The sequence below is a fragment of the Giraffa tippelskirchi genome, chromosome 1 (genome assembly GCF_054371585.1).
Source record: "Giraffa tippelskirchi isolate mGirTip1 chromosome 1, T2T-mGirTip1v1.2.pri, whole genome shotgun sequence".
In the NCBI taxonomy this organism is placed as follows: Eukaryota; Metazoa; Chordata; class Mammalia; order Artiodactyla; family Giraffidae; genus Giraffa; species Giraffa tippelskirchi.
In genome coordinates, this window is record NC_137275.1 from 153,338,213 (window position 1) to 153,482,391 (window position 144,179).

The 144,179-nt window shown below is 35.7% G+C and overlaps 1 long non-coding RNA gene across 2 annotated transcripts; it reads right to left on the bottom strand.

Annotated features, from left to right (window-relative positions):
- Positions 1-50,098: 50,098 nt before the first annotated feature.
- On the bottom strand, positions 50,099-102,622 carry LOC145506051 (uncharacterized). Of its 2 annotated transcripts, none has more exons than XR_014053722.1 (4): positions 102,423-102,622; positions 101,484-101,700; positions 100,329-100,401; positions 50,099-50,369 (listed from the first exon to the last, which is right to left on the bottom strand). It is a non-coding gene; the product is annotated as an uncharacterized LOC145506051 (long non-coding RNA). The 2 variants fall into 2 exon arrangements; XR_014053591.1 differs by having other exon boundaries at positions 102,346-102,622.
- Positions 102,623-144,179: the final 41,557 nt, after the last annotated feature.

The following is a 144,179-nucleotide window of genomic DNA, read 5'->3' on the forward strand; positions in this document are numbered from 1 at the left end:
ACTGCATCCACTCCAGGAACTGCTATGTAGCTGGTACCAGAAGTAGAATATGTCCTTTTTTTCTGCTTCTTCTTTTCTAAATGTTTTCTACTCTATCAAGATCACATTCCTTATAGGTTTGAATTCTATTTAATTTTCCCCTAACATTTTGGATGGCCATCATATAGGTATTAAATAATTTACCTAATAATTTGCCTAATTTTTAGTATTTAGATCAGTTCTAATCTTTGCTACCCAAAATCAGTTCAGTTCAGTCACTCAGTCATGTCCGACTCTTTGCGACCCCATGAATTGCTGCACGCCAGGCCTCTTTGTCCACCACCAACTCCTGGAGTCCACCCAAACCCATGTCCATCGAGTCGGTGATGCCATCCAACCACCTCATCCTCTGTCGTCCCCTTCTCCTCCCGCCCCCAATCCTACCCAGCATTAGGGTCTTTTCCAATGAGTCAACTCTTCGCATGAGGTGGCAAAAGTATTGGAGTTTCAGCTTCAACATCAGTCCTTCCAATGAACACCCAGGATTGGTCTCCTTTAGGATGGATTGATTGGATCTCCTTGCAGTCCAAGGGACTCTCAAGAGTCTTCTCCAACACCACAGTTCAAAAGCATCAGTTCTTCAGCCCTCTTCCAACAACACAAGAGAAGACTCTACACATGGACGTCACCAGATGGTCAACACCGAAATCAGATTGATTATATTCTTTGCAGCCAAAGATGGAGAAGCTCTATACAGTCAGCAAAAACAAGACCGGTAGCAGACTGTGGCTCAGATCATGAACTGCTTATTGCCAAATTCAGACTTAAATTGAAGAAAGTACGAAAAACCACTAGTCCATTCAGGTATGACCTAGATCAAATCCCTTATGAGTATACAGTAGAAGCGACAAATAGACTTAAGGGACTAGATCTGATAGACAGAGTGCCTGATGAACTATGGACAGAGGTTCGTGACATTGTACAGGAGACAGGGATCAAGACCATCCCAATGGAAAAGAAATGCAAAAAAGCAAAATGGCTGTCTGAGGAGGCCTTACAGATAGCTGGGAAGAGAAGAGAAGTGAAAAGCAAAGGAGAAAAGGAAAGATATTCCTATCTGAATGCAGAGTTCCAAAGAATAGCAAGGAGAGATAAGAAAGCCTTCCTCAGTGATCAGTGCAAAGAAATAGAGGAAAACAACAGATTGGGAAAGACTAGAGATCTCTTCAAGAAAATTAGAGATACCAAGGGAACATTTCATGCAAAGATAGGCTCGATAAAGGACAAAATGGTATAGACCTAACAGAAGGAGAAGATATTAAGAAGAGATGGCAAGAATACACAGAAGAACTATACAAAAAAGATCTTCACGACCCAGGTAATCATGATGGTGTGATCACTCACCTAGAGCCAGACATCCTGGAATGTGAAGTCAAGTGGGCCTTAGAAAGCATCACTACAAACAAAGCTAGTGGAGGTGATGGAATTCCAGTTGAGCTACCCAAAATAGTCTTCAGTAAATATCTTTATTTGCAAATATTGTTTGAAGTTTCAGATAATTTTTTAGGTAAGGGTATCAGAAGTATGAAGAGTAGTTGCAAAGGCTTTTTTATTTTAAGACTACTTTGTTGCTTACCAAAAGTTGTTTGATTCCAAAGATTTATAACTAGAATTTATTCTCTCCAACAATGAAATCTCATTGTTGTTTCACTAGCATAAATTATTTTTCTTTCTTTTCTCTATACACTTTGCTCTCTTTCTTCTGCTCTGCCTATGTCTATTTTGTTTTATTTTATCTACTATTTTGATATTTTCTTAGTATTCAGTCTTCTTTACAATGTGTTTTTAGTGGAAGTATCTTATAGGTCTCTCGTTTCTTGTATCTTAACCAAGATTATCTTAAAGACTTATATTTATATATATATTTGCTATTACTTGTCTATAAAACTTTCAGATATCTTTAATTATCCACTCTGAATGTTAGAGTTTATTTGTTATCAATTCATAAAAAGGATTTTTTTTTTTTATTAAGAAAAGAACATTTCTCAGGGCCCATAATTATATTGATGGGTATTCTTGCCTTTTGTAGGAGACTGGGTTACTCTAATGCCATTTAATTGGAGGTGGAGGAAGGGATGCTAAGGCTGAAAAACACAAATTCCTCCTAAGAGCTTGGCTTTCATCCCAGAACTGCAAGGGAATACCCCCAATCAAACACGTCTGATGGCTAGCTGCTATTATATAATAGGAAACATTTCCTTGCCTATTGATACAATTCAAAGTAGGACAAATCAATCCTCAGCTATATGGTAAAATATTTTGCTAATTTTATTTCCTGTATCTATCACTGACAAGTGTCTTATTTATTTATTTTTTTCTTCTGAAAGCACTATGAAACCATGATTATTTTGCCAACTGTGTTCGACTTGATTTTACCTAGGTAAAATTGGGTAAAACACTGTGACTTAGAATCAGGAGCTTTTAGTTATATAATTTTGCAGTGAAAAGTTTTTTTGTTTCAGTTTAAAGGGTTTTTTTGACATTTTATAGAGACTGAAATTGAATCAGCCAAAGAATCTAAGTTGATTTCATAACTGAGGACAATAGGAATGGGTGGCAATTTAATAACTACTTTAACATTTTATAAATAGTAGATGCCTTGGCCTTTGGAAATGCATAAACCTGTTAATAGCAACTGTTAAGTAATATACTGTCTGAGGAAATGGAATCCTCAAATATTGTATGCTGTTATGAATATAAAGGGTGAAGGCACAGACTGTGGATAGTGTTCAATGATCAGATTATTGAACTGGGATATTGAAATCAACCTGAAAGAGAGTAAAATATTACCTCCTAAATATATTTTGCAACCATATAGAGCTGACAGAGTGTGAAGCTAAGAAGTTTTAAACTGGGAAGGATCCTGGAAATTATATATAGTTTTCATCCCCTATTTTTTTCCTAGAGAAGAAACTAAAGATCCATAAGACTATAAAATAATTTCTCCAGAAAAGTAAGATCCATTGAAGAAAAATAATATCCTGAGAAATGAGCCAGCTTAAGGATTAAGAATAGTAGAGTTCAAAGGTAAATGGTGAGGGTTCAGATAGATACTAAAAGGCTTAATCATTAAAGCTTAGCCAGATATATTTGGAATGAGTATTTGAATAGAACTAGGAGATGATAGCTTTTCTTGTTTGGAAGTGAGATAGGCAAGCCACGTAAAACAGATGTTTCCCAAACTACCCTTTCCAGGTAGTAATAAAGTAGTTATTAAGAGAACAATATTGGAGGGAAAAAATAACAGCATTCTCCCAGAAATTTGAGAATAATTGCCAAAATGTGAAACTCATCCTTTGTCCTAGCAGTTCTACTTCTATAATCAATAGACATACTTGTATAAGTTACCAAAAACCTGTATTGATAAAATTCACTGACCAATTTGTATAACTACAATATTGAAAACACTGTAATACCCATTGATATGAAAAGTAGTTAGTTAATTATTATATAGATGCATAATCCTTAAACAAAATGTATAGAGTTTATGCTCACTATCATAAAAAGAGTCCTAAAATATGTTGAAAAGTAAATAAAGTCAGGTGAAACTCACTATATACAATGCAATCATATTTGGTTTTTAAAATGGAAGTGTGTGTGTGTGTAAATGTCTATCTTTGTAGAAGAGACTGTGTACATGCCTGGATGGTTGGAGAAAATCTCTAGAAATACACATAACAAATGAGATGCAGCTGTTTCTTTTAGGGCTGTGATACAGGAGTGGTAAGACTTTTATTACAAACCTTTTGTGCTGTTTGATTGTTTATATACATGCATTACCTTTTTAATCACAAAAATTAAAGATAAAATAATCTCACAATCTATGACTTGAGTCATCTCAGAAAAATCATAGAAATTTTAAACTCTCAATTTTTAGAAAAATTCCTGACACATTCATAAATGATGATCCACTTGCAACTCCTACATCTCTAAGTACTACCTTCTGGTTCACTATGGGCTGTCCTGCCACCTACTGTATTCTGTTCCCCAGGGCAGTATGGATAGAAACATAATAACTCATGGATGTGCTCTGGTGTTTCTCTGCATAGAGATATCACTAGAGATCACTGTGCTGGGCCTAGGTAACTGTCGACGGAAGGTACAGATGCTGCTTCTCAAATCTCGTGTCCTACCTTGAGCATAATTAAACCTACTATAGGATAAATGCTTATCATAAGTTCTATCATCAAGGATGACTCTAGCAAGTAACTTGAAGTCCAAGAAACAGTATTGCATTCATTTAGATAGTCACCAGACCCAATCCGGGACAGGGATTGCTTTCCTTTTCTTCATAGAGAAGATAGGAATGCTTCTCCCTCTGGCACATTTGGACCTGTGAGATGGTCACCTTGCTCTGTGAGGTTACTGCTGCTTCTCTAGTATAAAAGGCATTTTCCTTCCATGAAGCAAAATTGCCATTTCTCTCTCTTTTCACTAGAAGACTGAAGTAAAATACATCTCCTGCCATAAATCTGTAGTGTCTTTCTTCCACTCAGGCATGTTATTTTTGTCAGAAGAGTGGAACTTGGAGAGAGGAAAGATGAATTGACTGTTACAGTGCTGCTAGTGGTGGAGATTTAAATGTGATACATTATGAGATTCTTGGATAGAGACAGAAGGAAAAAGCTGTAAAACTTGACAGACAGAGGAGTAAAGAGACTATTAAACATAATCGAGTAGAAAGAATGATAATGGAAGAATGAAGCCATCAGTGCCAAAATAACAGGCTTGGGTCAGTAGAATAGTGAATTTAAGGTTTCAGTGTTATTGTGGTATTTGTTGGTGGTAATGTTTAGAGTATGGGAACCAAAATAGGTGTTTCAAAGCTTGATGTGAGAAATTGATGCTTAGAGAATTTGGAAATTTGGGGCAGGATTGTTGAAATTGCCCATATTCATAGTAAGAAAAAAAGATTTGGTTTCATTTTCTTTAGCAATGTAAGTGACCTATCAGTCATAGAAAACACAACAGCAACAACAAAATGTTAGACCTAATACTGGCTGAAGACATTAACATGGAATGGCCTACATGCAAATCAGTTTAGAGTTACACAAAGAGCACCACCACCTCAAAACACCACTGGCAGTGTGCATTCAAAAGTGAACCTCCTGCAATTATTACAGGTTTGTATTCAGCAAAAGATCCAGTCAAGAATTTAAGCAAGATGGTATAGGATTGGTTCTTTGAAGAAGCGAAATACGTAGGTGATGTTTGCTTAAAGACCTCAAAGGACCTGCTAGAGAAACTGGTGGCCCTGGCACGCAAGGTAGAATATTAAGTTTGAAAGGGATATGTGGAAAAAGAGTCCTTGGAGAAATAATCAAAGCTGGTGGACCTGAAAAGCAGCATGTTCTGAACCTAAGGATTCTGAATATAAGTCAGTAAAGTCATTTTTGACTAGTTCTTCTGAGGTTAAGTTGTTACTTTTTCAACTTGGCTTATGGCAAAGCCCATGTTGAAATCTTCTGGAAGCAATAATGGGAAGCAAGGGGAATAAATCATAGCGGTAAATGTGCAATTGTTTCCATGCTATCAGAAGAGAGCTAGATTTTGGTTCATGAAAGGCAAGTTTAAAAATGTTTGGATGACAATTGGAGAATAAAAGTTAATGTCAAAATGAGTAAGTCCATAAAAGCTAAATAAAATGGGTGGTGGTGTTGTGCAACAAATAATCTTTAGATGGAGAGGTAGAAGTGGAGAGAAGAAACTCATATTTGGCCACTGTGGCACATACACTCCCCTTTTGCACAATCGATTTCATAGCAGCTGGAATGGGCAGTTCTATGTGCATTGCCAGCATTCTACCTGAAGCACACACCATGGAGTGTTTCTGATTCTCTGCTTCAGGCATTCTGTAAGTTGAGTCTCTCAGCCCAGAATGTAACTGTGTTTGTCGGTGTAGATGGACGTAATGCTTCCAAAGACCATCTTCAACTAGTCTTCAACTAATAGTGGGGGAAGATCTGTAATTTCACCAACCTCCCTGAAAGAAATTTCAGGGTAACCATTTCGAGATGATTCCTCTACAAGATTTCTCAGAGTCTCCACAAATCTCCAGATAGATTGATTTCTAGTTGCCTAGATCAGCAGTCCCCTTAACCAGGCTTTCAACTTCCCCAGTCCCTTACTTTTGCCTCCTGGAATTAACTCATAAGTTTTCTGCACCAAAATCCTCATGTCAGGCTGTTCTTTAAGAGATCCAAATTAAGACAGTATGTTACTTCCTTTCTCAGTAAATGGCTTAGCAGTGGGAATTTGTGGGTAACAAATAATGTTTGGAATAGAAAACTGTAGTGACTATTGATTAGCAATGGGTTATAGTGAAGAGTGGCTTCGTATTTGCATTTACAATTAGACAATTCCTTGGATCCAGTTTTCTCTTCTTTCATGTGTGATGTGCTTACATTTTATTGTTCTGAGATTATTTCCTGTGGAGTCTCTCCTATGTATCCTCATCAATTCTTGGAAGCATTCAAGACACTAGAATTAAAGGGCAGATAAGTGTGGATAACATAACAAGGAAGAAAAAGCAGTTTTGAGGATAAATAGGCAGGAGTTAGGAGGGACCGGGAGGAAGTTGGGAGGAAACCAGGAACTAGTTCTTTATGTCATTCTTTCTTCTTTACCCCTTAATCTTAACATTTTTATAATTTATTATTATTTTTTTTTCTTTAAGGAAAACAGAAACAAAAACTAGCCTTATGGGCTCCCCAGGTGTAGTGAAAGAGCCTCAAGAGCTATCAGATAGTTTGTATGAAGAACACAGAGAAAGGTGCACATAAAGTTGGCTCTATTTAGAGCTAAAGATTTATACTTCCCTTAACCCAGAGAGATAATCCCCTGAAATGGGCATAAACTGATGAATAGGGACATGGTCCTCAGAGGACCTAACCTACCTCATGATCTCTGGCTAATGCTCACTAGTTATGAGTAACTTTGTTATCTGGTTTCATGCTTCAAGGTGCACCCAATCTCCACTATCATCAGTTCTGCCACCTTCTTCTTACAACTCCTTTCTGTTGGTGGGGAAGAAGGGATGGGGTGAAGCTGATGATTAATTTAATTTGAAACACAAATTAAAATCTCTCTCCATTTTTCCAACTCTCCCATTCCCCCGTTTTCCCTTCATTTAAACTCTAAACCTGTGTGAGAATCAACTAAAGTTAAAGCCTAATTAGGAATTAGAGGATGTTAGCTCTGCATGTAAAGGTCCACCAGAGGTTAGTTGACACAACATTGCATGTATTCAACTGCTATTTTAAAAATTCTTGTATTAGTTAAGTATACATGGTTAAGAGTTAGAAACTCTTAGCCAAGAGACATTTTTTATATACTTTATAGTACTGTTATTCTGTAATTCTGAGTACTGTATAGAACATATAATGATAAGAACAAATAGCTATAATTTGATATAACTAATATAATGTTTTTATTTTTGAATTGAATAAAGACCATAGAATTTGAATTTGTGATCATCATGTTCTACATGAAGAAGCTTGTAGAAAATGTTCAGAAGCAGATTATCATGTGCAATTTTTTCTCTTATTTTCTTCTCTGATTTATTGGTAATGGGTTCACAGCTGGTTGCTAACCCAGGATTTGATGCACATTCACAGTGTCTTGATCATTTGCATTTCTCCACTGAGATATTGTGCTTCTTCCCCCTCAGTCCCTTTCAGACTCTAATTATGCTGAAACCTTTTGTCTGTGACTTTGGCAGTTCTCCTGGATTGCACACATCTCCCAGCATCCTACAGACAGATGTGGCTCAAAGTTAATCTAGTGGCAAAGGATTCCTGGTTTCCTTCACAAACTGGAAATCACTAGTGAGGATGTCAGTGACACCACTTTTTTCTTTGTCTTTGTAATTTGCACAAGTTATTCAAATCCTCTGTGTGATGCCTGAAGCCAGGGACACCACATGGTCAGTGGTTTATGATAAGACTCTAAGCTATATTTTTAGGTCTTTCAGATGGTTTTCTTTTCAAGGCTTTCACAGCACAGCTGAGCACTCATTGGTGGTGGCTGAGCCCCACGGGTTCCCATTTAAGTACTTAAGCTCCTATAGTGATTGATGCCATAGATGAAAATACATCAGTAGGCCTGATAGATGAAGTAGAAAATATACATTTCTCCATTTAATAGCTGTGTGCCAGAGAGTATCTACTTCTGTGTGTGATTGATAGCTAAGGTCTCCTTATTCTTAGGTAGGAAAAAGGTCTGTACAGAGAGTAAGAGTCCTTAAATTGAAAAGAAGACCTCATTTTACATCTGTGCTGCTGTTTCACTTTATATTTGTGATTCAGTCAACTAATGTGTGAGTTTCTACAGCCATTCAGGCTTGTGCCCAACATGAAATATTGTTAAATAGTTTAATTTAGATTCCGTTTTCTTCTCTTTACAAGCTTTGCCAATGTTAAAATTCATTGAGAATTCTGAGAAGGCTCATAAAATATTTTGCCATCCACAACTACTGCTATAGCTTTGCCTTTCCTCTCCCTCAATAACACTTCAGATTAATCTGAATTACCATAGTTGTCAATACATCTTTATCTCATGACTGATTACAGTCTTGGAGAAATCAATCTCTAAAATTAGCATACAAGTACATCTCTATTAAAATTCTATCACAAACAAATAGCATATTGTCTCCTTTATGTAGTACCAAGGAATAAAAAATAAATTGCCAGGATACATTTCTTGGAAAAAAAGAAAATGATATGTTATTGTTTTTTCCTCTATTGCTTTACCTTTTTCTCCTCTTCTATATGTTTTGTTTGCCAAGTATTAATATGTCTACAAATCTTGGTTAAATCTATAGTTACTTGAAAAATATCTTGATTTGCAAATTAGTACTTATTAGAAAATGCGTGGTCACTCCTCTATTTCCACAGGTTCTGCATTCACAGTGGGTTGAATCAATAGATGCAAAATCCATGGATACAGAGTGCCAGCTGTGTGCCACTTTACAAAAAGGACTTAAGCATCTGTGGTGGAGTTCTGAAAACAATCCTCTCTAGATACCCAGGGACAAGTATATTAGAAAGAGACAAGCAGTATAAATATATTATTAGTATGTGAGTGTTTTTTTTTAACTCACTAGTCAAAAGTTGCTCTGAAAAAAAGTTGGTATTCTATAGTACAGTACCTTCAGAGAAGGTACTGAAGAGTCAGTATTATTTTCTCTTCAAGAAGCCCCAGAGCATGGTAGTATCTTCATGTCTCTAGTGTAGCCTAGGGTCTGATGCTAAAAGTTTGCAGTTCAGAAAGAGAGGCTTAAGCACCATACCCAGAGGTGATTAAAATAAAAAGTTATTGGTAAAAACCATGAATCAAAATTATATATAATGAATCAATCATATGATTATGTAATTAGAAATGAGAAGGCATTTCTAAAGATAGAAACTGTATAATTCTGTATCAGCTCATGCCCCCAGCTCTTTTACTGTTATGGATGTATGTTATAAACTAATTTGAAATAAGGTAGTTGATTTGCTAGACTGTCTTTAAGGAAGGCTCATGTGACCCGTAGGACTATTATTGTGAACCTTGGTGAGACTCAGTGAAATCTACAGCAAATGATGTGCCTCCAACGACAGCTTGACTTATCTCTCTGATAATTCAGAAATGCTTACCTCAGCACTGGTGAACTCACATGGCCAAGATTTGCTTCTAGAGCATGGTTAACAACAGCTTGAATATGACTAGATCAGGGGATCTTCTCAACCCAGGGATTGAACCTGGGTCTCCTGCATTGCAGGCAGATTATTTACCGTCTGAGTCACCAGGGAAGCCCAGATATAAATGAATCAGAGAGACATTAAATTCTAAATTTTTATCTACAGGATTGTGTCATCTAACGTTGTTTGACCAATATCTATTCTCTCCCTATTTTTAATTAACAAATTCCAATTTGTTCTAGGTGTCAATATTCTCAATGAAAAAAAGCCTGTTTCTCAAAATTATTTGCAATAAGGGTGTCCATGTTATTCAACTTTGGCCCATGAGCAGCAAACTAGAATTTGCTGAGATTTCTGAGAAAGTTTTCTTTCTTCCTTGCCATTTCCTTCTCTTTTTTTGCATGAAACATGGAAAAAACTGATGAGACACTGATCCTAAATGAAGAATACCTATTTCCAGAATTTTTGTCCCATGAAAAAATACATATATGTGTTGTTTATATGTTCATTTGTGTTTTAATTTATCCATAAATCAAACTATCCCACACTAATACAAACACATTGGTTTCAAGAGATATTTGTAGTTATTATCAGGATAAAGGACATTGGTGATTTTCTGTTGCTAAATAAGTTAATGACAATATGGTGAGCTAAAAAAAGGTTAAAAATTATTTTGACCTTATGACTTCATAGATATTCTAATATGCTAAGATGCATTTCTGTTCTTTAGGAATGTAGTATAACAATCCAAACTAATTTGGTCAGGGAATCCATTTTCAAAGAGGCTTTTCTGTGACTAGTGTCCATGGAATAATGGTAGTAGCATAGAGAAATATACATATAAACATAAATTAAATATGATAAAGAGAAATAACTTTTTGTCAGCTAATGTAAAAGAACTTTGCTCACATGATATTTTAGAAATTAGACTACTGAACTGAGTTATTTTTCAATATTTTTCTACATTCAGCCATCTACTGTCACTAATTTGTGCAAATCTCTCTTGGTCAATATGTATTTTATAACTCACTTTTGAATAATTGTCCAATTACTGCTATATCCCTGAATGGAAGAACAATTGTACCTGGATCAAAATAAACAAACTGGAAATTAAAATTAGTTTTTACAAGCTCTGTGTTATAGCCTGCTGAACTAATTGGCTGAGAGCTGGATTTTACAAAGGTCTATGTGTACAGTGTGGGTTTCTCAGGTGGCACAGGGGTAAAAAATCTACCTGCCAATACAGGAGATACAGGAAACAAGAGTTCAGTCCCTAGGTTGGGAAGGTCCCCTTGAGAAGGAAATGGCAACCCCCACCTGGTATTCTTGCCTGGAAAATGCCATGGGCATAGGAGCCTGGTGGGCTACAGTCCATGGGGTCCCAAAGAGTTGTACACAACAGAGCATGCACTCATTTCTTTGCTTTTCATCTTTATAGTGGACTTCAGGCAGTCAGGGGCAGAAATCTCTCTTCCCACCCTTTATTTCTCAATCAGGACCTTTCAAAGCAGAGTCCTTGAGACATCTCCTGATATTTAGCTCCTAGTCAGACAGCACATACAGGCTGTGTATAAGGAGGGAACTATGAAAACTTCCCTGGTGTGGGAGTTCCCTCTGCTTAATTGTCTTAGAAGTCTCTTCATATTTAAGGTGACATAGTACACTATACCTCTACTGCAGTTCAGTTTCTTAGCATTTCTCCTTTTTGCTTGTCCAAAACTTAAACTTTACACAGGTAAAGAAAAAGATGTAGCTATTCCCTGAACTAGAAAAAACTTATATATTATTTGATTTGTTTTTTCCTAGAAAAAGATATAAGATGAAATTTGAGTTTGAACACTATTTTGTATCTGAAGAATATTTTTCTGTTTTTCAACTTTTATAAAGTTCAGTTCAGTTCAGTCGCTCAGTCGTGTCTGACTCTTTGTGACCCCATGAATCGCAGCATGCCAGGCCTCCCTGTCCATCACCAACTCCCGGAGTCTACCCAAACCCATGTCCATCGAGTTGGTGATGCCATCCAACCATCTCATCCTCTGTCATCCCCTTCTCCTCTTGTCCCCAATCCTTCCCAGCATTAGGGTCTTTTCCAATGAGTCAATTCTTCACATGAGGTGGCCAAAGTATTGGAGTTTCAGCTTCAACATCAGTCCTTCCAGTGAACACCCAAGACTGATCTCCTTTAGGATGGACTGGTTGGATTTCCTTGCAGTCCAAGGGACTCTCAAGAGTCTTCTCCAACACCACAGTTCAAAAGCATCAATTCTCCAGCACTCAGCTTTCTTCACCGTCCAACTCTCACACCCATACATGACCACTGGAAAAACCATAGCCTTGACTAGATGGACCTTTGTTTGCAAAGTAATGTCTCTGCTTTTAAATATGCTATCTAGGTTGGTCATTACTCTCTTTCCAAGGAGTAAGCGTCTTTTAATTTCATGGCTGCAATCACCATCTGCATTGCTTTTGGAGCCCCCAAAAATAAAGTCTGACAACATTTCCACTGTTTCCCCATCTATTTCCCATGAAATGATGGGACCAGATGCCATGATCTTAGTTTCTGAATGTTGAGCTCGAAGCCAACTTTTTCACTCTTCTCTTTCACTTTTATCAAGAGGCTCTTTAGTTCCTCTTCACTTTCTGCCATAAGGGTGGTGTGGTCTGCATGTCTGAGATTATTGATATTTCTCCTGGAAATCTTGATTCCAGCTTGTGTTTCTTCCAGCCCAGCGTTTCTCATGATGTACTCTGCATATAAGTTAAATAAACAGGGTGACAATATGCAGCCTTGACATACTCCTTTTCCTATTTGGAACCAGTCTTTTGTTCCATGATCTGTTCTAACTGTTGCTTCCTAACCTGCATACAGGTTTCTCAAGAGTTAGGTCAGATGGTCTGGTATTCCCATCTCTCTTTAAGAATTTGAGTAATATACAACAAAATAAAACTTATTTTGTGGTTGAAATGTAGGAACTTCAGAAATTTTGCTTATTATAAGCCAGAAAGCCAACTCATGATATTGGCTGTGGCTTTGTATATTCAAGTTTCATTTTGGTTAGTAGGAAAGAAACATGCTTTTCAAAAAGAAGTTGCTGTTAGACTGCACATCTGGCATTGATGAATCTTTTAAAATGATTGTTTGACCTTGTGTGTTTGTGTACTAAAAAGTGGAAACTGATTGTTGTCCTGGAACATTTAAATACTGGTTGCTGTTAAGCGAATAATGGGCAATAATTCTCTCTGCTTCAGATGTAGTACAAGTCAGTAAACACAAATTGCTTTATCCTATTATTAAGAGATATTTGTCACATTATCATTTGAAATATGTCTTTAAGCAGGCTTTTGAAGAAACAACCTTCTATTATAGTAGTATTCTGATAAGCTCTTATATTATTTTTGCTTCTCTTCAGATGTGGTTTTTGGCTTCTCATTTATATATACTTGAAAGAATCACATATTTTAGATCATTTTATGAAGCTCTCATAAAGTTAAAGTGATACATTCAAAATGTAAGAAAATTTGGAAAACTCAGCAGTGCACACAAGACTGAAAAAGGTCAGTTTTCATTCCAACCCCAAAGAAAGGCAATGCCAAAGAATGTTCGAACTACCGCACAATTGCACTCATTTCACATGCTAGTAAAGTAATGCTCAAAATTCTCCAAGCCAGGCTTCGACAGTTTGTGAATGGTGAACATCCAGATATTCAAGCTGTATTTAGAAAAGGCAGAGGAACCAGAGATAAAATTACCAGCATCTTTTGGATCATTTAAAAAGCAAGAGTACCAGAAAAACATCTACTGCTTTGTTGACTGTGCCAAAGCCTTTGACTGTATGGATCACAAGAAACTGGAAAATTCTTCGAGAGATGGGAATACCAGACCACCTTACCTGCCTCCTGAGAAATCTGTATGCAGGTCCAGAAGCATCAGTTAGAATGGGACATGGAACAACAAACTGGTTCCAAATAGGAAAAGGAATACATAAAGGCTGTATATTGTCACCCTGCTTATTTAACTTGTATGTAGAGTACAGCATGAAAATGCTGGGCTGGACAAAACACAAGCTGGAACCAAGATTGCCAGGAGAAATATAAATAACTTCAGATACGTAGATGACACCACCGTTATGGCAGAAAGCAAAGTATAACTAAAGAGCCTCTTGATGAAAGTGAAAGAGGAGAGAAAATGTTGGCTTAAAACTCAACATTCAGAAAACTAAGATCATGGCATCTGGTCCTATCATTTCATGTCAAATTGATGGGGAAACAATGGAAACAGTGAAAGACTTAATTTTGGGGGGCTCCAAAATCACTGCAGATTGTGACTGTAGCCCTTAAATTAAAGATGCTTGCTCCTTGGAAGAAAAGCAATGATCAACCCAGACAGCATATTAAAAAGCAGAGACAATACTTTGCCAACAAAGGTCTGTCTAGTCAAAGTTATGGTTTTCCAGTAGTCATGTATGGATGTGAGTTGGATTACAAAGAAAGCTGAGCACTGAGAAATTGATGCTTTTGAATTGTGGTGTTGGAGAAGACTCTTGAGAGTCCCTTGGACTGAAAGGAGATCAAACCTATCAGTCCTAAAGGAAATCAGTCCTGAATATTCATTGGAAGGACTGATGCTGAAGCTGAAACTCCAATACTTTGGCCACCTGAAGCAAAGAATTGACCCCTGGAAAAGACCCTGATGCTGGGAAAGATTGAAAGCAGGAGGAGGAGAAGGGGACAACAGAGGATGAGATAGTTTGATGGCATCACCAACTCAATGGACTTAAGTTTTAGGAAGCTCCAGGAGTTGGTGATGGACAGGGAAGCCTGACATGCTGCAGTCCACGGGATCACAGAGAGTCGAACATGACTGAGTGACTGAACTGAACTGATGAAGCTCTCTTTCTGTCATGATTTTATCTTTAGTATTTTATTTCCAGGGCCAACCATAGGTGATGATATTTTCAAAGTATTTATGATACGCTTAAAACATGTTTATTTCAGTTTTACCTTATATATATGGAAGTATATAAATATGTTGAAAAAGCATATTTATACAGTAGGCAAGGACAAATATTTTTTATAAACAACAGTTATATTTGATTGCATTTTAAAAGCAGATTCAAGTATTTATTTGCATTTGCAATACACATTTATGTCTAAAAAATCAAATTGGGATTCATTTCCTTATTCTGTTTTTTGTTTTCTTTTATTCTTAAAAAAAAATTATTGGGGTATAGTTGATTTACAGTGTTGTATTAGTTTTGCATGTATAGGAAAGTGAATCTCTTATGTGTGTGTGCTTAGCTCTGTTTGACTCTTTGTGACCCCATACACTGTAGCCCACCAGGCTCCTCTGTCCAGAATCACTTATACATATACTTATATCCACTCTTTTTAAGATTATTTTCCCATAAAGCCATTGCAGAGTGTTGAATAGAGTTCCCTATGCTATACAGTTAAATCCTTACTAGTTATCTATTTTACATATAGTTGTGTGTATGAGTCAATCCCAGTCTCCCAATTTATCCCTCCCTTACTTACCTCATGGTAACCATAAGTTTATCTTCTACATCTCTAACTCTATTTCTATTTTATAGATAAGTTCATTGGTACCAACATTTATAGATTACACATTTAAGTGATATCATGTGATATTTGTCTTTGTCTGATTTACTTCACTCAGTATGACAACCACTAGATCCATCCACGTTGCTGCAGATGACATTATTTTGTTCTTTTTTTTGGCTTAGTAGTATTCCATCGTGTACATATACCACATAATGCCACATCTTCTTTATCCATGCCTCTATTGATGGGCATTTAGGTTGCTTCTGTGTTCTGGTTATTGTAAATGGTGCTGCAGTGCACGTTGGGGTGCATGTATTTTTGAATTATGGTTTTCTCTGGATATATGCCCAACAGTAGGATTGCTGGATCCTATGGTAGCTCTAGGAACCTCCATATTTGATGAGGTTTTCTAAGGAAACTCCATCCTATTCTCTATAGTGACTGTACCAATTTACAGTCCCAGCAACAGTTAGGAGAGTTCCCTTTTTGTTACAGCCCCTCTTGAATTTATTGTTTGTAGATTTTTTGATGATGGCCATTCAGACTGGTATGAGGTGATACCTCATTGTAGTTTTGATACCTCATCTTAGCTTTGATTTGCACTTCTCTGATAATTAGTGATATTGAACATCTTTTCATGTGCCTTTTAGCCATCTATATATCTTTGGAGAAATGACTATTTAGATTTTCTGCCCATTTTTAATTTTTTTTTTTTTTTAATATATTGAGCTGCATGATCTGTTTGTATAGGTTGGAGATTAATCCTTTGTCAGTTGCTTTGTTTACAGATTTTTTCTCACATTCAGTAGATTGCCTTTCGGTTTTGTTTAAGGTTTCCTTTATTGTGCAAAAGCTTTTAAGTTTAATTAAGTCCCATTTTTAAGCATTTTTATTTGCATTGCTCTAAGCGGTGGATCAAAAAAAATCTTGCTGCAATTTATGTCAAAGTGTGTGCTTTATTTTCCTGTAAGAGTTTTATAGTATTCAGCCTTACATTTGAGTCTTTGATCCATTTTGAGTTTATTTTTGAATATAGTATTAGAGTGTGTTCTAGTTTCATTCTTTTTCCTATAGTTGTTCAGTTTTCCCAGCACAACCTGTTGAAGAGTTTCTTTTCTCCATTGTGTATTATTGCCTCCTTTATCATAGGTTATGTGACCATAGGTGTGTGGATTTACCTATGGGCATTCTATTCTATTCCATTAATCTAAATTTTTGTGTTTGTGCCAATACAATATTGTTTTGATGACTGCCGCTTTGTAGTATAGTCTCAAGTCAGGGAGCCTGATTCCTCCTGTTCCATTTCTCTTTATCAAGATCATTTTGACTATTTGGGATTTTTTGAGTTTCCTTACAAAGTGTAAAAAAAAGTTTGTTCTAATTCTGTGAAAAACGCCGCTGGCAATTTGATAGGGGTTTCATTGAGTCTGTAGATTGATGTAGGTAGTATAGTCACTTTCACAATATTGATTCTTCCAATCCAAGAACATGGTGTATATCTCCATCTGTTTGTGTCATCTTTTATTTCTTTCATCAGTTTTCTTAGGATAGGTCTTTTGTCTTCTTAAGGTAGGTTTGTCTCTATGCACTAAGAATAAAAGATCAGAAAGAGAAATCAAGGAGACAGTCCCATTTAGCATCACATTTGATTGCTTTTTAAATTACTGAAAAAATAAAGTTACTAAGACTAAGATTAAATGTCCTTCAAGGAAATAGTTAGGAAAATGTAATTAAAATAGTGATCATAGTGTGATTGAAAAATGATTTTGAAATATGCATTCACAAGATGGGACTTTGTGTTGACACCCATCAATCAGACTCCATTTTGCGTCTTTCCTACCACAACTTGATTCTTCCATATCTTAGAACCTGGACATACCTCTAGGCTATGTATGATTCAAAGACTGCTGTTTATTTCTGTTGAGATGTTACATCATGGTTGTATACAACCATCATTTATTCCAACAGTTCAAGGTTATTTAGCAGCAATGTATTAATGGTTCTTGGCCCCAGCACTGGCCTTCCCTATTTCCTGGCAAGTTATTTTACTGAATCTTGAAATTTACCATAGTTCTGATATCCTGCTTCTAAGAATTTAGCCCATCTTGTGCCTAGACATAATTCCTTAAAATAGCATTCTACCTGAACTTATTTTCCAGTAATGCTGATAGATGAGAAACTTATTTGTGATCCTGGAAATACTTTTTTTAACTCCTCAAACTTCTAAAGTTAGGAAAACAAAGATTCTGGTCTTTTATAACATACACAGTTTGTTATCAAATTTTTCTACTCTGGAAGGTCCTCAGTCAGAAAGTTTTCAACTACAAGGGTCTTTCCAAGTCCAGTTCTATAAATAATTTACCAAATAGTACATCAAACTAATTTAACCACCTTGCCCAAATGCAAAGATAGCCAAACTGACTTAGCCTTATGCTTTCTACTTTATTATGTAAAAATGGAAATATATGGCAAATAATCATGTTATAAATTTCACTACAAAATACATGTTTTTATAAAGGCAAGCAACTAATATCTATTATAGCTTTGACAGAAAGATCAATAAAGAATGGCATTGAAGTCATCTTAATTAATTGATCCTACTAATAAGAAAGTATTTCCAGTTTTTTTGAATAATAAAATATTTCAATATGAACATGTTTTAAAAATTCAGCAAAATACCTTTAGGACTATACAGACTATTAGAGGGCTTAGTTGAGAGTAACAGAGTTTTCACAGAGAGTACCCCGACACTAAAATATTTTAGATTCATGTTATTCCTCTTCTTTAAATCCTTATGTAGTGATTAAAGCCAAGCAATGAGTGGATAGTAAGTAGAAAACCATATTTTAAATCCTTTCAGTGAACTAATAAAAAATTCATGCTGTTTTATAATACAGTATGAGCTGATGCAGAATTACCCTGGATTGGCAGGAGGAGGCTATTCTTAGTATAAAACAGCTGTGTTTATTAAGTAAAATTTGTCATTATAACTGCAAGTAGATTTCGATCTAATTTATTATATCAGAAGTATTTTTTTATTAATCTTTCAAGATGAGAAGGAATTACAAAATGGTGCAGTGTAAGACTTATTTCTCATTTAAGAAGTAATTGGCCATGTGCATTAATTTCTCAATTGGTGTGTTTAGAAAAAAAGCTTGAAACATATTTTTTTTCAGTTAAATAACATAATAATTATGTCAATTAATTATGTGATTTAGTGGAACTTCAGTTTGAACTACACAGAGAAAGTGTAAAGTACATAGTCAAATTCATCAGCGGACTTACATTTTTATTGTTTTATCTTGTTTGTTAATTACTTTGTTTTGGAAGGATCTTCAGTTAGATGCACTGGGCTATATTATAAATATCTCCTTATGCTTTATTATATAGAAGCTAAATAATTATAGAATTGCCTGATAAAATACTTAGACTTTTTTTTTTGCCTTTTTAAATCTGTGTTGATATATTTGCTAATACAAAATATTAACCATCAAGATAAAAAATAAAGAATTACTGAGACATCAATTTAAAATGTACCAATAGTAATGGTATTTTAAAACATTGCTTTATATATATGTGTGTGTGTGTGTATGGCAAAATATATAAAGCAATAAGAATCAGGGAAAAATCAATAGACTCATGATTTTCATACTTTAAAAATCAAAAGCTATTTGTTTAAAATTTGTTTCCTTTAAGAATTTGACACATGCAGTCCTGTGATTCTTCCTGTGGGCAAGAATCACTTAGTAGAAATGGAGTCAACAGAAGAGTCTGAAATGCAGTACTTGAGTGCAGTCTCAAAAATGGCAGAGTGATGGCTGTTTGTTTCCAAGGCAAATCATTCAACATCACCATAATCCAGGTTTATGCTCCCAACCACTAATGCCAAAGAAGCTGAAATAGACTGGTGCCATAAAGACCTTCAACACCTTCTAGAACTAACACTAGGAAAAAGGTATCCTTTTAGTCGTAGGGGATTGGAATGTAAAAGTAGGAAGACAAGAGATACCGGGAATAACAGGCAAGTTTGGCCTTGGAGTACAAAATGAAGCAGAATAAAAGCTAACAGAGTGTTGTCAAGCAAACAAACTGGACACAACAAACACCCTTTTATGACAAATGTAGAGACAAATTTACGCATAGACATCATCAGATGGTCAACCCTGAAATCAGATTGATTATGTTCTTTTCAGCCAAATATGGAGAAGTTCTATACAGTCGGCAAAAACAAGACCTGCAGCTGACTGTGGCTTAGACCATTAGCTCTTTGTTGTAAAATTCAGGCTTAACTTGAAGAAAGTAGGGAAAACCATTAAACCATTCAGGTATGATTTAAATCAAATCCCTTATGATTATACAGTGGAGGTGATGAATAGGTTTAAAGGATTAGATCTGGTAGACAGAGTGCCTGAGGAACTATGGGCAGAGGTTTGTAATATTGTTCAGGAAGTGGTGACCAAAATCATCCCCAAGAAAAATAAATGCAAGAAGGCAAAGTGGATGTCTGAGGAGGCTTTAAAATAGCTGAGGAAAGAAGAGAAGAGAAAGGCAAAGGAGAAAGGGAAAGATAAACCCAACTGAATGCAGTGTTCCAGAGAATAGCAAAGAAAGATAATGAACAATGTAAGAAATAGAGGAAAACAATAAAACAATAGAATGGAAAAGACTAAAGATCTCTTCAAGAAAATTAGAGATATCAAGGGAATAGCTCATGCAGAAATGGGCATGATAAAGGGTAGAAATGGTAATGGCCTAACAGAAACAGAAGAGATTAAGAAGAATACACAGAAGAATTGTACATAAAAGATCTTAATGATCTGGATAATCACACTGGTGTGGTCACTCACTTGGAGTGTGAAGTCAAGTGGGCCTTAGGAAGAATTTATTCGAATTAAACTAGTGGATGTGACAAAATTACAGCTGAGCTATTTTAGGATTTTACTAAAAGATGATGCTGTTAAAAATGCTGCACTCAATATGTCAGCAAATTTGGAAAACTCAACAGTGGCCACAGGACTGGAAAGGGTCAGTTTTCCTTCCAGTCCCAAAGAAAGGCAATGCCAAAGAATGTTCCAAAGAATGTACAATTACGCTCATTCCGCGTGCTAGCATGGTTATGCTCAAAATCCTTCAAGCTAAGCTTTAATAGTGTGTGAATCGAGAGCTTCCATTGGTACAGTGTGGGTTTCGAAAGGGCAGAAAAGCCAGAGATCAAACTGACAACGTTCTTTGGATCATGGAGAAAGCAAAGGAATTCCAGGAAAAAGAAGAATCTCTACTTCTGCTTCATTGACTATGCTAAAGCCTTTGACTGTGTGGGATTGCAACAAACTGTGGAAAATTGTTAAAGAGATGGGAGAACCAAACCACCTTACTTGTCTCCTATGAAACCTGTATTCAGGTCAAGAAACAACAGTCAGAACTGGACATGGAACAACAGACTGGTTCCAAATTGAGAAGGAGTAGGACAAGGCTGTATATTGTCACCCTGTTTGCTTAACTTATATCCAGAGTACATCATGTGGAATGCCAGGCTGGATGAATCACAAGCTGAAATCAAGATTGCTGGGAGAAATATCCATAACCTCAGATATGCAGATGACACCACCCTTATGGCAGAAAGCGAAGAAGAAGTAAAGAGCCTATTGATGAGAGTGAAAAATGGTGAAAAAACTGGCTGAAACTCAACAATAAAAAAAAAAAAAAGCTAAAATCATGGCATCCAGTCCCATCATTTCATGGCAAATATTAATAGAAGGGGAAAAAGTGGAAGCAATAATAGATTTTATTTTCTTGGACTCCAAAATCACTGTAGACAGTGACTGCAGCTGTGAAATTAAAAGACGCTTGCTCCTTGGAGAAAAAGCTATGACAAACCTAGACAGCATGTTAAGAAGCAGAGACATCACTTTGCTTAGAAAGATCCATATAGTCATAGCTATTGTTTTTCCAGTAGTCATGTATGAATTTGAGAGTTGGACCATAAAGAAGGCTGAGTGCTGAAGAACTGATGCTTTCAAATTGTGGTACTGCAGAAGACTCTTTGAGATTCCCTTGGACAGCACAATAATCAAACCAGTCAATCCTATAGGAAATCAACCCTGAATATTCATTGGAAGGACTGGATGCTAAGCTGAAGCTTCAATACTTTGGTCACCTGACAGGAATAGCCAACTCCTTAGGAAAGACCCTGATACAGGGAAAGATTGAAGACAAAAGGTGAAAGGGGCTGCAGAGGATCAGATGATTTGATTTGATTGCATCACCCGCTTGATGGAGTGAGTCTGAGCAAACTCCAGGAGACAGTAGAGAACAGAGGAGCCTGGCGTGCTGTAGTCCAAGGGATTGCAAAGAGTCAGACAGGACTTAGCAATTGAACAACAACAATATTTTGAAGATCATGTGAGATAATATACATGAAAATACCTGTGATCATACAGTACTGAATATTGCTAACATTTAAAAAATATATATCAGTTGGATAAGCTTTTTTATGGAAATGGCAGGAACTGACATTTTTCTTTTTGGTAGACCTGTTCTTTCTTAACATCAACCAGTAGACAGCTTAGAATGATACAATGATTCTCTTCTCATATCAGCATTTAAATGATAAGTACATTTCTCAATTCTTATATGGTGATATCTTTGGGACTATGAATAACTAGGTCCTACTTCATGCATAAACCATTCTAGTAAAATTAGATCATAGGGTGTTGTTATCTTTGGGAATCAGTTCAGTTCAGTCGCTCAGTCATGTCCGACTCTTTGCGACCCCATGAATTGCAGCACGCCAGGCCTCTTTGGGAATAAGATAGTATAATTAAGTCCTATTTCATGACATGTCCTATTTCATGGACTTCCCTGGTGGCTCAGATGGTGAAGCGTCTGCCTACAATGTGGGAGACCCAGGTTCGATCCCTGGGTCGGGAAGAGCCTCTGTAGAAGGAAATGGCAACCCACTCCAGTACTCTTGCCTGGAAAATCCCATGGACAGAGGAGCGTGGTAGGCTACAGTCCATGGGGTCGCAGAGAGTCAGACATGACTGAGCGACATCACGTCACTTCATGACATAATCATAAAAGTAAAGAAAGAATATGGAAAACTAGCCTCTCTTCCATCTTTGATCAGTGTGTACTACACATTAATTTTTAATGGTTTCTTTTTTCACTTGGTTTAATTTTATTTCTTAGGAACATGAGGGAGTGATTGCGGGAGCTAGAGCCAGGCAAGCTTCCCCATACTCCTCTGCCAGTGTGCTGACCTACAACACCCCTGGTATGTCTTTCCTTGGCCTCTGCTAAGTGGATCATGCCAGTCATTTTAAATTGTGCTAAACTGCATGGTGGTTTTGTGATGTGAAAAACATCCATTAAGTTCTAGTTTGAGTCTACATACCACTTCATATTGCTTGTAAACAAAGCCAAATCTCAACCTCAGCCTTGAGAATTGTGTACTTAAAAAAATTACAGAAATTTTCCTTCTAGCAGAGAAATATAACAGCTTCACAAGTATCTCTGGAACATCTTACAAGTTCTAGCTTTTAAGGGTCACTTGTATATTTTATTTTAGTTTTTACTGTAATGCTACTAGATTAAGTCTCTATTTCTTGCTTCATGGCAATTTCCCATTAAATGGAGGTTGTGGGCAGGGACCTGCTTATACTTGAGGTCAGTCCTTTGCCTCCATGCCCTGTAACACCCCACAAAGGCTCCAAGAAAAGGACTGTCCTCAGACAAAAACTCCATCTACTCTGGAGATGAATATAAATTCCCCAATTTCTTTCTCTTTTAGTTTTCCTTGAATAACACTGATATTTTTCCTTCTGCATCAAAAGAATAAATAAGTTTGAATCAGTTGAGTTTTCATTTAGTTAAAAGCATTGGATGTATTTAGGACAAAGCCACTCAATTTATCCATAAATACCTCTAAAGGTAAAAAAAAAAAAAAAAAAATGTTATTAAAGAGTTTAGGACCAGTCACAGAAGGTTTCGACCAATATAATAGTTCATAGGGCTATTTATGAGACTTAAAATATTAAGCCCTTAAAATATAAGCCCTTTGTAAATGGTTAATCAGGAGAAAAATATAAAATGAATAGTTGATAGTAGATGAAAAGAATCAAGTAAAAATGGATATGTGTGGAATGTTGATAAAAATTCTGAAACTTGAAGTTAAAGTATCTATAGAGAAGGAATAACAAAATATAATTTCACATTCCTACTCTCCTTCCCACAAGATTCAGAAGGATGATAGGTGTTCTTTTCAGGCACATTCAAACCTTGGGAGTGATGACCCAGAAACAGTGATTTTCACACTGAACACAATTTAAAAGAACAGTATATATTTTTCCTAGTTTGCTACACTCTGCTGAGTTAATTTGTCTGAACATGAATAAGAGTTTCAGAGAGGGAGAAAAGTAAATCATTGTTTAGTTGGCATACAGTGACAATTACTATTGGTGTGGATACCGCACAGAGGTGAGATAAACTCTTCATCCAAATATGGTTGAATATCAACACTAGTGATGCCACACATATATCAAGAAGTGATGAAAACATTGAGACTTTCTTGGAAAGCAGAGCAGGTTCTAAAGCAGGTGGGGAAATGGCTTGAGTGAGAATAAGGAGGGGTGACTGCCATTGAATTTTGTGATGGTTAACAGATAGGCCTAAGAAAACTGAGACTGTATGCATACAGGCCTGGGTATTTGCACAGTTCTAACTTCAAGCTGGCACCTAAGGAGAAAGTACCCAGGTTTCCTTACCAGCTTGCTCATTTGTGAGACAAAAGGGAAACAAGTAATAGGATTTGCAAGCTATCATATCAAATATGAAAAATAGAGATAATTCTATTACAAGGATGAACAGTAATGATAAATGCAAGTGACATTTTCCTTTGAAAAGATTGTCCCTAATCCCACCTGTAGAAGAGGTACGAGTTCAGGATGATTAGAAAGCAAAGTTTCCTTTTCTCAGGAATAATCACATTAATGTTGAAGAAAATGGCATTTCTGATCTGTGGAACAGCCAAAACCAAAGCCTGACTGTCTGGAGAATGTCCTACAGACACAGCCAGGTAGCCCCAGGAAATGACTGTATAACTGAGTGTAGTATCTCGGGTGGGTGTCCTGGGTCAAGGAATATAAATGATGAGAATGAAGATGGTAGTTGCTGCCACTGCTGCTAAGTCGCTTCAGTCGTGTCCGACTCTGTGCGACCCCGTAGATGGAAGCCCACCAGGCTCCCCTGTCCCTGGGATTCTCCAGGCAAGACTACTGGAGTGGGTTGCCATTTCCTTCTCCAATGCATGAAAATGAAAAGTGAAAGTGAAGTCGCTTAGTCGTGTCCGACTCCTAGCGACTCCATGGACTGCAGCCTACCAGGCTCCTCCGTCCATGGGATTTTCCAGGCAAGTGTACTGGAGTGGGGTGCCATTGCCTTCTCTGGAAGATAGTAGTAATTGATTTATTTTCTTTGAGTACTTATGTGCCAAGTACAGTGCTAAGCATTCTAGGAGTAATAGGTCATATTGTCCCCCCAGAAGGACCCCATGTGGTGACCCCCTCCCTTTGTGTGTGGGTGTGGGTGCCAGGCTCTGTCCATGGGATTTCCCAGGTAAGAATATTGTAGTGGATTGCCATATCCTTTTCCAGGGGATCTTCCCGACCCAGGGATCAAACTTGCATCTCTTATGTCTCCTGCATTGGTAGGCGGATTCTTCATCGCTAGTGCCAATAGATGAGCAATTTAAGATCCAGAGGGTATTAGCAAGCCAGGGAAAGGAAGAGTCAAGATTTGGACTCATTTTATAACTTTATCAGATTTCGAGCTCAGTTGTTACTTTAAAAACAGTTATATTTTTGTTTTGTGTTTTTTTAGTTAATTTATTTTTTAATTGAAGAATAATTGTTTTACAGAATTTTGTTGTTTTCTGTCAAGTGTTTTGTGCATTTCTTTTTCTAGTCCACAAACAGAAAGCAGAATAAATTAGCAAATCAAATACAGAGAACAGAGTGTAGGTCACCAGAGAGGAAGGGGCTAGGGGATGGGGGAAGGTAAAATGGTAAAAGGGATCAGCTGTATGGTGATGGATGGAAAGTAACCTTTTGCTGGTGAGCACAAAAATTTCAGAAATTGAAATACAATATTGTTAAGTTAAAAAATAGATAAATAAACATTAAAAAATATATAAGTACACATTAAGTATGTATAATATTATAAACCAGTGTTACCTCAATAAAACATAAATCTAAAAATGTTTCATAATTTAAAAACAGTTATACAATTGTTGCTTATTATTATGTAGCTTACATTGAAAACATACATCTTTAATGAAATTTTACTATTTTCTTCTATATTTGTATTAGAATTATAGTGACTAAAAATAAGGGAAATTATTTTACTTGTCAAGAAATATGCAACTGTTGGGGATCTTTTAGGAATGTCCTCAATGGGATTTGCATGACTTCCTCTGTCTATTCTAAATCACAGTCTGATTGTGTCAGTATCTTCCTCTAGAGCCTTTAATAGTTTGTTTCCACCTGTAGAGTCAAGTATAAATTTATATCTCTCTAAATTTACATAAGTCTTGTTTTTAAAATTAAAAAAAATCAGTCATTATATTCAATATGACTTTATTGAAAAATTTGTATAAGCCTAAGAAAATGAAGTAGAGGGAACCCATTCAGTATAGTCTGTTGGAATGTACATAACAATTCAAAATATTATTCACATTATAAGATTCATATCCTCAAGGCAGAATTAAAATATATTAAACATTTAAAGATAAAATCATATCTCAAAACTTTTATGTGATTAAGCTTAGAATCTAAATAATGAACAAGATTAATAACAGAGGTATATTTATTAATAATCCCATATATGGAGCACTTGGCAAAACATAGGAAGGAACTAAAGGGGAAATTTACTGTCTAGAAGAATCTGTAATGTAATCAAGAAACCAGTAACATAGGGAAACTTGCATGGGAATAATCACAAAGGATTTGTATAAGCCATGTTATTTTCAAATGTGGTAAGACTGTGTTCAGAGAGGGGTGGTGGATTGACCAAGGAACACTTCCTGAATATAACTGTTTATGATCAAATCTGGAAGAAAGTAATTGATCACAGATACTTAGATGATACTTAGAAGCTCCAATTCTTTGGCCATCTGATGTGAAGAACTGACTCATTGGAAAAGACTCTGATGTGGCGGTATTTTGAAGGCAGGAGGAGAGGTGGATGACAGAGGATGAGATGGTTGAACGGCATCACTGACTCGATGGACATGAGTTTGAGCAAGCTCAGGGAGTTGGTGACAGACAGGTAAGCCTGGCATGCTGCAGTCCATGGAGTCACAGAGAGTTGGACGTGGCTGAGAGACTGAACTGAACAGAACTTAGAAGAAAGGGAGAGTGGGAAAAAAGGAAGAGCATCACTTGAAATGAGCAAAGAAGATTTCTCCCCCAGGTTCCTCTCTTTAAGGAAACCACCTCTCTCCTATTCCTGGTAGTCAAATGGGACTTCCCCACCTCCCTATCCACTATGGTAGGCTTATGATCAAGGTTAGGCCAATCATGTCACTCCGTTTATCTGGCCACAATGATTGGTTAATGTTGGGCATTATGATTCAAGCTGGACTTATTCGAAGTTGAGCAACTTGTTTAAGATCATACGAGTAGTTCAGTTCAGTTCAGTCGCTCAGTCATGTCCGACTCTTTGCGACCACATGAATCAAAGCACGCCAGGCCTCTCTGTCCATCACCAACTCCCGGAGTCTACCCAAACCCATGTCCATCGAGTTGGTGATGCCATCCAACCTTCTCATCCTCTGTCGTCCCCTTCTCCTCCTGCCCCCAATCCCACCCAGCATTAGGGTCTTTTCCACAAGTAAGTTGGACTCAAAATCAGATCTGTCTGACTTCAAAGACATTTTTATGTACTATACGAGAGTATCTCAAGTTTTAAACTCAAAGCCTTGTTAAAACATCTTGTAGATTGATTCAGAAATCATATTTTCTGATTCAGTAGATCTTCCCAGGTGACGCTAGTGGTAGAGATATAAGAGATGCAGAGTCCATCCCTGGGTCGGGAAGATCCCTTGGAGGAGGGCATGGCAACCCACGTTAGTATTCTTGCCTGGAGAATCCCATGGAGAGGGGAGCCTGGCAGGGTACAGTCCATAGGTTCACAAAGAATCAAACATGGCTGAAGCAATTTAGCATGCACACAGGTCTGGCTTGGAGCCTGAGAATTCGTAATTTTTAAAATATTTCCAGACCAGGTATCCTGGTCTGGCTACCTCTTGTGATGACCATGTTGCTTCGCACAAGACTACCTGCAGAGAGGAATACTGAAGAACATGAAATGCTTGTTTTGGTTTAAATGTGTAGGATCTAGTTAAAAGGAAATTTCTAGGTCATAAAATGATTTTAGGATATTATAATGGAAATATAAATGTAGATAATATAGACTTACTGAAGGAGAGCATAGAAATACATTAACTGTTTGGAGGGAAAAGATGAGGAGAAAAGCATAAAAGGTTAATGGGTAGGAGAAAGAACAGACTAGTTAGCAGCCCAAGAAATAAAAATTGGTGGAAAAAGAGTTGCAGAGACTAAAAATCATAGGTGTTTCATTTTTGACAATTGCTAGCTTAGATTCATGCCCAAATTTTTATATTGCTATCATTTTCCAGCCAATTATGATTTACATACTTGATGTCATGTTATAAAAATAAATACAACAGCACAAATTTACAGCAGCAAAAACAAGTTCAGGACAAAATTAGGAAACAGAATGTGGTGTTGAGATCCTTAACAAAATTTGGAATCAGAACTGACATGAGCAAATCGGGTGTGAAGGCTGAATTGTAAGAGATATCATGTCAGCACTAGAATAAACTGTTTAATCACTAGATCTTAGAAGTGTATCTTTCACATACAAATGTGTTGTTTAAACCACATGACCTAAATTTGTAATTATAATCTGATATATTTTTCCATGTATCGTTATTTGGTGACAATAGTTTTCTTATCCTTTTTAGAGTTCTTTCTCTCTGAAAAGACACTGATACTGTCCATTTTACAGAAGGCTATTCCAGGGCTGGAATAAAAATGCCCAACTCATTTATGACATAGTTTAATGTAGTTCAAAAGGAAAGGAAGCTTTGAAGCCTTCATTTGAAATACTTCACTGATTTACCATCAGTTGCTGCTTTAGGTGAAACTCTAATAGCAGGAAATAAAGTGTTGTCACTTATCAATAGATTTAAAAGAAGATTGGTTGAATCATGAAATAGGGCATGTTTGGATGGTGACAGTCAAACCTCAGATAAAAGAAGAGCAGTTCTGAAGTGTTAAGTCTGCATCTAATGAGACAGCTGACTTTTCACTTACATGTTCTCTACAGTGTACCCTGGGCCCATATTTATGCAAGCATTCCATTCTGCTTTATGCAGAAAAAGACTGTGTTTACCCAGTGTGGAGTGCACATTCTTTACATTGGAACTGAGCAGCTCCAACAAAATGTGACCAGAAAGAACACTGATCACATTTTCTATTTCCACTTGTATTGCCTGTGTTGGATTCTCTTTAAGTGAGTAGATCTGAATGCTAGCAGGATAGGGAAGTTTATATAAAATTATTGTTATTAAGCATGCACATGAAAATAAAAAGTTTATTCATTAGTTATAGAACATAAGAAATTCTGAAAGGACAAAAAGGGAAAGGAAAAGGCAGGAAGTAGAAGAAACCAATTAAGTTAGAAGAATTTCTTTGCATGCTCTGATTTTTTAAAGGTTCAGTATCTGTATAAGAGATGACGTGACACTTATATTTATGCATTTTTTTTCTCATTGCTTCAGTGGTTCTACTGTATAAGAGTAACAGGAGGGATTTGCTGAACAGACATATTCCCTGGGCCCAACCCTGGAGAATTCTGATTGTATAAATTACAGTTTGGCCCAGGAATATAGACTTTAGTATCACAGCTTATCTACTAAGTGATTCAGTTGCAGGAGAATTCCTATCCATTGTTTGATAAACTTTTTTGTTCTCAATACTATTACCCCTGTTCCCTGCCAAAAAAACCTCACAAAAACAAAATAACAATAACAAAAAAACGCCTTGTATTTGAATTTTTGAAGCCAAAATCCAACTGTTTGAGTACTAAGAAAAACACACCTGTGTGAAACTTATGTCAGCTTTCTCACTGTGTGACAATACAGGCCATAAAAGGGTAAAAGGGTATCTTGGGACAGATTATACCAAATGCTTAGATTCCCCTGCAACATGGAGAGTTGCTGGCATTATTGTGGGTATCAATTTTCAACTTGCACTGCATAGTTCCTTAAGGCTGAGAACTGCTGCTGTTTTCACTTACATTGAAGTTTTATATGTAATGAAGAAAGTCAAGTATATTTTTTTATTTAATGGTTACCACCCATAATAGCCCTGTAAAATATCCCTATGTCTTTAGTTATTGGCTTTTTTGGAAAACAAGACTATAAAAATCCTTCCTGTGGTCATTTGATCATTTCATTTTGTGAAAAATAATAAGGGGCATTTTTCTGTACCCATTAGGAAAGCATATCCTTCAGATACTTTGTCTTTTTTGACAATGTTGGCATACAGCTAGCTCACCAGATCGCAAATAAATGGCATTAAAATAGCTCAAAACGGTAAGTAGATGTAAATTTTCTAATAAATTAGCCCCAAGTCATAAAATATTTAGTTTGTTTAAGGGAGAGAATCTAAGTAGTTAAAATGGATTTCTTATGAAAAAATTTGAGAATCATCAAGATAAAGCAAACAGATACAAAGTATTATAGCATTTGAATTTTTCCTCTTTTTTTTTTTTCCACTTGAAGGCCTGACTGAAATCCGGCATTCAGCATTAAAGCAGCAATCTGCTGCAGAGTGGATGAATTTGTGATAAATGGTCCCTTGAGGTTTATAAAACATATTCTCCATAAAACAAGCCACAATATGTTTCTTCACATTAGTCAACTCCTGACATTCAGGCTGCTGAAGCTCCAGTCCAGTGTTGGTACCTGCCATCCCTAAGCTGTAAACAACTCTTTGTTTATTGCAGCAAAGCTCATACATCCATTTCAAGGTTTTACAGCGATAAAAGGCTGACTGCCTACATAAACTGAAGTGGGCTGCAATGTTGTTATTTTGTTTGTTGCTCTTTTACTGTAGTGGTCAAATAGTTCCTTTGAGACCAGACATGGTTTTCTGCCATCTGCACATGCAGTGTCAGAAAACTTGTGTCAACTGAATAACTCTGGAAAATATTTATAATGAGAGAACTAATTAAATGAAATGTTGCCTCTCAAAAATTGAATATCAAATGCAGATGATTAATAACAAATTAAAAATAATCTACCTTTTTTCTTCTTCTTAATAGAGGGTAGCACTTGCCTTGGAGACTTTGAAGGGCAAAAATTGTGTGTATCTACTGAGCAGGGATCTGTTAAACAGAAGTTTTGTACTGTTGTGTTAAGGTTTTGTGTTTCCACTGGTGAAATTCATATTTAAATGCCTCCAAGCAATTTTAACTACATATTTACAAATATGGACTATAAAAACCTATCAGAATTCTCATATTTAAAGCTTAATTTTGTCTTCAGATGTGTTCTATGAATCAGCAGGTAAAACCATGACTGTAAGCAAAAACTAAAATTGAGCACACAGAATTATATTCAAGTAAAAGAAAATCCATAATGAGTAGAAGTAATCAGTTTTCTTCCAGAGAAAAATCATTGCATGTTAATTTGAAATGAAGAGGGATTTTTCTAATAAGAGTCAAATTTGCTTTATTTTTAAGTCTCGAACTCTGGAGGATGATTCCATGGTGTGATTCTGACATCTTTTTGGAACTCTGATATTGAAGTTTAAAAAATGTACCTCAATATGGAAATAGTATTGCCATCTTTGCATCTCATCACAATACAGAGCTGACATAAGCCTTGAACAATTTGATGATGACAGAAAGGGTTTACTTTAATAAAATGTGCTGTAGAAGATTTCCTGAGATTGTAAACTTTTCAATGAAATTGGTTTTGAGTAAAAAATAAATTTTACTTATTATTTTGAAGTAAGGACAAATTTATTTCATATTTAATATCAAAATAAAATGCCTACTTTGAAAAAATATAAGTACAAACAACTAGTAATTGAGCAGTTTTAATTTAAAAAGATTTCCTATGAGAAAAAAACATGAAATTATATTGTATGCATTCTGAAATGATTACCAAAGTGTTTTTAAGATGAGAGGAAACTAGCGTTCATATATTATATATGAATTGTGACTTTAAAACACGTCACTTCATGGCAAATAGATGGGAAAACAGTGAAAACAGTGGCTGACTTTATTTTTCTGGGCTCCAAAATCACTGCAGATGGTGATTGCAGCCATGAAATTAAAAGACACTTACTCCTTGGAAGGAATGTTATGAGTAACCTAGACAGCATATTAAAAAGCAAAGACATTACTTTGCCAACAAAGGTCCGTCGAGGCAAGGCTATGGTTTTTCCAATGGTCATGTATGGATGTGAGAGTTGGACTATAAAGAAGGCTGAGCATGAAAGAATTGATGCTTTTGAACTGTGGTGTTGGAGAAGACTCTTGAGAGTCCCTTGGACTGCAAGGAGATCCAACCAGCCCATCCTAAAGATCGGTCCTGGGTATTCTTTGGAAGGAATGATGTTGAAGCTGAAACTCCAATACTTTGACCACCTGATGCGAAGAGCTGACTCATTGGAAAAGACCCTGATGCTGGGGAAAGATTGAGGGCAGGAGGAGAAGGGGGCGACAGAGGATGAGATTGTTGGATGGCATCACTGACTCGATGGACATGGGTTTGGGTAAACTCTGGGAGTTGGTGATGGACAGGGAGGCCTGGCGTGCTGCGGTTAATGGTGTCGCAAAGAGTTGGACATGACTGAGCAACTGAACTGAACTGAATAATGGTGATATTTTTATTTAGTATTACATTCACGCAAGCCTATTAATTCTAGGAAAAAGTTCTTAATTCCCTGATATTTCTAAAGTTGCATGCATGATAAGGCAGCTGAAGGGGTTAATGTGCATCATTTTCTAATGTGTGCAATATTTACGGCTATGTAATATGAACTTCATGCATACCTTAATCTTTACTGTATTACTGATTAGAGGAAAAAGAATACTATACCCGTCAAAATAGACTGATTTCAATGAGATGGAACTAAGTCAGCAATTTGAGACCCAGTGAGATAGTCATGTATATACCTTCTCCATAATTATGAATTCTTCCCTAAAAGGCTTTTCTCATTACAGAGGATAGAATATGAATATAATTTTAATGTCAGCACCTAGAGTTGCTAAGTAAATGAATGATGCATGGATGGGTGGGTGGATTTCTGAAAATATACATGAAGAAACATAAATCTGCAGAAGCAGGTAAATAAATGAACACTAGTGCCTGTGAGGTTTATAGTTATGAAGTACTGCATTTTGTTCTGAGAGTCCTCACAAAGTAAAACATATATATATATGTATGTATACACACACACACACACACACACACACACACATATATATAGACACACACACATATATATACACACACACACATATTTTTATATATATGTACATATATATATATATAATTACATGGTATTACATGGTTCTCATCGTCTGGAGAAATAAAATGTGCTATTTAGGAAAGGTGTTTTTCTGATACAAAATTACTAAAGAAATATGTAGTAGTCTTTATAAAAAGGGATTTTACATCACCCCAGTGGATTTCAATAGAGGTCTTATGTAAGGTGCACAAACGTTCATGTGGTCCTCGTGGGAGCATTTTTAAGATTTAGTGTGTGTGTTCAGTCATGTCTGATTCCTTGCCACCCTTTGGACTGTAACCTGCCAGGCTTCTCTGTATTGGCACTTTTCAGATTGCTAGTTCCTCTTTCAGGGAATCTTCCAGACCCAGGGATTGAACTTGCATCTCTTGTGTTTCCAGCATCACAGAGGTTTCTTTACCACTGAACCATCAGTGAAGCAATTTTTTTTTTAAGATCAACTATTCTGCAAATTAATGGCATGTAATGCAATTTGTTCCATTATTAGTGATGTGACCTCTGATCACTTGGTTAAGGTGGCATCTGTCAGATTTCTGCACTGTAAAATTCTATTTTCCACTTACCAATTAATGAGTACAGTTAGTTCTGCTGTAACACTTTTTTTGAAAATGTAAATTTGTTCTAATGTGATTGATACATCAGGAAGTGAATGGAACATAACAATTACATGCTTCTTTATGGGTGATTTTGCCCTGGAGAAACATCAGGTGAACACAGAAAACTGCATCCAGCTGGACCAAGCCATGAAGGAATATGCAAAAATCACACATGCACACACCTCAGCCATCTGCCCATTACCTCAGTTAGTTATGTGTGCTGTGAGGCAAGCTCATCCATATTTGATGTTATAATTTCCTACCCAATCTCAGATAACCTTTCTTTAATCACTTTGCAGTAACTCATACACTGCAACTCACTAAACACATAAACTGCAAGCCAATTTTGAAACTTTTTCAAGGTTAAGTGCCATGTTTATTGTTGTATTATATATTTCTTAACCACTTAATATACTATCATTTTTATGAGGTTTCTATCTTTTCTTAATGTGTCATTACTGGTAAATTTGGGCTTCCCTGGTGGCTCAGTGGTGAAGAATCTACCTGCCAAGCAGAAAAACTGAGTTTGATCACTGGGTTGGATTGATCCCTCGCAGAGGAAATGGCAGCCCACTCCAGTACTCTTGCCTGGGAAATTCCATGGACAGAGGAACCTGATGGGCTACAGTCCATAGGGCTGCAAAACTTAGCAACTAAACAATAACAACAAATGAGGAGTGTGTCCTTTCATGCAAGCCTTATGGTCTTTATTGTGCAATTTTGCAGAGCATGATAATTTAGGGGAACACATATCCTATTATAGTAAAATTACTTGTAATCTGTTGTAGGTGCTTAAAGGGTTTGTAAATACCTTATTTTTCATCAATATTTTACCCCACGGTTTTAGCTTACATTGATGATTGTTGCCTGTAGAATTAAGGCAGTTTTCTAGCTCTCCTTCATTTAAGTAGATGATATTCTGCTGTAAGGATTGACTTTCATTTCCTCACTTTTAAAAATATATATGTTAACTTGTGAATAATTTTCAAAATTCAGTCCATTTTATTCCATTAAAGTCATTGTTTATTTTAGTAATCAAAAATTTTCAGTTTGATTACCTACGCCTTTTTGCCATTTTCCCATCATTTTCTGCACTCTTTCTTATGTTCTTTCTCAGGTAGCTGTTCCAGACATGTTCTGGATGCTTTTCCCTAGTCAGTTCTGCTATCAGAATCTTATCTTTTTTTGGAGGGAGAGGTGGGACATTGCTTTTAGTTAACAATGACACTTGGAAACCGAGACCTGTTATGTGTGCTTGTTGCTGAGTGGCTATAGAGCTTTCTGAAGGACACTTGTTCTGAAACTCTTACTTTTTGAAACACAAAAGTGAGTTTGTAACAAAAATGCATTTTGTGTGGATGGGACTTAAGATTTCTGCCTTTGGTTAGCCTTTGCCTTCTTTTTGCATAAATAATAATCATTTTGCTTTTTTCCTTCCTTTTAAATGGTCACTTGTGTATACTTTCCTATATCCAGCACCTGGACATCTTTAACTAAAGAACTTAGAATAAAACCAGTTTTGTAACCCATGGATATGTAGAATGATTTAGGGTCTAAGTTAGGGCATATTCAATTGAATTCACAAGAAATTTATAATTTTACCATAGATTTATTTTAGGTGTATTATCTAAATATTTTCTAAATATTCTTGAACATTAGTGAAAACTGCCAAAATCAACTTGTCATTGTTAGAATAGTTCAGTTATGCAGAGAAAAGGGTATCTGAATGTAGCAATAAAAAAAATAAGAAGGGTAAAAGTTCTCTTCTGTTGTCATTGTCACGAAAAAGAATGAATTTTAAAGCATGGACAATTAAATTTAAAAAGCTGAACTAGAGACTTCCCTAAGCCTGAACACTCAACTTTTTCAGAATTACCCATCAATCTTAACTTAAAACACTTTTTTTCTCATAATTTACTTTTCCCTCTTACCTCCCCATACACATACATATAAAACCAGGCCTATTCATTCAAACATATAGTCTATAAATCTGCCTTAATTACATTTAGTCTTTTAAAAAAATTTGAACCAAAAATGTGAAAGTACAATTATAAGAGCTTCATTTGATGTTCTTGAAATATTATAGAAGTAATTATTATAAAATATTTGAAGATAGAGACTGTGAGTTCAAAAAGTCACAATTATGTATGCAAAGTATATGCCAATGATATTTAACTCCTAAATTACAAGATAAATTGTGTCATCTTATTTTTATGTACATGCCAATTAGGTGGCCATGATAACGGATTCAAGCATCTATTTGTACAGTATTGATTGTCATTTATGTACTGGGCACTAGGTTAGGTCCTGAGGAGGATACACATTATTTAAATTTTATATTTTTAATTTGTATTTTGCATAGGTTTTAGGAGGGTAATTGTTTGTTTATATCAATATGCTGACATTCTTATGACAACAGATATTGCAATATATTGTAGTAAGTCCTGCAATAGATATAGCTATTTAATAGTAATAGTTAACAGTATAACATTATGTCAGATATTGTTTGAAATACTTATTTGTCTGATCTCAGTTCATCCTCTTGCTTGATACAAAAATTAAGGCACAGAGAATTTGAGAAACTCATACATGGATATGCAGGAGGTAAATGGTAGAATTGGGAATCAGAAAGTCTGGCTATAGAGTCCATGTTCTTAACAGCTTCTCTCTGTAGCCTCATAATGAGAAAAAAAAGAAACACTTCTGCTGAGGGGATTTAGAGCAGGGTTCGCTGCACAGATTCGCACTGCGCCATGGAGCTTCCAGTCTAGTGTGTGTATGTTACGGAGTGTAATCTGAAGGAGCTGAAGGTGTTGTGGGGAAAGACAATGAATCAATGAAACTTTGGGGTCATGATGAATTTTATTTTTTCTGTTTTAAACTTACCCTTAATTATTATGGTAATTATAATGCATAACAAAAGCAAGATACCTGTAATCCAATGTTAATTCACAAGGTAACTATATAACTCTCTGTCTCATAATGCTCTAAGTATTGAATAGCCAATTATTATTTTGAATCATGGTGAATGAATCATATGCCTAAGTAATTATTGTTAAATAAAATCCTATTCTTGATAAAATATATCTGCATTTTACATGAACTTAAAATGCAAATTATTCTAGTTGGTCTTAATAAACTTGTTAGTGTGAATCATCTTATGTTGATTCTATTTGTGAGTAGTTACACTTCATTGAATTTTAGGAAAAATTCTTGAATTAACCTCTTACTGTTCCATTTTACAATGACTTACATATCCAGTGTGGATATGTCTTTCAATATGTCTACATTTAGAAATCTTGATGCTTGTTTAATTGTATGACAATGTACAAGCTATTTATGGCTTTTCTTTGGAATTGTGTCTTCTTCCAGTTCACTTAATGCATGTGGAATTAGCTTGTACTCCTACAGTTAATTTTTATTTATTAATGGATTAATCATCTGCATATAATAATTCATGTATTTTAAAATTAGAATTCCTAGGTGTGTCCCTATCTACTGTCACATATTCTTTTGTCTCTGGGCTGTTTGGGTTTCTGCTCTTTTTGATATCAGTAGTGTACCATGTCATGAATCCCCACCTCTCTTTGTTGGGAGGAATGAGCAAACTTTGGAGCATAAATATGCTCCTGACTTAATACCTGGCTTAAAATACCTGACTTAAAAATAGGAGGAAAAGTGACACAGCCTGAAATCAATTAAGTTGTTTATTCTTAGTTTCCACCTATCCATTTGATATCTTGGTGATAAATAATACCTTTCTTAATTGTATTATCTTTTGTCTAGTTTGTTATTCTGATGTGTATGAAGGCTGTTAAAAATAGTTGCTTTTTGATTGTGCATTTATAGGCTAAGATGGACAGAAATAATAGTGTAACTGGGGGTCTGAATAAAAGATAAAAGATTAAGCATGATTTTCGTGTTTCCTAAGATCCTCGCTATTTTGCTGACCTGCAATCAGGATGAACACATAGACTATGAGATTTTTCCTGAGAAACATGTAACCTGATTGTTTTAACCATTCCCTCCTCCTGAGGTTTGGTTGGTGATTCTATCATCAAGAGTCTATAACCAGGACAAGCACCTCCTCCTCTACTGGGATGTTATAAATGTAAGGAACCTCAATCCCCATTGCCAGAAAATAAGAAAGGAAGAAATGATGGTCTTGACCTTTGGGAACTCTTTTACATAGTAATGACATAACTGAGTTAGAGATTTAAGGCCTGGTGCTAGGAGGGAAGTTAGTGGAAACTAATCTAAAATAATTAGAAGTTAAGACATTGGTTTAAGGGACTTCTGGTTTAAAAAACAAAGGAGAGAGTTTTGGATAACACCCTTCAAAAGCTCTCCCCAAAAATTACCTAAAATAAATTTTAAAATGATGTATATCTTATACTTAATTAATTTGAGATATGTCTGTTTCTTCATAAGGTGAATAGTGCAGTGAATACAATTTCTAGCATTTATAAAATATTTTAAATATCATATCTCAATTTGAGAGTATCCTATGATATACTTAACTTGTGTCAATATGATACTCACAGTTAACCATCTTCAAAATATGTGCCCAAACTCTAATTGTCAGAAATTGTACACCATTTTTTTCATATATAATTCCTTTTATTTCCTAAGTTTATCTGAATAAAATACATCATGTTCTTTTTTAATTTTATTCTTCAAATTTATTTTATTGAAATGTAGTATACAATGCTGTGTTAATTTCTGCTATACAATAAAGCGATTCAGTTATATATGTAGTTATATGTATATGTATTTATATATTTTTTCATATTCTTTTCCATTATGAATATTACAGAATATTGGATAAGTTCCCTGTAACCTCAGATATGCAGATGACACCACCCTTATGGCAGAAAGTGAAGAAGAACTAAAGGGCCTCTTGATGAAAGTGAAAGAGGAGAGTGAAAAAGTTGGCTTAAAGCTCAACATTCAGAAAACTAAGATCATGGCATCCGGTCACATCACTTCATGGCAGATAGATGGGGAAACAGTGGCTGACTTTAATTTTCTGGGCTCCAAAATCACTGCAGCTGGTGATTGCAGCCATGAAATTAAAAGACGCTTACTCCTTGGAAGGAAACTTATGACCAACCTAGACAACATATTAAAAAGCAGAGACATCACTCTGTCAGCAAAAGTCCATCTAGTTGAGGCTATGGTTTTTCAAGTGATCATGTATAGATGTGAGAGTTGGACTATAAAGAAGGCTGAGCACGGAAGAATTGATGCTTTTGAACTGTGGTGTTGGAGAAGACTCTTGAGAGTCCCTTGGACTGCAAGGAGATCCAACCAGTCCATCCTAAGGGAGATCAGTCCTGGGTGTTCATTGGAAGGACTGATGTTAAAGCTGAAACTCCAATACTTTGGCCACCTGATGCGAAGAGCTGACTCATTTCAAAAGATCCTGAGGCTAGGAAAGATTGAGGGCAGGAGGAAAAAGGGACGACAGAGGATGAGATGGTTGGATGGCATCACCGATTCAATGGACATGGGTTTGGGTGGACTCTGGGAGTTGGTGATGGACAGGGAGGCCCGGCGTGCTGTGGTTCATGGGGTTGCAAAGAGTCGGACATGACTGAGCGGCTGAACTGAACTGATTACGCACTAAGACTTTGTTTTTATACATCCCATATATAACTGTTTGCATCTGCTAATCCCAAAGTCCAAATCCATCCCTGGCATTTTTTTTGTTGTTATTTTTTTGCATTGTGGCATTAGGTTAAACCAATAGCTGTCATAGAAACAAATCCAGATATTTTCAGTGTTACTATTGCAGGCCTTTTGAAATTCGTGAAGAGAAATGCTAGTAGATATTTAGAAATTCAGTAGCTCAATATTTTATATAGCTTTTTAAATCTGGTAGCTGGAATGCTAGGTAGTTAAATAATAGTTACTCGTATACCACCTTTGTTCTGTGGGAATCAAAGAACTGTCAGAACTAATACCTCTTTTTCATGATAGCACCCTTTGAGAGAAAGTAGAGACTGTTACCCTGAAAACAGAAGCTTTTGTCCACGGAGAAGAGATTTAGGGTGCAGTCCTAGCATTTTAATATCTTTAATTATATGCCCACCAAGAATTCATTATACCAACTTTGCTTATTTTGCTATAATATTCTAGCTTGTCTTTCTAGTTTATTTCTTAGTTTAATTCATCCATAGTTATGAAATTTAAAAATAGAAACAGGGAAACTTTTTAAGGCAAACTGCTGCTGCTAAGTCGCTTCAGTCGTGTCCAACTCTGTGCGACCCCATAGATGGCAGCCCACCAGGCTCCGCCGTCCCTGGGATTCTCCAGGCAAGAATACTGGAGTGGGTTGCCATTTCCTTCTCCAGTGCATGAAAGGGTTTTAAGGCAAAAAGGAAAGGAAAAGAGTCAGTGTTATACTGTGAATTTAATTGGTAATTGCTTGTTAGTACTTGTTTCTGAATTGGATTCTCACTTCTCAAAGTGAGATTACAGGTTGAGAGGACATAGAAATATACCCCTTAATGAGAAAATAGTTGACTTATTCGATAAATGTCAAACTGAATTGCTAAGAAGAACTTGAGCCCTTAAAGATAACACATATTCTCTTCAAAACAGTGATTTCTCCAAATGATATTTAACAAAATCAGATATTAACTTGCTGGAGGATGTAGTTTTTTAAAATGATGTTTCCCTCAAGCTTTTGTGATTTTATATATTTGTTGTTTCAGTTGCTCAGTCATGTCTGACTCTTTCTGACCCCTTGGACTGCAGCACACCAGGCTTCCCTGTTCTTCACTATCTCCCTGAATTTGCTCAAGCTCATGTCCATTGAGTCGATGATGCGATCCAAGCATCTCATCCTCTATCACCCCCTTCTTCTCCTTCCCTCAATCTTTCCAGCATCAAGGTCTTTTCCAATGAGTTGGCTATTCACATCAGGTGGCCAAAGTATTGGAGCTTCAGCATCAGTCCTTTTAGTGAATATTCAGGACTGATTTCTTTTAGGATTGACTGGTTTGATCGCCTTGCTGTCCAAGGAGCTCTCAAGAGTCTTATCCAGCACCATAGTTCAAAAGTATCAATTTTGTATATTATGGTATTAGTAAATTTTTATTTTTCCATTTTAATAAGTTACAGATTGATGTGTATGTGTGTGTATGCTTCAGATAAAGTTCTCTAAATTTAAATAATAAAAAAATAGTAGTAGCTGATTTTATTACATACTGATCTACCTGTCAGACCTTATGCATTTAGGTTTTAAACATCCTAATAAGGTAAATATTATTACTGATATTATTTTATAGGTGAGGACAGAGAAGCTTATTGAGAAAAGTATTTTTGTAGAGGTAGTAAGAGGAATAGCTAGGTCTCAAATACAAGCCTTTAGGCTCCAATATTGAGGCAGTTACTCTACAACCTCCCTGGACTTAGGAATCATGTTAAGTGCAAACATATCTTAAAATTCAGTTGATGCTTTTAACAATCTTGATAAGAATATTAGAACTATATCTAGTAGTAAATGTAACTAGTATTTCTAAATAATATTTTCTTCTTGTTTCACAGAAGTGGGATTAGTTATTAAGCACAGAAACAGTAATACTCATAGTATAAAAGTTGATAATTAACATTAATTGAAAAAATTATTCAGCATTGCATAAAAATGTTTATTGCATTTTTTTGCATAAGTATCATTTGTTTGGATGTAAGTTCAGTAAAATTAATGATTCTTGCCCATTTTGTTTATTAATGTATACAGGATTCCTAGAACAAGGCATGCCATACAGTAGGCATTCAATAAAGACCTCTGAATAAATAGAATTTTTTTCTTTTAAAACAGGAAGACATTCTTCAGTAGCTTTTTCTTACATGTGCCAAATATGTGTGTAACAATTTTATTATATAAATAATATATTAAAATTATACAATTTGTAACTGGTAGAAGTCTACTTGAAATATAGTGAAGTCAGAATTCGCACTTCATAATTTTTATTCACAGAAAAAGTTCAAAGTCTAATTCATTTTAGAGTGGATATTGTTAACTAATATTTGTGTCTTATAAACAAGATGTTTCTCCAAGATGCTACAAGCTTTATTCCAAATTCCCCACATTTTACACTGTCTCCAAGCAAAGGTAAATTTGTTAGCTATTGGTGTGATGTCTAGAGGCTTCAGGACATGCTTTGAACTGAATTTTGTCTCCCTCCAAATTCATATATTGATAAACCCATTGGAACTCTATTTGCAGATAGAATCTTTAAAAGGTGATTAAGTTTAAATGAGGCTGTAAGGGTGAGGTCCCAAGTCAATAGTATTGGTGGCCTTATAAGAGAAGGAAAAGAGAGTTTTCTTTCTCTGCTTGCACTGGGGAAAGCCCTTGTGAGGACACAGTGAGAAGGTGGCTGTCTGCAAGTCAGGAAGAGAGCCCTCACCAAAACTCAGTCATGCTGGCACTGTGATCTTGGACTTCTGGCCTCCAGAACTGTGAATTTCCATTGTTTAAGCCACTTCATCTATAGTATTTTGTCACAGCTGACCAAGCACGATGAGAGGACATTTTACCTTTTATTAAGTGGCAGAATGTATTGGCATCCATAGTGTAGTTAGCCTCACCTGAAATCAGCATTAGCACCAGGATATTTGGCTGTTTGATGTTAACAATGGACACACTATATTTTTATAGTAATTATAAAGGGAATCAGTGGCCACATACAATTTTACTTATAAGGACATATTTTGGAGCCACTTGTTATTTTTATTTTTATATAGATAAGTATACTTGAAAAGTACTGGTGAGTTTATGGATTTTTTTTCTTATAATTCTCTCCATTTATTTATATTAAAAGGTTGAAATCTGGCTTGTTTGCAGGAGGATGGGTGTCTTCATTATCACTGCAAAGCATGACTGAGAAAAGAAAGACTGAAGTGGGAACAGTGGTAGAGTTGCTGGGCTAGGAGGAGAAGTGTTATTTGGGACAGATGATTTGTCATTGTTACCTAATATATCAAGGAAGCTGGAAATATGCATGCCTTCTGGAGAATCTAGACTGGAAGCACGTGTTGATTAAATGACTGTCTATGTGCAGTAGTGTGCAGTGGTAATTGTAGCAATTATTATATGATTCCTTAGAGGACTTTGCCAATCCAAGCATACTGTTTTTTGAACTAAAATGCCACAAGATGTGCTTTTAAAATATTACTGTATATTTTTAAATGTTGCAGTTAGTAATACCTACCACTCTGATTTTATTTTTAAACCACAGAGAGATTTTGATGAAGCATGTTCATTAGTCTGCATTAATTATACATGCAACAACCATGAAACAGGTGTTTGGCTGAAAGAGGGGTATTTAATCAAAAAAATGATCTTAAACTAGTATTTCATATTCTGTTCTTATTTATGGACTTCTTTACAGAGTGTTAATATAAATTATGGTTAACCACCTAGATTCTCTTCTGGGAAAAATTCTCTTTAGACAAAATCTAGTATATTTACACTATGAAAGCTATTTTTATTTATATTTTTAGAAAATGTTTTCAAATTTTCTAAAATTTAAACAAGATTCTTAAATGGAAAAATCTGAAAATTATCTGAAATGCACTCAAGCATATACCATCATATAGACAATAAATGTAAATTGAAGCATAATATGATTTTTCAGATTGAATCTTCACTTCTCCATTGTTCATGATGCCTTCACAGTTATAAGATTCTCTCCCCAAATCAATATTTTCTGTAAGGATTTTAAGTCACCTTTCTTGCTATTACTCTTAAGTGGCACAGATTTCAAATGTTCTGGCATAAGTAAGTAATCAGGTATTTTTATTTCTCCAGAAATATCAAGTTTTGCAAATTGCACCAGGTGGTTAAGAAGTCTTTTTTTTTTTCTAAGTGAATAGCTTTTTTTCAGCCTTTCATGTAGAAGATCCTCAGATAAGTTTTGTCTAAATTTTAAATCATCATATCTAAGCTCAACTGCAGAGGATTCTTGTTAGCCACACAGCTGATGGCTTTGCATTGGGAGCCCCACATTTTACTTCCCAGAGATTTTGAGGATGTTGGCCCTGGCAGTAGTTTACAAAGAATAATTGCTTCAGGAATCAGTTAGTGTATGAGTTCCCAAAATGGCAGTCTTCCTCTCATGTCCACAGCTCAGGGAGAAGAAACAGGATGAAGGGGTGTTATAATAAATCTGGAAGAGCAGATCTTTAGCTGCCTGAAGGCATGCACCAGCTGTACTTTTACTTCATACCTAATCTCTCAATATTTTTTAAGTATATCTTTGCATACACACATACATACACATACACACATACTTTTTCTATCAGTACATACGATATATTTATGGATCAAAAAGGCACTATATGTTGAGACTTATCCACTAAGCTCCAAGAGGCTATTTTCAATGGAACTGGCATTATTTTATCCTATAAAAATTTTACCAAGCACTTTATTTGACATATATTAGTTGAGTGCTAGATGCTTGAAACTTTTAAAAATTATATTATTTTCAAACATGTTTTGAATCATCAGATTTTTGTGATCTTAGTATAGTGTGTATATACTTAATGTCTAAGGCATGCCACCTCTCCCCCCAAAAAATTTGCGGGTCACTCAATTTTATGGGGTTGCTTTTCTTGTGAACGAAATGAGAGGAGTTCTTCTAATAACTTTTCTTGCTGAATAGAATGGCCTAGATTTGTTGTATACTGGCAAAACTGCTAGAGGATATTTTTACATTGCCATTTTGTCCTCAAGAGTTATCTAACTGATTTCACCATATGAAATCCCTTTCAAGTTTCTTGTCTGACAATGTGGATAGGCTGTTGGATTTGCAGTATCAGAAAGCTGGATGACAAAGGTAGGAGTTAGCTGAAAATAGGAGATAAAATTTCATATTTCTTCTGACCATTAAAAATATCTACCAGGAAAGGGGAAGCAGGAAGGTCTTTTTTATACAACTCGTTGCTTTGTAGGAACTAAAAGGATTTATGTTAATTATTATTAAATATCTTTTTAAAAAACCTTGAATTACCATGACAGTCCCCTGTTTGAAATTAGACAAAACAATGTGAAAGATCTAAACAAATTTTAACCTTGGCCAAGTTGTACATAATTGCCTTGTAATCTCTTATTCTAATTGGGTAAAATGAAACTTTTTTATTTCAAACTCAATTTCCAATGTACTGATTGTCATACATGATGTTTAATTTGTCCCTACTTGTATCTAATTAAGGGATGTGATAAGTGAATTCACTAATCTGCAAGTGAGATGTACAAGAACATATGTCAGGCTCCGTAGCTTCCCTAGTACAACATTATTCATGATTTGTATATGATAGACAATTGAAAGAAATTAACTTTGTAAAGCATACAGTTCTTGCCCTTGAATTTCTCATTTTTAATATCAAGTTAAATTATTTGTCAGGCAAGCAGTACAGTGTTATTCAGTTATAGTTATATTGTGTTCAGTTTGCTGGAATAGAACGGTGTATCCTAGTTTGTGGTCATTGAGGCCCATCACCTGTCTGAAATTTCTATCACTTCCTGAATAAGTGGTTATGGAATTTATGTAAGTGTGTTTTACTAGTAAAAAACTCAATAAATTCCAAACTGTCTCTAAAACTCTGTGCCTTAGAACAAGTTGATCTATTTTAGCATCTAGAAGAATAAAGTTCTCTCTTATTGAACTATCAATATGTAGCATATCTGAACACACATTCTAAATCCTGTGTCAACACTTAAAAATGGAGAGATAAATAAGGGAAGAGATTACTCATGTTAATATTTCTAATTTGAACAACAAATATCCTTACCTTTTTCCTCAACACTGCGCCTTCATCAACAACTGTAAGGCATACTACATAAGGAAAGGCATATAAATGGGTAAGTAAATAGCTGTAGCTGTAACTATTGATATTGATTCTTTTTGTGTGTGTTTACACCTATGCACACATGATTATACTTCACAAAATATTTTGTTCTATTTTACTAGTTTGAAAATAAGTAAGAATAAAAATAAGAATGAAAAAAGATGTAATGGGCCCAAAATAAATCATATTCAAGAATAAAGAGATTTTAGAAACATTGTTCATGAGACCATAGCACCTACATTGTACTTTTTCCTGTTATTCTATCTAGCAATAGTTAATATCAACAAATAGGTTACCTTTTTATGATAATAACAGACCAAATACTGCATAATTGTGTTTGTGAATCCCAGGAGCTTTATCATTAGAAACACAATAACTTTAATATTTAGCATTTGTCAATAGACATGGGGCATAAAAAAGTCATGTTTTTCTTTTCTCAAAGTTCACGGGAATTGGTATCTCAGAAGACATTAACAGCAGGCATCGTTGAGATTCTACTTTATGTTGTAGACTTGGTGCTTTGCTAGAAATGGTGTAAGACAATGATTTTGATCTTGGAAAACCTATTAGAGATAGGGCTAGGATAAATCTTTAGGTACAAAAACTCTAATGTCACTTGTGTTAGTGATTTTCAAGTGATTCTACTACATTAGTATCTGTGTAATAATAATGCCCTAATCTTTCATCTTCAGAAAAAGTTAATCTGATAAATCATACAGGTTCGCAATAATCACTGCTAGCTGTTGTTGTTGAACAAGCAATGAAGGAACTCATTTCTTTTAATCTAACTTTCTTTTTTTCAAGAACAGTCTCTTTAGTAACTAGTTTTTGGAGGTTTTCTATTTAGTCATATTAACAAGATATAAGCACAAAACTTCAGAAAGCCTAATTATTATTAAGCAAGATATATGAAAAAGCCCAACAGTTAGATACTATTTTCTGAAATATGTGAATTATTCTAAAGTGACAGAGTTTGTCTGTCTGAAATTTGAGTACCTGAGGCCAGCCTTTAAATTATTGCAGATTTTTCAAAATTGTGCTGGATGAATTAGATAAATATGATTAAAAAATGAATCTCCACTCTAGATCATTCCTTATACCAGAATTACCTCATAAATTATTATAGACTTAATTTCTAGAAGAAAACAGGAGAAACTCTGTGTGACCTTTGATTTGGTAAAAGCTTTCATATTTAATACCCAAAGTACAGTTCATAAAAGAAAACTGCCGTAAATTGAACCTTATTAAAATTAAAATTTGCTTTGTGAAACACACTGTTAAAGAGAATGAAAGGCAAACCACCATATGGGTGAAAATATTTGCAAATCATATTTCTTACACAGAACTTTTCTCTAGAATATATAAAGAATTCTCCAAACTCAACAATAGGGAACAAACAGCCCTACAAAAATGTGCAAAAACTGAACGGACACTTCCCTCAAGAAAATATATGGAGAAAAAATAAACATATGAAAAGATGTTCAATAACATTATCATGGAAATGCAAATCAAATCCACTATGAAATACTACTACATGTCTATTAGAATGTCTATAGTTAAAAAATAAGAAATGAATGGTAGCATCAAATGTTGGTGAACATGCAGTTACTGAAACTTTCATATGTTGCTGGAAGGAATGTAAAGTGGTACCGCTACTTTAAAAGACAGTTTTGCAGTTTCTTATAAAATTAAAGATACTCATCCAATATGACCCAGAAATCCCATTCTTAGGTGTCTTCCTAAGAGAATTATTAACTTATTCAATTAAAATACCCTATCCATAAATGCATATGTCCCCTTACTCCATAGTTGTCAAAACTGTAAATAATCCACATGTATCTTTCACCACGGAGCAGGTAAATAAATCTGTGCTACATACATACAATGAAATCCTCATCAGTAATAATAAGGATAGACTGTTGATTTAAACAATAACATGTATGAACCATACATATATTTTTCTAAGTAAAAGAAGTAAGATGGTAAAGGCTACATATTGCATAATTCTGTTCATGTGACACACTTAAAAAGGAAAAATCTTTAGAGAGAAAAACCAATTAGTGGTTGCCAGCAGCTGGGGGTAAGGTTTGCTTATAAAAGTGTATAAAGTGAACATTTTGGAGACATGTGACTGTTCTATGAAACAGTAGTGATGAACTGTATTCATTTGTCAAACCTATATGATTGTGCACCACAAAGAGTGACATTTGTGTATGGAAATTAAAAAAAAAATCAAAATGTGGGGTAAAATATAGAATACAGGCTGTGACAAATGAATCTGTGTTGAAAATGAATCACATAACTACACTGAATGGGATGGGAAGAAAAGAGCTGACCTAAGTAACCTTGTAAAAATGATGTTTGAATAAATATTCTAATGCTAAATATAAACAAACAGTATATATACTGGAGTGGGTTGTTGTACCCTCCTCTAGGGTATATTCCTGACCCATGAATTGAACCTGTGTCTCTTACGCCTCCTGCATTGGCAGATGTGCTCTTTACCGTTAGTGCCACCTGAGAAGCCCTATTTATGTATTCATACATATATATATATGCATATGCATATATATATATGTATTATACACACACGCACACTCACATCCATATAGAGTCATATCAAAAGGACATGGGCGCCAACATGAACATTCAATGACTAAAGTTGGAGCAATGAGAGCAGTAAAATGGATAATTATATCACTGAATTATAGTCAAAAGAATAAAATATATCCAACATGATATACATAAATAATTAATAAACAATGAGAGAGAAGTGACAGCTCTTTGTTATAGAATTCCAGCTAGTAACTGTAGAATAATGAAGGAGATATAAAATCACTATCATGACATCATATTAGACATTGTTGCAGGAAGAATTCTCTCATGAGTCCTAAGATGAGTGAGGGAAAATTTATGTGGAAACAAATGATTTACATAGTCTTACATCCTCTTCCCCTACATGTTTCATATTTAAAAGGAAAAAAAAATAGTAAGTTTACAGTGGTGAATTCTAACAGATACCACCTTAAATCAAATTTGATTTTATCAGAAACAGTGTTAACATCATATACCCCTAAAGTAATGCACCGAGAAGGTCACATTGCCTCTGTGAAATTCCTCTCAAGAATGAGTAATTTCAGTCTAATCATGAGGAAGTATCATATGTACTCAATGCACACCTTAAAATTGTATTAACCAGTGCTGTTTAGGAATCATGGTCATAAAAGACAAGGAAAGATTGAGGAAATGTAACAGGTTGGAGGGAACTCTGGAGACATGACACTGAATACAATGTAGTGACCTGGATCAGACCCTAGAGTGACAACAAAAACAAAAAAACCATAGTACATAGGTAAAACTGATAAAATCCAAGTTATTTCTCTACTTTGGCTAATAGTAAAATAACTGGGTTCCCCTGGTGGCTCAGTGGTAAAGAATCCGCCTGCAATGCAAGAGATGTGGCTTGAGCTGTGGGTTCGATCCCTGGGTCAAGAAGAGCTGTGGTTACAGTAATATAAGGTGTATATGGCAAAATAGGATGAAGGATATATGAAACTTCTCTAAACTATTTTTGCAGCTCTTGTAAAGCTAAGGGTTAGTCACTCAGTCATCTCTGACTCTCTAGGGCCCTATGAACTGTAGCTCTTCAGGCTCCTTTGTCTTTGGAATTTTCCAGGCAAGAATCCTGGAGTGGGTTGCCATTTCCACCTCCCGGGGATCTTCCTGAGCTAGGGATGGAATCTGGGTCTGCTGCATTGCAGGCAGATTGTTTACCATCTTGGCCACCAGGGAAGCTAAAATCAACTCAAAATTAAGCAAAAAATCTTAAATCTTTAATAGTACCCACTCCTTCCTGCCCTTCCACTCTCCTGGAATCATAGAGAATCATCACATTCTTCCATAAAATGTTTATTAACAAACATTGCTACTAGCAAGTAATTATGTTTGTACTGTATATGTGTCTTTTAATGAAACCTTGATTTGACATTGGAGTTCCCCTGGTGGCTCAGTGGTAAAGAATCGGCAGGCAATGCAGGAGACTACCTGATAATACACGTATATGCAGGTTCAATCGCTGTGTCATTATTTATTTACTTGGGGGTTTATGTGAGTAATATTATCTTTATAAATGATTTTTTATTTTTTATTTTTTTCAGTCACTAAGCCGTGTTTGTCTCTTTTGCGACCCCATGGACTGTAGCCCACAATGCTCCTCTGTCCATGGGATTTCCCAGGCAAGAATACTGGAGTGGGTTGCCATTTCCTTCTCTAGGGATCTTCCTGACCCAGAGATTGAAACTGTGTCTCCTGCATTGCAGGCAGATTCTTTACCACTGAGCCATCAGGGAAGCCCTATAAATGACTTACCTCCCAGCTATAGTCACTGAGTTATTAACTCCCTCATTTTTTTAACAGACCTTGCTGTTGATATGTTCTGGTAATATATCAATACCTTTAATTATAGGATTGTCTAAATGTTTTATAAAACATTTTTCATTGCAAATCTTCTCATAACTTTATATTGTATGATCACTTTTCCTTCCTCGGGATAGCAATGACCCATGATACCTAGAACAATTGAAATAGTATTAAATATTTGTTTGATAACATAAAATTATAACTGGGTAGAATCTGAAACTATATGTTTTTCAACTTTCTGCTTTTCTGTTAGAGAAAGATTCAGCTTAAGAGTATGCTTCCTTTGAGTCATGACATGCCTGGAGAGACATACAAAAAAAAAATGTAAGTTTTATAGCAACCCAGTGCTTCCTAACAGACTTTATCCTTGCTTTTTGAAGGTATGTGTTTCAGTTGTTTCTTGATTACCCACTGGTGGCAGGTGGGAGCTTCACAGCTGTTTGATTTGGTGGCTGATGTGTCTTTTCTTTGAGAACACAATTGGCAGCTTGGCAGTCAGCATTCTTCAATGATCAGTGGGGCTCAAACAGGATCTCTTGTTTTATGCAGCTCTTTTGTGAAGACTTCAATCCATGTGCCAGCTGAAAAATATCATATATAATGAGCCCTAAACTTTAAATCCAGTGAAGTCTAATTGCTTCTCTTTGGAATACTGTCACTGCTGACTATAACAACACTTCTGCAGTACCTTACATAAACTGAATGAATTTGAATTAGACTACCTTAATCACATTGAGAAACCAGAGTGAAGGACATTTGTATTCTTCCAGCAGACATACCACTTGCTACACAAACTTGAATGTCTGTTTCTTTTAGGTTTTTCCTTTTTTTTTTTTTTATTCTCCTTTGGCAAGCCCATGATTTCTGACAGTATCCTAGCATCTCCAGCTATGACAGCTCCTGCATTAAGACTGACATGTTATCTGAACAAAGCAGAATTACTTGATGTGTATTTAGATCCAACATTGTAGCATATATGCTACAATTTGATTTGACTTTATAGCTGCTCAGTAGCCCCCATCTCTCACCCCTTTTAAGACTAAGAGCACTAAGAGGAGGAGCCAATAGCAAGTTGAGTAGTTTCTTTTGGAGGAGAAAAAGAATGTGACTGAAGCAAGAGAGTGAAATAGGAAAAACCTCCATGTATTAAAAATAAGAACATGGATTTTAGTATCCAGTTTCCCTGTATTTATTATCTGTGAGGAAGTCATTTTAAAGTTCTCAGTCTCAGTTCCCTTCTTTGTAAAATGCAAATAAAAGCAACTTTCCTCTTGACCTCACAGGCTTGTGCATTAATGAATTTGGAAAACTTGTGTAAAATGAAAAGTCCAAAACACACTTTAAGCTGATGTAGCTGTTGTCTCACTCTTGAGTTGATTCAGCTCTGGCTTCTACTCTGAAGTTCTCATCTTTGGCAGTTTTCACTAAAAGTTTCTGAATGTCCAAAGTTTATGAGGTGATAATACCCCATGGCAATCAAATAAAATCGCCTTTCTTTATTTTTTGTTCAGTTGCTAAATTCTGTCTGACTCTGCAACTCCATGGACTGCAGAATGCCAGTCTTTCCCAGCATCAGGGTCTTTTCCAAGAGATGACCCTGATGCTGGGAAAGATAGAAGGCAAAAGGAGAAGAGGGTGGGCCCTTATACAGAAATTAAATTTATGTGCTAGCCTACTGAGCGGAAACAGAAACAAAAAATGTTTTCCATCATTTAGCGCTGGATATTTTCTAGATTTTAAAACATTGTAAGTAAAAAGGCTTTAGGGTCAATTTTAATATTAACTTAACACTAGCTTGCAGTAACATTCATTTTTAAACTGCTTACGTACGGAAAGGAGACAGTTCAACATTTATATCTTCCTCACTTTAGCAAGTTTCCTTCTCTGGCTCTGGACTTAAAAATCACCATTTCTATGAGATTTTCCTTGTGTGTCTTTTTTAAAATTATAGTTCTTTTCCTCACCCAAGACATTTATCCCTTCCTTCATTGTTGTCCTTCCAAGCACCCATAATTAACTCATTTAAAAGTGTTAGTTGCTCATTTGTGACCCCATGGACCCCATGGACTGTAGTATCCATAGAATTCTCCAGGCAAGAATACTGGAGTGGGTTGCCATTCCCTTCTCCAGGGGATCTTCTCAACCCAGGGACTGAACCCAGGTCTCCTGCTTTGCACGCAGATTCTTTAACATCTAAGCCACAAAGAAGCTCATTATCTCACTTACTATATGTTATATTTGTTTATCTTTTTCAATGTCTATCTTTTAGGCAACTAAAATGTAAAGGCCAGGAGGTAATGTAGTTTTGTCTACCAATTTTCCTGCTATACTTTCAGTACCTACAACAGTGATTGGCATAGCCTCTCAAAATTATTTTTTATTTTGTTGTTATATAAATGATAAAACACTAAGAAACTTGGATTAAATATCATTTTCTATCTCTCCTTTCCCCCATCTAAACATTTCAAATTGTATTAGGTGCTATTAGGAAATATAGTGATAAAAATAACTAAATTTGAATTGACCCTTTTCATTTCATTTGGTATTTTTGGTAAAGAGTATTCATGTATTTATTATATTTGAAAGTGTGATCACTTTGAGTGTTGTATTAATGTACAAACAAAACTTATAAATCCATTTTTGCTACAAATGGGTTAGTTAGTAATACTGATGGTCATGGTAAAAGGACCTGGATTTATCTAATTCATTAAGCTCTCCAAATTTTCCTAGGAAAAACGATCTCTTTGTATTATATTATTATAATGTATTATATGTATTATATTATACTACTCCTGAGTCCCAATGGACTCTGTACTCTTCAGTCTCTGGTGAGACCATTCTTTTAATTCTGTTCATTATTATACATTAATATAGAATAGAAAGTTGCTCAGTTGCGTCTGACTCTTTGCAACCCAATGGGCTATACAGTCCAAGGAATTCTCCAGGCCAGAATCCTAGAGTGGGTAGCCGTTCCCTTCTCCAGGGAAATCTTCCCAACCCAGGGATAGAACCCAGGTCTCCTGCATTGCAGGTGGATTCTTTACCAGCTGAGCCATAAGGGAAGCCCTATTATACATTAGTCAGATCAAAATGGGAGTAATGGGCACAGTCACGGTACTCATAGCTCAAAATGAAAATTAACATTTTTTAGAAAAGCAAAGATTGTCAGTGACCAAAATGATTTGTTTCAAAGTGAAACAGACACCACAAACAAAACCTAATGAACTCTTCATTGCATTAGTGAGAAAACATTTACTGATTCCTTGATCATTTGCTATGTATACCTATATTTGCTGTGCATGCTTTAGAAAGATGACTCAGAAATTCCCTTCAAAATTAAAATTTTGTAATATTACTTTATCATGTTCTTCTCTAAAATACATTCAAGTGAATCTTTTTGTGAATCAAATACATTGTTTGAAGGATAACTATAATCAACAGTGTAAGTCTATTAAGTCTGAAATGATTTCATGAATGAAATTCTTAAGTATATATGAGTATTTCAGTGCTAATTAAAAAGTACCTACATATAATATTCTTGCTTGTGTTGTATGTCGGGGGGGGTGTTCTTGCATATTATTGAATATTTCTTTATGGCCTGTTTACCATAATGGGATAGTTGGATTAAAGAGATCTCTTTGTTCTAGATGTTCTACTAATTTCTTTGCAAAAAATATTTGAGATGGCAGGCAATGTCAAACAGTAGGGTGAAAATTATGCCTGCTGGTGTTAACCTTTACTGCCTTCCTGGGTGCTAATGCTCAGATACTACAAAACCTTAAATTTGCAAAGAGCTAAATTACTTATAATAATGCAGTGCTTGGTTTTTGTATAGGTTTCACCTTCACAATTTCTATGTACTGTTTAAATCTGAATCTATAAAATTTGCATTCTTTCTCTTTATTATTTTGTATAATATTTTAATTACCAATGTAGTTACAGTTTTTAATACAATCTAAATTTCATTTAATTTTCAGACTATTGGATTTTTTTTCCTGTTTCAGATTTTAAATAGGTTTTGACTAATTTAACACTATTTATTTAAGCCACCTCTCCTTGCTAATTTGAACTCCAATGTAAATGGTGATTTTTTTTCTGCGCTGTGATTAATTTCACAGCAGCATACTGATTATTCATTAGAATTAAGTTCCAAATTCATTATTATCAGTTCTATAGCAGTGGTCCTCAACTTTGCACATTAGACTCTACTAGGGAGCTTCAGAAACACAATGATGTCAAAACCCTATATTGGACCAGTTAGATCAAGATCTCTCATGAGATAGGCTCTAGGCAATGGTTCTTTTTGTTTTTAACTCCCTCAGTAGATTCTGATGTGCTTCCAGGATTGATAAGTATTAGTCTTTGTTGTCATGATGAACTTGTCAACAAAATAATTAGAGGGAATTTCTTTTGTTATTTTAATCAGAAAGAATACTTCAAGTCCCAGTTTGTTTGTATATTCTCCCATATGTTGTTTCCTAATCATTATTAGGAAAGCATTGATATCTCATCTCATTATTCTCAAAGATAACTTCCCTTTTCTTTTAACTTCTACAAGTTTGTTTTCTCCTTATATATGCTTTCATGAATTATTTTTCATGATTATTAATGATGAAATTTTCATCATTTTTAATGAATGATGTGAACTTTAAGCTTAGTTAACTCTGCTTGGTATGAACGATTAGCTAGATCAGACCTTCAGATTGTCCATGAATCCTCTGAAACTAAATTTATATACATTTTTTGGAGGGGGGGAACTGCACATTGTATTAAGTTCTGAGTGAAGTCTGACCTACAAAGGAGTGAACGATCTCGGGGAGAAGTGCTTTTAGATGCATTTCATTCTAGAAAGTTAGTTTTCTGACTCACAGAAGGCTTGTGAAAATAAAATAAGACAAATGTGTATGAAAAAAAGTATGGATGATAAATACTACAACATATATCTCAAAACCATGGTTTCCTATGAGAGAAATCAGTTATTAAAATATATATGTATTTAGTGACTTAAAAAAATCTACTCTTGGGGGAAAAAAGAGTGATTGTCTTGAAAAGAGTAGCTTTACTTAGGGAACACAGGAAGAAGATGTATCATGAGCAAAATTCTAAAGTTAAGATGAGACTATTATTTGTCCCCAGAAAACTCTACTGTTAAAAACTAAAAACGGTGGCAGAATTTTTAAAGATTTTTAAAGTCTATTTTAGAAGATATATCTATAACTTGTTAGACAGCTATTTTAAAGTCTACCCTTTGCTATGTGAGACAAAATATTACAGAAATGTTTCAATAATGGAAAATATAGGCAAAGGCAAGCTGCTGCTGCTGCTAAGTCGCTTCAGTCATGTCCGACTCTGTGTGACCCCATAGACGGCAGCCCACCAGGCTCCCCTGTCCCTGGGATTCTCCAGGCAAGAATACTGGAGTGGGTTGCCATTTCCTTCTCCAATGCATGCATGCATGTTAAGTCGCGTCAGTTGTGTCCAACTCTCTGTGACCCTATGGACAGTAGCCCACCAGGCTCCTATGTCCACGGGATCCTCTAGGCAAGAATACTGGAGTGGGTTGCCGTTTCCTTCTCCAGACAAAGGCAAGAGAAGTAAGTAAAATGTGGTGATCATATCAGGATGAGGACAAAATTTCAACTATATTTGAAAATCAGACCTAAAATTGAATTTACAACTGAGTGTATATTGCTCTTTTAATCACATTGGCTTGTAAATGAACTTTTTATTTCTATTTAGTAATTACAGAACAATCATATAGGATTTGATCAATTATAGACATTCAAATTTGAAACATTTTTATTAGCCATTCTTGATAACAGTCCCATAAAATTAATAATTTACAGAGTTTTTTTAGGAAGAAAAAAATGAAGTGTGTCTCTTTAATGTGGCCACTATGGTTGACAGTAACTCAGATTGTTAAAAGATTTTGTGCAGATTCGAAGAAAATTAGACATAAGCTGCCTATATAATATTCAGTCATCCCTAGTGAGCAAAAATAAGCAGTTTATCAGGAATTTTTCATTGTAAAATCTCAAGCTTCATTTGTATAATGAATGGTAAAATTATAATGGCTGGGTAGACTGTTCAATTTCATTACAATGCCTTGAGTTTGTCTGAATTTTCTTTGATAATGACTTATAGTATTAACTAATATATAAATGAACATCCTTTTGTTCGAGTAATGGAGGTTGGAAAAGATTATTTTTTACTTTTATTTTGAGTTTTTTAGTATATTTGTTGTGAAAATTTTAATTGTTGTTTCTAAGAGAATACTGATTTTTCTTTCTACATCTTTTCTTATGTCTCAAGCTATAAAATATATATGATAGTCAAATAATTTTAAATCTTGGTTTCTTCAAAAATATACATACTTTAAAAGTAATATTTTTTATGTTGTGGATTTGAGGAAATATTTACAATAGAAAGATTATTGACCTGTTTTTACTCAGATTCAGCAAAGACTTATCTTAATGTGTGGAACAAATTGTCATGAAGCAAATGATGGGATTATTATTAGGACTTATAAGGCTAATGGCTGATTTTTGGTGTTCAGGCACAATTACTGTATTTTATATTGCTTATTATAAATTATATTTCTAATTTTAATTAAACTTTTCTCTCATATGCCTTGTACTTTATTTTGTTCCCTTGACAAGACATTATGAGAAAGCGGTAACTGTACATTTTAATATATTGAGCCTCTTTTACTACAAGCTAAACATTAGAATCCAGGGTGGCATGTTAGGTACCCAAGAAAATCATGTCTTGCTACTCATTACAGACAGTATTCCTAAAGGGAATTGAAACAAATCTATGGAGCAGCTGAATGTTAATTGTAATATTGCTCTACTGCTCACTTTGTTCAAATGGATTATAAATTATGCATGAGGCAAGCAACATACTAGCTATATTTCTGTTAACTGAGATCATGACCCTTCTTTTAGCTAATCTTTTAATATGAAACTAATAATAAAAAGTCCAGTTATTAACAGTCTAGGTAAGCAATTCAGTGTGCAGTATATAATGATTCCCACATTCTGTTTTAAAAAATATTTTCAACTATTAATACCAGTTGTTTAATGGCTAGTTATAAGAACATGGATTTTTTTATAAAGCCATAAATATTAAGTTTAGGATACATGGGAAATACATACAGAATAATAGGGAAAATTAAATTTTGGGCACATGTCCTTCTGTCTCTTCCCCAAGTAGTATTACATACTTGATGTTTATATATACAAATTAATACTTATAATAATTTTATATTGTTAACAATGACTTTGCTTAAAAAGGTTGAAAGTAATTCAGTATATGCACAATTATGTTCATGATGGAAATAAGAGGAATAATCTTTCCACCATAAAATTTTCAGAAAATATGAATATTCTGCAAAATAATCACACAGTTTAAAAATGCCCAAATAAAAATATACATGAACTAAATTTACATATGTCAAAAAATAGATGCTTAAATTCATTTACTCATTAAATTAAGACTTCTTGGGCACATACTGTGTGTCAGTGTATCAGAGGCTGAGAATACAACATTACAAGAGAACGGTGTGGCTGTTGATTGTGAAGTTTAGTATACATGTATATATCATGTGCAATTTACTATACAGAAAAGAATATAGGTAGTTAAGATGTTACACTTTATATGCTAATTATTCCTAATGCTGAAATAAATGGAAAAAATTTGCTTCTTTTTTTTAAATTTATTAATTTTAGTTGGAGGCTAATTACTTTACAACATTGTAGTGGTTTTTGCCATACACTGATATGAATCAGTCATGGGTTTACATGTGTTCCCCATCCTGTACCCCCCTCCCACCTCCCTCCGCATCCCATCCCTCTGGGTCATCCCAGTGCACTAGCCCTGAGCACCCTGTCTCATGCATCAAACCTGGACTGGCAATCTGTTTCACATATGATAATACACATGTTTCAATGCTATTCTCTCAGATCATCCATCAAGCAAGGGTCATCTCTTTTTGCCTGATTCAATCTCAAAAATGCAATAGATTGTGAATAGTGTAGTACATATTTGGGACATTTTATTTCTAAATACAGTTTTATCTTCATTGGAAGTTTCTGACATAAGCTAAAAGCTCTCCTAGAAAATAAATAATAGGGCCCTAGATGTCATCTTCATTAAAAAGTTTTTTTGGTAACTGTCAGTAAAATTAAACTAAGATTCTGAGAAAATGAGTGGCAATTATGAATTTGTTCTCAATATTAAAGTAGTAGTATATATTAAAGTATTAGTATATATTAAAATATACTCTAGATTAAGAATATAATTTACATATTTTAATAAATCAATCAAACATTGTTAGAAAAGAGATATTATTGATGTACCCAAACATATAAACTTCTAAAATAAAAACCTGATGAGTGTAAACTTAGCTAGCTGAATCTCTATTCTTTCTATATTGTATCTGAAACATAAGCTCACTATTTTCCTTAATCAAGGATTTTAACTGGCTAAATTCTACTCCTTCTAGATAGAGCTTCTGAATGACATTATATACCATTAGTTGTAATTGTTAATATTTTAATTTTTCTGATTTGAAATGCCCCATACCAGAAGTCATTTCTTAGGATTCATTATTTAATTGTATATTTATAGCTTACAGATTTTCTTGTAATCTTTATCTTTCTACTTAGGAATTACATGCATTTCTAAGTATAATAGAATCTTTTTATCTGTGTTGAAATTTCTACCTTTTATATACCTGCCTGAACTTAAACAAGGTAATAAATGCAAAGCACTTACAATAGCGCCTGGTTCATAAAAGCTGTTCGAGTTATCACACTTTAGTAACAGAGGATAATTCCTAGCAGACCCAATGCCTGTAGGAGAATAGTAAAAGGTGGATGGAGATTCATTTTAGGTGAGGAATTCTCTGATCACAATAAACCTGACATCTGGAAGCCCAGATTCCTTCCTTAACAACAGAACAATTGTGAAATAAGTATTGAAATGAAGCGTGTTTTCCATTTAAATTCTAATCCTTGTTCGTATCTCTCAATTCTGAATGACTCTGATATGGCTTTGCAGAAGAGAGATATTCCATCAGTAAAGTACCCCAGTGTACTCTTTTAATTCTGAGATATTCTTGCTGGTTCCTGGTAACTCTCCATTTCTGTTAATCTTCTTTATGATTGTGCAACATGAAGAAACTGGGATGTAGATATCAAAGATATCTATATCAATATAAAATATTTTTAAATTATTTTATTCTTCTAAAATTTATTCTAATCTTTATAAAATATTTTAATTGTTAATTCATCATAGTCATATTAAAAATTTGCTAATGAAGTGTCATTATAGTCTACAAAAAATGAAGGGCAGATAAGAATTAGGCAAAAACAATGTTAACATACATATTTCTCACATAAGTAAAATTTAGTTGACAATTTGTCAGCTATTTGCATTGAAGTAAAACTTGAAAACATTAGCAATATTCTTAAGACAGAGTCTTCGTAATTATGTGCATCTTATTTCCAGTGATATAGGACAACCATATAAGCATGCTGCTGCTGCTGAGTCGCTTCAGTTGTGTCCAACTCTGTGCGACCCCATAGACGGCAGCCCACCAGGCTTCCCCCCACTCCCTGGGATTCTCAAGGCAAGAACACTGGAGTGGGTTGCCATTTGCTTCTCCAATGCATGAAAGTGAAAAGTGAAAGTGAAGTCCCTGAGTTGTGTCTGACTCTTAGCGACCCCATGGACCGCAGCCTACCAGGCTCCTCTGTCGGTGGGATTTTCTAGGCAAGAGTACTGGAGTGGAGTGCCATTGCCTTCTCTGAATAAGCATGCTAACAATGTCAATTATGTCTTCTAGAATTTTCATAATGATACATTATAAGCTATAATTTGCCTAAGCTAGAATCTTTCAGAAAAAATATTATATTAAAATTATTATTCTAATATACAATATCTAAAACAGATGTTAATTATACTGTGATTAAATAATCTTAGAAAACACCAGATTTATCTGAAAAATATTTTAAATGACATCTTATATTTGTGTTATAATTTGAAAATATTTTCAAGTTTTACAATTACCTGTCTTTAATGACAGTGTGTTAGCCTGGAAAAATTCCTTAATTGGAAGGAAAGACCTGGAGTCTACTCTGAAGTACTTTCGAAAACAAACCATAAAACTGATGATCTTGAAAGTTTCACCTTCCTAATCCAGTCATCTAACCTTTTTGAACCTCAGTTTCATTAGTAGTTAAATGGGAGTACTGACATCTAAACATGTTTCAAAAGATCAGTGTAAGGCCAAATTCTATTAAATCTTAAAAATATATTAAAAATATAATTATCTGCACGTACAAGTAATTTTATCATGATAGTAATTAGAGTAGAGTATCTTGGTAATGGTCTTATATACCATTTATGAAAATAAAAACCCATATTTTTTCTTTAAAATAAATGCAAGTAATCAGTGAATTAGATTATATGTTCATGATAAGTGTTTTGATTAGAAAAAGAGGAGAAAAAATTAAACTTCACTTTGATTTACTCTTTAACCATCTTTAGGGGATACTGCTTATAAAAATGTAAGAAGAATGTATAATCTGGGCTTAAATTGAACTGATTATGTAAATATATTGAAAGTGAGTCGGAGGTATAAATCACAGATGTCGACTTGATGGAAAGTTTGTTACAAGCAAAATCTACTGCTCCTAAATCCCAACGTGTTAATTACAAGAAGGCAGCTGGTATACAAATTTATGCTAAGCTAAGAAACAGAGAGATTAATGTTGAATACAGTATGTCAAATAGATATGGTACTATCTACTTTTACTCAGTGGGTGATTTGAGCTCTAATTATTACATTAGTGTATGTGACTGAAACAGATTGTGATTATTAAGTACAATTAATAGTATTATAGGTGAGAAGTGTATTTGTGTGTATATTGTCTACTTTAAAAGTATACTTAAAAAGTTGAGAGTCTAGTAGAACAAATATGTGAATTATTATACTCTGAGATATGTGTGAATCATTATATATATACATATAATATATAAATCATTATACACTGAGAGAAAAAGAAAAAATGTATTTTTAACTTTAGAGTATAATCCCTAAATACTAAAGCTTTAAAAATATAAGATACAGATCATGTTATATTTATTAGACACAGTCCTCAATTGATCAAATATTCTAAAAATAAACTACAAATTCTGCAGTTGTTTTCATCAGAAATACAACTTTCCCTCTAAAAGTCAGCCTCAATGTCTTTTTATGGGACCAAAAATCTTTGTTCCTCTTATTATAGATGATCTGTGGATATATGTTGTCATCCATATGAATCTTAATAATGCTGGTCATTGTCTTTAGTTGGTCATGTACAGTTGGCACTAGAAAAGATATAGCACTTAGGCTCAAAGATTCCATGTTGACCTTTACATCCTAATTCTTCACAATTGCCATACAAATTAAAAGTGATTTCATAATATACAGTAAGTTTTTTGTCTTCAGAGATCTAATTCTTATGTCTTAATTGATAAAAATGTGCAGGATAATTGCAAACGTGCATTTCTCAATGGAAAGAAAGTATGTATGACTAATAATTTTATGAAATAAAAGCTAATGGGTTGGGATTATATACTGTGACCTCACTTGCAAACATAAATCTCATCAATATGTAGCCTTTAAGAATTAAAGGCTCCTTTATGTCCTAATTTATCAATTATTTTTTGAACACAATGTATGCTATATGTATGCATATAGATGTGGGGTATATAACAGTGAGAAAAACCATCTCCTTACATTCCAGAAATTTATAATCTAGTGGAGTTATCAAGTCAGTCAAAATGTTTAGAGTTAATAAATATTATATACAAAGCTAATGGTTAAGTTTATTGACTATGCCAAAGCTGTTGATCACAACAAACTGTGTGGATCACAACAAACTGTGGAAAATTCTTCAAGAGATGGGAATACCAGACCACCTGACCTGCCTCCTGAGAAATCTGTATGCAGGTCAGGAAGCAACAGTTAGAACTGGACATGGAACAACAGACTGGTTCCAAATAGGAAAAGGAGTACATCAAGGATGTATATTGTCACCCTGCTTATTTAACTTATATGCAGAGTAAATCATGAGAAACGCTGGGCTGGAAGGAGCACAAGCTGGAATCAAGATTGCCAGGAGAAATATCAATAACCTCAGATATTCAGATGACACCACCCTTCTGGCAGAAAGTGAAGAAGAACTAAAGAGCCTCTTGATGAAAGTGAGAGAGGAGAGTGAAAAAGTTGGCTTGAAGCTCAACATTCAGAAAACTAAGATCACGGCATCTGGCCTCATCACTTCATGGCAGATAGATGAGGAAACAGTGGAAACCGTGACAGACTTTCTTTACTTGGGCTCCAAAATTACTGTAGATTGTGACTGCAGCCATGAAATTAAAAGATGCTTGTTCCTTGGGAGAAAAGCTATGAAAAACCTAGACAGCATATTAAAAAGCAGAGATATTACTTTGCTGACAAAGGTCTTTATAGTCAAAGCTATGGTCTTTCCAGTAGTCGTGTATAGATGTGAGAGTTGGACCATAAAGAAAGCTGAGCGCCGAAGAATTGATGCTTTTGATCTGTGGTGTTGGAGAAGACTCTTGAGAGTCCCTTGGACTGCAAGGAGATCAAACCAGTCAATCCTAAAGCAAATCAGTCTTGAATATTCATTGGAAGGACTGATGCTGAAGCTGAAGTGTCAGTACTTTGGCCACCTGATGGGAAGAACTGACTCCTTGGAAAAGATCCTGATGCTGGGAAAGATTGAAGGCAAGAGGAGAAGGGGATGACAGAGGATGAGATGGTTGGATGGCATCACCGACTCAATGGACATGAGTTTGAACAAACTCTGGGATTTGGTGATGGACAGGGAGGCCTGGCATGCTGCGGTCCATGGGGTCTCAAAGAGTCAGACACGATTGAGCGACTGAACTGAACTGAACTGATCCATGAAGTTAATCATAATGAATTAGCTGAAAGCTTCCATTCACACTCAAGCGGTTAACAGTTGAGGATCTAGCAGAGTTGTTAGCATTTGTTGAAGAGAAAAATGACAGAAAAAATGGGATGGACTGTATTAAAAATGGAATCACTTGAATATCAACATTTTTATAACCCCTTGGGAACATAAGAACCTTTAGGATATTTTTACAAAGCCATGTATTATAAAAATCAATCAGTTCTGGGAGAATAGCATTGAAACGTGTATTATCGTATGTGAAACAGAACACCATTCCATGTTCGATGCATGAGACAAGGGCTCAGGGCTGGGGCAATGGGATGACCCAGAGGGATGGGATGGGGAGGGAGGTGGGTGGGGGGTCCAGGAAGGGGAACACATGTAAACCCATGGCTGATTCATGTCAATGTATGGCAAAAACTATTACAATATTGTAAAGTAATTAGCCCCCAACTAAAATAAATAAATTTATTAAAAAAAATAAAAAAAATAAAAAAAAAAAAAAAACACAAGCAGGATGAACAGTGAAAAAAAAAAATCAAGTATGATAATATAAAACATGCCATCATGTACTTTTATTAGAAAAATTGTGACAAAAATCAACACTAACATTTGAGAGGTTGTATGCTTACCTTTACTGTAATAGATTATGGTTACCTCTTGGTGGATATACAGTTTTATTTTAAGGCTCCTTTAACATTTTTTGATACTGTCTTATTTTATTTCCTATTCAAATAGTTACATTTATTTCTTCATTTCTTTCTTATCTCTGTGAGTAGAATTTAAGTTTCATGAAGGCAATACATTTTCTTAGGTTTAATCATTATTATATGCTTATTATCTAAAAGTGTGCCTCATTATGGCAGATACTTAATGAATGCTTAATTTTTATTGTTGAACGTATCACATAATATAAATGAAATCTATATGAATATATGAAAGATGTTAAAGTAGTCAATTGTGAAAAATGCTATTGAGAAATGAAATAAAACAAGAAATAAAAAATCCCCCCGATTTTGTTTACCCAGGCATGAGGAGCATCGTTAGTAATGGCAGCAGGACCAGCTTTCAAGGATTAATGGAGGAAGGGGAGGTAATCCTAGAGTGGGTTAAGGATAATGATGAATGGAAAGGGATAAATGGCTGCACATATGCAGATTTCTTTCTATCTAATTTTAGCTGTGAGTGGGGCAAGAGAAAGTGTTATATTGCAATATTTTGGTGTTGGCATTTCACCTGCTTTTGTTTTCTTCTTCATTGCAATTGTCTTTTTTTGTTGTTGTTGGTTGTAAATTGTGAACTGTTATTATTATTATTTTTTTTAATTTGTTTTACCATACATTGACATGAATCCACCATGAGTGTACATGTTTTCCCCTTCCAGACCCCCCTTCCACCTCCCTCCCCATCCCACCCCTCCAGGTCATCCCGGTGCACCTATTATACAGAGTGAAATAAGCCAGAAAGAAAAACTGCAATACAGTATACTAACACATATATATGGTATTTAGTCAATCGGTAAAGATAACCCTGTATGTGAGACATCAAAAGAGACACAGATAAATAGAACAGTATTATGGACTCTATGGGAGAGGGCAAGGGCGGGATGATATGGGAGAATGGCATGGAAGCATGTAAATTATCATATGTGAAACAATTCGCCAGTCCAGGTTTAATGCATGATACAGGGTGCAATTGTCTTTTAACTTTGATCATACCATTTCTACCTTTAAAAAGTTATAGACTTTTATGTAATGAAAAGCTTCTCTTCCATATCTTACTTCATCAAAGTATAGTCTGTAATTTAATGTTTTAAATCTAATAAATTCTACACTTGCATTAATTTTTCTATTTATTCTCTTAGGATTGATAGCTCTTTATTTCAATCAATCTATTTACTCATTTTACCCTTATTTCCTCACAGCACCTATTTTTAAAACATTTTTCTGTAGTGTTGAAATTGTATTTACTTAATTTTCTTTTCTTAACGGAGGGGCTGTTTTTCCAGTCATCTCTTTATGGTCTTTTGCACGCTGTGTTCCTTTCTTTCTTCTTTACTGTTTTCGAAGTTTATGAAAATTATTGCTCTTCTTTTCCTGTTTATTAATCTTTGAATGTATTACATAGTTTGATGTCAAGATAGTATTTATCACATCACACTGACTCACCCTGTTAGGCATATGCAATTTCTTATTTCATTCTCCTCTTAATACCTAACAGAGTGAATGGTATAAGGTTGAAGTCATGCCCAATTAGAATGCAGATTATGTTTTGATTTCTCTTTTGGGTTCCCTTTATTTTCTTCAGTGACTTTCAAAGAATGGTTATTATAGGTATTTCTTTTTTCTTCATATTTTCCAGAAAGATATGTGTTTCTATTTAAAAGATTGAAATCTGAAAGTTAGCCAGTGTTGTCCATATGATAGACAAGTAGCCATAGAATTGTTGTTCTACCCTCTGTGTAAATGCCTGGAAAAGGGTTTGGAATATCATAACTAGATACTAATTTGGATCCTGAAAAATCTGTGCAGTAGATTCTTAGCATTCTCAAAAGTCTAAGATAATGAGTATTCTATTTATTCCATTTATTTTAGCCTACTCAACATTCTGTAAGTAAAATCACAACCAGAAAACTTTGCTTCTAATTTAATAACATTGTGTCTTTTGTAAAGTTCTTTATTGGTTTTGAACTGTTTAAGAATTCTTTATCATTTTGAAGGATTTTTTAAAAACTTTTTGTGTTGTACTTTTTTTTAATAAAAATTATGTTTTCTAAGACATAGAATGTGATTTACACATTAGCTTCAGAATTTCATTTTAGGATTTCTTTGGAAATTTTATGCCAGTATTTTGCTAAATTTTCTTACTTATTCCATGGCAATTTTCATAAGGGAAATATAGCATTTTGATCTATAGACAACAGAGTAATTTCTGAAATTTTCTTCAACCTGGATAAGTGCATACTTATTTGAAAGATTTTATGGAAACTTGGTGAATGAATTTTGATACGTTATATAATTATCTCTAGATAAGATGAAATGTGCTAATGGAAGGCACACAAATACAACTAAACTGGTTTTCAAGTTCACATATCTTTAGAGGTATTAAATCGACTCTGGCATGTGAGTTTGAGAGAAATGTTTCTACTTTCAAGTTGAATTTTGGTTTTTCTGAAATATTCTATCTTGATTGTCTGTGCTAATCTTTTGGTATTCTGCTTTCTTTGAATTTTTCTTAAGAACCAAAACTACACACAAAGCTGACTGAATTTAATGTGGCCACATGTGTCACATGACAAATAATGTCAAATTTTCATGTAGGCCAATATGAAGCACTTGAATGAATTTTCAATATTGTAGGGCACTATAACAATTTAAATTTTAGATGACCATATATAATGAAATAATCATAATACAGTAAGTTAAGTACTAAATTATTTGTAATATAATATCTTTCTTTACTCAAATTTAATTGTTTGAAAATGCTATAACATTATTTTTCTCTGAGTATCTTTTTGAAATTGTTTTAAATACATTTTTATTATAATTGTTTTCTTAATAGAAAAAAGTTTTAAAAATTTTTATCTTTTGTCTTTTTTTAAGATATTTTCTTTCATTTTTTTATATTATGAGAATATGATAACACATTTACAGGAGACTTGCAAAATACAGAACAAAGTTACATATAGTTCTGTTATATATTACAGTTATTTTTAAGTTGATAAATTAAGATTTTTACTTGGAGTTTCAATATTGAACTCTCAAAAATTAATAGAATGAATAGAAAAGTAGAAGGATATAGTAGACCTGAAAAGCACTATGAACCAATTCAACATAATTAAGATTTATACGATTTCACACAGCAGCAGGATACAAATTCTGTTCAAATTCCCATAGACTATAAACCAGGAGACACTGGAACTTATCTAGGGATATAAAACAAGGTGAAAAAATTTCATGGTCTAAAGGTTTTGAAATCATATGGAAGCTGTTCTCTTATCACTGTAGAAACAATTTAGTTTTGATATGTGAGGTATGCATTCAATTTGAGTTTTTTAGAGTGCCATCAGGGGCTTCCCAGCAGTACTAGTGCAGCTGGCACTAGTGGTAAAGAACCAGCCTGCCAATGCAGAAGATAGAGGAGACTTGGGTTCGATCCTTGGGTCGGGAAGATCCGCTGGAAGAGGGCACGGCGACCCACTCTAGTATTCTTGCCTGGAGAATCCCATGGACGGAGGAGCCTAATGGGATACAGTCCATGGGGTGGCAGAGAGTCGGACATGACTGAAGCAACTTAACACGCAGCACACACAGAGTGTCATCAATGTGTTTTTTGTTTTTTTTTTTTTTTTTCTGTTTTTAAGAGAACTCTAACCATGTAAGCACTGAAGAAAAAGGGAAAGGAAAAATCTGGTTCTGAACATTTCAAGTTTTTCCCAGCATTGTGTTAGTTCAAAAGAAGGTTTTTAACTGTTCATAGCCTAGTTAGCCTATCCTCCTATTCAGCTTTCCCAAAATGAAAATAGTTTATAGGTTATAAATCTACTAAAGTAGATTATAGTTGCTGGTAAATGAGTGAGTGAGTGAAGTCGCTCAGTCATGTCTGACTCTTTGCGACCCCGTGGACTATAGCCTAACAGGCTCCTCTGTCCATGGAATTTTCCAGGCAAGAATACCGGAGTGGGTTGCCATTTCCTGGTACTACCTGAAATCTTCACATATCCCTGCCAGCCCCCGGTACTCCATCCTGCTTTAAAAATGGGTTTACTAGACATCCTATGTTAAAATAATTCAAGATTTGTGGACCACAGTTTGGGGACATTAATTTTAAATTACTGAAAGCTGAAGCCCCACCCCTGTTACATGAATCTTAAAAATTTAATTGCACAAACATTTAATTTTAAGATGTTCTGGATTTTATAAAACAAGTTGCAATGTCAGTGACTTAAGAAATATTGGACAACAGGTTCATTGTGAATGAAGTGCTAAAGCCAAACAGCAGTTTCACACTTTTCTTCTCTCTAAACTTATTCTAACACTTTCTAAATAAAGACTTGAGAAAACCAGTTAATTACCCTATTCTAATTAAAGTAATGAATCCTGTAATTTAAAAATTATGTTGAACATCTTGCATTAACTAGCATGCAGCAAGAATTTTCATATTTTATATTTCTTAAAGTTTTGTTACTGGATATATTTTCGCTTGTGTGTTTGTTTATTTTGACATGGGGCACAGACTAAAAGACTCAGAATGCAAATCATTCTATGTGTCTGTCTGGACTTACAGCTTCCTCAGTATTTAAATGCTGCTGCTGTGTGTGCTATTTTTGATCACATTTTTCCAGTCAAATAATTACTTTCTAGTTTTCATTTTGAAGCTAAAATTGACCATACAATATTTTTAGAATCTCTTTGGTTTTAAAAAAATCATTTTTGGTTATGTCTCTGACTAATGATGACTTATTTTTCCACATATCATAAATGCTTCTATGATAACTTCTATAACAAAGTAATATTAGTTAAAATTATAGAAGAACTTTGTTTTTGAGTGCCTATTATGTTTTAGGCCGTGTGCTAAATAAGACTTTTGTATGGGCTGTATCATTGAATTTTCACAATTATCAGATTTGAAAACTGAGGTTTGGAGAAAATGGAAAGCTGGTACAAAATCATATAAATATTAAAAATTAAGCCAGGTTACAAACCAAGACAGTGCCAAACTACAGCCAGCATGATTAACAATTGAGCTGTACTGCTATACTATCCGGTGACACTTTAAAATTTCAAAAACTCCAAAAATTTGTAAGTACAGAAACTAATGTGACTGACACTCATGCCAATCATATTCAATAGATGTTGATACTTTGCCATTTTAATTCATCTCTCTCGTGTTTCCTTGCCGGCCCTTCTCATTTTGAGTATGAATACTAAAGATTTAGTCTCCTACAGTAGTTCTCAACGGGAGGCAATTTTGCTGCCAGGGGACTTTTGATCATTTATAATGACAGTTTTGATTTTCGGGATTGGGAGTTGGAATGTTACTGTCATCTTATGTGTAGAGGAAATTGTTGTTGTTGTTGTTCAGGTGCTAAGTGATGTGTAACTCTTTGAGACCCTGTGGACTATAGCACCCCGGGCTCTTCTGTCCTCCACTATCTCCTGGAGTTGTTCATATTCATATCAACTGAGTGGATGATGCTGTCTAGATCATCCCATCTTCTGCCGTCCCATTTTCCTTTTGCCTTTGATCTTTCCCAGCATTGGATATTCTCTAAGGAGTCAGCTCTTCACGTCAGGTGGCCAAAGTATTGTAGCTTCAGCTTCAGCATATGTCTTTCCAATGAATATTCAGGGTTGATTTCCTTTAGGATTGATTGGTTTGATCTCCTTGCAGTCCAAGGGACTTAAAAGTCTTCTCCAGCACCACAGAATGTGCTGCTAAATATCCTACAATGCACAGGATAGTCTTCACTGCATAGACCCTGGTCTACCTCACTTTCCCCATTCTCTTTCTCTCCAGAAGGTCAGGAAGTTAGTGTAATCATCTTTCTGCAAGTTTTCATACTTTTATTACTGGTGTTTACAGATGATGCAACCAAGATATTCCCTTGAGTATCTAGGCTGTGGTAAATGTGGTTCCTGTGTTTCTACCTTGATGAGAAAGACAGAAATCTAAAAATTACAATTATTAATGGAAAAAATGTACCATTGCAACAATAAGCATAATCCTATCCATTTATATTTTACATAAATCATGGTGATGTTTTTGAGAACAGAAAGGTTTTTAACTCAAACCATTTGCTGTTATAATTTTATTTGCTATAGAGTTATAATATATTTTAATACCTCACATGTGAATCCCCCCTTTCTTATTCTTACATCACTATCTTTCTTTTTACTGTTCCCTGAGCTTTACCAAGAGCTTTTCATGTTTCATAAAAAGTTTAACTGGGGTTTTAACTGAATGTGCCCTGCATCTATAGCTCAATACTTTGTTGTCTTTAATGGTCTTTCTTCCAAGGAATATTATTTTCCTGGAAAAAGAAAATCTTCTTTGGTCCTTAATCATATTTTGTAAATTTCTCCAATTATTTTGTTAAATTTTCCCCATGTCCCTTACAGTTTTATTCCTTTTGTAATGCCACCTTTTTAAAGGTATTTTTTTCTGGTATTTTGTTGCTTTTCTGATATTTTGTTATGAAAATGAACTTCCTAAACCTACTTTAGAACAGTTTAAATTTTCTGTGCGGAAAACTACATTATCTGTGAGTTGTTTCTTCATTTTTTATCTTTATATCTCTTTCCCTGCTTTGTAATTAAGAACATTGTTGAATAAAAGCATGAATAGTGTACCCCCTTATTATTTCCCTGTCTTTAAGATGGTCTTTTTCAGTTTTATCGAAAGTGTGATATCACTGAAGTTTTCAGTAATCTTTACTAGGTTCAAGAACTTGTCTTCTATGTCCAGTCCATAAATGTATACTGACTTTTGCCAAATGGGTTTCCTCTATTTACTGGCAAGAATATATACTTTTTCTTTAATCTATTACTTCGAGGAATTAAATGTATACGTAGGATAATGTTGAACTATTTTTGAATTGCTGGGGTAAGTCCTGTTTGGTCATGAAGCATTATTTATATAAGCATGTATATACGCATACAGTCACTTCTGAACTTGTTTGCCACTAACAATACAGTCATTCCCTTAAGTAGTTTGTGTTTTTTGATTTGCTTTAATAAACCTTTCTTTATGGATAATTTTAATATCTGTCTTTGGTATTCTGCATTTTCACCAAAATGTTTCAAGGTGTTGTCCTCCTTAGACTCTAAATGTTCAATTTGAGAATTCATATCATTCATCACCTCTGCAAATTCTCAGCCATTATCTCTTTAAAATACTGCTTTAGCCTTATTTTTTTCTAGTCTCTTTTACTATAGCTGATATTAGATAAATTTTGGGCTCTTTACTTGATGACATTTAGCCCTTATATTCATATTCTAAGTGACTTAGCTCTGTCAATCCACAAATTCTCTTTTCAAATATAATAGTACATTTTATTTTGGTTATTATATACTTTGTATATAAAAGTTCTTACCATATGAATTTATTTTATTTTTCCCTTTTAATCAATAGACTGGTGTCTTACAGTCCCTTTTAGATTATCGTTTCATTAACTTAGGCTTGAAGATTCCTATTTTTGTGTCTGGTGACACTCAGGCAGATTGTTTTCCTTATTTTTAATAAGATTCTACTTTCAGGGAAATTTGTTTTATTTCTATCTGTAAACCCTATGTAGTCTGTTGTATAATAATTCTTCTAGTGTAGATTTGCTTCTGCCAGGTATCCTAGGAAAATTTCTAGTTCAAAATCAAGTTTTAAATTAAGTTTTTGGCATATTGATTTTCATATAAAAAAATTAGCATCCAAGACAAGTAGTGACCAATTTCTACGAGTCTTTTTTTTTTCCCTCCTTATTCAGAGCCAAGGTAGAGATGTTTGTTTGCTTATGGTCCCACTGAACCAGTGAGCAGGTTTTCCTAGATCGGTTTAATGAGGATACCATCGTTAAGTAGAGATTTATTTCAACTCCCAACCTTGTATAGTCCTAACACCTTATTTCCTATCCTGATGTGGATACTAAATTTCAAGGATCCTGTTAGTCACTGATTGTTTCCACTTTGTCCTCCTCACCCACCCCAGAACATCAGCTCATGGTTTAATTGCTCTTGCTTTCAATTTCTTTGTTCCTGGGTACTTGGGATTTCTATCTTGCCCTAAGCTATGTGTGTTTAAAAGTTGTTTGTGAAATTTCATATGTTTATAGTGAGAGAACTTCTGGACTTGTTTTGTTCATTCACTTTCTGCAACAGGAACACAATGAAAAGCAAAATCAGAATTACTCCTTTGATCATGTATAATCAGCAGTATATAATAACACATATTTTAAATGTACTTACTGAAAGAAAAATAGAATAATGCCAAACATTGTCTTATAAATTACAATATCTAAGGTTCCATTAATCTAACACAATTACAGATTACTTTATGATGTGTTTTGTATAATTCTTCCACATATGTATCTAGTTCATCAGAACTGCATTGGACTGAACATGGCAATTTGTAGTGTGCTGTTTTTATGTCATATAAAATTTTCTCTCCTTCTCTAAATATATTTTAAAATCTTCATAAAAACCCAGTTGAATCAATTTATAGTAATTTTATATCATCATTCCCTAATGTTGAAATTTTAGCTTGCATCCAAATTTGAGCATTACAAAAATGCTGCAAAGAGCATATTGTAGCTTATGATCTTTTCTCTATGTATAAAATTTATTTCTCTAAAATATGGTCCTAAATGTGAGATTTCTGTTTCAATGGAATGATCAATTTTGTGGATTCTTTTTAACATATTACTTATATTATTTGCCTTTTAAAATATTGTACAGGTAGATATACCATCCAAGAATTCAATTTTAGTATATTATCTTCAGCCTTGGCTTACTTTATGTTTGCAAAAATAAATGAGATTTGTTTTTAGTTTATATTTCTCTGCTTTGAATAAACATTTCCTCCGTAGTTTTTTCTGTTGTTGTTTTTTCTTTCCTTCCCTCCTTCTACTCCACGTGTTCCTCATTCTTGGTTGCAATGTGTTTTTCCAGCTTTGTTTATTGTGTGCCCATAAATATATTATTCAATTTTTAAAGGATTGATATCCGTGTCATACATTCACATATTATGGGCTTCCCATGTGGTGCTAGTGGTAAAGAATCTGCTTGCCAAAATAGGAGACAAAAGAGATGTGAGTTTGATCCCTGAGTTGGGAAGATCTCTTGGAGAAGGAAATGGCAACCCACTCTCAGTATTTTTGCTTGAGGAATCCCATGGACAGAGGAGCCTGGCAGGCTATAGTCCATGGAGTCACAAAGAGTCGCACATGACTGAACACACACACATACATTCATATATTTATGTAATTGATGATCATTTCTAATTACAGTTATCCCTCTTTTATCTCCACACATGTATACATACACACATTTCTACTTTTTTCTATTTTTCTTCTCATTTTCTGTATAGGAAATATATTTGTAGGCACATATTTTTTTCTATGTGTCAAGTGAAAGGATGCGGGTTTTATTAAAATTTGTGATTTATTTGGAGTACTGGTAATATGAAAAGGATGCTGAGTGTGTGTAGAAACTGTTGAGGTAAAGATTAGAGTCTTGAGGGTAGATAAAGTTGACTCATGAAAGGAGATTGACCCAAAGCCTCTGTTCTTGGCTGATCCCAGTAGGAAGGCAGGAGAAGGTAAGTATGTTAGGGAACAGTGCTTGAAAGGCAGGGGACTGATAGTATATCTGGGCAGCAATTATGTTTGCATACTCTGTAAAGAAGAGAAATATGCTTAGAGTCCTTTGGCAGAATTTTCTACTCCTACCACATCTTGCTCATCATCTCTCTTTTATATCGACAATCAATGACAATGTCTCTAAAAATGCTTTCTTCATTTTTAGAGCTTTCAAATAATAATGACTTTCATCATCAACATATTAATAATAAAAGCATGAGAAAACAACTTATTAAGTGATGCTCCAAGAATTATGCAGGTGTTTTACATGCAAATTGTTTCTAATTGTTGAAACAGTACAGTAAATTTGTCGATGTTATTGCCTTTTTGCAGTTGTTCATTCTCACATCCCACAACTACTAAGAGTAGCATCAAGTTTTCAGTCTGCCTCTGTGCTACTGAAATTCTAGCATTTCCCTAACTATATACTGATAGCACTCCATTGTTGATGTTCAGTCTCTAAATCTTGTCCAACTCTTTGCTACCCCATGGACTGCAGCACGCCAGGCCTCCCTATCCCTCACCATCTCCCAGAGTTTGCTCAGATTCATGTCCATTGAACCAGTGATGCCACCCAACAATCTCATCCTCTGCCACCCTTTTCTCCTTTTGCCTTCAATCTTCCTGAGTATCAGGGTCTTTTCCAATGAGTCAATTCTTTGCATCAGGTGGCCAAAGTATTAGAGCTTCAGCTTTAGTATCAGTCCTTCAAATGAATATTAAGGATTAATTTCTTTCTGGATTGACTGCTTTGATCTCCTTGCTGTCCAAGGGATTCTCAAGAGTGTTCTCCAGCACTGTAATTCGAAAACATCAATTCTTCGGCGTTCAGCCTTCTTTATGGTCCAACTCTCACATCCGTTCTTCAGCATTCAGCCTTCTTTATGGTCCAACTCTCACATCCATACATGACTATGGGAAAAAACACAGCTTTGACTACCTGTATCTTTGTTGGCAAAGTAGTGTTTCTGCTTTTTAATATTCTATCTAGATTTGTCATAGCCTTCTTCCAAAGGAGCAAGCGTCTTCTAATTTCATGGCTACAGTCACCATCCACAGTAATTTTGGATCCTATGCCAAAGCCTTTGACTGTGTGGATCACAATAAACTGTGGAAAATTCTGAAAGAGATGGGCATACCAGACCATCTGACCTGTCTCTTGAGAAACCTGTATGCAGGTCAGGAAGCAACAGTTAGAACTGGACATGGAACAACAGACTGGTTCCAAATAGGAAAAGGAGTCCGTCAAGGCTGTATATTGTCACCCTGCTTATTTAACTTATATGCAGAGTACATCATGAGAAACGCTGGGCTGAAAGAAACACAAGCTGGAATCAAGATTGCCGGGAGAAATACCAATAACCTCAGATATGCGGATGACACCACCCTTATGGCAGAAAGTGAAGAAGAACTAAAGAGCCTCTTGATGAAAGTGAAAGAGGAGAGTCAAAAAGTTGGCTTAAAGCTCAGCATTCAGAAAACTAAGATCATGGCATCTGGTCCCATCATTTCATGGGAAATAGATGGGGAAAGAATGGAAACAGTGTTAGACTTTATTTTTTTGGCCTCCAAAATCACTGCTGATGGTGATTGCAGCCATGAAATTAAAAGATGCTTACTCCTTGAAAGGAAGGTTATGACCAACCTAGATAGCATATTTAAAAGCAGAGGCATTACTTTGCCAACAAAGGTCCATCTAGTCAAGGCTATGGTTTTTCCAGTGGTCATGTATGGATGTGAGAGTTGGATGGTGAAGAAAGCTGAGCACTGAAGAATTGATGCTTTTGAACTGTGGTGTTGGAAAAGACTCTTGAGAGTCTCTTGAACTGCAAGGAGATCCAACCAGTCCATCCTAAAGGAGATCAGTCCTGGGTGTTCACTGGTAGGACTGATGTTGAAGCTGAAACTCCAATACTTTGGCCACCTCATATGAAGAGTTGACTCATTGGAAAAGACCCTAATGCTGGGTAGGATTGGATGCAGGAGGAGAAGGGGACGACAGAGGATGAGATGGTTGGATGGCATCACCGACTCGATGGACATGGGTTTGGGTAAACTCTGGGAGTTGGTGATGGACAGGGAGGCCTGGCGTGCTGCGATTCACGGGGTCACAAAGAGTCGGACATGACTGAGTGACTGAACTGAACTGAAGAAGAGAAAATCTGTCACTGCTTTCACCTTTTCCCCTTCTCTCTGCCCTTAAGTGATGAGACTGAATGCCATGATCTTTGTTTTTTTAATGTTGAGTTTTAAGCCAGATTTTGCACTCTCCTCTTTCACCCTCATCAAAACGATCTTTAGTTCCTCTTCGCTTCCTTCCATTAGAGTGGTATGATCTGCATATCTAAGGTTGTTGATATTTCTCCCAGCCATACTATTGGTTTGCACAATAGCTTAAACCCTTTACTTGCATCTCCTCATGGTGCTTACGCCTGGCAGGCATCAGAGCAATTGACCATGCGTTCTGATTGAGGACAGATGGGTAATGTCTGGTCACTGGCCAGAGTGGATAGAAAACAAGGTTAACCTCTGTGTGGCAGAATGGCACTGCCATCCTTAGGGTATCTGGAAATGTAGCACATTCAGTATCTTTATTGCATACTCATAACTGATAGGTGGTAGAAGTTTGATGTTCAACAGGAAAGTTATTTTAAAGCAATATGTGAGTTGCGGTTCTAATTTCTCCTTTTCCCTGAATTGCTATGTAATTGTCACAAATCTGTCTATTAATAATTACCCCCTGTTTTGAAACTCTCACTTTATCCTTTTTTAAAAACTTTATTTGTGATTTTCAGGTGCCTGAAATTTGAAACTGTATATTCTGCATTCTATTTTGCATATCTGATTTTCTGCTTTAGTGAAAGACCCACGATATCAGAAGCATTGTTTTCTGAGAGGATTTATTTTTTTGTTTTCAAATGATTGAGCAGAACAGTAGTGTCTGCCTACATTCACATCTTGAGTCTATCGTTTTCTCTGTGTAAATTCAGGCAAAATATTGTTTCCTGAGCACTATTTTTCTCACATAATTTGAAAAAAGGGCCATCATAAACCATCGTCATTAGATATTTGGAGGATCAAAACAAAAATTCCATCATTCAACAAATCATAGACAGGAAGCACCATAGTATTTGCAATAGTAGCAACAACAACAGCCTAACAATTACTGTTATATTTTAAGCATCACTCATTAATTTCTTCAGTGTTTTTTCAATCAGTAATCATACTTTCAATAACTGTATTTTGATTGTGTTTGGAATCATGCTAAACCTATGTACATATTATATTCATATAATATTTACTGTTTGTAATTGTGTAGAAATTAGTTTATTGTATTTAGACTGTTTATATAGTTGTTAGTAATAATTGGAATTGTGTTAAGCCTGTATATTTAATATATATATATATATTACATATATAAATACACACAGCATTAATTGAGAGATCCACATCCGTTTTATATATTTTCATTTTCATTTATTCACATCTTTTTCTAAAACTCAAAATTTTATTAACAGCTCTTTTGAGGGGGGCGGAATTCAGAAGAATTTTGTTGCTGATAGTAGGAAGGATGGCTAAGATTTTACCACCCTGCAAACTTACTTTTTTGATAGTGCTTTCATTTGTACTTTTCTAATGGTCTTTACTAAAGTGGATAAATGTTGAATTGTATATTGTTTACCAGGATTCATGATTGACTTTTTTTATCACGACTAGTAGGGATTTAGCTGATTCCTTCCAACGCATGAAGTGTTATCTAGAAATAATAGCATTAATTTCTATGACAATATCCCTATCCATTATCCATTCTTGCTTTTGAATTATCAAGAGCATCTCTAATGTTAAATAATATTGATAGCAGTAGATGTCCTTTTTTGTTACTAAATTGAAAGGGATTATCACCATCGCCATTATTAAATTGTTGGTTTGGGGGTATGTAGCTATGTCTAAAGAAACTCTTCTATTTTTTGAAATTACCTTATTGAGAGAGATGTTAAATTTTCTCTTTTCATTGAATTTTGAGTGAACAGCAATTTAAATGTTTTAGCCTAATAATATATTAACATTGCTACATTGACATATCTTTCCATTTCTGCACTAAATGAGATCAGTAAATTGTTGATTTTTTGTTACATTTCTATTCTGTCAACTAATAAGGGTAATCTTTGATTTCATTAGATTTTTGAATTGAAAATTATAACTAATTAACAGGGAATATTATGTATCCCTATTATAATTTTTCTTTCCTCCTCCTTTATCATTTCATGTAAGGGATGAATGTCTTTCTTTATGCTTCTTTTCCCTCATAGCAGACATAATGGTCAGAAACATTTTTCTAGTTCTAATGCTAAAACTTTAAATATATTTATAACTACACATCTACTTCAAGCTAACAGATGCTTGTTTGTTCTTAACTTTTAACATAAACAGTTATTTCCTGAGCTTTGTGTATAGTAGCCAACTTCCTTGTGCAGGAATTCTTCTCTTTATTTCTTAGGTTATTTTCTCAGCCTCTGCAGAATAAAATGGGTATCTTTGTGGTAAATTTTATGAAAGTTCACAGGTCTAAAACTTTCTTTCTATTATCTCCACATAATAAATGAAAACTTACTTGGGTAAAGCAGAGTTCTTAGATTACACCTTTTTGGTAAGACTGAAGTTTTTTCTCTGTTACCTTCTGATGCTCACTGTCACAGCAGAGAGCCTGGAGACAATATTTGCTTTCTTTGAAAGATTTTTCTTTTGATCTCTTACATCAAAATAATTCCCCCCCTTTTCTTGAAGTTTAAAACTTTTTCTTTGGCATATTTATTGAGGTCATTGTGAATTCAATCTCAATGCTTTTGTGAAGTTCTGAAAAGTTTTCTTTAATTTTATATTTCCTTTTCAAATTCTTTTGTAAAAAGGTGTAAAAAAATGAATTGCAATCAGCAACTTATTCTTGATTATTGTCAATTGTATTTCAGTGTTCTATGATTTCAGTATCTGTCATCTCCTCTTGCATTCTTTTTGTCTCTATTTAAGTTTTATGTGTCTATGAAATATCTTAAATGCATTTTTTCGGCTTACCTTCTGTTTTACTAATATATTTTTATCCAACATAAATTCTAATATATAATTCTCTGCCTTTTCAGGTAAGTGCATTTTTTAATCACAACAATAAAAACCTCTAAAACCAGCATTCAGAAACTATAGTTGGTTCATATTCAGAAATAGTAAGCACATATGGTGTCATAATATATATGTATTACATTTATGTGAAATGTTTTAGAGTTATGTATACATTTTGAGTTATCATTATATTGTAGGCATTTCTTATAACATCATAAAATAGATACATTTAAGCAAAGCAAGAAGAAAATACCTTTTGTGATAGCCATATCCAAAGATAATGACTACTATTCAACTTAGTGTCACTAATGAGGATTTACATAGAGTTTATACAGAGATCCTATATTCTATTGATTTAATTGATGTAACATATCTTAATCATTTCTGTGGTCTTTATAAATTTTGAATTTATTTAAATGGCGCCGTCAGTATGAATCCCCTTTATGTACTAGTGTCTTTACTTATTCCTGTATTCATGTATAAATATATGTCTGTGTGTATCTCTCTGTGTGTTGGGGGACATGGGTATGTAATGGATAATGCTGCAAAGGACATTACTAAACAGAAATCCATGTGGACACTCCTGGATATTCAGTTAAGAAAGACGTTTAGTAATGATAAGATACATATTGGCCTTCTGGCTTTTTTCATAGCTGCAGTGAACTCCTTTATTCATATGTGAAGAGATATTTAATACTGTCCACTTATTTTGCATACTAGCAGAGTGTACTATCTCAATTTACTGTCAAATGATCAGTTTGGTTTGGGCAATCAGTCATGTCCGACTTTGCGACCCCATAGACTGCGGCATGCCAGGCTTCCCTGTCCTTTACCATCTCCAAGAGCTTGCTCAAATCCATGTCCATTGCGTAGGTGATGCCATCCAAAAAATCTCATCCTCTGCTGTCCCCTTCTCCTCCTACCTTCAATTTTCCCCAGCATCAGTGTTTTTCCTAATGAGCCAGCTCTTCTCATCAGGTGGCCAAAGTATTGGAACTTCAGGTCAGCATCAGTCCTTCCAATGAATATTTATGGTTGATTTCCTGTAGGATTGACTGGTTTGATCTCCATGGAGTCCAAGGGACTCTCAAAAGTCTTCTCCAAAACCACGGTTCAAAAGCATCAATTCTTTGGTGCTCAGCCTTCTTTATGGTCCAAACCTCACACCCGTACATGACTACTGGAAAAACCATAGCTTTAACTATACAGGCTTTTGTTGGCAAAGTAATGTCTCTGCTTTTTAATATGCCGTTAGGTTTGTCATAGCTTTCTTCCAAGGAGCAAGCGTATTTTAATTCCATGGCTGCAGTCACTGTCTGCAGTGATTTTGGGGCCAAGAAAATAAAGTCTGTCACTTTTTCCATTGTTTCCCCATCTATTTACCATGAAGTGATAGGACCAAATGCCATGATCTTCATTTTATTGAGTTTTAAGGAAATATTTTCAGTCTCCTCTTTCACCTTCATCAGGAGGCTCTTTAGTTGCTTTTCACTTTCTGCCATAAGAGTGGTGTCATCTGCATATCTGAGGTTATTGATGTTTCTCCTGGCAATCTTGGCTCCAGCTTGTGCTTCATCCAGCCCAGCATTTTACATAATGTACTCTGCATATAAGTTTAATAGGCAGGATAACAATATACAGCCTTGATATACTCCTTTCCCAATTTTGAATCAGCCTGTTGTTCCATGTCCAGTACACCTCCATCCATTTAGGCACTGTATCTATTAGATTTGATCCCTTGAATCTATTTGTCATTTCCACTGTATAATTGTAAGGGATTTGACTTAGGTCAGACCTGAATGGCCTCATGGTTTTCCCTACTTTCTTCAATTTAAGTCTGAATTTTGTAATAAGGAATTCATGATCTGAGCCACAGTCAGTTCCCTGTCTTGTTTTTTCTGACTGTATAGAGATCCTCCATCTTTGGCTGCAAATAATATAATCAGTCTGATTTCAGTATTGACCATCTGGTGATGCCATGTGTAGAGTCATCTTTTGTGTTGTTGGAAGATGCCAACAACCAGTGACCATGACCAGTGTGTTCTCTTGGCAAAACTCTGTTAGCCTTTTCACTGCTTCATTTTGTACTCCAAGGCCAAACTTGCCTGTTACTCCAGGTATCTCTTGACTTCCTACTTGTGTATTCAGTCCCTTATGATGAAAATGACATCTTTTGAGGGTATTAATTCTTGAAGGTCTTGTAGCTCTTCATAGAACCATTCAACTTCAGCTTCTTCGGCATTAGTGGTTGGGGCATAGACTAGGATTACTGTGATACTGAATGGTTTGCCTTGGAAGTGAACAGAGATCATTCTCTCATTTTTGAGATTGTACCCAAGTACTGCATTTCAGATGCTTCTGTTGACTATGAGGGCTACTCCATTTCTTCTAAGGGATTCTTGCCCACAGTAGTAGATATAATGGTCATCTGAGTTAAATTTGCCCATTCCCATCCGTTTTAGTTCACAGATTCTTAAAATGTCAATGCTGATTCACTCTTGCTATCTCCTATTTGGCCACTTCCAATTTACCTTGATTCATGGACCTAACATTCCAGGTTCCTGTCCAGTTTGTTCTTTACAGCATCACATTTTGTTTTCACCACCAGACACATCCAGAACTGGGTGTTGTTTCCACTTTGGCTCAGCCCCTTCATTCCTTTTGGAGCTGTATCTCTGTTATTCTCCAGTAGTATATTGGGCACCTACTGAGCTGGGGAGTCTATCTTTCAGTGTCAAATCTTTTTGCCTTTTCATACTGGTTCATGGGTTTGAATGATAAACATGTGATGACAGGGGAAGTCTATTGCTATACAACTAACGGACCAATCCAACCTGCCTTGCAAACTGAAGATAAAAACCCACAACCCTGTGCCTATGAATGTTCCAAACATTTGCCCTCGAGATATTTGGACATTGGTTGGATTGTGGTTATTCAGCCACTAAGTTGTATCTGACTCTTTGCGACCCCATGAGTTGCAGCATGCCAGGCTTCCTTGTCCTTCACCATCACCATCTCCATCTCCAGAGTTTGCTCAAACTCATGGCCAGATTAGTGCCAGTAAATTTTGCTTTGAAGGAATCAGCTGGAGGGTGCTTTCACCCTTTTGTTTCTCAGGTTATAACACAGTTGTTCATTCTAGTAGCTACCTCATGGTATAAATTTTAAATGATTACTTTTCCTGAACTAGTATCCTCCACATGTATTTGCTGCTACTATCATGGCACCTTTTTCTTGGAATGATAGTTTGTATCAGTGCTTACAAGAATTTGGATTTTTGCTCCAAAGATATTTATTAATTTCAGTATATGCTGAAAGTTTTGCACACACATTCCAATGTTTGTGTGAATTGATTTGCATCCCATAGGTTTCTGTTGTGAGTCAAGGAAGAAGAAAAATGAATGATAAAAAGGAAAAGTGAAACTTTTCTGTGGCATGCTAGTTTTCACAGACTCATAATAGACGCTCTTTGGAAGGTTCATCTGTTAAATAATTTTAGAAATACTGTGTTACACAAATATAATGGCGAGGTATATAGAATTTAATGTACTAAGGGGCATTTTTAACATCTATAATTTATTTTACAATATTACACTACTTCTCCCTGAACAGCAAAGCATATGGCCTGCAACTAGTATTTCTTGAGGCACACTTTGTGAAATGCAGCATTTTTTTTTTTTTTTTTACTCACATTAACTTTCTTTTTTTCCAAGATACCTCACCCCTACCTCAGTGAGCTACTAATCAAAACTTACTCCCGCTATTCTGGAAGGGGGAAATCAAGACGTCTCATACTTTTATGCTAGAGATAAATGTTTCTGATGCCACTTTTTTCCTGGACAGTTTGCCATATATCCTGATTATATCTTATAGTATGGGCTTGATGTTGTAGGATGCTGTGAATGAGACAGGCTTTTGACTGAGGCAGACTGATTCCCATGACTCTTCTGCCACATACTTGACATGATATTTGGTAAATTATTTTACCTCTCAGGATCTTGATTAATCATATTATCATGAAGATACTGTTAACCCTTCTTAAAAATCACTGAGATAGATAAGACTGATTTTCAGACTATGTAAAGTATACCTAGAAGTATTTTTAAAAATGGAGACTATCAAAATGAGCAATACTCACATAAAATCATTTTCAGTATCTGTTCTACAACAAATAAATGAAAATTTAAACTGTAATTATATACCACAACATCACACTCAATAGTGTGATTATTTATTGACAATTTGAAATTTTACAAGAATATAGAGAAATTTTAACACTGGTCTTTTTATGGTGAAAATGAAAATTTCCATAACCGTTTGGGAAAACCCTTTGGCAGTTTCTACTGAAGTAAATATATGCTTGCCCTATGACCCAACAATTGTACTTCTAGAGTATTAAGCATTCATAACAGTTTTAGCTACAGATAAGTCAATAAGAAGGAATAATATGTGACATGCTTGTAAAATAGAATTCTACACTTCTGATACATATGAAAACACTGAAGGATCTGACAGAAAGAACCAAGGTACAATTGACCACTGATGTAGAATTCCACTGATATAAAGTTCATGAAAAAACAAAGCAAATCTGTGGGAATAAAAGTACAAATAATGGTTACCTCCGTGGAATAGTATAGATAGCGACTAAAAAAAAGGCAAAAAGAAACTTTCTGAATGGTTCAGTTCAGTTCATTTCAGTCTCTCAGTCGTGTCTGACTCTTTGCGACCCTATGAACCATGGCACGCCAGGCCTCCCTGTCCATCACCAACTCCCAGAGTCCACCCAAACCCATGTCCATTGAGTCAGTGATGTCATCCAACCATCTCATCCTCTGTTGTCCCCTTTTTCTACTACCCTCAATCTTTCCCAGCATAAGAGTCTTTTCAAATGAGTTAGCACTTAGCATCAGGTGGCCAAAGTATTGGAGTTTCAGCTTCAACATCAGTTCTACCAGTGAACACCCAGGACTGATCTCTTTAAGATGGACTGGGTGGAACTCCTTGCAGTCCAAGGGACTCTCAAGAGTCTTCTCCAACACCACAGTTCAAAAGCATCAGTTCTTTGGAGCTCAGTTTTCATTATAGTCTAACTCTCACATAAATATATACATGACCACTGGAAAAACGATAACCTTGAATAGACGGACCTTTGTTGACAAAGTAATGTCTCTGCTTTTTAATATGCTGTCTAGGTTGGTCATAAATTTCCCTCCAATGAGTAAGTGTCTTTTAATTTCATGGCTGCAATCACAATCTGCAGTGATTTTGGAGCCCCTAAAAATAAAGTCTGACCCTGTTTCCACTGTTTCCCCATCTATTTGCCATGAAGTGATGGGACCAGATGCCATGATCTTAGTTTTCTGAATGTTGAGCTTTAAGCCAACTTTTTCAATTTCCTCTTTCACTTTTATCAAGAGGCTCTTCAGTTCTTCTTCACTTTCTGCCATAAGGGTGGTGTCATCTGCATATCTGAGGTTACTGATATTTTTCACAGCAATCTGATTTCAGCTTGTGCTTCCTCCAGCCCAGTGTTTCTCATGATATATTCTGTCTGTAAGTTAAATAAGCAGGGTGACAATATACATCCTTGACGTATTCCTTTTCCTATTTGGAACCACTCTGTTGTTCCATGTCCAGTTCTAACTGTTGCTTCCTGACCTGCATACAGGTTTCTCAAGGCAGGTCAGGCAGTCTGGTATTCCCATCTCTTTCAGAATTTTCCACAGTTTATTGTGATCTACACAATGAAAGGCTTTGGCATAGTCAATAAAGCAGAAATAGATGTTTTTCTGGAACTCTCTTGCTTTTTTGATGATCCATCGGATGTTGGCAATTTGATCTCTGGTTCCTCTGCCTTTTTTAAAACCAGCTTGAACATCTGGAAGTTCACAGTTCACGTATTCCTGAAGCCTGGCTTGGAGAATTTTAAGCATTACTTTACTAGTGTGTCAGATGAGTGTAATTGTGTGGTAGTTTGAGCATTTTTTGGCATTGCCTTTCTTTAGGATTGGAATGAAAACGGACATTTTCCAGTCCTGTGGCCACTGCTTAGTTTTCCAAATTTGCTGGCATATTGAGTGCAACACTTTCACAGCATCATCTTTCAGGATTTGAAATAGCTCAACTGGAATTCCATCGCTTCCACTAGCTTTGTTCATAGTGATGCTTCCTAAGGACCAATTGACTGCACATTCCACGATGTCTGGCTCTAGGTGAATGATCACACCATCGTGATCATCTGGGTCATGAAGATCTTTTTTGTACAGTTCTTCTGTGTATTCTTGCCACCTCTTCTTAATATCTTCTGTTTCTGTTAGGTCCATACCATGTCTCTCCTTTATTGTGCCCATCTTTGCATGAAATGTTCCCTTGGTATCTCTAATTTTCTTGAAGAGATCTCTGATCTTTCCTATTCTATTGTTTTCCTCTATTTCTTTGCACTGATCATTGAGGAAGGCTTTCTTATCTCTCCTTGCTATTCTTTGGAACTCTGCATTCAAATGGGTATATCTTTCCTTTTCTCCTTTGCCTTTCGCTTCTCTTCTTTTCTCAGCTATTTGCAAGGCTTCCTCAAACACCCATTTTGCTTTTTTACATTTCTTTTTCTTGGGGATGGTCTTTTTTTTAATTTTTTTTTTATTAAGTTAGTTTATGTTCATCGCAGCACTGTTTATAATTGCCAGGACATGGAAGCAGCCTAGATGCCCATCAGCAGACAAATAGATAAGGAATCTGTGGTACATATACACAATGGAATATTACTCAGCCATTAAAAAGAATACATTCGAATCAGTTCTAATGAGGTGGATGAAACTGAATCCTATTATACAGAGTGAAGTAAGCCAGAAAGAAAACCACCAATACAATATACTAACACATATATATGGTATTGCTGCTGCTAAGTCGCTTCAGTCGTGTCCGACTCTGTGCGACCCCATAGACGGCAGCCCACCAGGCTCCTCCGTCCATGGGATTTTCCAGGCAAGAGTACTGGAGTGGGGTGCCATTGCCTTGTCCGATATATGGTATTAGTTAATCGATAAAGATAACCCTGTATGCGAGACATCAAAAGATACACAGACAAATAGAACAGTATTATGGACTCTATGGGAGAGGGCGAGGGTGGGATGATATGGGAGAATGACACTGAAGCATGTAAATTATCATATGTGAAACGAATCGCCAGTCAAGATTCGGGGTGCTCGGGGCTGGTTCACCAGGATGACCCAGAGGGATGGGATGGGGAGGGGGGTTCTGGAAGGGGAAAACATGTACACCCATGGTGTATTCATGTCAATGTATGGCAAAATAAACACAATATTGGGGATGGTCTTGATTCCTGTCTCTTGTACAATGTCACGAAACTCTGTCCATTGTTCATCAGGCACTCTGTCTATCAGATCTAGTCCCTTATATCTATTTCTCACTTCCACTGTATAGTCATAAGGGATTTGATTTAGGTCATACCTGAATGGTCTACTGGTTTTACCTATTTTCTTCAATTTAAGTCTGAATTTGGCAATAAGGAGTTCATGATCTGAGCCACAGTCAGCTCCCGGTCTTGTTTTTGCTGCCTGTACAGAGCTTCTCCATGTTTGGCTGCAATGAATATAATCAATCTGATTTCGGTGTTGACCATCTGGTGATGTCCATGTGTAGAGTCTTCTCTTGTGTTGTTGGAAGAGAGGGTGTTTGCTATGACCAGTGTGTTCTCTTGGCAGAACTCTATTAGCCTTTGCCCTGCTTCATTCTGTATTCCAAGGCCAAATTTACCTGTTACTCCAGGTGTTTCTTGACTTCCTACTTTTGCATTCCAGTCCCCTATAATGAAAAGGACCTCTTTTTTGGGTGTTAGTTCTAGAAGATCTTGTAGGTCTTCATAGAACTGTTCAAGTTCAGCTTCTTCAGCATTACTGGTCGGGACATAGACTTGGATTACCGTGATATTGAATGGTTTGCCTTGGAAACCAGCAGAGATTATTCTGTCATTTTTGAGATTGCATCCAAGTTCTGCATTGTGGACTCTTGTTGACTATGATGGCTACTCCATTTCTTCTAAGGGATTCCTGCCCACAGTAATAGATATAATGATCATCTGAGTTAAATTCACCCATTCCTGTCCATCTTGTTCGCTGATTCCTAGAATGTCGATGTTCACTCTTGACATCTCCTGTTTGACCACTTCCAATCTGCTGTGATTCATGGACCTAACATTCCAGATTGCTATGCAATATTGCTCTTTACAACATTGAACCTTGCTTCTATCACCAGTCCCATCCACAACTGGGTGTTGTTTTTGCTTTGGCTTCATCCCTTCATTCTTTTAGAGTTATTTCTCCACTCATCTCCAATATCATATTGGGCACCTACCGACCTGGGGAGTTCATCTTTCAGTGTCCTATCTTTTTGCCCTTTCATACTATTCAGGGGTTCTCAAGGCAAGAATACTGAAGTGGTTTGCCATTCCCTTCTCCAGTGGACCACATTCTGTCAGACTTCTCTACCATGAAATACTCAATATATTGGTCCAGATGGTGATTTCATAGGTATAATCTATGCAAAAATATATTCAACTGTGAATATAAAATGTGCACTTTATGCATTTAATTTGAGTATGCACTAATTCAATTAAAAACAAAACAAGTGATAAGGATAACAATTAGGTATAATATGTGTAATATATAGTATGGACAGTTAGTAGATCTTCAATATATTGAAGCTATTTTAACTTGTATATGTTGGTATTAGACCAATATATTGCATATAAAATCATTTTGAAAAGAAAATGTGCATCATATTCCTAGTTACTGATTTAAATGTGAGTTTTTGGACTACTACCAGTACATAAGTTGGGAGCAGCATATATATATGCAATTAACATCCTAACAAGGAGAATTCTAGAAACAGAAATGAGTTATATGCTGTATTATATGTAGGCTGTTTGAAGAAAATAAAGGAATTATAATATAGAAGCACTATAAATTTGTTCTCATGGTATTGCTTCAAGTAACGGGTAGTAAGAAAAGATGACAAACTAAAGGAGATGGGACAAATCTGGTGTATCTGAGTCCACATGAAACCTCATCTACTGTTGTGTTGAATTTTTCTTCTTTTTTCCTGAAAAAATTGCTGGCTGCTAATTAACTGCCCCATAATGGTTGTTACTGAAAACAAGCAAACAAATAAGGAAAATAAAAATTTAAAAAGTAGGTCTAAGTTATAGTCTGAATCTCTGAATTTAATGTCTGGAATTAGATTTCTCCCATTGATTTTTTAAAAAAATTAATACAAATGAGTGGAAATCCATCCACACCTACTAGTGCTAACCAAAGCTATTGTGCTCATCAAACTTGCATTCAGATTGCATGGATGAAACACACATTACACAGGTGGCTTGATTCACTTGACAAATGAAGCTTTCAAAATGATTATCAGTTTTTTAAACAATGGTAGCTATGGAATGGTGTTGCAAAACAGCATTTTAAAACTATATCCATTTAATTTGTTGTTTTCCTGTTATATTTTTATAGGTTCTCATTTTTCCTGCTTTTGAAATTGCTTAGCCTTATCTAGTTTTATGAATGGAGACATAATCTCAAATAGTTTATTTAATGAATCCAGTCTATCTGTGCACTTCATCTTTATGTAATAGACAAAGACCACAAGATTACCTTCCACATGGTTCCAGTAAGCCTGAGGCATAAACAGTTTTTAGTTGGTCCATAACAAACAGAGCAGCATAACATTATTCAAAGAAAACAGGATCAGAAGATTAGAGACAACATTTTATAACTTTACATTAAATCATATTCTGTGATTTACTAACATTTCAAGCAAGAAAAGAAACATGACTGATCATGCATTTCTCATGATTTGTTTCAGGTAATCTTATTTAGTAGGACTAATAGTTCTTTTCCTATAAATGAGTGCTGAAGAAGAATTTATACCATGCGAATGTTGAACAAGCTAGTGAGCAGTGGTTTATTGGCCCAAACCAAAAGATGAATGCTTCCCATGAAGTATCTATCCAAGTGGTGGACTGAACATGGCAGAGGGAAAAGGAAAGAGAGAGAGAGAGACAGTGGTTGGGATTGTGAGTGAGTGGGAGGCAGAAAAAAAGTAGAAGTAAAAAACTACAGTGAGGTACAATCCTAGGTGATTGCAGGGTTAAATTGTTGATGTTGAGTAAAGTGTGGCTGGTGCCTCTGTGTGAAGATGTCCAAAAGATCTTTGGATGTTCAAGTATCAATTTTAAGGAGATCAGGACAAAACGTGTAGAGACAGAAATTTCTGCTTAAGTTGAGAGTTGAGTGCATGAGATTTCCAAGGGGAGGAATAGAACTAAACACTGAACTTGGTGCCTGATAGGTTTTTTAAGAGTTAAAAGAAGAAAGAACTAGTATAACTGAAGTAGAGGAATAGAAGGAAAACAAGAATTGCTTTACCCAGGCTTAATAAGAAGATATGTTTTTAGAAAGCAATGGCCAGCATTGTGAAGAGGTTCTAAGTAAAACAGAAAATAGTCAGTCTTCAACAAGATCACTGGTTAGCTTTGAATGAAAAGATTTCCTACAAAGGAGGGAGATAGAAAACCAGTGACAACAAAACGGTTAGTTGGAGTATGGGAAGTTCAGTTCAGTCTCTGTCATGTCCGACTCTTTGTGACTCCATGGACTGCAGTACACCAGGCTTCCCTGTCCATCGCCAACTCCTGGAGCTTACTCAAACTCTTGTCCATCAAGTTGGTGATGCCATCCAACCATTCAACCTCTGTCATCCCCTTCTCCTCCCACCTTTAATCTTTCCCAGCATCAGGGTCTTTTCAAATGAGTCAGCTCTTCGCATCAGGTGGCCAAAGTTTTGGAGTTTCAGCTTCAGCATCAGTCCTTCCAATGAATATTCAGGACTGATTTCCTTTTGAATGGACTGGTTGGATCTCCTTGCTGTCTAAGGAACTCTCAAGAGTCTTCTCTAACACCACAGTTCAAAACCATCCATTCTTCGGCGCTCAGCTTTCTTTGTAGTCCAACTCTCACATCCATACATGACTACTGATAAAACCATACCCTTGACTAGATGGACCCTTGTTGGCAAAGTAATGTCTCTGCTTTTTTAATATTCTGTCTAGGTTGGTCATAACTTTTCTTCCAAGGAGCAAGCGTCTTTTAATTTCATGGCTGCAGTCACCATCTGCAGTGATTTTGGAGCCCCCAAAATAAAGTCTGTCACTGTTTCCATTGTTCCCCATCTGTTTGCCATGAAGTGATGGGACCAGATGCCATGATCTTAGTTTTTGGAATGTTGAGCTTTAAGCCAACTTTTTCACTCTCCTTTCACTTTCATCAAGAGGCTCTTTAGTTCTTCTTCGCTTTCTGCCATAAGAGTGGTGTCATCTGCATATCTGAGGTTATTGATATTTCTCCCAGCAATCTTGATTCCAGCTTGTACTTCATCCGGCCCAGCATTTCTCATGATGTACTCTGCATATAAGTTAAATAAGCAGGGTGACAATATGTAGCCTTGACATACTCTGTTTCCTATTTGGAACCAGTCTGTTGTTCCATGTCCAATTCTAACTGTTGCTTCCTGACCTGCATACAGATTTCTCTGGAGGCAGGTCAGGTAGTCTGGTATTCCCATCACTTTAACAATTTTTCACAGTTTATTGTGATCCACACAATCAAAGGTTTTGGCATAGTCAATAAAGCAGAAATAGATGTTTTCCTGGAACTCTCTAGCTTTTTCAATGAAACAACAGATGTTGGCAATTTGACTATAGGAAGAGACTGGGACTTTTAATGAATAATGTATTTAAAAAAAAAAAAGAAAGCTGGAAAAACTACTTTAGAAGCATTCCTGTGCACCTTTCAACCTTTAATTTCTCACCTTTTACTGTTGTTGTTGTTCAGTCACTATGCCCTGTCCGACTCTTTGCAACCTCATGTACTGCAGCATCCCAGGCTTCCCTGTACCTCAGTATCTCCCAGAGTTTGCTCAAATTCAAGTCCATTGATTTGGTGATGCCATCCAACCACCTCATCTTCTGCTATTCCCTTCTCCTTTTGCCTCCAATCTTTCTCAACATCAGAGTCTTTTATCATTTTATTTTATTTAATCCTCACAACAACTCTCTATGCTTTCATATGTATGACAAGAAAATAAGATCAATATAAAACATTTTATAATTAAAAACAGATGCATGCCTTGTTTAGGTGTGTGTCTGTGTGCATGCTAAGTCACTTCAGTCGTGTCTGACTCTTTGCAACCCTACAGACCATAGACTAACCACCAGGCTCCTCAGCCCATGGGATTCTCCAGACAAGAATACTAGAGTGGATTGCCATGCCCTCCTTCAAGGCATCTTCCTGATCCAGGGATTGAACCCTCATCTCTCTTATCTCCTGCATTGGCAGGTGGGTTCTTTAGTACTAGCACCACCTAGGAAGCCCATTGTTTAGGTACATGAAGGCAAATAAATGTAAAAAGAAGAACCAAAAAGATGGGTGTTGATGCAGCATCCCATGTGAGGCTAGAAATCATAGCGTAAAGAATAAAGCTTCAGTATGGACACATATTCTAAGTCAGGAATGCTGGGAGAGATGACATTGAATATGTGGAATACATTTACAGTGGAAGAAAGAGAAGATATCTTCTAATGGTTTATAGCTTTTCAATCAAGTAGGAAGCATGTTACTTGAATAGCAGTGGTAGGAATGGTGGAAATGGTTATTGAGAATAGTTTGTCTTGATATAGCTACATTTGGTGATGATAAAGGACAGGAAATCAACATTAGATGGAAAAAAATCCTGAAGAGTTTCTATGACTTGTGGAGCTTGGAGAACATTTATTTTCATGATCAGACTGTAAAGTCCTGTTTTCTTCCCCAAAACCATCAGCAGGTTAGGGATATAAGAGAGGAACAGAGGAGGGCAGTTACAACTGTTGTTGGGAATAGGTGGCAGATACTCAGGAAAGTGAGGAAATAAAATGTGGCCTTTATGACTAAATACTTGAAATGATAAAACAAGAATCCTGGTAACTAGATTCTGGATATTGAGTGATGGACATTTGTTTGCTAAATATAGTTTGCTAATCTTTCATTTAAAACAAACTCAAATGACAAGGTATTTCCTCCATCATAGGGCGCTGAAGATTGGTGGTCAGCATCTTTTATGCTTATTTTCAGAAAATATAGAATTGAGTCACTAAAAGACTTTGGAAATTAGTCTGTAGTTTTGAGATAGCCTATCTTAAAAAACTAAGAGCAAAAGTTCTAAAACCAAAAAAAATAACTGATGTCAGGTTCCAAACTGCTATGTTTGTGAGCAATGGGTTTAACACTCAACAAGCAGTATTTTAGACATGGGACTTCTTAGGAAATGCCTGCCTCATGGAGTTGCTTAAGTAACTATGTATGTGAGTCTCCTGCAGGGTCCAAACTGCTATGTTTGTGAGCAATGGGTTTAACACTCAACAAGCAGTATTTTCGACATGGGACTTCTTAGGAAATGCCTGCCTCATGGAGTTGCTTAAGTAACTATGTATATGAGTCTCCTGCAGTTTCTTGAATCTCTTTGATTTTAGCTTCCAGAAGACTTATTTATGTGGGCATCTAAAGCAAACAAATAGAAGGAAAGCAGGTTGAGTTAAGAAAGGTGTGAACAGCAAGAGAGAAGGGAGGGTTTGGAAATTTGGAAATTGCAAGAGCATACAGACGTAATTGGAGAATGCTTACTAAATTAAGTTATGCTTACTTTATTTCTTCACTGCCCACTTAGTCTTTTTTATTTTCTCCATTTGGATTTTTCCCCAGTTCTAAAAGAAAGTGCTCTTTTGAAGCTCATTAATGACTTTTCCTTTTTTTTTTTTTCTTAAACTCTTTTGGTTAATTGAATCCTTAGTATTCTCCTTTGTTTCTATTTTGCTTTCCTTTTTGAAACCCTACTCCTTCACCAACTCTGAGAACATTCTGTCCTAGAAGCGTTCTTATATCTGTGAATATTCCTGCCCTCACTTCTCTGGGGACCCATTCTCTTCCTGCTTTGTAAGTGTAGTCATTGCAAAAAGGCCTTTTTACTAAACATATACACTTTACTCTTTTATTGCTTAACTGTCTCTTGATTGCAGTAAATATTTTGGAAGCAAAAATGAAAATTCATACAGTAATTTTCTCATAGTAGATATTATCTCCTAACTAATTCTAATATATAAAAATTCAAGTTATTAGTAATGAGTAACATAGAATTTTTATAGACATATACTTTATAAGTTAAGCTGAAAGATACCTGGATATTGTAAGGTTTAAAGTTTGGACATTTATTGAATAGTTAATAATTAAAGAAAAATTCACATGTAAATCTACATGTTCTATGGAATACAGATTTTTGTATGCATTCTCCTGTTTGAATATAAGAATACATTAATGAGGTTTCTTTGAAGGACTTTGAAAATGCTCTTGAACTGGTAGTTTCTTACACTAATATCATTGATGAAATAAAAATTGTAAATTAGAAAGGATATAAAAAGAGATATTAGAGATTTTGAACTCAGAAGCTTATCAGAAAGACCTATTTTGCTCTTGGGTATGCTTTATTTCTGTTTATTTTCTTCTCAGAGAAAAAAATAATAAAGTGTTAGCTGTGAAATAATACCTTAAACTGATACTGTGAAATCCTTGTAGTATCCAGAACATAACTAGGGTCGAGTTTAGTTTTGTTTAATTTTAATAAGATGAATGTTCCAGTTGCCATTCAAGAACAATCTAGTAAAACAATCCTTAAACCTTAATATAAAGGCTAAGAAAGCATTGATATTAAGAATAGGAAATGAAAGTGGACCTACTTTCTATTGGAAAATACACATAAATCCTTTGAAAGCCATTCTATTAGTGAAAACCTTTTGCACATTTAAATGTAAAAATAATAGGGACATTTTAAGAACTTTCTATGTGTCACCCACTGATCCAGGTACAGAATAGTCCAGCTGAATTTAATTGTTTAAAGGGCAGTATCAGGTAGGTAGATACTATTTTAATCCCCGGTTTTCAGATGATGACCTGTAGTGGAGACATGGGCAAGATCACAAAGTGGGATGTGGAAGAGTCAAAATTCTAAGTCAGGAGGTCTGCTTAAGGCTCTCACTGCTATGCTAAACTCCATTTCACTATTGAAAAAAAGCCATAAATGTCATAGGACTTATTTTATCATGTAAAATAGAATGATGGCTTCTGTTAATTGCAGGCCACAGACATTTCATAAACTAATCCTCTAGTGAACAGAAGAAGTAAGCAAATGGAACTAATCAAGCAGAACAATGATTTAGTTTTCCCTTGGCTCCAGAACACCTTTAAACATTGTTTTGATCATGAGTATCTGAGACTCCTATTTGTTAAATTAATGAATATTTTGCTGTTTGAGATGTTTTAAACCATGTACTGAGTCAAATTTGTCAGAAATAACAATATAAATATACTTTTACAACCTCTTAAAATGATGAATTAAAAACATTTAAACATTCCTAACTTCAGTAAACTGGAAAATAATTTATCAGGTGTTGTTGAATGGCACTTATCATATCCTTTAGTGAATTAAAGGTGTGTCAGGAACACACATTTTGACCTCTCTGAATACAAATAGATTTTTGTAAATTGAATGTGTTCAGAGCAATTCAGAGATGTTGGAATCTTAAATAAGTAACCATTATTTTCTTATCAAAGACCATTAAGTGCTCCAACAACAACAGCCAACAGTTGAGTAAGACAATGGTGAAAGGTTGTTGCTGAACCACAAAAGACACTGGGATTCTTGGCCTCCAGAGGAGAGTTCAATTCAGGGCCAGAGAAGAGGCTTGATTGCTCAGAGCTTTTGTGTAATATAGTTTTATTAAAGATAAAAGATATAGAGAAGGCTTCTGACATAGACATCAGAAGGGGGCAGAAAGAGTGCCCCCTTACTAGTGTTAGCAATGGAGTTATGTACTTTTTAATTAGTTATTACAATGAATCAGAAGAATGTCTGGAGGTTCAGTTCAGTCGCTCAGTCGTGTCTGACTCTTTGTGACCCCATGAACCGCAGCATGCCAGGCCTCCCTGTCCATCACCAACTCCTGGAGTCCACCCAAACTCATGTCCATCGAGTCGATGATGCCATCCAACCATCTCATCCTCTGTTGTCCCCTTCTCCTCCTGTCCTCAATCTTTCAGGAGGTTATAAAGATCTTACTAGACCCACTCCCATAATTTACATTTTAAGATAACAGGATTAGCCAGAAGGGTTTTTTTAGGAACTGTCCTCAAGAAGTGCAGCAGCTGCAACAGATCCACACAGAAGCGTAGCTGAGAGAAGCTACCCCGTGCCCAAGGCAGGGGGCAGGGCCGAGAGGAGCTACCAAGGGCCGGAGGTCGGGGGCACGGCCGAGAGGAGCTACGCCACCTACAAGGAGCGTGGCTGCGTGGGCACAGGAGGGCCAAAAGGACTTACTCCAAATTCAAGGTCAGGAGGGGCCGTCTTGAGTAGATACCCCTTGTCTGAGGTAAGGAGCATCGCTGCGCTTGGCTGGAGCAGCCATGGGGAGATACCACACATCCAAGGTAAGAGAAACCCAAGTAAGACGGTAGGTGTTGTGAGAGGGCACCAGAGGGCAGACACACTGAAACTAAAATCACAGAAAACTAGCCAATCTCATCACACGGACCACAGCCTTGTCTAACTAAATAAAACTAAGACATGCCATGTGGGGCCACCCAAGACAGACGGGTCTGACAGAATGTGGTCCACTGGAGAAGGGCATAGCAAACCACTTCAGTATTCTGGCCTTGAGAACCCCATGAACAGTGTGAAAAGGCAAAAAGATAGGACACTGAAAGATGAACTCCCCAGGTTGTTAGGTGCCCAGTATGCTACTGGAGATCAGTGGAGAAATAACTCCAGAAAGAATGATGGGATGGACCAAAGCAAAACCAACACCCAGTTGTGGATGTGACTGGTGATAGAAGCAAAGTCTGATGCTATAAAGAGCAATATTGCATAGGAATCTGGAATGTTAGGTCAATGAATCAAGGCAAATTGGAAGTGGTCAAACAGGAGATGGCAAGGGTGAACGTCAACATTCTAGGAATCAGAGAACTGAGATGGACTGGAATGGGTGAATTTAACTCAGATGATCACTATATCTACTACTGTGGGCAGGAATCCCTTAGAAGAAATGGAGTGGCCATCATGGTCAACAAAAGAGTCTGAAATTCAGTACTTGGATGCAATCTCAAAAACGACAGAATCATTTCTGTTCGTTTCCAAGGCAAACCATTCAATATCATGGTAATCCAAGACTATGCCCCGACCAGGAATGCTGAAGAAGCTGAACTTGAACAGTTCTATGAAGAACTACAAGACCTTTTAGAACTAACACCCAAAAAAGAAGTCCTTTTCAATATAGGGGATTGGAATGCAAAAGTAGCAAGTCAGGAAACACCTGGCGTAACAGGCAAACTTGGCCTTGGAGTACAGAATGAAGCAGGACAAAGTCTAATAGAGTTTTGCCAAGAGAACGCACTGGTCATAGCAAACACCCTCTTCCAACAGCACAAGGAAAGACTTTACACATGGACATCACCAGATGGTCAACACCGAAATCAGGTGATTATATTCTTTGCAGCCAAAGATGGAGAAGCTCTATACAGGCAGTAAAAACAAGACTGGGAGCTGACTGTGGCTCAGATCATGAACTCCTTATTGCCAAATTCAGACTTAAATTGAAGAAAATAGGTAAAACCAGTAGACCATTCAGGTATGACCTAAATCAAATCCCTTATGATTATACAGTGGAAATGACAAATAGATTTAAGGGACTAGGTCTGATAGACAGAGTGCCTGATGAACTATGGACAGAGGTTTGTGACATTGTGCAGGAGACAAGGATCAAGACCATCCTCATGGAAAAGAAATGCAAAAAAGCAAAATGGCTATCTGAGGAGGCCTTACAAATAGCTGTGAAAATAAAAGAAGCGAAAAGCAAAGGAGAAAAGGAAAGATATTCCCATCTGAATGCAGAGTTCCAAAGAATAGCAAGGAGAGATAAGAAAGCCTTCCTCAATGATCAATGCAAAGAAATAGAGGAAAACAATTGAATGGGAAAGACTAGAGATCTCTTCAAGAAAATTAGAGATACCAAGGGAACATTTCATGCAAAGATGGGCACAATAAAGGATTGGAATGGTATGGACCTAATAGAAACAGAAGATATTAAGAAGAGGTGGCAAGAATACACAGAAGAACTGTACAAAAAAATCTTCATGACCCAGATAATCACAATGGTGTGATCACTCACCTAGAGCCAGACATCCTGGAATGTGAAGTCAAGTGGGCCTTAGAAAGCATCACTGTGAACAAAGCTAGTGGAGGTGATGGAATTCCAGTTGAGCTATTTCAAATCCTGAAAGATGATGCTGTGAAAGTGTTGCACTCGATATGCCAGCAAATTTGGAAAACTAAGCTGTGGCCACAGGACTGGAAAAGGTCAGTTTTCATTCCAATCCCAAAGAAAAGAAATGCCAAAGAATGCTTGAACTACCATAAAATTGCACTGATATCACATGCTAGTAAAGTAATGCTCAAAATTCTCCAAGCCAGACTTCAGTAATACATGAACTGTGAACTTCCAGATGTTCAAGCTGGTTTTAGAAAAGACAGAGGAACCAGAGATCAAATTGCTAACATCTGCTGGATCATCGAAAAAGCAAGAGAGTTCCAGAAAAACATCTATTTCTGCTTTATTGACTACGCCAAAGCCTTTGACTATGTGGATCACAATAAAGTGTGGAAAATTCTGAAAGAGATGGGGATACCAACCACCTGACCTGTCTCTTGAGAAACCTGTATGCAGGTGAGGAAGCAACAGTTAGAGCTGGACATGGAACAATAGCCTGGTTCCAAATAGGAAAAGGAGTACGTCAAGGCTGTATATTGTCACCCTGCTAATTTAACTTATATGCAGAGTACATTATGAGAAACGCTGTGCTGGAAGAAGCACAAGCTGGAATCAAGATTGCCGGGAGAAATATCAATAACCTCAGATATGCAGATGACACCACCCTTATGGCAGAAAGTGAAGAAGAACTAAAGAGCCTCTTGATGAAAGTGAAAGAGGAGAGTGAAAAAGTTGGCTTAGAGCTCAACATTCAGAAAACTAAGATCATGGCATGTGGTCCCATCATTTTATGGGAAATAAATGGGGAAACAGTGGAAAAAGTGTCAGACTTTATTTTTTGGGGCTCCAAAATCACTGCTGATGGTGATTGCAGCCATGAAATTAAAAGACACTTGCTCCTTGGAAAGAAGGTTATGACCAACCTAGATAGCATATTTAAAAGCAGAGGCATTACTTTGCCAACAAAGGTCCGTCTAGTCAAGGCTATGATTTTTCCAGTAGTCAAGTATGGATGTGAGAGTTGGACTGTGAAGAAAGCTGAGCGCCGAAGAATTGATGCTTTTGAACTGTGGTGTTGGAGAAGACTCTTGAGAGTCCCTTGGACTGCAAGAAGATCCAGCAAGTCCATCCTAAAGGAGATCAGTCCTGAGTGTTCATTGGAAGGACTGATGTTGAAGCTGAAACTCCAATACTTTGGCCACCTCATTAGAAGAGTTGACTCATTGGAAAAGACCCTAATGCTGGGAAGGATCGGGGGCAGGAGGAGAAGGGGATGACAGAGGATGAGATGGCTGGATGGCATCACCGACTTGATGGATATGAATTTGGGTAAACTCTGGGAGTTGGTGTTGGCCAGGGAGTCCTGGCATGCTGCGATTTTTGGGGTCGCAAAGAGTCGGACACGACTGAGCGACTGAATTGAACTGTCCTCAAGCAGGATACGTTATTGTTATATAATCGTTAGTGCAGAGTTTAAACTGAGTTGTTTGTTTTGTAATCATCAGTTGAGGCTTAAAGATAAAAATGTTTTTTGTGAGTAAGACTAAGGAATGTAGAAGGAAATAAAACGTTTCTCCTTTCTTCCTCCTCGAGAACCCCAGACCCCTCTCTCCTTGGCACCCCTGGACTTCTTATCAGCCTGCCTAGGAATTGACTCTCTCAATGGTAAGGCAGAAGACACATTTATTGAAATCTTAAGTGTTCTATATCAAATATTTCATACCAGCAAACACCAATAGAATGGTTTTAAATAATTACTACAAACTGATCAGTGCATGGGTGGAGGAAAGTACATTATCCAAACAACATGACAGCAAAATATATGATCAAACTTTAATGATACAGTTCTTTCCAAGGGCAATAGCTTAATTTGAACTGAAATTGGACTCCTCTCTTACTTTTTGCATACTTAAAGAATATATACTACAGATTAGAGAGTATAAATTCTGGAGGGCTTTGGATAAAGCAATAAATAATTGTGGTGCACATTCTTAAAATCTCTCTGAATTATTGACAAATAGCATGACTTCAAGATTACAGATTGCTCCTAGTTCCCAGCAGTGAACTAATATGACAATTAGATAAGGAAGTTAAGCATACATCTTTCCATGTGGCAAATACATGAGGCATTTTTAAATCATGTTGATTTTCTTTTTAAGCTTAATAAGATATGAGTGAGCAGTATTTCCATTAAGTAGAAAGATTACTAAGTTAATGAAACATTTAGCAAAATTCTAAATTTAGAAAAGTACGAAATATTAGTAGAAGATGATAATGTGATTAGAGGATCCTCTTTACCTTACTGGAGAGAATGAGCTCTCTTAAGTATGCAAGATGCCCTTCGGTATGATTTTGATGCCATGAGCAGAGCATAGGATTGGAAGAGGAGCAAAGGTAGGCTCTTGTCTCCATCTGCCAGTTATTAGGCTGTCTCCTTGACCAAGTAAATTAAAATTTCTGAGCTCTAGTATTATAATATGTAAAGTAAGAATGAAAATAATTTTCATTTTAGTAGATAGTTGTGAAAAAGAAATCAAACCGTACATGTAAAGTTTGTAAAAACAGTGTGAAATATATGTAAGTTGTCCATTAATAGTTGCAAGTTTATCTACTTGCTATTGTTTATATTTTTTGTGTGTCTCAATGAGCCATTCTTCAGCAAATATTGTATTTTGTGCTCACCTGACTTTTATGATCTCAAGAGGGAACATGATCTCAAGGGTCCTTAGAACCACTGTGAAATTTCCTGTAACTTTTATCCTGGCAGGGAAAAGTAAAAGCTGTGGCTGTCTATATAGACAGAAATACACCTCTGTGTTGTCCACTGTCTGGCTAGTGTTCCAAGATTCAGGCTACCCCAACTCTCTAATTATGGGTTATCTGTTTTGCAAGACTCAAGACTTTCAGGAGTTTCTCCATAGCATTTTGTCACAGTAGAGCAATGAAGTCAAATTAATGCTATTGTAAGGGTCAGAAAGACTTGAATATGTAATCCAAGTTCAGTTCTGGTACTGCATGTAACCCTCAACTGAGTTAAAATATTTTGGCCTCTGTCTTCTCATTTATGAGAAAAATAGGACATATATGCCCACACATTTATATATACACACACTTTACCTAATACAATGGTCTGCTCTGAAGTTATCCCGAGATATGTGAGTCAGTTTCTGAAACTGAAAGGATGCTCTCACCATCCTCAGAACCCAACTTGTGCTGGATCTAGTTTCTCTATTAATGTAAAGTCAGAATAGCCCAGCTATTTTCCATTGTCTTTTACATGAACCAGTATGCCTCTTATACTAACTTACATGAAGTAACAGAGCAGGAAAGAATAGTTAGAAAACATCAAGTCTAATCTTCTCACTTGAAGAATGAGGAAGCCAGTTCTGGGAAGTAGGTCAGAAGCTCTTACTCTGGTCAGATACCTCACTGGTATGAAGCATCTCTGCTACCTAGGACCTAATGCATGGACTTTTCTGTAACCCTCTCTTTGTTAAGAGCTAAAGACAAGTAAATATTTGTATGTAGTTTGATTAGTTATACTGTTGCTTCTCAGTGCTCAAAAATGTGAAATGTGTAAGGCTGAGAAATGAAGGTGAGAATGATGAAAGGAGATTTGTAAGGAAGAAGGAGTGGATTTCTAAAAATACTGGCAAAATACCTGATAGTGGAAGTATCATCCATATTTTTCCCAAGCCCCTTAGAAGCCACAATGTTCAGAGGGAGGTGTATCTCTGTGGAAAAAACAAGAGGATTAAGAGTAGCATATGAGTACATAAAAGTACCTTCAACCAAAGTTGATGAAAGCACAGGATCTGAACGACAATGCAGTGGGCCTAACATACAGAGAGTCTGCAGATTAATTCCCACAGCATTTCTTTCTCTGTGTATCATGCGCTCATGTGAAGGCAGCTAGATTAGCTACCCAGAATACTTCAGTATGTTGCCCCATAAGCTCAAATGGACCTCCTTTTATCTGCCAATGAAGGTAAAATACCTTTTTGGGCATCAGGAAATCTAGAAAAAAGGACCCTTCTTTTTAAAAGCTATTTCTGTTACAGAAATTGTCCTGCTAGGACACATAGAATGAAAATTTATAAGAATTTTCTTTCTGAACTACTAATTCTCAACACCTATGTAGGCAGATTATTGTTGTATTGGAGTGCTTAGATTTACAAGAGGATAATGGGAGAAATCATCTTACTTAATACCCTTTGCAGTACATGGTGTGTTTGCTTATACATATATAGATTTCCTTCCATATTCTGTATACATGGAAGTTTATAGTTATGGCTAGTGTGTTATTGCATAAGCATTAAGCCCCATGATTTCTAAAGATGTCACTGTGGTTGTTTGCAAAATAATCACTCTCTTCATGGATTCACAGAGTTTCCTTTTAAACATGTATGATATTAAAACAGTTTGTCTCTTTGATATGCATAAGTCTCCTGAGGTTTAAAGGTGATTAGGGCAGCAGATTTTCTTGCAAATAAATCAAACATCAAGTGTAGTGGCTTCTTGCCTTGTATACAAAATGTCTAACAACTTCACTTAGACACACTTAAGTCATATTTTATTTAATAATGCCTTGCTCCTCAGTTTGAAAAGAGCACTTTTATGATTTGTTTTAATCTAGAGTATAGTATTTTTACTACAACTATTTGATATTCTTGAAGTCTTTAGAAAGTATATCGGTTCGTAAAAGTGGACGATTTCAAAATACTTCATCTTTTAGCTCTGTAATGGTTGTCACTGCAAAGGAATTGTTTTAATAAAAAGTTCAGCCAAACCAGCACTGCTGCTTAATAGTTCTTACATTTGTCTCTTCCTTACTTTCTTGAACATCCACAGAGCTGCAATTTCAGACCTTTTCCATTTTCTTTAAAACTCCATCTCCTTCTGCACCTCTGTCCCCTCCACATATTTAAAAGATGACACACTCTGCCACATTGTTAGGTCAAAGTTGTCCACTGTGACTCTTAACTTCTTACATTTCCATCCCAGGCTGTCCTTGTATCTTCACATCCTTTCTCCTGTGTTGAAAGATAGTAAATCAACTTTCATTTTTCTAAAGGCTTATCTTGACTTAAATTTGGATATCTCACCCTCTGGACATTGTGTTCTTAATAATCTTTATGGAATTCTTGGTATTACCCTCTCTGTCTCTTTCCACTTTTGAATAAATATGTCTCTTTTCACTTTGGTTTACCTGCTCTTAAAACATCAAACAAGCAAGCTCATTAAGACCCTACCACCTGTTCAAAATCTTCTCTCTTTGCTCTTTTTTTAGCACCACAATTCTGGAAATTAGACCTCACTTGTTTTCACTTCCTCACACTGCCCATCTTATCTTGACTTTACAGCTGTGCTTCTGGTACCTATAGTTCCTTCAGGCACAATGTTTTTGACTGTTGTATTAGTATTTCCCAAATTATGTACCATCTTATCAACCCCTGCTCTTAAGCCAGGCTTTACCACTGACTCACTATCTTATGAAAGTGAAAAGTAAGAGTGTTAGTCTCTCAACAGTGTCTAACTCTTGGTGAAGCCTACCAGGCTCCTCTGTCCTGAGATTCTCCAGGTAGTATACTGGAGTGGGTAGTCGTTCTATTCTCCAGGGGATCTTTCTGACCTGAGGATCGAACCTGAGTCTCCCACATTGTGGGCAGATGCTTTACCTTCTCAGCCACTTGGGAAGCCACTGTCTTACAGTAATTTTTTTTTTCCAGTCATGCAAAACAAATTCTAAACATACTTCAACTTTTCTCTCCTTTTCCATTTCTTGTGGTTAGTGAGTCCAGTGTGGATGAATTTTCTATATATTTTTTACATGTATTTGTTCTTTCCAGTTCTGCAGCCACAACCACAGTTTAAGGCCTTCCTTTACTTCATTGTTCCTCATGCAGATGCTTTCTCCTGAGTTTCCTAGTTTCTAGCTTCTCTGTGCTCCTGCCTAAACAAAGGTGATTCCAAGAATGTTCCTCTTCTGCTGAAGTTCTTCAAAATGAATGATTGGAACTCAAAGACATTCCAACACCTTCTCAAAGGACAAGGCCTTCTGTGTTGTGGCTATAATTTATCTTTGTGGCCTTAGCTAATATTGCTCTCCTATAATTAATCCCCACTCCATCCCATAAGAATGTTTTAGTTTCTGATGCTTTTTTGCTCTCTTTCCCTTTTGTTTCTTTTCTTCATATGAAATACCTTCTCACCAAGGCACTTAACTTACTGATCATTTAGGAAATCCTGAATACCTTTTCCCTTTTAAGTTAAAACTTTCTTAAGAAAATCGAACCTAAAGTTTGATTTTCTTAGTCAAACTCCACTTTCCACTCCTCCAGCCCAGTAGCAGCTGGTTTGTACTTCTCTTAAAAAATTTTTTATTTTCTGTCTTTTGTTTTGTTTATCTATGTTAATATACAATTTATCTTACTATGTTATAATTTCTGTGAGTGAAGTATCTTTATCGTAGTTAATATTTAATAAAGGAAAAAATATTTAAGGAAAATTGGTTGATTAGGAAAAAAAAAATTTACGTAGGAAAATTTTGTGAGCATAGTGTTTCCAAAATCACAGGACAATTTCACTTTTCTATATTAGAACTGAAAGTTTCTTTTAGGTCTTTTGTTTTGTCTTTGATATTATTTTTCATGGAATTAGAGAGGGTATTTCACTACTTGACCAAAAAAATACCTTTAGCATTAATCATTTTTTAGATATTCTATATAGTTGCCATAGTTGATGTGTATCTTGTCTCTAGTGAAATAATTCATTTTATTGAGCTACTGTGTTTCCTTGATTGCTAGATTTTAAACAATAATATCATGTGTCCTAAAAATCTCAGTGTAAAGAAAATTAATAAAAATCTATTGTCTGTTAATATGAGTTTGGAAGAGTTGAATAATTCTCACTATGTATTTTTGACATTTATATCTATAAAGGTTTTCCTACCTCCTTATATATTATAGGATTATTCTTTTTTCAAATAGGTCATATTTCCCGAATCATTATTATTTAAAACCCTTGTCTATTTTTAAATATCTTGTCTATTTTGTCTGTTTTGAAAATATCTAAATTGCATATACATTGTTGTTGTTGTTGTTCAGCAGCTAAGTCATATCTGACAGTTTGTGTTCACATGGACTGCAGCACGCCAGGCTTCCCTGTCCTTCACTCTCTCCCAGAGTTTGCTCAAATTCATGTCCATTGGGTTGGTAATGCATATACATTACATCTCACAAAAAATAACATATCAGAACAAAACAAAACAGAGCTCATCATCTAAGGAGTTAGAGTAGATACCTACATAAACTGTTGATTTTTACTGATTCTTATTTGGTGTTTAAGTATTCTTGCAGTTAAGACCCAAATATAAATATGTTGGGTGGTCACTGAATAATTACTGAACCTTGACTCCAATATGTATAATCTGAACTTGGGAGAAATGAGAATTTTCAGTGACTGGTTTAAATATAGCCACAATAAGGACTCAGAGTTGCCCACTAATATACATGTACTTATTCTCTCAGTTGTGTCCGACTATTTGTGACTCCATGGACTGTAACCTTCCAGGCTCCTCTATCCATGAGGATTCTCCAGGCAAGAATACTGGAATGGGTTGCTATGCCCTCCTCCAGGGTATCTTCCCAACCCAGGGACTGAGCCCAGGTCTCCTGCATTGCAGGTGGATTCTTTACCATCTGAGCCACCAGGGGAGCCCAATATATATATAGAAAAACAACACATACGTGATACCAACAAATGAGTTGATGAAAAGCAAACACTAAGAATTTCTCACAAGAGATTGTGGAAATATACATGTGGGCTTGTGGCAGATAGCTCTAGGTAGTTCCAATTTCTAACTTTTTCCCTTTTTTCTTTCTTTTTTTTGCATATTCTGAAGCCAGGGACTTTATGAAATATCATTGAATTTAGCAACTAATGGTCACTGGTATGGAGGACAAATCCTAAGGGAAAGGCAAGTACACCTCACTGAAAAGCTCTTTAGCAGTAAATCTTATTTGATTTGGAAATATCTATCTGCATTCCAAGTAAAGAAAAAAAAAACATGAAGCATCAAGTAATGTAACTTAAACGTGTAAATAGATATATATTGAAGTAAGGAAATGTGTTTGAAAGGGATTTTCAATTACCTTCCTTAGAATATTTCTTTTCAAAGTATTACTGTGAACCCTTTGTGACCTCATATAAAAGAAAATTTTACAGGGAGATACAAATATGTCAAATTGGGTTTGATACAAAGGACAGTTGTTGAACACTACATTGAATCTGGCTTGTGGGCTAAGAGAAGTTAGTTTAGAAGATTTACTACCATAGATTGAATCTAGCATCTCGCCATAAATCCAATTTATCATCACACATTACTTTATCAGATAGTTCCACAAGGTAGAAAAATTATGCTACAGGTCTCATTAATTTTTTGGCATATGCGACTGAATTCTAAGAATATATAGCCTCACCATTAACATTTTATTGTGCACTGACTTTATTTTCATCTGTCCACATGAACAAGGGACTATATCTTTAATAAAAAACACAAACATCATCCAGGATAGCTTTTTTTTTTTCTTAAATTACTCACATTGGAAGAAAGACTTCTATTTCTCTTTCCATTTTCTGACTTATTTTGAAATAAAGAATTATCCACAGAAGAAAATTATCCCTTATGTTTATTCTTTTTAAAATTTGTATGCTGATAAATTTAATTAGCACTAAGATGCAGTTTTCTTACCCATAAACATGTCTTACTTTGACTTTACTCTTTAGCAAACATAAAAAGCATAAACATTATATAAACCTTGAGAGCTAAATTGACTCCTATAGTCATAAATTGCAATCTTCTGCTTTAAGATGAAACAATTCTGTTTTGGGGGGGGTTTGACAATAAGATGTCAAAATTTACTAAGCACATCCGTTCAGTTCAGTTCAGTCACTCAGTGGTGTCCAACTCTTTGCAACCCCATGAACTGCAGCACTCCAGGCCTCCCTGTCCATCACTAACTCCCGGAGTCCACCCAAACCCATGTCCATCGAGTCGGTGATGCCATCCAGCCATCTCATCCTCTGTCGTCCCCTTCTTCTCCTGCCCTCAATCTTTCCCAGCATCAGGGTCTTTTCCAATGAGTCAGCTCTTCACATCAGGTGGCCAAAGTATTGGAGTTTCACCTTCAACATCAGTCCTTCCAATGAACACCCAGGACTGATCTCCTTTAGGATGGACTGGCTGGACCTTCTTGCAGTCCAAGGGACTCTCAAGAGTCTTCTCCAACACCACAAGTCAAAAGCATCCATTCTTCGATGCTCAGCTTTCTTGATAGTCCAACTCTCACATCCATACATGACTACTGGAAAAACCATAGCCTTGACTAGACGGACCTTTGTTGGCAAAGTAATGTCTATGCTTTTTAATATGCTATCTAGGCTGGTCATAACTTTCCTTCCAAGGAGTAAGCGTCTTTTAATTTCATGGCTGCAGTCACCATCTGCAGTGATTTTGGAACCCAGAAAAATAAAGTCAGCCACTATTTCCTCTGTTTCCCCATCTATCTGCCATGAAGTGATGGGACCGGATGCCATGATCTTAGTTTTCTGAATCTTGAGCTTTAAGCCAACTTTTTCACACTCCTCTTTCACTTTCATCAAGAGGCTCTTTAGTTTTTCTTCACTTTCTGCCATAAGGGTGGTGTCATCTGCATATCTGCGGTTATTGATATTTCTCCTGGCAATCTTGATTCCAGCTTGTGCTTCCTCCAGCCCAACTGTTGTCAAATATTGTTTTAAATACTTTGCATATATTATATTATTTGTTCCTCACAATAACTCTATGGTGAAAGTATTATTATTATTCATATTATTTTGATGTTTTTAAACATATTCATTATCTCATAGACTTACCATTTTCTTCTTTTTTTCTAATCTGATGCTTCTTATAAGAACCTTAAGATGGATCTGTGTGTATGCATTCATCTCTAACACATATAGCAGTCTCATAAAGGCATAACAACAGAAGCTAATTTCTCAGCTGTACAAAATTTTAAAATAATTTTGATGTCATTCTATGTACTATATTCTAATATTTACCATATTTTCTCTCAGCAAGTAAAATAAATGCCATCAAACTACCGATATTTTTTTAGACAAGCATTAAGATTTATTTAAAAGAATTTTTAAATTTCTGACTAGTAGGCTCAAACAGGGGCTTCCCAGGTGGTGCAGTGGTAAAGAATCTGCCTGCCAATGCAGAAGATGCAAGAGACATGGGTTCGATCTCTGGGTTGAAAAGATCCCCTGGAGTAGGAAATGGCAACCTACTCCAGTATTCTTGCAGGAACACTATCAATTTTAACTGCTTTTTGATGTAAACAATCCTTAACAATTGTGTTAAAAGCAGAAAGGCTTATTTGTATTAATTTCGTATTTTCCCTTTTTATTTACTTTTAATCTACAAACTTTAAAGTTTATATATAGTTTTTTACAGCAGACCCTTGTTATCTATTTTAATATAGCCGTGTATACATGTCAATCCCAAATTCCCAATCTATCCCTCCCACCTACCTGTCCCCCCAGCAAGCATAAGTTCCTTCTTTGTCTGTGAGTCTGTTTCTGTTTTGTAAATAAGTTTTATTTGTGGCATATTTTTTTCAGATTCTGGATATAAGTAATATCATATGATATTGTCTTTCTCTGACTTACTTAATGTGATGCTTTCCAGGTCCATCCACGTTGCTGCAAATGACATTATTTCATTCTTTTTAATGCCTGAGTAATATTCTGTTGTATTTATGTACTACATGTTCTTTATCCATTCTTCTGTCGATGGACATTTAGGTTTCTTCCATCTCCTGGCTATTGTAAATGGTGCTGCAGTGGACTACTGGGATTGCAGGATTATGTGGTAGCTCTATTTTTAGTTTTTTATAGCACCTCCATTACTGCTCTACATAGTGACTGTAGCAACTTACATACTTACCAACAGTGTAGGACAATTAGGAAGTATTTTATTATCTTTGGTGTCATGGTAAATGAGGTTGTTTCTATGATTTCTCTTTCTGATGTTTTGTTGTTGCTGTACAGAAATACAACAGATTTCTGAGTATTAATTTTGTATCCTACAACTTTGTTGAATTAATTGATGAGCTCTGGTAGTCTTCTGGTGGCATCTTTAGGATTTTCTGTGTATCATATCATGTAATCTGCAAACAGTGACAGTTTTACTTCTTTTCCAATTTCAATTCCTTTTATTATTTTCTCTTTTCAAATTGTCATGGCTAATACTTACAAGACTATGTTGAATAAAAGTAGCATGAGTAGACATCCTTCTTTTGTTCCTGGATCACAGAAGAAATCAAAAATAAAATAAAAATACCTAGCGATAAAGATAAATGAAAATGAAAGCACAACAATTCAAAGCCTACAGCATCCAGCAAAAGCAGTCCTAAGAGGGAAGTTCACAACAGTAAAATCTTACCTTAGGGAAAAAGGAAAATCACAAATAAACAACCTAACCTACACTTAAAGCAATTAGAGAAAGAAGCACAAGCAAAACCAATACCTACATTCAAGGTATTATAGCTGAGGATGCTGATTAAAATCAATTGGATTTGGCTAAGATCAAGAACTCGGTTTTTTAGAATTCTATCAGAAAATGAACTGTGGTTGGTGATTTTCTTGGTTCCTCAAAAAATTTTATCTAGCCTATACTAACATTTAAAAAATTACTCTTTTTCAATTTCTCAGCTGTTTACCTCCAGTTACTTTTTTCAGTCATCAACATACAATTTGTCTTGGATCAACAGACAGATTTAGACTTGCCAACTAATAGCCAATGATTGTAATTGGCTAGTGGATGTGGCAATGCACATGAAAACATTAAACAAAGAGTAGCTTTTTGTATAAGTGTTGCTGATGTATTTATTTTCCTTGTATTTATTTGTTTCAAACCACTCATATATTTATATATTCTGACTTATTAAGTACCTTTTGTATATGGCAGATGTGGACTGGAGTTGAAAAGCGTTTTGGAATATTGTCAGTGACCTTCATTGACTGGTGATTAAGTGGAAGTATGAACCCATGAACAGATTATAGAAAAGTGATAAGCATGATAATGAGTTGTCTGATAGGACACAAAAGAAGGCATGCTGTCTTGGAAATGGTTGAAAAGTTTCCAGAGAAATTATGGCAAATAAACTGGGACTTGAGGTATAAGCGTAGTAAGTATATTGAGTGGCAAAAGGAAGAAAAGCATTCTGTATGGGAAAAAAAAAAATTCATTTGCAAAGAAGAGCAACCTGAAGAATCTGAAGTAAACAAGTTGGCTAGACTGTCTGATGCATAGGACAGGAAGAAGGGAGGACATGATGGTCTCATAGTACTTGTACTGTGGTGGTCAGGGGTAAAATTAAGAAGGACCTTTCACCCTATGTTCCAGATATGGACCTTTATGCATGGAAAACAATGGAATTATTTTAAAGTCAGTAATATGGAGAGCTTTCACTTAAATGCTATCTTGCCCTGCCTTTCTGTATATCTCTTCTTCCCCTCTTTCCCCCTTTTTTCTTATACATTACTTTTTATTCAGTGCTCCAGTCCACTTTGTCTTTACACATGAATTACCAGCAGGTTTCCAGCTATTGCTTAAAATATTTCTTTCTTGGGAGTCTTCATATCTACACTGACATGATTTACAGGGCAGTACTGTATATTTTATAACATGATATTTTAAAGAAGTTCTCTTTAAAAATTCATAGCAGTAACTTTAAAATCTAATTCAATTGACAGCAAAAATAAAGCTTGTGTAGTCTTGGGAAATAGCATTTAAACTTACTAAATATTTAAGGGAACACCTGATGCTACAAACTAAAAAAATTGTTTGTTATTGTCTTGTGTAATATACTTACTATTAGTTATTATCATAAATTAAATTTAAGAATATTCAGTAATAACATTAGAGTAAACAAAAATTATTATGTCACCAAGTTGCAGTTATTTTTATTATTATTAATAACAATCAGTAGATTTTCTACCATTTGTGTAAAAACTGAGTTGGAAATTTAACTTAGAAGACCCAAAATTTATATTTGGAACTCTTATGTAATTTTTCTGACTTTATGCTGAAGCTATTTAAATAAGCCCATCCATACATTTAAATACTTGGAATTTTTGACTCAATTTATAGATAAAGATAGATTAAAAATAGTGCAGTGTAAATGCATGTACCAAGCAACACTATTTTTTAAAAAAATTTATTAGGGTATAGTGGCTTTATAATGTTGTGATAATTTCTGTTTGTTTGTTTGTTCATTTATTGGTGTATAGTTCCTTTACAATGTGTTAGTTTTAGCTGTACAGCAAAAGGAATCATCTATATGTATTCTTATATCCCCTCTTTTGGGGATTTCCTTCCCTTTTGGATCACCACCTAAAAGGCATGCTGCAGTCTATGGGGTCACAAAGAGTCGGACATGACTGAGCAACTGAACTGAACTAGGTCACCACAGAGCACTGAGTAAAGCTCCCTGCGGTATACAGTAGGTTCTCATTAGTTATTTACATAGTATCAGTCGTGTACACATGTCAATCCCAATCTCCCAGTTGATTGCAACCCCTCTTCCGCTTGATAACCATATGCTTGTTCGCTATGTCTGTGTCTCTTTTTATGCTTTGTAAATAAGATCATCTATATGTATATTTTTTTCAGATTCCACATATATGTGTTAATATATGATATTTGTTTTTCTGTTTCTAACATATCTCATTGTTTGCCACTCTCTAGTTCCACTCATGTCTCTACTAATGACCCAATTTTGTTCCTTTTTATGGCTGAGTAATGCATTGTATTAATATATATGTACCACATCTTCTTTATCCATTCCTCTGTTGATGAGCTTTTAGGTTTTTTCAATGTCCTGGCTCTTAGAAATATCAAGCAAGCAACACTATTCATAAAAAAAAAAAGTGTTAGTTATCCACCACTACTTTCTTCACCTGGTCTCTTTGTCAATTCAATACCATCACAGAGAAAATGCAAGAGAAGATAGAGAGGAAAGGAAGACATAGGAGAGAAGAAAAAATAATTGTGGAAAAAATTTTCCTGAGAGTCAAGGCTTTCTTATTTTCCTTTTGGTTTGCTTTTCTGTTATTTTGTTCTTCTTTTTCAAATTCAGTTTATGATTTGCATAAAATTATCTCGTATTTGGTTTTGCCTCTGGTAATAGTTTCTGCCTAACTAGACAGTGAAAATACTGAATTCAGGGAGTTTCTCATTCTATTCTTTACCCTTAAATATGTGCATTGTGAATAAATATTTCAGTCTCACTGCAATGCAAGCAGTTCTCTGTTTATGACTTTTTCATGATTTTTCCTTGAATAAATTATAATCTAATAAAAGTAATCTAGATTTAGGGGTTTTCCTTGTTTGTTGATAACTTACCATAACCAAAACACCATTTACCCTAGACTTAGAGGGTAGTTTGATGCTTGAGGCATACTGTTTCTCCCTAGCTAGGTCATAAAAATTCCTTCCCGAGGGACATACTGGAACATATGATTGCGACAAAACATGCAGAGTTTGGGCCAAAGCCTCTGTATCAGTTGTCTATTGCAGTGAAATAAAAGAAATGGCTTAAAACATGCTGCGAGTTGAAAGTTAAAAGTTGGATTTCAAGGAGTACCCAGCAGCAAGAAAGGATGAGCTCCATTGGGTAAACACTTTTCAAACCTGTGCTTGTGTCACATTTTTTTAATGTTCCATTAGGAACCCAGTCATTTAGTCAAGCTCAGAGTCTATGATGAAAGAGGCTACAAAAGTCATGGATACAAAGAAATGAGTCTCATTGGTGTCATTCTCACATGTTAACTGTGGCCTCTCTCACACCATCTCTTTTAGCTCAGTTAGGAGGATTGTGGCCATGAAGTAGTTGACAGCTATCCATGAGACACCCAGAGGATAAGTAAAACCTTTCTATACACAATAACAATCTATGTTCTCTATTGTAAGAAGAATCTGAATAAATAAACTTTATGGTATAAAGATTACAAAATTATTTATTTTGTCTCCCCTAATATGCCAAATGTTCTGCTAAACTGTGAGTTTTGAGATCTTAGGAAATATTCATGTATACTGCTAGAAGAGAAATTAGTAGTAAATAAATAAAAATAAAAATGGATAAGCAAAGAAAATCAAGTAAGAACTGTTGTCTTATTTGAATATAAAATCAACCAGTTGCTAGAAAACCCAGAAAAGACATTGACTGACGGTCCAAAGACTCCTTGGGATTTGTGTCCAACTCTGAGTCCCCATAATTTCCTCAATGCCTAGCATAGTGTCTGCCTAAATATAGGCACTTGGTAATTGATAATGAATTATAAATGAACCATTAAAATGAAAAATAATGATTTAAAGAATGAAATCTTTGCTGAATCTTAGACCTAGCAATAAATAAACATGCCAATTTTAATAAATAACATTTTTCTCAACATTGGTTTTTGTCTTTAATACATTTGTTTTTGTTTTTTTAAATAAATTTATTTATTTTAGTTGGGGGCTAATTACTTTACAATATTGTAGTAGTTTTTGGCATACATTGACATGAATCAGCCATGGGTTTACATGTGTTCCCCATCCTGAATCCCCCTCCCACCTCCCTCCCCATCCCATCCCTCTGGGTCATCCCATTGCCACAGCCCTGAGCATTTGTCTCATGCATCGAACCTGGAATGGTGTTCTGTTTCACATATGATAATATACATGTTTCAATGCTATTGTCCCAGAACGTCCCACCCTCACCTTCTCCCTCAGAGTCCATAAGACTGTTCTATGCATCTGTGTCTCTTATTCTGTCTCACATATAGGGTTATCGTTACCATCTTTCAAATTCCATATGTATGCATTAGTATACTGTATTGGTGTTTTTCTTTCTGGCTTAATTCACTCTGTATCAGTTCACTTCAGTTCAGTCGCTCAGTCATGTCCGACTCTTTGCAACCCGATGAACTGCAGCACGCCAGGCCTCCCTGTCCATCACCAACACCCGGAGTCTACCCAAACCCACGTCCATCGAGTCGGTGATGCCATACAACCATCTCATCCTCTGTCGTCCCCTTCTCCTCCTGCCCCCAATCCTACCCAGCATTAGGGTCTTTTCCAATGAGTCAACCCTTCGCATGAGGTGGCCAAAGTATTGGAGCTTCAGCTTCAACATCAGACCTTCCAATGAACACCCAGGATTGATCTCCTTTAGGATGGATTGATTGGATCTCCTTGCAGTCCAAGAGACTCTCAAGAGTCTTCTCCAACACCACAGTTCAAAAGCATCAATTCTTCAGCGCTCAGCTTTCTTCACTGTCCAACTCTCATATCCATACATGACCACTGGAAAAACCATAGCCTTGACTAGACGGACTTTTGTTGGCAAAGTAATGTCTCTGCTTTTAAATATGCTATTTAGGTTGGCCATAACCTTCCTTCCAAGGAGTGAGCGTCTTTTAATTTCATGGCTGCAGTCACCATTAGCAGTGATTCTGGAGCCCAAAAAAATAAAGTCTGACACTGTTTCCACTGTTGCCCCATCTATTTCCCATGAAGTGATGGGACCAGATGCCATGATCTTAGTTTTCTGAACGTTGAGCTTTAAGCCAACTTTTTCACTCTCCTCTTTCACCTTCATCAATATGCTCTTTAGTTCTTCTTCACTTTCTGCCATAAGGGTGGTGTCATCCGCATATCTGAGGTTATTGGTATTTCTCCCGGCAATCTTGATTCCAGCTTGTGTTTCTTCCAGCCTAGCGTTTCTCATGATGTACTCTGCATATAAGTTAAATAAGCAGGGTGACAATATACAGCCTTGACGGACTCCTTTTCCTATTTGGAACCAGTCTGTTGTTCCATGTCCAGTTCTAACTGTTGCTTCCTGACCTGCATACAGGTTTCTCAAAAAACAGGTCAGATGATCTGGTATTCCCATCTCTTTCAGAATTTTCCATGGTTTATTGTGATCCACACAGTCAAAGGCTTTGGCATAGTCAATAAAGCAGAAATAGATGTTTTTCTGGAACTCTCTTGCTTTTTTGATGATCCAGCGGATATTGGCTATTTGATCTCTGGTTCCTCTGCCTTTTCTAAAACCAGCATGAACATCTGGAATTTCACGGTTCACGTATTGCTGAAGCCTGGCTTGGAGAATTTTGAGCATTACTTTACTAGCATGTGAGATGAGTGCAATCACTCTGTATAATGTGTCTTTAATACATTCGTGATATAACATGTATTTATTAACCTGTTAAATAAAAATGGAATAATCTGTTTAATAGATGGAATTTTTTTTTAGAATAGAAATCATGCCATTTAAAAAAAAAATAATACAACTACTACTCAGCACAATGTCTTGAATTGTTGTGGTTGTTTAGTTCTCTGTTGTGTCAGACTGTGACCTCATGGACTTCAACACGCCAGGCTTCCCTGTCCTTCACTATCTCCCAGAGTTTGCTCAAACTCATCTCCATCAAGTCATTGATGCCATCCAGCAATCTCATCCTCTGTTGCCCTTTTCTCTTCCTGTCCTCATTCTTTCCCAGCATCAGAGTCTTTTCCAGTGGTTGGCTCTTTGCATCAGGTGGCCAAAGTATTGGAGCTTCAGCTTCAGCATCAGTCCTTCCAATGAATATTCAGGGTTGATTTCCTTTAGGATTGACTGTTTTGATCTCTTTGCTGTCCAAGGAAGTCTCAAGAGTCTTCTCCAGCACCACAGTTTAAAGCATCAATTCTTCGGCACTCAGCCTTCTTTATGGTCAAACTGTCACATCTGTGCGTGACTACTGGAAAAACCATAGCTTTGACTATATGTACCTTTGTCAGCAAAGTGATTGCTCTACTTTTTAATATGCTGTCTAGGTTTATCATAACTTTTCTACTAAGGAAGATGCATCTTTTAATTTTGTGGCTGCAATCACTGTCTGCAGCATTGTGCTGCCGCTGCTGCTGCTAAGTCGCTTCAGTCGTGTCCGAGTCTGTGCAACCCCATAGACGGCAGCCCACCAGGCTCCCCTGTCCCTGGGATTCTCCAGGCAAGAACACTGGAGTGGGTTGCTATTTCCTCCTCCAATGCATGAAAGTGAAAAGTCAAAGTGAAGTCGCTCAGTCGTGTTCGACTCTTAGCGACCCCACGGACAGCAACCTACCAGGCTCCTCTGTCCATGGAGTTTTCCAGGCAAGAGTACTGGAGTGGGTTGCCATTGCCTTCTCCACAGCATTGTAGACATTCTCAATAAAAGGTAGAAAAAATTTAGACATATACACAGGCATGCAAATATTTACAACATTCATTGAAATAACTCTCAAAACTTAAAGGAAAATTTCAAACCCTGAATAATCAAACATTATTCACACATCAGCTAGTATCCTTGATGTAACTTCTGCTATCCAGCTGTGTTAATTTTTGGATTAGAAGTTTCATGCTGATTTTGTGCTACATGATGTGAAAATCAGACTGAAAATACTACATTAGTGCTGATCAAATTTAATTGGCAACACCTTAAATAGTACCTGGAAATCCAAAAGGAGAAATATCAATTTGGAATACTTTGAATGTATTTATTTGTTCAGTCTAATTTATGTGAAAAATTTGTATCTGATGCATTGCTGATTTTTTTGTTTCACATTGTTTTTTGTTCTGTTTTGTTTTCAGAGTGACATTTTCTTTTTCTTTCTTTTTTTAGACAGTCTTTATTTTTTTTTTTAAATAGCTTTAAGTTTTCAGCAAAATTGAAGAACAATAGAGACTTCTTATATCCTTCCTGCTGCAATGTATGCAGAGCCTCCCTCTTTAGCAAAATTCCTCACCATAGTGGTACACTTGTGGCAACTGAGGAACCTACATCGACACATCCTTATCACACAGAGCCCATAGTTGACCTGAAGATTCACGTTTATCTTTTGTGCAGTCTGTGGATTTGGACAAATGTAAAAAGACAAGTGTTCACCATTATAGTATCCTACAGAGTAGTTTTATTGCCCTAAAAGTCCTCTTTGCTCTACTTATTCATTTTTCCCTTCATTCAAGCCCCTGGTACCCACAGATTTTTTTTTTTAACCATTTATATAGTTTTACCTTGTCTGGCCTGTAATATAGTTGGACTCATACAGTATGTAGCCTTTTCAGATTGTCTTCTGTTCTGTTAGTAACATGCATTTACGGTTCCTCCATGTTCTTTCATGACTTGATACTTCATTTCTTTCTAGCACTAAATATTATTCCATTGTCTGAATGTTTTATTTATCCATTTATCTACTGAGGGGTATCTTGGCCATTTCCCACATTTTGGCAGTATGAGTAAAGGTGCTATAAATATCCAAGTATAGGTTTTTCTCTGACTGTAAGTTTTCAAATCATTTGAGTTCATATTCTGTTTTGTTGTTTTTTTTTAAAAGAACTTACATTAAAAAAAAAAAAAGAAAAAAAAAAACACAACTCCCTCTAAAAATGGTCTGGCCATCTAAGATTCAAATATGGATTTCAAAATGTATTTCAAATATCAGAATGTCTTATAAGGATCAGTGATGATGAAGGAAAGCAAGTATATAAGGATGGTAGGCCTTGTATATATGCATGCATATATACATTCCTGTATATATTCATATGCATGAATATGTATATGGAGAAATATATAAAGACAGAGAGAAACCGAGAATTAACTCAGGATATCATAAAATTAGGTCAATAGCTCTGGGAAGTAGTGGTTATTGTACAACTTATCTTAGCAGTTAGGAAAATGCTTCCAAAATAACTACACAGTTAAGTTAAGCCCACATGCTAGAACTTAACTGACAAGTTGGCACATATAAGTGGACACCTTGCAACCACATTTAGTACATGTTTAGTTCCCTGAATATATTGGTTCTTAAACTTTATATTCAAGATTTTCTTGGACCAAGCCTCAGGCATATTCTCCATTCCTACTTGGCATTCTTGAATGTTTGACAAGCTCATGGACAGAAAACCTCTGTGTAAGTATTTTTGACAGAGATGTAGCCAAATTAATTAGGAAACACTAGAGATAAGATGTGGAGAAGGAAATGGCAACCCACTCCAGTATTATTGCCTGGAGAATCCCAGGGACAGAGGAGCCTGGTGGGCTGCTGTCTATGGGGTTGCACAGAGTCGGACACGACTGAAGCAACTTAGCAGCAGCAGCAGAGATAAGATGAGAAATAGCATTTTTAAATTATTTAATTATTTTCTTGAATAGAATTATTTTAGGCAGTGGAGGAGATTACAGAAGAGTCCACTTATTCTTGATACATACAGGAAAAAATGTGTTGAAATTAATTCCCAGTGATTTTGTCTTTTTCCAAAATTCTGCATATTAATTCCTGTAGTAATTCTTATCTCATACTTTGTGGTGCAAAGTGTGATAGGAACTTTGAATGAAAAGTCCTTGGCAGTGAAGAGAGGGAGGAGAGCACTTATTTTTCTGTTAATTTTTGATATGTGAGGACATAGAGAACAAGTTATGTATGTGACTGATATTTGTGTATATATGCATGCATATATACATCCCTGTATATATTCATATACATGAATATGTATATGGAGAAAGATATAAAGACAGAGAGAGAAAAAGAGAATTAACTCAGCATTTTGACCATAGCTCTATCTTTTCACAAAAGAATCATATTTGTTCTTCTGACATGTTATCATCTTTAGATGAGTCCTAAAAGAGCAGTTTATACCAAGTGTTTTTCTTCTCAGGAACCTGGGGAAATGATTACAGTGACACTATGTGACTTTTCAAGCCTCTATCATTTGGTACTAGAAAGATATCAGTTGAGCCGTGTCTGACTCTGTGACCCAGTGAACCATAGCCCACCAGGCTCCTCTGTCTGTGGGATTTCCCAGGCAAGAATCCTGGAGTGGGTTGCCATTTCCTTCTCCGGGGGATCTTCCTGACCCAGGGATTGAGCTCATGCCCCTTGTGTCTCTTGCATTGGCAGGCAGATTCTTTACAACTAGAACCACCTGGAAAGCCTAGATCTTAGCAGATAGAGAGTCTAGAAATATTTTATTCTCTCTGTGTAGTGCATTTGTGTGTATATATAAGAAACAAAATATAGGTAATATTAAAGGAACAAATGAACCATCATATACTGTCTCTTTATGGGTCTTAAGCCACAAAAAAGTTGTCACTTCTGAACTCTTGATTTGTTTTAGTAGAGTGTATTTTTAAATTTATCTTTTCATCTCTTTGCTTTGACTATTGTGTGAGAGCCAAAATATAAAACCTTCATTAAATATCTATACAAGATCATAAAACATGTGATATGAATGTTAGTGATTTGTGTTCATGTAGATCTCCATTTGTTTTCCTAGTGTACTTTAAGCATTTCTTTAAACATCTTCAGATATTTTTGTAATGAAGAGAGAATGTAAATATACTAGAATGCTATAAAGGAGTGGTTTATAATAGAGTTCTAATGCAATGCTGATCAACTTGATATTGCAAAACAAAAGAAAAAAACAGCAAATTTGAATTGAAATGTTGGCTCTGTCCATTATTAGTCATAAGACCATAGGCAAATCACTTTCATCTGTCTGTCCTTCACTTTCTGTCTGTAAAATCAGAGATAAGAAGCAATTTGATAATGAGTATGAAAGTGCTTTGAGAAACTTAGCATGTATGAGTGGTATAAAGGGCTCTTAAGATGCTGTTTTGCTGTGTTTTAAAGACAGCACTTTATGGAAGATATGGATTTCCTGCTGTATCCTGTTCATTTGCATGATTAGCAGCAGCTACAATTGAGTGAACAATCATTTACCTTGTTTAGTTTTCATACATTGTACTTTCGAAGATTAGCTTCATATAGTGCCAGCTTGCATTATCTTTCTTGGGTCCTTGAAGGAGGAATACCTCTTCTGCAGGAAATAAACAGCAAAACTGCCCTCGTAAAAATCCCCATTCTACACTCCCAATGTAATTGGAAAATAAAAACTTTCTAGTTTCTATTTGCTCTTTGATTGTTTTCTGCTCAAACCCCTACTACCTGTCCAGGACTTGAAGAGAAGTGTAGGGTTTATACATCACTCCAAGACTCAAAAATGGTTTCCAAATGTTAAGGCGCAATAAAGACATGCAAGAACCAGTGCCATGCTTAGTGAGAGTTATCATGTAGCCAGATTTACAAGATTCAAAAAAAAAAAAGGAAATAAATTAAAAAAAAATAGAAGCTATAATAGCATGTAGTGAAGTTCTTTTTCTGCAGAGCAAAAAATAAATTCTTAATAAATTTCATGAAGAGGAAAACAAAAAAACACATTCTGCACCAGTAGCAGCCACGGGGTAAAGTGTTATTTGAAATAATAATCATTTACCTCTAGAAGTTTCAAACAATAATTTTAAGCATAGGCTTTGTATGATTCTATTAGCATTTACTAAGAATCTAAATAAAGATATGTTATAAAAGACAGTGCTAATCAGCATATTCCAATTAAAAAAGGGTATTCTTTTATAGAGAAAGAATGCCCTATATCTTTTTCTTAAATCATTCAGTATTTAAACCGAAATGGTCTAAATATTTTAAATAAATATTTGAGAAGTATTAAACTGTAAAATAGACAAAACCAATGACTTTACTCTCAAATTTTGATCATTTAATTTAATGCCTTAAAATTGATTATTAATTTTAGTTATTAATTGAAGAATATACTGAATTCCTATAGTCGAGATGTTGTCATCTAAATATTTGCATCATACTTTCTTGCTTAAAGATTGCCTTGAGGTACATCCACCACCCAATAGAGGTTAGGGTTATTATTTTGAAAAAATACAAGTTTTTTTTTTATCTTTATATAGGAGACTGAGAGATTCATAAGGAATTTATTTAAATATATATATATATATATATACTGAAAACTAGATACTAAGAGATCCTTACAAAAATGTTTAATTAACTTACTATGTAAGTAATTGAAAATCACAATAGCTGGAGCACATGGTGATTTTTATTAATGAAATTTATGTAATTTGAAATGAACATGCCATGAGTCTTCTATTTAATGGGATTTCAAAATAATTTACCTTACTATTATATCCCAACTCTACATTAGATGTTTAATTAACTACAGAAACAGTCAATTAAATTTGGAATAAAATAAGTAACTGTGCTAGTGCATCACTGCAAACATACTTTTGTGGATTACATGATGTAGTTAAGGACTTTAAGATGTCTTTTTGCAATATTGACATTTAAAATGCATTCCTGAGATTTAAAGATTCATATTAATTGTGTTCATCATTTTCTAAACTACCATGGATGTCTTTGGAGTTAAGAACACAATGTTCTTTTTTTTTTTAATTTAATTGATTTATTATATTGACTTGGCAGATCAGAAAGTATGTATTAGATTAAAATACAGCATTATTATCAATTGTGAGCTTAAAATAATCCATATTTTATTTTGTCTAATCTTCCATTAGTTTTTCTTAAACTTTCTAAAAAGGATTTTAAATATCTACTTTAAAGGCCCCCTTTGATGTAAATTCATTTCTACTATGGCCTGTCTTCCTAAACATGGACCCTGGGGCCTAACTTTTAGTTTTTCACCTTAAGTGATTATAAAAGTATTCCATTTTTCCTCATAATGTTTTGTTTTCTCCCATCATTTTTATCTATTTCCAAATATCCATGCAATTAGAGTCTATTTTTAGGTGCTTTCCTTCTGAACTCTTATCCCTCTCATTAATTTTATATGCTCCATAAGGCTTTTAAATCTGATGATCACACCTTCCCAACTAAGTGACAAGCATTTTTTTTTTTTAATGTTGTAACATCCAACCGGCAGATATATGATATTTTTAGATAGATGACATGAGAGCATATGCTTTCCTAGGTGAAAGAATCACAATAATAATGTAATTTTCATAGTTGAAATGGGAAGAACAGACCTACCTGGAATTGAGGGTGGAGTTTAGGACTGACTTTAAAGTAAATGAGACCCTTGAACTGTAACTGCAGCAAATAGGTGTTTGGTTTACATACCTAGATCACAGAACCAGAAAGCTTTTGTAAGAAGATTCATCAGGCATTTCTGCATGGTAACTGCCAGCATGCATCTTAAAGAGATATTCGTGAATTAATGAAGACAAAGCAAATGGCATGAGAGCCTGTGTTCTTGAACTTATATATATACACATAGGACTAGGTAAAGGAGTAGGGAAGATAAACAGGCTTATTTGTATATGGGCTTTCACGTGAGTAAATTGCATCATGACTGCTTTAGGATAGGCAAAATCTTCCTTGAAGAAAGAGAAAAAAACAGACATAATTTTCTCTGCACACTTGGAAATGTAAGACTATGTAAAGCAATGCCACTATTGAAAATAAAACAAAAGGAGGGGCTCAGATAGATTTATGCGTGGACCGCACAAGAAAGGCTAATGAGTGTGTTCGCATGGAATGCTAATCTGATGGGAAATGAAATGGGGAGGGGCCATTCTCAGTAAACCTCAGACACCATGAGCAAAACTAAAGAGGTATGAAATCAACCTAACATCTCAGGAAATATGAGTAATTTGTTTAATTTCAGCATCCATGCAGACAGGAGACACTTGGCTGAAGGAGTGTGTAGGACGGTGGTCCTGCAGCTAGAAGGCAAATTAAAGAGCAGAAGGACATTTTCTACTGTTTCCATTTAAAATTTTCTAACTTCATTCTTAGATAACAGTGGGTGGGGAGGGGCACTGATGTATTATCAGTGTAACAAAATGACCAGCGTGGAAGTTTAAAGAGTCATTTGAGTAGAATTATGGAGAAGGGGTGGGAAAATTCAAAGACTGTGATCAGTGATGGTTTTGTGAGTAAAGTTCTGAACTGAAGTTCTGAATTGAAGTAAAGTTCTGAACTGAAAAGTAATGGAGATGGAGAGGACAAATAGATGTTAAAGCTAGAGATTTAGCATTTGGTGAAGGATTTGTTTTGGGGGAATGAGGAAAATAAGTTGAGAAACTGAAGTTGGAAAGAAACCTTTCAAACAGTGATTGTGAACTGATGAAATTTAGGATACCAAGGAAAAGGAAAGAGAATCAATAAAATGAGGCTTTTACAGTTCTCTTGGGAGATTAGTCTTGATGGAATTGAGAAGCTCTTGCTTTGTGCATTATTTTAAATATTATTCACTTGTAGACTTATTATATATACTTATAGTTAGTTTGATCTGTGATAAGCACAAACGGCATTGTTGGGTTAGGTTCTTATTTATATATTTATGAAATATGCATATTTTGGTAACCAGTATTACTCCAACTTTTCAAAAGTTTAAAATTCCACATAATGAAACTTTCAAAACTTTCGTTCAACTTTAAATATTGTTGTTGTTGTTGTTATTGTTGTTGTTCATCACTAAGTCATATCTGATTATTTACAACCCTATGGACTGCAGCATGCCAGGCTTCCCTGTCCTTCACTATTTCCCAGAGTTTGCTCAAACTCATGTCCATTGGATTGGTGATACTATCCAACCATCTCTTTCTCGGTGGTCCCCTTTTCCTCCTGCCATCAGTGTTTCCCAGAATCAGGATCTTTTCCAGTGAGTCAGCTGTTCACATCAGGTGGCCAGAGTATTGGAGCTTCAGCTTTAGCATCAGTACTTCCAGTGAATATTCAGGACTGATTTCCTTTAGGATTGACTGATTTGATCTCCTTGCAGTCCAAGGGACTCAAGAGTCTTCTCCAACACCACAGTTCAAAAGCATCAATTCTTTGGCACTCAGCCTTCTTTATGGCACAACTCTCACATCCATACATAACTACTGGATACAACATAGCTTTGACTCTATGAATCTTTGTCAGCAAAGTGATGTCTCTGCTTTTTAATATGCTGTCTAGGTTTGTCATAGCTTTCCTTCCAAAAAGCAAGTTCTTTTAATTTCATGCTGCAGTCATTGTTCTCAGTGATTTTGGAGGCTCTGAAAATAAAATCTGTCACTGCTTCCACTTTCCCTGCTTCTATTTGCTATGAAGTAGTGGGACCAGATGCCATGATCTTTGTGTTTTGAATATTGAATTTTAAGCCAGCCTTTTCACATTCCTCTTTAACCCTCATTAAGAGACTCTCTGCTACCCTGGTAGCCCAGATGGTAAAGAATCTGCCTGCAATGCAGGAGACCCGAGTTTGATCTCTGGTTCGGAAAGATCCCCTCAAGAAGGGAATGGCTACCCACTCCAGTACTCTTGCCTGGAGAATTCTATGGACAGAGGAGCCTAGCAGACTATAGTCCATGGGGTCACAAAGAGTCAGCTCTTTAATTCCTCTTCACTTTCTGCCATTAAAGTGGTATCATCTGCATATGTGAGGTTGTTGATATTTCTCCCAGCAATCTTGGTTCTACTTGTGATTCATCCAGCCTGGCATTACTCATGAGGTAGTCTGCATGGAAGTTAAACAAGCAAGGTGACAATATAAGCCTTGTCATACTCCTTTCCCAATTTTGAACCGGTCCATTTTTCTATGTCCAATTCTAACTATTGTTTCTTGATCTGCATATAGGTTTCTCTGGAGATAAGTAAGGGGGTCTGGTATTCCCATCTCTAAGAATTTCCCACAGTTTGTTGTGTTCCACGTGTTCAAATGCTTGAGCGGATGAAACCAAAGTAGATGTTTTTCTGGAATTCTCTTGCTTTGTCTATTTTAGATATCACTCAGTTCAGTTCAGTCACTCAGTCACGTCCGACTCTTTGCGACCCCATGAATCACAGCACTCCAGGCCTCCCTGTCCATCACCGACTAGAGCTTCTAAAAATTAAAACTACTTTCTGAATTATAGACATGTATAATTTATGCTTCAAATAAACTTTCTTCATTTATTTTCTGATATACTAAGTAGTTTCACATGCTAAATTTTTGTGTATACTTATGTATGTGTATACTTAATATAGACAGATTATTTTACAGAGAGAAAGAGATGAAGAGACAGAGTGACCAAGATAGAGAAAGGCATATATACATATGTATAAAATTATTTGACCATTACTTAAATCATTTTAAATGTTAAAAAAAAACAACATCATTTGAGATTTATATTCTCCTGGGTTTTAATTTTCTGTTTTTACAATTAAATTTTAAAAATAATTTTGAAATAAGTGTATCAATATTTTTCTACAATGAGAGATGTTAAGGATATAAAATTATCTTATAAAAATCACTTTATCAGAGTTACACATTTTCTGAATTTCTTGATCTGGACCCTAAAGTGGTTTGTCCATCTAGAATGTCTTTTATGGAGGAAGATACATGAAGCCTGTTATACATTTATTGGTGCTATGTTATTTATATAGAGTATATCTCTTATTAGGATATAAATTATTTATAAATGATGGCCTGTAAAAGGAAGCAAATAAATTAATTGGTTTGGTATAGAGAGCTGGTAAAAAGGAGTGGTATAGAAAATAGGATAATCTTGGTTTTACTGGTACATTTGATAACAAAAAGTTTTGTGAATTTATGCAAATTCGTTCACCATTCTGAGCCTAAATTGCCTCATTTGAGAAAGAGAAACAATGCCTTACTTACTTTTTAGAGTTTTGATGTCAATTAATAAAATGTCTTAAAAAGGAATTAGTGAAATAAAGCTGCTATACCAAGTCATTCACTACTTTTTATTGCTACAAATTGTATAAAATTAAATGACTGTGATTAGTTCCAGAAAATTTAAACCTTAGCTGAACTAGATGCTAATGATAATTAATTTGCTGAGTATGTAGCAATTATTAAAGACTAATTATGCCCTAAAGTAAAAGTGAAAGTCATTCAGTCATGTCTGACTCTTTGTGACCCCATGGACTGTAGTCCACCAGGTTCCTCTGTCTGTGAAATTCCCCAGGCAAGAATACTGGAGTGAGTAGCTTTTCTCTTCTGCAGGAGATCTTCCCAACCCAGGAATCAAACCCAGATCTCCTATACTGCAGGCAAGTTTTTAATGTCTGAGCCACCAGAGAAGCCCTACTTATGCCCTAGGCATTGTCTTATTTAACACTGTGAGATAATTACTATTATCATCCTTATTGTAAACTAAGGCCTTAGAAAATTTAAGAATGTTTTAGAAGGCCACACCTAGTGCATGGCAAGGTTCAGTGTATATAACTCCAGATTCTCTACTTCTCATGTATATCCTGGACAACATTTCCTTAAATCAAAAATAATGCAAATATTTTCATTTTTTTTTTTCTCTCAAATACTCCTGTTCATTCTTTACTCTGCCAAGAAGTCTGACATGCCATAGACTTGGTAAAATGTTACAGAGATTTTAATAAATGATGTTTGGCTGAAGTGATTTTTGCTTCTGACTTGTTTTGACCCTTTATGTTGACCATTTAATACTTGTTTCTTAAAAATAAAATCATCTCTGAGCTGATATTTGGCCTAAGAAGACTGGGATCTTGAGAAGTTAAGTCTTTAAGACTTCTTTCACATAAAGTTTTCTTACTCTCTAATACTCTCTAAAACATAAAGTAAATGCAGCTATCACATTATTGAAAATTAAAAAAAAATAAAAATAGCTGTTAGTGATATATGATGCTTTTAGAAAATATGTAATCTGAAGTTGTAGCTTAAAGTTTCAAAAAAGTTGGCATTTAAAGATTTATGTTATAAGCTAGCTGTCTAACTAATAATTAGAAAGAAATTCCTTACTAAAAAATAATTAAATGAAGCTTAAATTTGTATTTGTTTCAACATATTGGTTAACTCAAGTATTAGATACTTTTACAACCATGATTATAATAGTGGCAAACTGATGTAAGGCATTGACAGAATGTGCCTAAGTTAAACCATGCTTCTGTATTCCATTGTTTGTAAAAATGACGCCCATTAAACAGCCTGGAAAACTGTTTAAAGGAGTTGTTGTTTAGTGATTAAGTCATATCTGACTCTTTGTGACTCTATAGACTGCAGCCTGCAAAGCTCCTCTGTCCATGGGATTTCCCAGGCAAGAATACTGGAGTCTGTGGCCATTTCCTTCTCCAGGGGATCTCCCTGACCCAGGGATCAAAACCTCATCTCCTGCATTAGCAGGCAGATTCTTTACCACTGAGCCACCAGTGAAATGAAGTGAAAGTTGCTCAGTCGTGTCCGACCATTTGTGATCCCATGGACTATACAGTCCATAGAACTCCCAGGCCAGAATACTGGAGTGGGTTGGGTAGCCTTTCCGCTCTCCAGAGGATCTTCCCAACCCAGGGTCCTAACCCAGGTCTCCCACATTGCAGGCAGATTCTTTACCAGCTGAGCCACAAGGGGAGCCCAAGAATAGTGGAGTGGGTAGCCTATCCCTTCTCCAGGGGATCTTCCTGACCCAGGAATCGAACTGGAGTCTCCTGCATTGCAGGTGGGTTCTTTACCAACTGAGCTATGAGGTGAGCCACCAAGGAAGACAGCTTAAAGGAATAGAAGGGTGCTTATGGCAGTTTGCAGTATTTGTAGTGGTCTGTCAGTCCCCCAAATGTGTCAGCAAACTTCCATTCTAGTGGGGATATGTTTTGTTATATCTAAGTGGAGCTTTACAGTGAAAGTGACTAATTATTTTGTGTCTAATCAGGACAGGCAGTACATGTCAGTTCAGGCTTTGATCCCCTTTATTTAGTGCGTGTTTTATGATTGGCAAGTAGTTCTAGTGAATTTTTCCTGAATGACAGTTGTCAACCATCAGTGGACCATATGCTCTGATGAGTAGAGTTGCTGCCAGCTGCCTATTGGCCATCTGGAATAATGCTTACTAAGTAGTCTAAAGATTTCTCAGAAGTTACAGAGGAGAGCCTGCAGCCACTGCAATAGGTCTTGATCCTTCCACACCAAAACCGGATGTCACCTTAGCAGTTAAGTGTCTTAAAGGCATAATAAAGTTTTTATGTGTTAAAATCATGTTTAGCAAGGTGTGGGTTCATAGAGATGTGAAGCTCTACGTTCTGTTTATTTGGAAGAAATCTAGACATTTTATTGGAAAGATGATCAAAGCTAAAATGATAGTATGAATGCTAGCCAAAAGCATAGCTAATAATTTTTATGTACCATCACTGCCATCAAAGGAGAGACTGTTATTTAAAATACAGATTTACTTACTGATTCTGTTTTTAAATGCTTCACAAACAAGTAATAAGTTAAAGGAAAAATGAGACCCCAAGTGCCTCTTTTCAGCAATAATGCAGAGCCTTTGTGTAGAATTTCTCTTGGAGAATATTTCTTCTGATATTGAGATACTGGGATGTCTTTGACATCTTTGTTATCTAAAACATGTTTGAAAAATATGCTTATCTCTGAAATTTATGACACTTGGAATTGTTGGGAACACTGACAGTCCTGCTTTGCCAGTGTGTATTCTACACACATGTAAGTAGAAGAATAGAAGTTTGGGTGACGCTTATGACCATAGAATTGTTCGGTCCAGCATCCCAAAAACAAAAGTAACTTTTTCCTTTCTTCTCTCCTTCTCATAAAACTAAAATAGGCTTAGGTAGAAACAAAGATAGCAAGTGTAAAACTGGTCCTTATTTTGATTGTTCTGCATCACCAGCTGTTTCTGCTGTAAGGAAGACATCCCTTTGCCATTACCAAGCCCACAGCTATCTCATCCAGCCTCCTTCTTAACTAAGAATGGATTTCTCCTTAAGACATACCAAAAGAGATGCATATAAACTGAAACTTTAAAACAAAGCAATATTCACCATTTCCCATAGGAACACCTTTAATATTTCTGCTTTGGTGAAAACTGGATGATGTTTTTTGTGTTTTTGTTTTTAGTGAAACTACACATAATTAGATACATAAGTCCTTTGAAGACTCTTAAACTTTTGAGGATATTAAGTGCAAACAACAGCTGATAGAAAAAACAAGAATAAGAACTTCATTAAGGAAAAATATTACAATTCTAAGCAATGAGGTTTACCCATGAAACATGAATGATTTACCTTAGAGTTTTATTCAATATCTTTTAGTAAAGATGAATATTATCATTATAAAAAGCCAAAAGAGTAGCTGATTTTAGCAGAAATGCCAGAGTAAAATATGGAAAGTAGTATTCACATGAAAGGCAAGGATTTGCAGTGATCTCTTAAGTACTAGCTTAGAGTTACATTATATTCTATTATAAAAATGCAAACAATGGTATGATTCACATTTAAAATATGGTACTGATAATTGTGTCATTTATATGTGCATGTGTGTATATGTGCATATGTGTGTGCATATATATATATAATTGAATGTGTATATACTAGTATCTCCAAGGAAATAGCACAATTTTGTAAGATGAACAAAAAGTAAATAAAAATTGTATATGAGCTATGGTTGTAATCACATGTACATCATGTCTTTTAATATATTTTGGAATAATTGAGTCAGCCTGCTATTAGTTTAATTAAATTTTTTACACCTTCTTGATTAGACAGCTATTTTAATGACATCTTCTACACTTTGAGCTGTGAAGTGTGGCTCATTTTAAAGTGCTGTAATGAGAAGGAAGATGTATATCTGATGAACATCTACACAGAATAAAAAAAATGAGTTTTAACTTGTGCAAAAACATCAGAAACCAGGGATGATTAGCATTTTGCTTAAGACAAGTTTAATATAAGCATGATGTAACTGGCCATTCCGTTCAGTCACTCAGTTGTATCCGACTCTGTGACCCCATGGACTGTAGGACGCCAGACTTTCCTGTCCATCACCAACTCCCCTAGAGTCCTTAGACTCTTATCAAGTTGTTTATTTTTGTATTGATTTGAATTATATGGAGTTTCATATAAAAATATGAAATCTATGTATTAGAGCTCCATTTTCACCTTTATTCAGCTAGAAATGTAAAGAAATCACTTTGTCTTTGTACATTAAATTGGAATTGAAAGTCTAAAGTTCTGTAATGCATAAATCTCTACTATTCTGATAGGGTAAGACTATTCATTTAATTATTCACATTATGTTAAAAAGTAATTATTAGGAAAACAGAACCAGCATGCTACTCAGTAATAACTGAAAAAATAGTAGTATCTCTTACACTTTCATTTATTTCCAACTGGATATTTGTTTTAGTTTTTAAAGGAAACTATTAGTGGTGAATAGTTAGCATATAAATCCTTTGATCATTGGCCATTTACCATTTGTGAACAGTAGAAACTCAATGACTCTAGGCATCCAAATGCCTTTTCTTGTTTCTGATTATGGTACATAGGATTCTGTCATATTTTTCCACACCTTATTACCTACCACTCCTTTGTAAGAGAGATAGCAGAAAAAGAGGGTATCAATAGAACACGAGGATAGCAACCACAATGAGACTGTTCCATCTGACTGCTAATGTGCTACTTTTTTTGACAAATTTATAGTTTTCAATCCTTCCTGTTTAAACGATGAATGAAGATTTATATGATGGATCATTGGCACAGAGACCCATTTGTGGACAGTATTACTGTTGTGGAAATAATAGATCTGAACAGTTAACTAAAAATATAATAACAGATCTCATAATGCCTGTGAGAGAGAAATAAGGGAAAACAATACTGCTAATATTTATTTATGGCTATTTTCATTTAGATACCCTATTTTGCCAACCCTCAATATTTAATTACAATACATCATGGCTTCATAACTTAATAAATATAGTACATGCCACATTCATCTAACATTAATTCATTATTCTTCATAAAGTCCTCAGATAGGACCATGTTGTTGCCATTAATTCTTCATTTTGAACTCCCCAGTGTAGGCCTTAAACTTCAACAACATTTTTGAAATATAATCTTTTTTTGTGCTTCTAAAACAAGTCTTTTTTTTTCTTTCAGTCACTGAAATGGCTTTATGCAATTAATATATCAGATTATGAAAGGGAGCATAGCCTCTACTAAAAAATCTTAGTGTGAAAATGAGACTTCTAGAGGATTCACTCTTTCATCAATATTTAAAAGAAAAAGGAAAAAAAAATACTGGAAAGAATTGTAGATTCTAACTCATGAAATAAAAAAGATGCATTGCATACCAAAAAACATACACTGAAACTCACCATGCATTCATATTCATCATGAACTTAAAACTCTGATTTTAAGTATGATTTTAAAGTATGAATACACTTACTTTTAGATACTTGAGCATTTACATTTCATTTCTTTTTTTTCCCTCACAATATATGACTTTAAAAATTACCGTGACTGTTTATTCAGAGAAGAATCTTTGAAAAATGCCTTCTTAACCACCACATGAAATGTCACTGCTTTTAACTCTTTTGATTATGATTTGCTTCACATGCTACTAGGAACCATCTTTAAGAAATTTACTAATAAAGTGAAAAAACAGAAAAAATAATAGCATGTCTTTATGTAAAAAAAGGTTACCATGATCTTTTTTAGAACATGAACTGTGTCATATTCATCTTAATTTCAGAGCCTGGAGCATAGTAGGTACTCAGTGAATATTTATGTGATGATTTTTTAAAAATTATTAAATAAGTCTCCATACTAAATTACTATACTGGGTCTGGATCAACCTATCTTGAGTTTCCACTGAGATTTTTGGAATAATCATAAAAGCTTTGTGTTACCATCAGAATGTCAATAGTAAGCAAAAGTAAGAAAAACTAAAATGAAAGAACCAAGATTGTAACTGAAATGGAGGAGCACCAAGTAGGAAGAAAAACAGAAATTAAGTGAAAGAAAACAGCAAGACTCTTCAAAAGAGATGGTTGCTGAAGGGTGGCTAGGAAACTAAATCTGTGAACATTGACAGTGTAGAACAGTACAGCAGTCATGTATGATAAAAAATGCCTTGTAGAACTAGTATATAGAAACTGAAGTGTACATCATGAATCAAATTGGACAGTAAGGTCTGTTATAATTTATCATCATCTCCTTAAAATGGCTCATTAAAAAAAGTGATATTTTCTTATATTTGTTATTGTAGTCCATCAGAAATGGCTGAAGAATTTACAAGAAATATAATTCATAACTCTTCTATCTGACCCTCTCTCACCAGTTTTATTGAATACTGTATTGGAAGTCATAGCTACAGCAATCAGACAATGAAAATAAATAAAAAGAATCCAAACTGGAAAGGAAGAAGTGAAAGAAACTGTCACTGTTTACAGATGACATGATCCTATACATAGAAAATCGTAAAATGAAAGTGAAAGTCTCTAGGTTGTGTCCGACTCTTTTCGACCCCATGGACTATACAATTCTCCAGGCCAGAATACTAGCATGGGGAGCCTTCCCCTTCTCCAGGGAATCTTCCCGACCCAGGAATCAAACCAGGGTCTCCTGCATTGCAAGCGGATTCTTTACTAACTGAACTATAAGGGAAGACCCCCCACCCCCACATTACCAGAACTTATCAATGAATGCAGTAAATTTGAGAGGTAAAAAAATTAACATACAGCAATCTGTTGCATTTCTACACACTAACAACAAATTATCAGAAAGAGAAATTAAGAAAATAATACAATTTGCCACCATATAAAAAAGAATAAAATACCTAGGAATAGACCTACTTAAGGGCATCCCAGGTGGTTTAGTGATAAAGAATCCTGCCAATGAAGGAGAGGCAGGTTCTATCTCTGGGTAGGAAAGATCCCCTGGAGAAGGAAATAACAATCCACTCCAGTATTCTTGACTGGGAAACCCCATGGACAGAGGATCCTGGTGGGCTACAGACCATGGTGTCACAAAAGAATCAGACACAACTTAGAAACCATACAGCAATTATAACAACAAAACTACTTAAAGAGATAAATATCTGTATCCAGAAAAGGACATGACACTAATGAAAATAATTGAAGAGGACACAAACAGATGGAAAGATAATGTTCTCATGGATTGGAAGACAATATTGTTAAAATGACTATATGCTGCTACTGCTGCTAAGTTACTTCAGTTGTGTCTGACTCTGTGCAACCCCATAGGTGGCAGCCCACCAGGCTCCTCCATCCCTGGGATTCTCCAGGCAAGAATACTGGAGTGGGTTGCCATTTCCTTCTCCAAAATGACCATATAATCTAAGGCAATCTACAGATTCAATGCAATCCCATAAAAGTAACAATGATGTTTTTCATAGCACTAGAACAAATTATTTTAAAATTTGTTGGAAAAACCAAAGATCCTGAATAGCCACAACCAATTTTCAGAAAAAGCAGAGTAGGAAGTATCATGTTACCTATCTTCAGACTTTATTACAAAGCTACAGTAATCAAATATGGTACTGGCACAAAAGCAAACACATATATCATTGGGGAAGAATAAAGTGAATTCACTCAGTCATGTCCGACTCTTTGCTACCCCATGGACTATAGCCTACCAAGCTCCTCTGTCCATGGGATTTTCCAGGCAAGAATACTGGAGTGGGTTGCCATTTCCTTCTCCAGGAGATCTTCCCAACCCAGGAGTTGAACCCAGGTCTCCCACATTGTAGGCAGACAGAGAGCCTACAAATAAACCCTCACCTTTATGGTCAGTTAATGTATGACAAAGGAGGCAAGAATATACAATGGAAAAAAAGACATTGGCTTCAATAAGTGGTGCGAGAAGACAGCACAGCTACATGTAAAAGGATCAAATTAGAACACTTTGTAACACTTTATATAAAAATAAACTCAAAACTCCTCGGGGAGGAAATAGAAAAAACTCCTAGAAGAAAATGACTCTTTGCTATCAATTGTAGATATATATTGGGGGGACTGTCTCCTAATGCAAAAAAAAAACTAAAACAAAACATAGGCAGGCCACTGTTTGATATAAATCACAGCAGTATCTTTTTGGATCTACTTCCTAGAGTAATGAAAAACAAAAATAAACAAATGAGACCTAATTAAATTTAAAAGGTTTTGCACAACAAAATGAAAGACAGCCTACTGAATGGGAGAAAATGTTTGCAAATGATGTGACTGATAAGGGGTTAATGTCCAAAACGTATAAACATTTGCATCAAAAAAGCTAATGACCAATTTTTTTAAAAAATGAGAAGACACAAATAAAAATTTTTTCAAAGAAGTCATAAAGATAGCCAGCAGGCACATGGAAAGATGCTCAATATTGTTATTCATCAGAGGCATATAAATAAAAAAATAACAGATGTTGGAGAGGATGTCAAGAAAAGAGAACTCTTACACACAGTTTGTGGGAATGTAAGTTGGTACAGCCACTGTAGAAAACAACACGGAATTTCCTCGAAAAACTAAAAATAGAACTGCCATAGATTCCAGAAATTCTACTCTTGGGTATATATCTGAAGAAATAGGAAATACTAATTTGAAAAGATACAGACACACAAGTGTTTACAATAGCATTATTTACAATGACCAAGTTATGTAAGCAACCTAAGTGTCTGTCTCGGGGATGAGTGGATAAAGAAGGTGTGGGGTATACATATATGAACACAACAGGAAAACAGAATGAAATTCTGCCATTTCCAACAACATAGATGAACCTGAAGGGTATTATGCTTAGTGAAATAAGTTAGGCAGAGAAAGAAAACTGTTGTATGTTATCATTTATGTGTCAAATATAAAATGCAAATCAAACTAGTGAATATAATAAGAACAACAACAACAACGAAAACCAACCAGAGTCACAGATACAGAAAACAACCTAGTGCTATCAGCAGTGGGGAGAGCTAAGTGGAGGCGGGGGCAGGCCAGAAGAGTTAAGGGATTAAGAGATACAATCTACTGTGTATACAATAAACAACAAGGATAAAGTACAGTGCAGGGAATATAGCCAATATTTTATGGTACCTATAAATGGATAAAGAAAGCTGAGTGCTGAAGAATTGATGCTTTTGAACTGTGATGTCGGAGAAGACTCTTGAGAGTCCCTTGGACTGCAAGGAGATCCAACCAGTCCATCCTAAAGGAGATCAGTCCTGGGTGTTCATTCGAAGGACTGAGGCTAAAGCTGAAACTCCAATACTTTGGCCACCTGATGTGAAGAGCTGACTCATTTGAAAAGACCCTGATGCTGGGAAAGATTGAAGGTAAGAGGAGGAGGGGACGACAGAGGATGAGATGATCGGATGGCATCACTGACCCAATGACATGAGTTTGAGTAACCTCCGGGAGTTGGTGATGGACAGGGAGGCCTGGTGTGCTGCGGTTCATGGGGTTGCAAAGAGTCGGACATGACTGAGCGACTGAACTGAACTGATAAATGGATTATAATCTGTAATATGTTTGAATCACTGTGTTTTACACCTGATATAATATTATAGATTAACTATACCTCAATAAAAATAAAAAATGAAATATAATACTTAAAAAATAACCCTTCTATCTGGATATGGTTGCCAATCACAATAAAATGAGGAAAGTTAGGGTGGGAAACACAAGGAAAGTGTAATTCAATTTGAGGTCTAAATGACTTGGAAATCTGGTGAAGGAGCTCCTTCACTAATTTGTGATGTGGAACTCTCTGAAGCAGTAAATTTTGTTATAAATTGTAAATGCAAATTCATCTCCTAAATGAGGAAAAGATGAAACAATTCCTATAATAGTAAAGAGAATATGGAAATATTAGAATGGTAGGGAAAATCAAATAATATCCATTTATTATCATAACTGTTAGAAAGTGAAATGAAGGATGAATTTAACTCTAACAATATAGGAAGCACACAGAACTTTTTCAAGCATATTTAAGTGACAAGAGCACACATAGTTGAGAATAGATAAGAAAATGTAGCTCAACTGTTTATAATAGCCAGGACATGGAAGCAGCCTAGATGCCCATCAGCAGACGAATGGATAAGGAAGGTGGTACATATACACAATGGAATATTACTCAGCCATTAAAAAGAATATATTCGAATCAGTTCTAATGAGGTGGATAAAACTGGAGCCTATTATATAGAGTGAAGTAAGCCAGAAAGAAAAATACCAATACAGTATACTAACACATATACATGGTATTTAGTGAATCGGTAAAGATAACCCTGTATGTGAAACATCAAAAGAGACACAGATAAATGGAACAGTATTATGGACTCTATGGGAGAGGGCGAGGGCGGGATGATATGGGAGAATGGCACTGAAGCATGTAAATTATCATATGTGAAACGAATTGCCAGTCCAGTTTCGATACATGATACAGGGTACTTGGGGCTGGTGCACCAGGATGACCTGGAGGGATGGGGTGGGGAGAGAGGTGGGAGGGGGGTTCTGGAAGGGGAAAACATGTACACCCATGGTGTATTCATGTCAATATATGGCAAAACAAATACAATATTTTAAAGTTAAAAAAAATTAAAAGAAAAAAAAAGAAAACGTAGCTCAAAACTACAAGTGCTATTTGATGAAATTTAAGACAAGACTATGTTGTGTGAAATCCAGGACTGGATGAAACACAAGCTGGAATCAAGATTCCCAGGAGAAATATCAATAACCTCAGATATGCAGATGACACCACCCTTATGGCAGAAAGCGAAGAGGGACTGAAGAGCCTCTTGATTAAAGTGAAAGAGGAGAGTGAAAAAGCTGGCTTAAAACTCAATATTCAAAAAATGAAGATCATGGCATCTGGTCCCATCACTTCATGGCACTTCATGGCATGGGGAAGCAATGGAAACAGTGACAGACTTTATTTTCTTGGGCTCCAAAACCACTGCTAATGGTGACTGCAGCCATGAAATTAAAAGATGCTCGCTCCTTGGAAGAAAAACAATGACCAACCTAGATAACATATTAAAAAGTTAGATATTACTTTGCCAACAAAGGTCCATCTAGTCGAAGCTATGGTTTTTCTAGTAGTCATGTATTGATGTGAGAGCTGGACCATAAAGAAGGCTGAGCACTGAAGAATGGATACTTTTGATCTATGTTGTTGGAGTAGACTCATGAGAGTCCCTTGGACTGCAAGGAGAGCCAATCAGTGATTGCTAAAGGAAATCCTGAATATTCATTGGAAGGGCTGATGCTGAAGCTGAAACTCCAATATTTTGGCCACCTGATGCAAAAAGCCTACTCCTTAGAAAAGACCCTGATGCTGGGAAAGATTGTAGGCAAGAGGAGAAGGGGACGACAGAGGACAAGATGGTTGGATGCCATCACTGACTCAATGGACATGAGTTTGAGCAAGCTCCAGGAGATGGTGAAGGACAGGGAAGCCTGACGTGCTGCAGTCCATGGAGTCGCATAGCATTGGACATGACTGAATGACTGAACAAGATTAAAAAAGCCATTTGAATCCACTGCTACTGCTAAGTCGCTTCAGTCATGTCCAACTCTGTGCAACCCCACAGACAGCAGCCCACCAGGCTCTGCTGTCCCTGGGATTCTCCAGGCAAGAACACTGGAGTGGGTTGCCATTTCCTTCTCCAATACATGAAAGGGAAAAGTGAAAGTGAAGTCGCTCAGTCGTGTCCGACTCTTAGCGACCCCATGGACTGCAGCCTACCAGGCTTCTCCATCCAGGGGATTTTCCAGGCAAGAGTACTGGAGTGGGGTGCCATTGCCTTCTCCGTTGAATCCACTGGGACCAAGTAATGCAAGTTCAGTTATTTCTTTGGAACAAGAAAATAGCAAAGTAATGTACCCATTTCTTGGAGAAGAATGTAGTATGTTTCTCCTGGCCATTTGGCTGGCCCAGTCTACTTCTCATTTATATCTTGAATAATAGCAACAAGAAATAAAGAGTAAAAACAGAGTAAATTGCTCAGCAAGTATTTGTTTCTGACTCAGAATCACTCCTATCCTTATCCAAAAACCTCTAAATCTTTCCTAATTTATTTCTAGTCTCTAAGTCTATATTAATTACATAATAATGAACACATTTACAGAATTCCTGAGCTACTATCAATATTCCTTGAGAAACCCTAAAGATTTTACAGATCTCAAAGGACAAGAGATTACCTGTTCCTCATCTGAATAAGAAAGCATAAATTCTCTGTGAGGGTAAACTCAGTGTTAATTCCTAACCAAAAAAAAAAAAGTGTAAAATCAATTATGAAGTGAATTTAAAAATTAGAAAATTTATCTGTGATCCTTTTAGATGCTAATATATGATGATTAAAACTGTCATGCAAATTATTAATATCACTATTTCCATTATTCAGAGCTACATTTTACCATTATGTTCAGAACCTGGATATTATATAATGACATATCTAACTGTTCATAATTATAGTGTTGTTGTGAATTGTTGATTCTTATAATGTTGAATTTCAACATTTTGATGTTGAATTTTCATCTTTGTTAAGCCTTAGGGATCAGCAAGATTAATACAACAAGAGTTCTTGAATTTAGTACACATGAAAAAGCAATAGACTTTTGTTCAGAATATAGATTCCCATTTCTTCCTCTAGAGATTCTGATTCAGTACAATGGGAGGTACAGTCCAGGGGTCTTTATTTTTATAAACATTTCAGGTTGTTAGGATACACATGGCCCTTGAACCTCATTCTGAGAAATACTGAATTTAGCCTGAGTCAGAAAATATATTGAAAACATCAACTTTGAGGAATGTTATAATTAGAAAAATAATCTTTAAAATTAGGATCCAATGATTGAGGAATACAATGTTATTCACTAGAATTTAGGAGGACTATATTAGAATTCATATTTATGTTTGTTTCTACTATAACAACTAAGGAACTAAACTTTTATGGTAATTACTACACAGATCATTACTTGCACTGTCACTGAGTCTCATGTTCTTGTTCAATTACTCAGTGGTGTCCTACTCTTTGTGACCCCATGGACTGCAGCATGCCAGGCTTCCCTGTCCTTCACTATCTCCCAGAGTTTGCTCAAACTCATGTCCATTGAGTTGGTGATGCCATCGAGCCATCTCATCCTCTGTGGTCCCTGACAGAGTCTCATGTTAGAGATCCTGATATCATATACAGTCTGAGGAGTATGAGAGATATTGTATGTGGTGGTTCAGGCCATGCACTCTGAAGCCTGGCCTCCTACATTTGAGTCCTGGCTCTGCTGACAATAATGGGCAAATTCTTTCAGATCCTTGTGCCCCATTTTTTTTTTCATCCGTTAAACAGAAACTATAATACCACCTATTTAATGGTCAATGTGAAGATTAAATGAGTTAATACATGTAAACTATTTAGAACAATTCCTGGTACATAGTAAACTTCTCCAAGAATAGTAGCTTCTGATCTATTATATTCCCTCTTCTTCATCCCCCCCTAATCATGTTTTTATTATTATTGCCATTACTTTTATGATAATTTTCATCTTAAGGAGTAAAGGGAAATTAAACAATCCAAAGTGTTGAGAGTGGTACTCTTTATCTTTTGCTCACAATGAATACATTGCATTAAAAGCTGAATTACCCATGAAAGGTTAAATTGAGCAATTACTGAAGTAAACATTCTAGTGTGTGAGTGAGAGTGGTTAGGAGTAAACATTAACCAAATAAATAAAAAAAATATTAAAAGTAGTTTTATATATTGAATTATCTAGTTATCAGTAAAATATTCCTCACTAAATGGATGCAAACATGTGTGCAACCTTAGTCTCAGTCATGTCCAATTCTTTGTGACCCCATGGTCTGTAACCTGCCAGGCTACTCTGTCCACAGGGTTCTCCAAGCAAGAATGCTAGAGTGGGTAGCCATTCCCTTCTTCAGGGGATGTTCCTGACCCAGGGATTGAACCTGTGTCTCCTGCATCATAGGAAGATTCTTTACCATCTGAGCCACCAGGAAAGCCAGCTAAATGGATGGGCAGTTTTAAAATATCAATGCAAAGAAAATTTAGGTTGTATGTAATAATAATAATGCATTCTTAGGATGTAACAAAAAAATAACATAGGAGAACCTTTCTAAATACTAATTGATTCTCTCTGTTGGTACTTCATGAGATAAAACAAAAGATCAGTCTAAAAGTTTTGTTTGTTTGTTTTTTATCAATAAGTCTATTTGAAGTACATTTTAATTATTAACGATATATCTTCCCTCCAATGTATATTCTACCATTTCTGTTATTTGCAAATGATTGATATAAAGCTTTGCAGCTAGACAGCTTTTAAAAATATTGCCATTTTATATTTATCTCAACTTTTTTCCATTTTATTTTTGTATAGTATTTATACTGTAAGTAATTGGTAATAAAATTGCTGTGGAAGTTTGCTGTATTATTTTTCAATGGATAGAGTTTTAGATTAAAAAAAAAGAATGTCTTCTATATAATCCATAGGTCTGTTAGGAGTAGTAACATCAGTAAAGGTCAGAGGAAAGGAGAGACCAATGGGCTAGGAACAAAGCAGCAGAGAACAGTGTCATGAAGTCAGAATAACAGAGGGCTTAAGAGGAAGTTGAGCTTCCCTTGTGGCTCAGCTGATAAAGAATCTACCTGCAATGCGGGAGACCTGGGTTCGATCCCTGAGTTGGGAAGATCCCCTGGAGAAGGGAAAGGCTACCCACTCCAGTATTCTGACCTGGAGAATTCCATGGACTGTATAGTCCTTGAGGTCGCAAAGAGTCAGACACAACTGAGCAACTTTCACTTCACTTCACTTCACTTAAGAGGAAGTAAGGTCATCTTTGTTGAGTATTGATGAGATAGCATCTAATTGGAGGCCTGTTAGATTTGGCAATGTGGAAGCCATTGGTGATTTTTGTACAAGTAGTTTCTTTATTACTGTGGCTTTTGTTTTGTCTCCAAACCAATGTAAACCCTATGATGGAACATCTTTTGTGTAGAAAAAGCTAGGAAAAGAAAACTTTCATTCTAAAGCCAGACCATCCTGGGCCCTGGGAATAAAGCAGGAACAAAACGAAGTTTCTGTGATTATGAGATGAGCATTCTAGGGTGGAAGTGGGAGGGAGCAAAGCTTAGCCAATTAAATGATATAAAAGTTAAAATTAACAGATATGCCAGATGGTAGTGAATGCTGTAGAGACAATGCATAGAAGAAGGCTAGGAAACATACGTGTGGGTGTGGGTGTGGGTGTTAGAGGAAATGTTGTATTTTAAATGTGTGGTCAGGGAAGACCCCACTGTGTGGGGAAAGCCCTCACAATTGAATCCTACTTTCTATTTATTAACCAAGGACAAAGGGATACACAAAATTAACCAAGGACAAAGCATACTTTTTTCATTGATAGTGTTTTAAATTATACCATTGTGAAATACATAATACTAATATATTTGTCTTGAGCTAGATATGAGCTTAGCCTTGCTGCATTAATAGATTTAATGCTTTTAGACACTGAAGAGCTTCAAAGATTTATAATTATGCCATTATTATACTTTCTTCATTTCCACTGCCTTTAAAACAAAAAAAAATAGAAAGCACCATATATTTCATCCTGCCTTGTAGCTTTAATAGAAAACAATCTACATTACTAATCATTTGTCTTTCATGGTTCCTTTTGCATTTCTTCTCCCTTTCCTCTGCTTTCAGAGATGTCTTTAGCTCCATAAATAAGTAAAATGATACATTCACAGTGTAAATGTTTTAGAACTTGAAGAATAAAAAAAAAACCTAGAATCATTTAATGAAATCCTGAAGATTTGTTAAACCTGAAATGCTGCTGGCACACTAATGGAAATATTTGAATTTTCCAATACTGAAGACTAGATAGAATGCTTCTCTAGTTGGAATTAATTTCAGTTGGCTATACTCAGAGCTGCTTGTGTTAATACCCAGTAATCCTTGTTTCCTCATAGGAATAGGTCTTCCTTGACACTATCATTTTCCAGTTTTAAGTTGAATTGTCTAGTTTGTTTCTAATATTAATTTACAGCATGTATTATCAAATGTTTCAGATTCTAAATTCATTCTTTTATATATCATTCTGATATATAATTATTAGGAGGCACACAAATATCAGTGTTTATTATTATTTATAATCAGTTCATATCGGTAGCTCAGTCTGACTCTTTGTGACCCCATGGACTGCAGCACGCCAGACTTCCCTGTCCATCACCAAATCCTGGAGCTTACTCAAACTCATGTCCATTGTGTCAGTGATGCCATCCAACCATCTCATCCTCTGCCATCCCCTTCTCCTCCCACCTTCAATCTTTCCCAGCATCAGGGTCTTTTCAAATGAGTCAGCTCTTCAAATCAGGTGGCCAAAGTATTGGACCTTCAGCATCAGTCCTTCCAATGAATATTCAGGACTGATTTCCTTTAGCATGGACTGGTTGGAGCTCCTTGCAGTCCAGGGGACTCTCAAGAGTCTTCTCCAACACCACAGTTCAAAAGCATCAATTCTTCGGCACTCAGCTTTCTTTACAGTCCAACTCTCACATCCATACATGACTACTGGAAAAACCATAGCTTTGACTAGATGGACCTTTGTTGGCAGAGTAATGTCTCTGCTTTTTAATATGCTATCTAGGTTAGTCATAACTTTTCTTCCAAGGAGCAAGTGCCTTTTAATTTCATGGCTGCAGTCACCATCTGCAGTGATTTTGGAGCCCAAGAAAATAGTCTGTCACTGTTTCCATTGTTTACCTATTTGCCATGAAGTGGTGGGACCAGATGCCATGATTTTAATTTTATTAATTATAATACTCTTTAATTATATATATATATATAATGCTCTTTAATTATAATACTCTTTAGCTTAAATATTCAAATCATAATAACTTAACAAAAGCATATTATACTGCTATGCTTATTAGTTATACCAACAGACTAAATATATTAAGATTATAAAGAAAGAATACAAGAATGCTCTATCAGACAAGGGATCTTTCAAGGATCACTTGGAGATCTCAAAGATGAGTAAAATATCAAAATCTGAATAACAAGGAAGTCTTGAAAATCTTTAAAAATACATATTCATAAATTTTATAAGAAGATGGCTACACTGTTAGACTATTAGAATGTATTGTGTTTTGAAAGTTTCTAATAGTTTTCTTACTATCACTTGATTGATTATGGCTGAACTTACTCTGATGTTCTATCAACATCATCCATTCCTAGGAAATGAATTCTTCCTGTATATGTGAAACACTTTTAGTTCTATATAAGAAAGAAGTGAATGTAGCATAGAAACATCTATACCCACAGAGTTAAGTGTCTTCACTAACACAAGCTTATTAATTCCACTACTTCATTATCATGACTTTACTCTTCAGGGAAACTCTTGCCAAGGAAGTTAAAAGTCATGAAGAACTTCTTTATTTCAGGGACTTTCTGTGAAACTCATTTAAGTGAACATCAGGCTGAACAGCTTTTTGATGAACTCAACCAAATGCTTAGTTTTTAAGAGTTTTTGAAACCTAATATCAAAACCCTCCCCTTACTTTGTCCATCAGTTTTAAACTATTATATCAGAATTTTTACCCAGTCTGGACTTAGCTCAGTATGGAAAAACCCACTTTGAGCCAGATCCCCACATTTCATACATATACTGTCATTGCCCTCCCTACTGAGACAAGAATTTCTAAGTCTCTATTGAGGTAGTGATCTGCTTTAGTGACTAAGAATAAACTCACCTCTGCCATATCCACAGTTATCTTGTGGTATTTTCTTGGAACCTGTAATTCACAGGGATGAATTTGAACTATTTGCTCATTAGCATCTTGATTTTACTTAAAATTTTTTTCATCAATTTATCCCCACATAATTTTATTGACTTATAATTAGCATATAACATTTGTATGTGAGGAGATCCAACCAGTCAATCCCAAAGGAAGTAAATCCTGAATATTCATTGGAGGGACTGATGCTGAAACTGAAGCTCCAATACTTTGAGCACCTGATACTAAGAACTGACTTGCTAGAAAAGACCCTGATGCTGGGAAAGATTGATGACAGGAGGAGAAGAGGACGACAGAGAATGAAATGGTTAGATGGTATCATTGACTTAATGGACATGAGTTTGAGCAAGCTCCAGGAGATGGTGAAGGACAGAGAAGCCTGGTGTGCTGCAGTCCATGGGGTCACAAAGAGTCAGACATGACTGAGAAACTGAACAACAACAAAGGTGTAAAACATAATGATTTGATATATATCTATATTGAAATGATTATCACATAAGTTTATTTAAGATATGTCAAGGGAGTGTGTAACTGCCTTGGTTGTCTCACCACAGCAAAGATTTGAAATGGCGGACCAGTGTTACAGCTCGGTTACAGCTCAGCTTTTTTCGGCAAGCAAAGGAAAGTACACAATCATGAGGGCGGGCTGACCCCAAAGACGAGGCCTTAATCCATCTTGGCTTCCTCCTTGTCTCCTCCCCACTCCTTGAGCCTGCCCTATGCAAATTGGGCTGGCCAAGAAGGGGATGTGTTTGTTTCACCTGAAGTTCTCCCTTCTTTTCTTTTGGACTTTCTTTTGTTCTGTTTTTGTAGGCTTTTCCCCTTTTTGTCTTTTAGCCATCATCATTTTGGACTCCGTTTTCCTATTCCAACTACCTAACATTCTCCCTCAAGAGATAGGAGGCCTAATTATTTTGGAATAGGGGCATCAAGGTCTCTCTGGCTACTTGCTGCTGAGCTGGGATGATGAAGGGCATTGGGCCTCCCCCTCTTGCTAGTCTCAAGCCTCAGAGTCCTTATAGCGGTGTCCATCTAAGGGTGAGTGATATTTTCTGTGGTCAAGTGTAGTTTTATGTATCTTTCTTCGACTGGTACTGCGTGTTGTAGCTTGTTGACCTGGATAGAAACAAAACGGGTTAGACAATTGATAACACATGAAGCAATCATGAGCAGTATCAATATGGTGATGACAGGGATTAGTAGGGGCATTAGCCAACTCCAAATTCCCCCTTGCTAGGAGAAGGATCCCCCAAAGAGAAATTATAGCCACCCTGAGGACTCTCCAGATTGTTTTTTGAGATCCCATAGGACCTGAATGTTTTTCTTGAGAACTGTGAGACTTTCTTTAACTTAGCTGGAGGTATTTACCCAGAAACAACACGACTCATTCAAGATGGCTCAAGTCCATCCTTGTTCAGGGATCAGGAGATCTATCTCCTGTCTGTTTTGGAGTAAAACACCTGCCAAGCTGTGTTGGCTCTTTAGAGCTATCCTGAGAAATCTTATCCTCAGAAACTTGATGTTGGGGGTGTTAATTAGAATGGCACTCCTTTGTAGTCCTGAATAGATATCTGAGATCTCCCAGGGGCTCACAGGTGTATTGAGTGTCCTCTTCTGTTTTCTTCCACGACTTGACTCATGAGTAGTGAATCCAGGAGTCGTGTCCTGGTCCCTTGACTACTGTGTGGGTAGAAAGTATTATAGGATAGGGACCCTTCCATGTGGGACCCTCGACTCCTCAAAGGAGTAGAGCCTTTGGGGACCCATCTTTCCAGACTTTAACTAGAACTTAAGTTGCTGGAGCCTATAGTGGTGGCTCTTTAGAATCTTTTGGGTCCCATTGACACCCCACAAGCATATATCTTGTTGGAAATGCCCAGTGGCTATAGTATAAGACTGGAGGGTCTGAGCTTCCAAATCTAGGAAGTCATTGACATAAACAAAAAGTCTCCCATATAACATCTCATAAGGACTAAGACCAAACTGTTCCTTAGGGGCAACACGGGTGTGGAGGAGAGCTATTGGTA